The sequence below is a fragment of the Schistocerca piceifrons genome, chromosome 3 (genome assembly GCF_021461385.2).
Source record: "Schistocerca piceifrons isolate TAMUIC-IGC-003096 chromosome 3, iqSchPice1.1, whole genome shotgun sequence".
Lineage (NCBI taxonomy): Eukaryota > Metazoa > Arthropoda > Insecta > Orthoptera > Acrididae > Schistocerca > Schistocerca piceifrons.
In genome coordinates, this window is record NC_060140.1 from 548,349,120 (window position 1) to 548,493,298 (window position 144,179).

A 144,179-nucleotide genomic window follows, 5' to 3' on the forward strand; every position below is an offset into this window, starting at 1 on the left:
CAGAAAATAAATCGTGTGATTTATAATGTAGTTATCTCGATTGACGTTACTAGTTCAACTGAGTACATTTCCTGTCAATCATTACGAAAGTCAGTTCTTCATGATATTGCATATTATAGCTAGTAAAACTGAAATACAATAGAAGATACATAGATAACGTATTAGTGCTGATCTCTCACTGTTGTTGTTGTGACATTCAGTCCGAATATTGGTTTGATGCATCTGCCCATGCCATTCTATCTTGTGCAAGCCTCTTCATCTTCGAGTAAATACTGCAAAATATTGCAACCTATGTCCTTCTGAATCCACCTACTGTACTCATCTCTTTGTCTCTCTCTACGATTTTTACTCCCTCCCCCTACCCCCCCCCCCCCACATGTCCTCTAGTACTAAATTGATGTCACATTGATGTCTCAGAATGTATCCTATCAACCATCCCTTCTTCTTGTCATGTCGCAGCGCAAATTTCTTTTCTCACCATCTCTGTTCAGTATCTCCTCATTAGTTATGTGATCTACCCAATCTTCAATATTCGTCTATGGTACCACATTTCAAAAGTTTCTTTTCTCTTCCTGTCTAAACTATCGTCCACGTTTCAGTCCCATACTGGGTGCAGTTCATACGAACTGATATTGACCTTACGTTAACAGAACTTAATATTATGTACAGTAACATTACGTTCACTGCGGAGCTAGAAAAACTATACACTGTTAATTTCTTGGGTCTGACTCACATGTAGTCATAACGTGACCCACACTAATTCTTTCAACCCAGGAGCCCATAAGGTTGCTTCCTTTTCTTCATTCTATGATTTGTGTATTAGTCAGTCTTCCCTTCGAGCAAGATCTCGCGATCCTCACACATGTAGTAGAGAACCGTGGCTTCACAGAGCAAATGGTAGATAAAATGTTTGCCACAGAATTACGTAGGTACAATACAGATGATGAGATAATATTGCACCTACTAAGGATCTCTATCTAACGGAATAGCTAGACAGTTCCAGAAGACCGAAGTACGAATGGGTTTCCATACTAACAACATGTTAGGTAAGGCCATACGACACAACATACAACATAAAAAACCATAGACACATACTGAGGTTTACAAGAGTAACTGTGGCGAATGCAAAAACTTTATACAGGTCAATCAGGTAAAATATTCGTTATTAGATTTAGAGGGCATAGTAACACTAGTAATAAATGTAAATCTCCTTTTGGGAACTATTTTCGGACTACCAAACACAAGCTGAATGACGTCGAAAACTTCTTAGAGCTTCTACTTAGAAGCGGGAAACGAACAGCGTTTGTTTCTTAGAGGGGATTGAAATTTATATGCCGTTTGTGGACTATCCACAACACCTCTTGAATAAACAGATCGACCCTAAAAGAAGGAGGTAATTTCAGGAACATATTACAAGATGGTGCTTTTAGATAAAGTAGGAATTTGTGCACTGTTGGTCTTGACAACTATTCTGTGCCATCCTACGCTTGTTACAATTAGTACCTGGTTTATCCTTCGTAAGTATGTCCACATTTGTCCATCACTTGCAGGGTATTGAACTCTTATGCGAGTGTATCTGCCTGCTTTATGTGTGCAGACTGCTACATTTTATTTATATTTAGGATTCCTGATCCTGTTACACTCGTGTTTCAAGACGTTTTTGCCTGTGACTAGGTGAGTCATCAACTGGCCGTTGATAGTTGCAGGCACAACATCGCTGTTACAGTCTACGAAAGCCAATACGTAGATGTTGGTCACTGATGGGATTGGTATTCACCCCTCAACGTCAGTTTAAGGCCTGAAGGTGGTTTATTGTGTCACCGAAACTGGTTGTTGTGTAAAAAATAACATCGAAAGGACGGCTGCAATTGTTTCATTTTGTTACGTAAGTAACGGGCGAAGTCCCACAAACCGTGAGTCAGGGGAATGAACATTACATAACTCCTCGACTTTATCTCCTCTACACTGCTGAGATGGTCGAACTATCTGCTCCCGTTCACCCCTTTCAGTACGTAGTGATACCGCTTTCCTCTCCCTCTACCCTTCATTCCAGCAATCCAAACGATCCCTCCAGCTCCATCTCGATTAGTTGTGTTACTTTCTCACGCTTCAGTAAATCGTTTCCTAACGCTCCCTCTGAAATTCTCAACAATCTCTGGTTCTTTCCGCTTATCTAGTTCCCATCCTACAATGTGTTCACTATTCTGTTCACAGTAGCTTACCTCCATTACTATTTTATGAGTCATTACTATACCTACTCCCGCTTTATTTCTATTTCATTTTGTGTGGATAACCCTGTACTGACCTTCACGTGAAGGTCTAATCTTCCCGCGACGGCCCTTCACTAATTATCACTATATCTAACTTCACTCATAATGTCCCCGGTTTGATGATCAGGTTTGAAACATGCTGGAGTCTCATTATTCGAACCAGATGACAACCAGTTAACAAACATCCGCGTTGTTCCCTACTGGGTGATTAACATATCAGTTTACACGACTCTGAAAAACACTGTGACTTCATATTGTAACAGTTCGGCGATAACTGGCTATGAAATGCACGACGTTCAAGCGCGAGTTGACGTAGTAGTTATCGTTTCAATTATCCGGCACCGACTCAGCATCAGATATATGCTGACATTTTGACCAATTAACACAGACTGACTCTATGATATTAATGTAATGACTGCTGAAATGGACCTGCCTTGCAAAGGCGCGTAATATGGAAAATTACAATATGTTGAAATGTGGAGCAATTAGATGGAAAATTACAATTTCTTGAAACACAGAAGAATTACATTTCAAATATTAACATAAAAATGAGGACAATTAAAATGAACAGCGACACAATAATTGTAAATTTCTTCAGCTAATAGCACCATAATTAGAAGATGGCACTTCTATTGGGGGTACTTTATAGGAGTCGAGTTCTTGTGAATGGAAGTCCCCAGAATTCTCTAGAAATTCTTGAAAAAGTGAAATTTGTAATCTGAATAACAAGAAAACTGAAAGTTATTTTAGTGAAAATTTGCATTTTTAGAAATAGAAAAGTCAGAGCTATAAAACTATTGATTTTGGAAATAATTACATTTTTGGACTAGAATATTGAGAACAGGAAAACTTTTAAGACGGTTATGTTTTTAAATATAATAATTTTTAAACATAAGCTTCTATAAAAGGAAAAACGTTTGTTAAAAAGAGGAGTCTGAGTGATTTAAAATGAGCTATACTAATCGAGTAAGTATCACATATGTACTGTTAACAAAACGGGCCCACTCAAGAGAAAATTAATTATGTGCATATCAGGAATGGTATGAGAACTAGTAGGTAGTTCCGTCTTGGTCCGTTACACTTCGCAGTTGACAGTGACATAAATTCCTTTATATTATGCTCCGTTAAGAGGAAATCTACTGCGTCTTCCTCAAAACTGAGCAATCTTTTTATACACGTGGATGACGTGACGCTATCAACAGCCGAGAGAATTATTCGCATATTTCCCGTAATTTTTGTAGTCGAGATCTGAGAGAAAGAGCTTCTCTGGAATTTATAGCTACCTACCTTTGATGAAGTCAAGATTTCTACAGCGTTGTGAACTAGTCTCAGAGTAAACTGTCTGCAGCAGTTTAAGTGGACTAAGAGCCTTAAGTTCTGATTCATTCTCAAAAGCGATCGTAATGCATATTCTGGTTTCCGGTAGCATAGCTTTGGCGTGCTTTTACAACGTATGTTATCCAGAATATCTCATTTTACCGAAGATAAATAAAGTTCATTATCTCTCCTCCTGTCTGTAACAGTGGTTGTGACAAAAATGAGACTTTACACCCAGCTCGTGATAGTTATCTTCAAGCCACGTTTCTTCTCTCCGTCTGACCCTACAGAACCGAAAACGGTGAAGGAATGTGGTATACTAGAGGAATTATGCCTTACTCTTAATGTTTGGAAAGTAACGTTCCAAGGGGCAGCATGAATACGGTTTATTTACAAACTCGATTATTTACCGTGAAAGGTTACTGTTAATGTTTGAGAAGAGTTTAATCACGTGCGTAGAAAGGGGAGGGGCGATTCAACTGCAGGCATGTCCCATAATCCTAGCGTTCCCGCTTTCCTGTAGACAGGCCGCTCTCTATTACTCATTTACACAATGACAATGTTACCAAAAAGAAATGGCATTCGTATATAAGAATGTTGTTGTTGTGGTCTTCAGTCCTGAGACTGGTTTGATGCAGCTCTCCATGCTACTCTATCCTGTGCAAGCTTTTTCATCTCCCAGTACCTAATGCAACCTACATCCTTCTGAATCTGCTTAGTGTATTCGTCTCTTCGTCTCCCTCTACGATTTTTACCCTCCATGCTGCCTTCCAATGATAAATTTGTGATCCCTTGATGCCTCAAAACATGTCCTACCAACCGATCCCTTCTTCTAGTCACGTTGTGCCAAAAACTTCTCTTCTCACCAATCCTATTCAATACCTCCTCATTAGTTACGTGATCTACCCACTTTATCTTCAGCATTCTTCTGTAGCACCACATTTCGAAAGCTTCTATTCTCTTCTTGTGCAAACTATTTATCGTCCATGTTTCACTTCCATACATGGCTACACTCCATACAAATACTTTCAGAAACGACTTCCTGACACTTAAATCTATACTCGATGTTAACAAATTTCTCTTCTTCAGAAACGATTTCCTTGCCATTGCCAGCCTACATTTTATATCCTCTCTACTTCGACCATTATCAGTTATTTTACTCCCTAAATAGCAAAACTCCTTTACTACTTTAAGTGTCTCATTTCCTAATCTAATTCCCTCAGCATCACCCGATTTAATTTGACTACATTCCATTATCCTTGTTTTGCTTTTGTTGATTTTCATCTCATATCCTCCTTTCAAGACACTGTTCATTCCGTTCAACTGCTCTTCCAAGTCCTTTGCTGTCTCTGACAGAATTACAATGTCATCGGCGAACCTCAAAGTTTTTACTTCTTCTCCACGAATTTTAATACCTACTCCGAATTTTTCTTTTGTTTCCTTTACTGCTTGCTCAATATACAGATTGAATAACGTCGGGGAGAGGCTACAACCCTGTCTCACTCTCTTCCCAACCACTGCTTCCCTTTCATGCCCCTCGACCCTTATAACTGCCCTCTGGTTTCTGTACAAATTGTAAATAGCCTTTCGCTCCCTGTATTTTACCCCTGCCACCTTCAGAATTTGAAAGAGAGTATTCCAGTTAACATTGTCAAAAGCTTTCTCTAAGTCTACAAATGCTAGAAATGTAGGTTTGCCTTTTCTTAATCTTTCTTCTAAGATAAGTCGTAGGGTCAGTATTGCCGCACGTGATCCAACATTTCTACGGAATCCAAACTGATCTTCCCCGAGGTGCGTTTCTGCCAGTTTTGCCATTCGTCTGCAAAGAATTCGCGTTAGTATTTTGCAGCTGTGACTTATTAAACTGATAGTTCGGTAATTTTCACATCTGTCAACACCTGCTTTCTTTGGGATTGGAATTATTATGTTCTTCTTGAAGTCTGAGGGTATTTCGCCTGTCTCATACATCTTGCTCACCAGATGGTAGAGTTTTGTCATGACTGGCTCTCCCAAGGTCATCAGTAGTTCTAATGGAATGTTGTCTACTCCCGGGGCCTTGTATCGACTATGGTCTTTCAGTGCTCTGTCAAACTCTTCACGCAGTATCTTATCTCCCATTTCGTCTTCATCTACATCCTCTTCCATTTCCATAATATTGTCCTCAAGTACATCACCCCTGTATAGACCTTCTATATACTCCTTCCACCTTTCTGCTTTCCCTTCTTTGCTTAGAACTGGGTTTCCATCTGAGCTCTTGATGTTCATGCAAGTGGTTCTCCTTTCTCCAAAGGTCTCTTTAATTTTCCTGTAGGCAGTATCTATCTTACCCCTAGTGAGACAAGCCTCTACATCCTTACATTTGTCCTCTAGCCAGCCCTGCTTAGCCATTTTGCACTTCCTGTCGATCTCATTTTTGAGACGTTTGTATTCCTTTTTGCCTGCTTCATTTACTGCATTTTTATATTTTCTCCTTTCATCAATTAAAGTCAATATTTCTTCTGTTACCCAAGGATTTCTATTAGCCCTCGTCTTTTTACCTACTTGATCGTCTGCTGCCTTCACTACTTCATCCCTCAGAGCTACCCATTCTTCTTCTACTGTATTTCTTTCTCCCATTCCTGTCAATTGTTCCCTTATGCTCTCCCTCAAATTCTCTACAACCTCTGGTTCTTTCAGTTTATCCAGGTCCCATCTCCTTAAATTCCCACCTTTTTGCAGTTTCTTCAGTTTCAATCTGCAGTTCATAACCAATAGATTGTGGTCAGAATCCACATCTGCCCCTGGAAATGTCTTACAATTTAAAACCTGGTTCCTAAATCTCTGTCTTACCATTATATAATCTATCTGATGCCTTTTAGTATCTCCAGGATTCTTCCAGGTATACAACCTTCTTTTATGATTCTTGAACCAAGTGTTAGCTATGATTAAGTTATGCTCTGTGCAAAATTCTACAAGGCGGCCTTCTCTTTCATTTCTTCCCCCCAATCCATATTCACCTACTATGTTTCCTTCTCTCCCTTTTCCTACTGACGAATTCCAGTCACCCATGACTATTAAATTTTCGTCTCCCTTCACTACCTGAATAATTTCTTTTATCTCGTCATACATTTCATCAATTTCTTCATCATCTGCAGAGCTAGTTGGCATATAAACTTGTACTACTGTAGTAGGCATGGGCTTTGTGTCTATCTTGGCCACAATAATGCGTTCACTATGCTGTTTGTAGTAGCTTACCCTCACTCCTATTTTTTTATTCATTATTAAACCTAGTCCTGCATTACCCCTATTTAATTTTGTATTTATAACCCTGTAATCACCTGACCAAAAGTCTTGTTCCTCCTGCCACCGAACTTCACTAATTCCCACTATATCTAACTTTAACCTATCCATTTCCCTTTTTAAATTTTCTAATCTACCTGCCCGATTAAGGGATCTGACATTCCACGCTCTGATCCGTAGAACGCCAGTTTTCTTTCTCCTGATAACGACGTCCTCTTGAGTAGTCCCCGCCCGGAGATCCGAATGGGGGACTATTTTACCTCCGGAATATTTTACCCAAGAGGACGCCATCATCATTTAATCATACAGTAAAGCTGCATGTCTTCGGGAAAAATTACGGCTGTAGTTTCCCCTTGCTTTCAGCCGTTCGCAGTACCAGAACAGCAAGGCCGTTTTGGTTAATATTACAAGGCCAGATCAGTCAATCATCCAGACTGTTGCCCCTGCAACTACTGAAAAGGCTGCTGCCCCTCTTCAGGAACCACACTTTGTCTGGCCTCTCAACAGATACCTCTCCGTTGTGGTTGCACCTACGGTACGGCCATCTGTATCTCTGAGGCACGCAAGCGTTCCCACCAACGGCAAGGTCCATGGTTCATGGGGGGTATATAAGAAAAGCAAAAGTAATTCAGTTACCGCAATATTTAATTTATAATAATCTACACACACGGGGAAAAACTGTAAATAGCGAACATCAACGTTCAAATTCCGCCTGCGTAGAAGGGGAGGTAACGTGCTTGCCTCCCATGCAGTGGGCCCGGGATCGATTCCCGGCCGGGTTGGGGATTTTCTCCGCTCGTGGACTGAGTGTTGTGTTGTCCTCATCATCATTTCATCCTCATCACCGGCGTGCAAGTCGCCGAGTATGGCGCGACTGCAATAAACTTGCACTTGGCCGCCGAACTTCCCCAGATGGGGTCTCCCGGCTAACAACGCCATACGCTCGTTGCATTTCATCTACGTTCAAAACTAAAAGAAAAATGCATAATAAGCACTACACTATCTCGGTTGCGCTTTATGCACACATGATTGCCCCGCGAGGTACTGTGGAATATAGTGCAAGTATGTGTGCTTCAGGGACCGCGGCTGAATCATCTTTAACTGATGCAAGAAAACATCTTTATTCCTCATTCCTACATATCTATTTCTCAGACACCCTCGCGACGAACATATCTCTCCAAACGAGAGATCAATTTGTTGATACCGTTACAAAGTTAAGTCCTCGAAGGTGTTCTCAGAGTTTTGGAATCAGATGAAAATCGAATAGGGCCAAGTTGGGAGTGTACGAAGCATGATCGATGACAGCGAACTCAAGGCGTCGGTTTGTTGCAGATTCCGTAGTGCTCGTGTGTGATCCGACATTATCGTGCAGAATGACAGGATGCTCCATGTGTAGACGAATTCCTCGAATTCGAAGCTCGGTTTCATCAGGCTGTTTCTCACGCACCGAAACAGGTACGTCTCCCGTCATGTCACACGATACAATTCCGTACCCTCCAGCGGCAGAGGGTTAAAAATTTGTAGACACGAAGAATAAGGACATAGGATGTTAATAACGTTTGTTTTCTTTGAAAAGTTTTAAGAATTTTCACACGAAAAATTTAGAGGCATTAATTTTGAGCACGCCCTCGTAATTTCTTTACCCATGATATAAAGGAGGGCCGCTACACACAGGTAGGAACCATTACACACACTTGGCACGGAAAAGATCAAAATGTAGGAGTGCAAGATTCACTGTAATGATAATCCACTCGATAATCGCGAAAGAAACGAAATGACTAAAGTAGAAACCACGAATACGGCGTTAAGCGAAATCAAACTACTGGCCGACTGTGTAAAAAGGTGTGCCCAGCACTACTGTCAGTCAATTAAAGCTCGGGGCTGTTTGTTGGCCTATCAGACAAGAATAAAAACTATCATGTCGAATATCTCTTATTTATGATCACGCCTAAAAGTTTTAGGGTCCAATCAAAGCCCTTGGCCCGTTGTCAGCCTATGAGAATAAGAGGAAACGATTTCATCATTCGCCTTTGCTTCTAAAAATTTTGAAATATCTAGTCATGCCAAGCAACAACCAAAATGAGCGCACTTTAAAGCTGTGAAGGTGCAACAGCCGAATCTGCCGTCAAGGAGTCGGGGCGCACTTTCGTGGGCGTTATTCATCGGTCAGAAGGCCGCCCTGACCAGTACATTATAACGCAGATTAACGTGTTAGACCCTCCCGCCCCCACCACTTGGGTATAGTATTAAATGACACGGCGGAATAGGGTGCCGTGGTGCCGCCCGCATTTATCAGGTGGAAGGCGTCTCCCACTGTGTGTGAAGAATAAACAGGGTGGTCGCCCAGGAAGCACTCGATCCATGACGTCTCCAATAAGACCCCGCCCAGCGAAATTCACAAGTGAAGGAAATATTATTACTTTAATAAAATCTGAATTGCTCATTCCTTGCCATGTTAAGAGTAGCTTCAAATTAAACGCAAATGGTTGTATTAAAAAGTTTTAGCTACCGATTAGTAAGCTATTACTTCTGCTCTGACTGATACCCGCTTGTTCTTACATTGAAATGACAGGCGGAAATTAATCTTAAACGGAGGCAGAGATTAATTTCCATTAAACGACTCAGCCAGAAACTGGCAACCACCTTCGATCACTGGACAGAAGCTTACGTTCAGCTTCTTAGTTTTTCTTTTGTTATCTGTTGTCAGACTGAAAATTCATAATAGCTGGTTTAGAAACGATGAAAGGAGTGCGATCCCACATCATTGTTTATTTATAAAGGAAACGTAGAGAATAAAATGACTCACTTCCTCTACATAGTCTCCAGCCCACAAGTCTTCAGCATGTCCCATCATATAAGTATGTAAAGGCAATACAGTGAGGTGATATGAAACGAGACCTTGCCCCTGCTATAAAATCTTTGCTTTCGATATTTCTGGAGAAGGTAGTATGGACCAAAACGAGAAAAAAATTGTCTAGCAAATATGGCCTCTAGAACTCATACCTTAAGCGATATGAGCACTTGTTCGGTAGCAGAGATGAATTTCAGAGGAACAAGGACGAAAAGTGCTCATATCTCTTAAGTTATGCATTTTAGAGCCAATGTTTACTGGTAATTTCCTCTTGAGGGGGGGGGGGGGTTGTTTGGGGGAAGAGACCAAACAGCGAGGTCATCGGTCTCATCGGATTAGGGAAGGACGGGGAAGGAAGTCGGCCGTGCCCTTTCAAAGGAACCATCCCGATATTTGCCTGGAGCGATTTAGGGAAATCACGGAAAACCTAAATCAGGATGGCCTAACCACTGCGCCACCTCGCTCTGTAATTTCCTCTTGTTTTAGTTCACACTACGTCCTCTCAGAACATGAAAAGCGAAAAACTTGCTGTAGAATAGCCATTGTTAGTGATATCAAAACGATTTTCGCTTACAACTATCGACTCGGTCTTTTCCTGGCCAGGATCCCTTACCTCAAATTGCTATATTTACCCTTATCCATCATTCCTGAAAGTTTGTAACATCATCACGTAATCACCCTGTATAAGAAATAGTAGGACACTGTCAGCATAAGCCATAAACGCTAACTCATTATCTGTCAGCACTTTTTTATCTGTGGTGTTGTACTAGGCCTACATCTGATACAATTGCACGTGTTATATTTCGCTCAAGACAGCATCAGCACTTTCTTATCTCCAATGTCATTCCAGGAATTATGACATCCTGCCACATTCCACGGTCAAGGGGGGGAGGGAAGGTCCCAGCACTTCTGCCACGTGCACTCGCGCTCCCGCACGCCTCTCGCCTCCACGCCCGTGACGTCACGATACTCTGGCACGTATGAAGTGCTGCAGGTGTTGGAATTGCTTGGAAGCCCTGTCCAAGCGTGTGGTCTGATCTACCTCTAGCTCTATGTTTTGTTTTATTACACCATTCCCTCTCTCTGCACTTGCATCTTGACCATGACAACGACTGATGAAGACGTCGACTCTAAGCACTATCTTAAAAAAAAAATCTGCCGTTCTTACATTACGTAGCTAAGTACTCAGTTTTCTGTATTAAATTAATTTGTTTTTCATTCATACCAGGACATCATGGGAGCGTTGATGATGAAGATATTGAAGCAACTTGCTGTAATTGCTGTGATATACTACAAACTGTAATCAGAATATTGTCGGCAGTTATGTAAATAGCAATAGGCGCTCCACCTCTTTCTCTGAGATGCTTACCTCCCACGCCACCTAAATGTCCTAACCATACGAGCATAGACATACGTAAGATAATAACAATCGTAGTAGACGTCGCGAAAATACAATTACAGCGATCGATGAATAATTCAGCCACTTGTGGGAGAAATGTCAAAGAGTAAGGATGTCAAGACGTACATCAACAAATCCTGTTGCTAAGCAGTGTAAGAAATAACGCCAATGGTGATTAATAGGGAAAAAAGCTTAACTAATAATGGGCATTTCCCCTGTAGGCGAGGTAAAGTCGTTGCAGCAGCAGGCACCAGACATCAACATAGTGCTGTTCAACAGAACCTACTGTTTGAATAACAGTGGGTGTAACGGTGTCAGTGTCGGTAAGATATCGAATAGGGAGTTCTGCCTGGTGGTAGTATTTGAAGACCTTAGATTTAGTGACGCAGGTAATACGATAGTGCGATGTGTCGATGTAGATTTTGGCCTTGTTCTACTGCTACCGATTCTACTAGACATTATGGAGTTATCGACTGGAGTTAACGCGCAAAACTCGCCGTCCACCGGAAGACTCGATGGCTCAACTCTATAACGTATGTTGTGCATCGATGGAGGTGGTAGCGTGCGATTCAACATTACCAGATGTGGGCACTGGTTTACGATCTTACTTACGTTTGTTTGTTTGTTTATATACCCAGATATACGTAATAGTTTATAAAACCCACATACTACAACGTAAATGAAAAGGTACTACAGTTACAGAATGGACGAAACAGCATCACCACAAGGGTCAAGTAGCAAGTCTGGTCCGGCAGTGATAAAGCTAGAAACCAGAAGAACAAGATATCACACTTGCATTGGTTACTGGACCTTCGGGGCTTTGCCGACCTTTGTGGCAGAGCGGTTCTAGGTCCTTCAGTCCGTAACCACGCGACTGCTACGGTCGCAGGTTCGAATTCTGCCTCGGGCATGGATGTGTGTGATGTCCTTAGGTTAGTTAGGTTTAAGTTGTTCTAAGTTCTAGGGGACTGATGATTTCAGATGTTAAGTCCCATAGCGCTCAGAGAAATTTGAACAATTGGAACCTTCGGGGTTTTAGCGCATCGTGAGGCAGTCCGCTTCGAGTGCGTATATGTTTTATCAGAAACTCTATTTCAGCCAAACTATCAGCTATTGCAGGAGATTTTGCGAAGCACTGTGGGAGTAACATACCAAACGTTCAGTGAAAGCACTGATATTGCACCGCCTGGAAAAGTAAAGCCAAACAGCATATTGATGTTTGACGACGTCGCTGTGGAAAATCACGGTGAGATCCGCGAATATTTCTGTTTTGGTCGCCGCATGCAAGTCAATACACACTGAATCAGCCAAATAAACTGGTATAGGCGTGAATAAAAAGGTATTTAAACAGGCAGAATACGGCGCTGCGATCGGAAAAGCCTATGTAAGACAATAAGTATCTGGTGCAGTTGTTCGATAGGTTGCTGCTGCTACAATGACAGGTTATCAAGATTTAAGTGAGTTTGTGCGTGGTGTTATAGTCGGCACACGAGCGATGGGACGCAATATCTTAGAGGTAGCGATGAAGTGGGGATTTTCCCGCACGACCATTCGACGAGTGTGCCGTGAATATCGGGAATACAGTAAAACATGAAATCTCCGATATCCCGCAAGAACGACGATGAAGAGAATGGAAAGATGTTGCCCAGTCGGACGAGTCTCATTTCAAATTGCATGGATTGATATACGACCCCCGATGCGTCTAGGTACGACTCTGACAGGTGACACGTACGTAAGAATTGTATTTGATCACCAACATCCATTCATATCCGTTGTGCGTTCCGACGGATTTGGGCAATTCTAGCAGGACAATGCGACACCCCACACGTTCAGAATTGCTACAGAGGGGCTTCTTCTGAGTTTAAACACCTCCGTTGGCCGTCAAACTCACCAGACATGAACATTATTGGGCATATCTGGGATGCCTTGTAACGTGCTGTTGAGAAGAGATCTCCACCCCGTCGTACTCTTACGGATTTATGGACAGGCCTGCAGGATTCATGGCGTCAGTTCCCTCCAGCACTACTTCAGGCATTAGTCCATGCCACGTCGTGCTGCGGCACTTCTGCATGCTCGCGGGGGCCCTACACAATATTAAGCAGGTGTACCAGTTTACTTGGCTCTTCAGTGTATTTGATCCGGACATACTCAAGAACCCCGAATTAGTTGTTTCGGAATAGTGCCAACAATCTGAACTTATTTACCAACAAGCACACGTAGGAACTGATATGTCATTCACTGCATGCGGATTTGTATCAGTGCAATATAGATTTGCACGTGTTTCGCACATTCGTTCAGAGGACGCAAAGCACATATGACTGTTTGACGGAAAAATAGAGGCAATCAGTGGTTAAATAATGGAGCCGGAAAGTCCTGTCAAAGTGGGGGCTATAAATATCGAGGTATCGATATCCGGATATCGATGAGACAGGTAGAACATACGGGGTCAGCAGGAGGAAACCATATACGTTAAGTAAGCACCCAACACGTTTGGCCAAGAATGCAATAAGAGTTGGTTGTTGATAAGGAATTTGAAACAACGTACAGTTTATTAGTGCTGATATTCTTAAAAACATCCAGCGTCAAAAACTATACCCCAAAAGACAGAAAAGCGTATGGCCAAATATTACGCATGCCAACGCATACAGACAGTAAGTCTCAAAGAGTGATAGGTACAAGAATATAATTAAACAAGTTTTAACAGCTGTGTATAGCGCAGGTAACGGGATGGAAGTTCGGCATTAAAGACTGAACAGTCTACCTCCAGAGTATATTTATTATGATGACGCGAATGAAACTTACCTGCTCAGCTGCCGCAGGGAATACAGGTCACACGAACGAAATATTGTCAGTCATATTTGAGCTTCGAGAAAGACGCATCATCGAGTAATTATGGAGCAGCGCAGACCTACATGCAGAAAATTTCTGTGCAGACATGTGATAATACGGGAATTGGATGAGTTTTGGAAGGTTGATCACATTAATATGTGAGACTACTCACGATCGAATAACGGTATCAAGTACATTCTAATGGTCGTAGATACACATTCCAAATTTGCTTGGGCCCTACTGGTGAAGTTTAAGACGGTATAGGAAATTTTTGAACAACCGTTGCAGTGGATGAATTTGTTCAGATATCTCTGGAGACTACGGTGTATTGATAATTTTCACTTATGGACCGTCTGACAGCAACTGAATAAAACACAATTTTAGTGCCATACGCGTTTCGCCTTTATTTTCTGCAAGGCATCATCAGTGGCAGGTTGCGTAGACAGTTTCTTACATATTACGCTCCTGTTGCATTTTTGGTGTTGTTCTTCTTCCTAGGAGCGCCAATTTTCTGTTTTTTCCGCATTCCACAGCACTATGCACTGAACGCTTTAAAACAAGCGTTCAGTGCATAGTGCTGTGGAATGCGGAAAAAACAGCAAATTGGCGCTCATAGGAAGAAGAACAACACCAAAAATGCAACAGGAGCGTAATATGTAAGAAACTGTCTACGCAACCTGCCACTGATGATGCCTTGCAGAAAATAAAGGCGAAACGCGTATGGCACTAAAATTGTGTTTTATTCAGTTGCTGTCAGACGGTCCACAAGTGAAAATTATCAATATACCGTAGTATTACGCGCAACTGAGGAGGACAGGACCACAAAAGTTGAAGATCTCTGGAGACGTATAAAAATAAATTTTATGATGTATATATGCACACTGATGCGACGAATGAAACTTGCATCTAGGTCGACACTCGAAACTGGGTTTCTTGTTCACTAGGCAGATGCGCTAACCAGTACGTCACACTGGCTTCACACGTCTGCTCAGAATACCGTAGCACGACTCCCTCCTCAATCCAAATTTCATTCACCCCTCGGCCCGCTCTGTATTCCCCAAAAACTCGAAAAGCGTGGCAGAGGCTCTCAAACTGTACTGGAATTGCACCACAGCATCTTACGAAAAGCAGGATGCTGCCTGAAACCCAGGCACAGGTGTTATAATGAAATGAAATTGTTTGGTTCCAGAAACCTTTTTAAGTTTCAAACATTTATAATGTATATTGAAGATTGAAGAGAGGAATGAAAATTTGTACCAGTGCTAGGATTCAAATCCGTTTCCTGCTCACTGGACAGATGCACTAGCCACTATGCCACCTTGGCACAGTGGCTTTGCACAACTGCACAGACTACCTCCTCAGTCGTGAATGGGAATTTGGAATGAGGATGGAAGCATCTGAACAGTGAGTAGGAGACCTGGGTTAGAATCCTGGCCTTGGTACAAATTTTCATCCTTCCCTTCAGTCTGCATATATACATCACATACGCTTGAGATTGAAAAAGGTCTGTGGAACCAAGTAGTTTCATTTAAATAAATTTTATGTTGTTGCAGCGAAGGAATAACGCTTTGTTATGGCATTTTCCCCCCACCAGCTTGGGTACATCGTGGCGTAGACAAAATACAGGATGGATTGCAGAACCGAATCATGGGACACCTCAGGCAACATCGTTTTTATGATGCTGCGTTCTTGACACAGAACTTCCTCTACATCAAACAACTTGAGCATATTCCTGAATAATTTATGGGGTGTGATTTACATATTAAGTCATCATGACACACAGTCAAAAGCCTAGTGCTTATGTTGCCATAGTCTCCCCCACCTCCATTTATCCTATGTGCAAGGCGACTGCCCACACTGATGTGATAGAGCGTGGCGTGTGATGGTGTCGCCACCATCTTGAAAGGCATTGTGGTGCCGACTGGCGAGAGATCACACTCAACTGTGAAGCAGTCTCTGCCCATCTGTATCCATAGCGCTGATGGATACTAAAATCGCTTACAAAGTTTTCTCAGTTCTCGTTTTCACATAATAAAAAAAGTAGAGGTGTAGAGATTTTTTTACTGTCAGTACTCTGATTTAGTACGGCCCGCCACAGTTTCTTATCCTGTGCCAGTCAATGTCAGAGCAGAATCTGTGCACATTGTTATTATTATTTGTCCTGTAATTCCTTGTAATTGTTGCCCTCCAGTAACAGTGTGCCGTGAATTACGACGTATTTGTTTTCCCGTCAACTGACGGGGAGTATACTGCACGATTTGTCAGCGGGTCGCGCAGCACGGCGTCAGATATTGAGGGCCACCACGCTAGAGATACGTGGGACCTCCACTGACAGGTGTCAGTATGAAGGCAGCCAGCAAGACGGCACGACAGCTATCTATAGGCGCATTTCCACCGAGGTAACATTAGGGCGACGTGTGACATGTAGTTATGACGCAAACTACAAGGAGCAATAATTCGACGAGGGCGAAACAGGGAAATACGACGCACGCGGCGCCGGCGGATGTGGCCGAGCGGTTCTAGGCACTTCAGTCCGGAACCGCGCTGCTGCTACGGTCGCAGGTTCGAAACCTACCTTGGGCATGGATGTGTGTGATGTCCTTAGGCTAGTTAGATTTAAGTAGTTCTACGTCTAGGGGACTGATGACCTCAGATGTTAAGTCCCATAGTGCTCAGAGCCATTTGAACCATTTGAACGCACGCGGCGTTGTAGGGAACAGTTCACACGGAAATGGCGTGGCGCGGACATCTGGTCACGGTTGTGGTGCCGTTTCGCGCCACTTCCACGTTGACCAGTGGAGGAACTCACAGAGAGCTGGTGTGGCGGGGACCCGTCGTTTCGTGGCTCGTGCCACGTCCATTTGTCGCTACGAGTGGTGCATTGAAGGGATGCGTAGTGGAGGCGTCCAAGTGGCGCACTGCGGCTATCATTGATTCCAAGTCATCAGACACACCCAAAAAAATTGTTTTAGGAAGATGAAGCAAAGCTGCGTCCGTCTCTGTAGATGGTTTCTCAGTAAAATTTTTGCTTGGCGTGTAAAAAATATAGTCAACTGATTTTATTTTCATTATTGCCCATAGTTATTATGATACACCCCAAATAAGTAAACCGTCCGGCGTATTTTGAAAAGTTTACAGTGAAGAATGTTGCTACTGACCAGTTTAAGTTAGGTTATTTTTAGGACACAGATTGCTGCATACGAAATATAGCTAACATATAGATATTGATTGTAAAGGTGGAAGGAGAACGAACCTCGTTCTGGTCACACGCGCAATGAAAAAATTATCCGAATGGGACGCAAATTTCAGGTCAGTAACACGTAGGTCCACCTCTGGTCCTTACGCAGCCGAGGTTCCACTTCATTTTACAGCAGAATCTCTTTGGTTGTCATCCGTAGCACTCTTACAGGACAGAGGTACATCGACTGTATTCTAACTCTGCCAGAGTTGTTAAATGTCCTCCTGAGGGACATCGTAGCCAATTCTGTCCAACTGGCGCGGTATATTCTCAAAATCCCGAGCAGGTTGGAGGGCCCTGCCCATAACACACCTAACGTGTTCAATAGGGGAGAGATTCGGCGACGTAGCCGGCCGCCATTGGGTTTGGCAAGCATGAAGACAAGCGGTAGAGACTCTCGCCTTGTGCAGCCGGGTATTATTCTGTTCAACTGTACACCCAGAACAACTTGCCGTGAACGGCAACAAAATGGGGCGTAGAATATCGTCGACGTACCGCTGTTCCGTAAGGGTGCCGTGGATGACAAAGGATCCTACTCTCTTTTTTTTTTTTTTTTTTTTTTAAAAAAAAAAAACACTTCATCACTTTTGGTTGTCGAGCCGTATGGCAAGCGGCAGTGAGGCTGGAGGCTGGTATCCCTCCACTGTCTGGGGCGTCTCCAGCTGTCTTCGGTCTGGAATTTCATTGACTGGAGTTAATTCCGCCACTTCAAATCGAGTCCAGATCACCAATGAAGGCGTGTCTGAAGACAACCCAGACGGGGGAGGGATACCAACCTAATTTCGTTCACAGTGTTCGTATTTAATTTGAAGTTGAGACGTTGCAATTTTTGGTCCTCGACTGGAATTCGAATTCGGATCTCTAGGAATGGAACGTATATGGGTTTCAAACCTGGTCCAGCACAAACATATTCATAATTTCATTTTACGCCCTAGCATTTGCACACTGACCTACCACCGAAAAATAATTTGCATATTTAATGTCTGTTCATGAATAGTCAACAATAACGATAGGTGCCGTTAGTTCTAGTGAAACATGGAAGCATCTCATTACTGGTGAGAAAGCAGTTGATACTTAACGTCTTTTTATGGATGGCGACAGTACGCGCCGGGTTTGATTCACGGGCAAGCAAAACAAATTGTACCCTCATCTCATATTGATACAGCTCGCTGCTGGTAAATAAATTCGATTTCTAACATCTGATTTTACTTAGTTAACAATGCGATAACGTGCTAGGTAGAAAATTCCGTCACGACATTTTAAATCATAGTATTCCAACTTTCAGCACTTCCATACTTGGTTACTTGTGAAGGAGAGTATATTAAACGTATTTGGTGGTTAGTTAACATGGTTCAAATGGCTCTGAGCACTATGGGACTTAACTTCTGAGGTCATCAGTCCCCTAGAACTTAGAACTACTTAAACCTAACTAACCTAAGGACATCACACACATCCATGCCCGAGGCAGGATTCGGACCTGCGACCGTAGCGGACGCGCGGTTTCAGACTGTAGCGCCTATAACCGCTCGGCCACCCCGGCCGGCAGTTAACATGGCGATAATGGTTTTGATGTAATAGAAGTAATTTCGTCATTTCGTTTCAAGTTCAGATGTGTTAACTAATACTGGTGAAAACCTTTATATTTCACGTCTCTTTACGGCTAATCAGCACTGATGATCGTTGCCTTGATCAAGACCCGGGCAGGTGCGAAAGTGTATTTTAGTTAGTAGTGGCAACGTCTACTGGGTTTCTGTCCAGATCCAGAACAAAAGATTTCGTCATGTCATTTATAGTTCAAACATGTGGGCAAATAATTCTTCATGAGTAATTAGTACAGTGATGTTACTGATTGTACTCCATTAATACTGCGGTTTCTATAGAGCGCTTACCGCTGTTTATCGCGTTTTCTTTAACTAGTTCCTTTAACGACAAGTTTATGCAAAAACCAATCGTCACTGGGACATTTAGCAGGTGCAGGAAAACCTTATAAAGAGGAAAAATACTTCGAACTGTTCAAAAAATGGCTCTGAGCACTATGGGACTTAACATCTATGGTCATCAGTCCCCTAGAACTTAGAACTACTTAAACCTAACTAACCTAAGGACATCACACAACACCCAGTCATCACGAAGCAGAGAAAATCCCTGACCCGGCCGGGAATCGAACCCGGGACTTCGAACTGTCATAGCCTTTTATTAAGCCAGACATTGTCTCAGAATATCTTGTTCGCTATATAGTTTATGTGCCATAGTTAGTTGTTTCAGGCTGTGATGAGATGGTAACGCTTTTGAAAATCATTGTAACCTGTACAAGCGTTAGGGACTAATTCGTCTCTAATTACTTGTTTTCCTAGTTTTTGCAGTATCATGGTGTGATGTTACATCGCACTCAGTGCCTTAAAGAACAGTGTTGTCTAGTGGTCTCTCGTGGTATCCATTTTGTATAGCCGAACGACTGTACCGCAAAGCGATTAGAGGACCCACTAGACAGCTACGTTATGTTGGTTGCATGCAAATCAGGCGGATAACAATTCAGTTCGTTCGGATACTTTTGCGCATGATAGTACATTCTCAAAAATTTCTTCCTCAAATTAAGGCCCATGTTTGATCCTAGTAGACTTCTCTTGGCCAGGAGTGCCCTTTCTGCCAGCGCTAGTATACTTTTGACGTCTCCTTGCTACGTCCAACATTAGTTATCTTGCTGCCTAGGTAGTAGAATTCCTTAACTTCATCTAGTTTGTCACCATCAGTCCTGATGCTAAGTTTCTTGCTGTTCTCCTTTCTGCTACTTCTCATTACTTTCGTCGTTCTTCGATTTACTCTCAATCCATATTCTGAACTCATTAGGCTGTTCATTCCATTCCGTAAATCCTGTAGTTCTTCACTTTCTCTGGTATAGCAATGTCATCTACGAATCATATCATTCATATTCTTTCACCTTGAATTTTCATCCCGCTGCTGAACCTTTTTTCCGTTTCCATCATTGCTTCTTCGATGTACGGACTGAACAGTAGTGGCGAAACACTACATCCCTCTCTTGCAACCTTTTTATTCCGAGCACTTCGTCCTTGGTTTTCCACTCTTATTATTCCCTGTTGGCTCTTGTACATATTGTATATTACTCGATCTCAACGCAGCTTATGATACTTGTCTCAGAATTTCAAACATGTTGCATCATTGTACATTGTCGAACGCTTTTTCCATGTTGACAAATCCTATTAACATATCTTGATTTTTCTTTAGTTTTGCTTCCATTATCAATCGCAACGTAAGAATTACGTCTCTGGTGTTTTTACCTTTCGTAAAGCAAAACGAATCGTCATCTAACACATCCTCAATTTTCTTTTTCATTCTTCTGTATATTATTCTTGTCAGAAACTTGTATGCGTGAGCTGTTAAGCTAATTGTGCGACAATTCTCGCACTTATGAGCTCTTGCAGTCTTCGAAATTGTGTGGATGATATTTTTTTGAAAGTCAGCAGGTGTGTCGCCAGACTCATACATTTTATACACCAACGTGAATATTTGTTTTGTTGCTACTGCCCCCAATGATTTTAGATAGTCTGATAGAATGTTATGGAATGTTATCTATCGCTTCCGCCTTATTTGATCTTAAGTCGTAGAAAGCTGTTTTAAATTCTGATTCTAATACTAGATCTCTTATTTCCCCTAAATCGACCCCTGTTTCTTCTTCTATCACCTAGGAAAAATCTTCCCCCTCATAGAGGACTTTAATGTACTCTTTCCATTTAGCCGCTCTCTCGTTTTCACTTAACACCGTAATTTCTGCTGCAGTGCTAATGGTACCACGCTTTCTCTTAATTCCAGAATGTTTCGACTTGCCTATTTGCCTATACGCTGAGTCAGTCCTTCCGACAATCATTTCTTTTTCGACATATGTTACAAGTGTTACTCTGAGATGAAGAGGTTGGCACAGGAGGGGAATTCGTGGCGGGCTGCACCAAACAAGCCAGAAGACTGAGACTCAGAAAAAAAGAGTAGGGGACGCTCTGCCCTCCGCAAGGCATTCCACCAGTCGGGGAGATGTTTTCCTTCAATCACATTCGGCAGAAGCCTCGATTGCAGCAAGGCATACACTATCTTGGCCATTGATAGACGTGGAGGGATAAGCACGATCCAGATGTAGCTGTATTCAACAAAACAATAGCTCAAGTAGAAAAAAGGCGCCGGCACGTCTGTCAGCGTCACTGAATCAATCATTTACCTCATCAGCAGACTGGTGAGGCATGTTGGAGCTCGTCGCCATTGGTGACATGGGTGATTAGAAAGGTTGCTCGATTTTGGACGTGACAGAGATCAATGCCTCCCTTGCCCTTCTGGAGGATGACGTAAAACAATACGCCATGACTCACATAGGAAACCAATGCTGCCACCATTGACGTCGGGATGAGGAAGGTCTGGGCCATGTGCAGGATTCGCGAAACGACTTAAGATTAGCAAAACGGGTTCATTGCAGCATGTCCAGCCTTCAGAGTCGACGGTCACGGAGCCGTGCTAAGATACGGCGTGATAGAAGCTACTGTTAAGGGCCACCGATCGCTGGAAGTCTTGTAAAATCAATATCCAGACATCATACCTCGTCGCAGATCCTCAGAGGAGCGACGCATTCACCGGGCAGCCCACGGCCTATAGGCAACGCACGAGAGTTGCGACACATTAAGGACACTGCCCGAAGCAACGCCGTAGGACTCCACCCACCCCGGCGCTGCCTTAACGTCGTTGCCGTTGCGCGGGAGGAGGACCTGGTCGTCCGCATAGGCCGTGCAACAAAAAGTATGTCCGACAAGAGTGATCCCTGTCAGTCGCTGGAGGAGGCCGTAAAGTAACGGTTCCGTGGCGAGAACGTACAGAATCGCGGAAAGAGGGCATCCTTGCCGCACCGATCGTCGTGCCAGGATGGGCGGCGTAAGACAACCATTGAACAGGATCCTAGATGTCGCGCCCCGGATTAGACGCATTATGACCGCCTCGAAGCTGTTTGGGAATCCCAAATCCCGCATCACCGCTGTCAGGAGTGATCAACCCTATCGAAGGCCTGTCTGAAATGAACGGAGGTCAGGACCCCTGTGATGCGCCGCGTCCGCGCAAGCGCACTCATTTCCCGTTATATCGAAATACTGCAGTCCAGACGCGATCACATCCTAAAGAGGCCGGGCAGTGCGAGACCACGTATATGGCGACCCTTCTGAGACGTGCTGTCAAAAGCCGGGTACAGTTCAGGAGCGATAGGGGGCTATAGTCGCTGACAGAGGTTCCACCGTTTGATTTGTGGACAGGTACGAGCACTCCTTCGAGGAAGACACCAGGAAGCTGTAATTCAGGGTACATCAAGTCGCGGCATATGTCCGTCCAAGCAGGCATCAGCAACTGTCGCCAGGTCCTGTAAAACTAACGGGAGGCCGTGGGGTCCTGGCGACTAGGGAGGCGCGCCGGCCGGTATAGCTATAGTGCCCTCCTCCTCTGTTAATGTCAACTGCGCGTCCCGCGGTAGCGTGCCATACGTGAGGCGAGAGATTTCCTCAATCGGCTCTGGGGGGATGATGGTGGTCCGTGAACAGTTGACTATAGTGAGCTTCTGCGCGGTTCATTGCTTGCTGACAGGCAGGTGAGTGCGGCATTGAAGAACAACAACGCACAATGAAGTAGTAAAAAATCTAGTGAATGCCACCTCCAGGAGGCGATATCCCTTCCGTGACCAACCAACGCCTTCCTAAGAATCGGCTTGGAGCACAGTAATCACCAAAACATTGATGTTGGGTGAGCCTTTCGCCGACGGCAGCATGACATCCAAGTGCCCTCCACGAGCTGTCGGCATTCAGGTGAACGTAGATGTGTCACGTCAGTTTCCACGGGTCTCACCCATGCCATACCATCTGGTGGCCCAAGGTGACTGTGCATATATATAAGAAAAAGCAACGGGCCATATTTCAGAGGCCCGTGTGCCACGAACAATAGTGCGCGAGAGATAGACGTTGTCTATAGAGCTGGAGAAGCGGCTAGTATAGTGCGTGGAACCCGCCCTATCGCCACGTGCATACTCCCACGTATTCACGAGTCGGAAGTTGGTTATGATGGTGGAGAGCGCCGGTCATAGAACGTTATGTGGCAGTTAGCGTTTCGGCATCTGGGTGGAGTTAAAATCCCCACCGAAGATTTGGACATCATGAGGTCCCGTAAAGACGGGCGCGACCGAATCTGCGAAGGAAGCGGACCTTTCACGATCGGAAGGGCGCATCGACAGTAACGATTCTGATGTCATGGAGAGTGAGCGCCATGCCTCTCGCACCAGGGAGGAAAGCGACGTCTTCTACAATTAGGCCACCACGGATAAGGATTGCCACGCCACTGCCAGTGTAGGCGAAAGGGCCGACCAAATCCTCGACGTAGACCTCCTGGAGGAAGACAGTGTCTCTATTCGCCGCATTCAGCGTATCTTGTAACATCGTTAGTTTCTGGAGCGCACGGATGGTACTGATGTTGAGAGTCGCCAGTCGATATTGTTGGGACTCCACATTCCGCAGGAAGGTGGCGTCCGTTCCAGCGGGGGCCGTCAGCATCCATCGCGTTTTCAGTCACTGTGTCGTAGCAGTCTCGTCACCTCCATCGAGACACGCCCTTCCGCAGCACTAGGCATAGCACAGCGTCATCAGCCCAGGAGCTCTTCAGTACAAACGTGGTGTCACCTCGACGGGTCGTCCGCTGTGCACGCAGGTGGAGTTGTCACAGCAGGAGGGACGTCACACAGGTAGGGTTCGGCGCCGCTGAGTAACAACGACATGAAGCTGTCGTGAGGTAAGATGGTGGAACGTTACCGTCCGACATCTACTTGTCAGAGGACCTTGCGTCATGGGACACGTGTCGTCGTTTTGTGGCCTCATTCTTTGAAGATAATCATCCGAGGGCTAACGGTGCCGCTTCCGGTGCTTCCGCGGGTCCTTTTGTTTACGTATACGTTGTTCTGTGTCGGAGTGGGAGCGGTTGTCCATCCTTGCCAGATGGAAGGAGGCAGAGGTCGGTACAACGCCAGGCGTCAGATCCACGATCAGCGGCACTAGGCAGGCGGGTCTCCTGCCGACAGAACCTCTGGTTGCAGTGACGCGAAAAGTGTCGGATTATTCTCCACGATGATAGTGAAGATCGGCTGTTGGTGCGGTAGCCGCTGGAGACAGTTTTGGTGGACACGCCATTCCTGTCCGAAGGCAGCGCAGGTACGGGGCTGTCCGCCACACATAGAGGCCCTACATACTCCCATAACTAAGGCACATGATCCACCGATTCAATTTTCACTTCTCGGACGCCGTTAAGTACACGATAGGTCTCAAAGGTTTCCCAATTTTCGACCAGGTGACTGAGTACGTTGCCATACAGCTTAAAAGCCGACATGACGACGTCCTGGGAGACCTCGAACGGGAGTTCGAAACCCCTGATCGTAAGCAGGCCGAAACTCGCGTAGTCAGTCACATCACCTATGAGACCGTCGGGGTGCTTAAACTTGAGGTTTTGCGAGTGGCGGCTCACAAATTCGGTACACAGCTCTTCGGTGCGCAACTTGGAATATACAACATTCCCAGCAATGGAAAAGTGAATGCTAATGATATACTGCGGATCCAGGAGATCATCGCCTCAAAGGTCTTGGTCACGCATGCCCTGCGTGGAATGCGATCTTGATCGTTGTCCGGTGGTAACAGTGAGCCATGGCTCGCTCGTAAGAGGGACTCCATACACGAAATCGCGGTGAGAAGTAAGCAAAGCGTGCTGGAGCTCCACAACAAGCGGATGTCCGAACCTCACGGCTGCGCGAGCGGAACTGCACCTAGACCAAAGTATACCTCTCAAATACGGTATTAACGTGCAAATTGCAGCCTCTGTCACCAATAGACAAAAGTCAGCGTGGGTGTATAAACCGAGCATCTGCTGAGGAAACTCGTACGAGTCAACGTTGGTTGAACAGTCGCCGAGGAGACACTGTTAATAGACCCTTGGTTCATCTGGGCGGTCAGTTGCTCAACAGTTGCACATTTGTTTAGCGGAACACATCTCCGCAGCTGTCGTTCGGCCATGTCATCTATGGACCGTGGTGCACCGCAGATGCCTCGCCGCCAGTTTTGGATAGTGCCATTTTTCCACTTTAATCACGACCACACGAAAAGAGTTCACAGAGATGGACGTTTCTAAGAAGCTTTCACGCTTGGTGCGAAAGCCAACAATCATGCCCTTTTACACATCGATGGCGTTGTCGAAAGAGAATGACATCTGTCAAATGGAAGAAGACACCATGCATGATTTTGGGACTGAAGAGATCTGGAGCCCAAAGAGCCAAATAAAAAATGGAAGAAACCAAGATGAGGGTTAGCGTCCCGTTGACATCGATATCATTAATGATAGATTACAAGAAATATTTCAAGAAATGGGAAGGAAATAGGCCTTTCACTTTCAAAGAAACCATCCCGGCGTTTTTCTGGAGCGATTTAGCAAAATTACAGAAAACTTCAATCTGGATGGGAGGACGCAGATTTGAACCATAGTCCTCCCGAATGTGAGACCAGTGTGCTAAATGTGCCACACCACTCGGTCCGAACAAGAAGAAATTTCTCCAGAATGAACACTGTTCAGTGGTGCGAGGGCTGTATTGCAACTTCCTCGCAGATTGAAGCTGAGAAACTGCCTGGCACTCTAACATCAACCCTTACTTTTGTGGGCAGTTGCCTTAACTTCTGAGTTACTCTGGAGTAACGCACGATCTGACCTCACAGATATTCTTCCGATATTAAAGCTGTAAGAGTGCTTGGATAGCTCAGTCGGTAAGGCCATTGCACGCGAAAGGTGAGGCTTGGAGTGCTAGGTTGGTACTCGGTTTTACTTTGCCAGGAAATTCCAAAACAGCGCACGCTCCATTCACATTACTTTCCTTATATGCACTTCGAAGAAATGCATTCGCTAATCAGCTGTATAATGAAATAACGACAATGAAAATTTGTGCCGGTAGGGACTTAAAAGTGGATTTCCCGCTTTACGCGAGCGGACGCGTTAACGTCTTTGGCTATCCGTGCACGACCCACCGCCAGACCCAGACTTCCATGCGCCGTCGTTCCTGTGCCACAGCCTGTATTCGTACGCACATTACTTAATTCCCGTACAGGCGAGGACACTTTAACTGAATCACTGCCTGGCGGATAAATACGATGTTACAGTTCCGGTGTCCTTAAGAGAAATGATGCCATTTTCCTTCAGGCATACAGGCATGTCCGAAACTGCGTCATTCTTTTTAACGACAGAGAAAATGCAATATCGTATCATGTGAAGGAAACGGTTGTCTTCAATTTTGCTTAATTTTGACTGTGAATTTTGATAAAAACACTACTCACAATGATGGAAACCCACCCCTCTAAAATAATACGTAAAACACATGCAGTAGCTTCTACCATAAACCAAACCAGAATGATGGCGTTAGCAAATGGTAATAAGTACTGTTAGTGATAGAATCGACAACGCCAACACAAACTGCATGTTCACTGAAAGGAAAGCATTCATTAGGAATGTTCCTGGCAGATTAAAACTGTGTGCCGGACCGAGACTCGAACTCGGGAAACTCCGAGGAAGTTTCATATCAGCGCACACTCCGCTGCTGAGTGAAAATCTCATTCTGGATTCATTAAGAAAAGTTTGTCACTAAAGACAAAGAAATTACTACTGAAACTATACGATATACTTACGGTCTTTACAGAGGGAGAGCGCTTGGCTGTTTATGCTCGCATGACATATTTTTTGCTGAAGAAGGCAGAGTGAGTACTAAGGCAGTTGGTTCCTCACTGATCTGTCAGATTCTTTATTATTTCAAAGAGGAACGTATTCGACTTTTTTGTGCTCCAGCAGGAGAACTTTGCAGCTGATAAAACAAGTTGCCTGTACTATCTCAAGGCTTATCACAATAAAGTACATTAAATTTGTTGCGAGTCGTAATATAATTAATCTTTGAAAGAAATCACGAAGTTACAGGTTCGAAAATGCTCTGACAGAAATAAGCGAACAACGCCTCAATTTGTTGCAGCGTCAGATAAACACACAAATTTAATCCAATATATTACCTATTTGGATCCCAAAATCGAGAAGTTAAAAAAGTGTAAAATGATAACTCGTTCAGGTAATAGAAACAATAAAATGTTATTTAGCTTTAATAAGATCACCACCGAAATTAATGGTTTGTTAGTTACTAATTGATTGCAATACGGCGTACTAGAGTGTCAATATGTAAATGTATCTCTCCTAGCTCCCTCGAACGGGGCTCATTGCTGTAACATTCTTTTAAATCTTACGAGGGGAAAAAGAAGTGCGACAAAGATTTGAAACAGCTTAATTTTAACTGCCATGGGTGCGTCCTCTTGCTTGGTACAGGTTTCTCAAGGCAGTGATTTTATCTTCCTTGGCGTTCCTTTGATCACAGTCCGGTAGGACGTAATGTACTAGTATGTGCACAACAAGAACGTCTTACACAATGGCCTCTACAGAGTCAAAGAAACTGGTACCAATACATAATATCATGTAGGGCCACCGCGAGCATGCAGGAGTGCCGCAACAAGATGTGGTATCGACTCTACTAATGTCGGAAGTAGTACTGGAGGGAAGTGACACCATAAATTTTGCAGGGCTGTCCATAAATCCGTAAGAGTGCGAATGGGTGGAGATCTTTTCTGAACAACACGTTTCAAAGCATCCCGGATACACTCAATGATGTTCATGTCTGGGGAGTTTTGTGGCCAGTGGAAGTGTTTAAACTCAGGAGAGTGTTCCTGGAGACACTCTCTAGCAATTCTGGACGGATCGGGTGTCGCACTGTCCTGCTGGAATTGCCGAAATTCGTCGGATGATCAGAAAGGATGCTTACGTACGTGTCACCCGTCAGAGTCGTATCTAGAAGTATCAGGGGTCCCATATCACTCCAGCTGCACACGCACCACTCCATTACAGGGCCTCCACGAGCTTGAACAGTCCCCTGCCGAAATGCAAGGTCTACAGAGTCATGTGGTTGTCTCCATACCCGTTCATATCCATCCGCTCGATACAATTTGAAATGAGACTTGTCCGACCAGGCAACATGTTTCCAGTCATCAACAGTCCAATTCCGGTGTTGACGGGCCCAGGCGAGGCGTAAAGCTTTGTGTCGTGCAGTTATCAAGAGGACACGAAATGGCCTTCAGCTCCGAATACCCATATCGAGGATGTTTCATTGAAAGGTTCGCACGCTGACACTTGTTCATAGCCCAGCAATGAAATCTGCATCAATTTGCGGAAGGTTTGCACTTCCGCCACGTTGAACGATTCTCTTTAGTTGTCGTTGGTCCCATATTTGTAGGATCTTTTTCCACCCGCAGCGATGTCAGAGATTTGATGTTTTACCCGGTTCTTGATATTCTCGGAACGCTTGTGAAGTGGTCGTGCTATGAAATCCCCACTTCATCGCTATGTCGGAGATGCTGTGTCCCATCGCTCGTGCGCCGACTGTAGCACCATGGTCAATATCACTTAAATCTTGATAACCTCCCATTGTAGCATCGGTAACCGATCTAACATCTGCGTCAGTCAATTGTTGTCTTACAAAGGCGTTGCCTACCGCAGCGTCGTGTTGTGCCTGTTTACATATCTCTGTATTTGAATAAACAATCCTATACCAGTTTCTTTGGTGCTATCAAGGTCCAGTAAACAGTTTCAAAATAGCATAAAATCCACTTGTCAATCGCGAAATCACAGTCCGACCACGATCTTGCTTACCAGACTGTACATTGAAACTTCTGCATGCTCAATTCAAGAGATATTCATGTAGCACTATAAAACAGTAATAATCGTACTACATAACAAAATAATTCTAAGCCATAAAAGATATGTGTATGGAGTAGATGAAGCAGAAGAAAAAAGAAAAGAAAGAGAAACAATTACGTCTCGTACAGCACTTGCCCATGAAAGGCAAAGTCCTGTGTTCGATTCTCGGTCTGCTACGCAGTTTTAATCAGCCAGGAAGTTTCGTACCAGGGCACACTCTGCTGCAGAGCGAAAATTTTATTCTGGAGTAAACATTAATTTTGAATCATTAAAACACCAGTTATCCTATTCTCTGCATATACGAAGCGACGCTATCAAGTCACATTAAAGTAACCACCTATCAAAAAGCGGATTAATCACTTTTTGCAGCGCGAACCATTGCGAGACGTGCAGGTCACTCACGTTCTGGAAGGTACCGACAGGGGTGTGGGCCGCTGCCGACACCAGCGTCGTGGCCAGCTGCGCTAGGTTTCTCGGCTGGAGATCCATGGTGCGTACAGCCAGATTGAGGCGATCCCACAGATTCTCCATTAGATTTAAATGCGGGGTTTGGTGGCCAGCGGAGTATGGTAAAGTCATCCTGTTGCCCTTCCAGCCACTCGTTTACATTGATAGCTATGTGACAAGTTGGATTGTGCTGCTGGTAGATGCCATCATGCCGCACACCAGTCCTTCTCCAACATGGACCTTTCCGACGATTGTTGCAGGGCGTTTACTTCCCGACATACCACACCGTACATACCAACGGCCATCTGGCCGATAGAGCACAATAAGCTCACCTGTCGTCACTCAGTGAATGTCCAGCTGGGATGCAAATTCCAGCCTTCGTCGCCGATGAACAACATTCCGCATGGGTGCACGAACCAGGCGCCTGCTGTGGAGGCTCATACGTAGCAACGTACGCTGAGCGATTGTTGAGGAGAGATTGTTGGTAGCTGCTTGGTTCGTCTGGGTGGCCAGTCGCTCAACAGTTGCACGTCTATTCACCGGTACACACCTCCACAGTCCTCGTCCACCCATGTCGTCTACGGAATGTAGTGCACGACAGTTGGCTCGGCCCAGGTTTTCGATAGCGCCATATTGCCGTGTAACGTATACGCGAACAATTCACAAACTTAGACGTTTCAGAAATGCCTCCATCCTTAGCTCGAGAGCCAATGATTATGCGCTCTTTGATGTCAGATAAATTGCTCTGTTTCGGCATTACGACAATGACAGAACTGGCTTCCGCGCCAGCCCGACACGCTTTGTGTACCCCCGACTGCTCATGCTGCCACTTGCCGTCTGCGAGTGGCCATTGCAAGTTAACGTCAAACATAGGCGGTGGCCACATTAATGTGACTGGACTGCGTATCAGACCTTGAAAAAAATGAATAGGACCTTTTTATGTAGGAAATTTAATACTGTTTAGTTTTGTAGAGGGAAACATTTTCTCTGGAAAACGCGGCTATCGAGCTATTCAAGCAAAACAAGTTGATCTTCAAACCCCCTCCCCAAATAATAACCCTCACACTCCAACCGTCGGGATTTTTAGTGTGTTGCTCACGGCAGTGCTTACTACACTGTACAAGAAAATGCAACTACACGATTTTTTACCCCAGTCCACCTTTTTTGGTCATCTCTGTTGATCCATTGTGGATACGGGACTGCGGCTGGTCATATATTTATCAAAGAAATGAGGCGCAACAACGGTATATTTTCGTGAGTTATTTTATTTAGACAGCTACACTGAAGAGTCAAAGAAACTGGTACAGCTGCCTAATATCGTATAGGGCCCATGCTAGCACGCAGAAGTGCCGCCACACGACGTAGCAGGACTCGTCTAATGCCTGAAGTAGTGCTGGGGGGGGGGGGGGGGGGACTGACACCGTGAACGCTGCAGCACTGTCCATAAATCCGTAGGGCTACTGAAACGCCCGCTAAATCCGCTCGGCAGAACAGGTGATTAGGATTGTGGAAAGGGCCAAACAAGGTTGAGGTCAGTTTCACCTTAAAATTGTCATTTATTGCAATTTAATAACACATTTACAACCCAAGCGGCACACAGTCGAACCTTTACAACTACGAGATTTAAATGCAAATCTTTCACGGCTGAAGGCCTCCAAACAAGATATCTTAAAAATCAACAAGATAAAAATGCAGTTAAAATAGCAAATAAAACAATTTAAAAATATATATATCACAGCTAGGTGGAAAGCCTCAAGGCAAAGGTAGACAGAACAAACATATGCAAGGTGCAATACAAATGGCTGAGGGCCCACAATAAAATTTTTAAGATATTAAAATAAATTACCATAACCTTTCAAAGGCAGGAGGCCGCAATGTTTTTGCTTGGAGGGTAACCTTAAGAATAGGGTTTTAAGTAGCTGAAGGCCCACGAATGATTTTCCAAAATTCAGAAATACCATAAATCTTTAAGGGCACAAGGCTGCAACGTTTAATCTTGAAAGGTAATTTTAAGAAAAATATTCCAAGCGGTTGAAGGCCCACAGTTAATTTTTCAAAATTAAAAGAAACTATAACGACAAGTCTTAAGTTTTAGGTGACTGAGACGCACTAAAAGAAAAGACAACACAACGGCAATAACCTTTCAGCAAATATCCACTTGCCAGAATTCAAACTTACTTACATAAAACACAGTAAAACCAAGAATTTTTTTATCATTGGCTATGATAGATTATAAACAGACAATCATATACCGGTGAGAAAGACAGTAAAGACAACAGCACTCAGAAGCCTCCAGATGGTCGGTCTGCCTTCGTTCTCTTAGGTGAGACAGTTGGTGAGCACAACTACACTTGATCCGTCGGAACCAAACCAAGGGACAGCCACGGACCGACCGACAAACGACTTGCTTGCCATCAATCGGTACGAGAGAATTCAAACACATAATGTTACGGGCGTGATTATCCACAATCAAATATGTATATGTATTAAGCTGTCAAAACTACACACCGTGTTGGACAGCGACAACAGGAGAGGAAAGGACACTGCCTGAAGTTATGTTAGTGGCCAGCGCAGGTAACCGATCACTAACGGCCACAAGGCAGAAAATTCCGCTGTTCCACTTGAATTGTGGTCAACCAATATAAATAATTCCACCGCGTGGCGGCTAAATTTCAGCAATACAAACACTTGGTGTTGCTCACAGGATAACCTCCCCAATAGCGAACCACCAAAACGAACCACGCAACATAAATGGACGTGGCTTGGGTACTTAAAACACCACTCAACTTCGACGTTCTGGGTCGGTGAGCCACGAAGCTTGTAGCGATCGGACAGGCCCACATACGCTCCGATACCGCCAGGGACCGCCAGGGGACCCAGCCGACTGCACCGGTCGGAGATATCTTCCCTGGTCCGCAGCAACCGACCGACCGCCTGCAGCCTGCCGACCACATCTAAAATAGTCGTCAGTGGAAATAATGGCAACTACACACACAACCTGACAAACACTTGCACGAAGACCTGAACGTTACCCAACAGTGACTAAGCACGCACGAAGACAAATCAGGAGTTGATGCACACACACACACACACAGCCGACTCATGAACGATCAGCGAGCCATAACGCGACATCCTGTAGGACGACCGACCGACGATCCACCAAGACCGTGGCCCGCCTCAAGTGATGTGTGGCGGCAATGGTCGGGCAAGCCATGTTGATGCAGACCTCACAGCTCCAACCTGACTGCACTAGTGCCGCATTGCAACTCCCCAACTGGCAGGTCCAGACTGCGCTCCAGACACGTTCCAACTGACTGGCAGCCCAAACTCGCAACCCGAACTTGCTTACGACAGACCACAACTGGGAAGTAATAGCAGCCGAGCAAAGATACTATGAGAGGGGATATATCGATACGTGCTGCTAGGGCCGGTCACGATCAGGGAAAGTAGCAACACAGTGACAGTTGTTCAAATGGTTCAAATGGCTCTGAGCCCTATGGGACTTAACTTCTGAGATCATCAGTCCCCTAGAACTTAGAACTACTTAAACCTAACTAACCTAAGGACATCACACACATCCACGCCCGAGGCAGAATTCGAACCTGCGACCATAGCGGTCGCGCGGTTCCAAACTGTAACGCCTAGAGCCACTCGGCCACCCCGGCCGGCAGTGACAGTAGTAATTAAAATTAACCTAGCGAGGTGGAAATGCGTTAAAAACAAGGTGTAAAATACATGATGGCGGTAACACGAGCCATGCGCGGCTCAGGTACAAGGGGGTGGAGAACAGCACGTTACAAGGCATCCCAAATAAGCCCACTAATGTTCATATCTGGCGAGTTTGAAGTGTTTAAACCCAGAAGAGTGTTCCTGGAGCCACTCTGTAGCAATTCTGCACGTGTGAGGGTCGCATTGTCGTGCTGCAATTGCTGAAGTCAGTCGGAATGCACAATGGACATGAATGGATGCAGGTGATCAGACAACATGTTTACTTGCTTGTCACCTGTCAGAAATGTATCTAGAAGTGACAGGGGTTCCGTATTACTCCAACTGCACACGTCCCGTACCATTGCATAGCCTCCACCAGCTTCAGCAGCCCCTGCTGACGTGCAGGGTGCATGGATTCATGATGTTGTCTCCATACCCATACATGTCTCTCCGCTCGATGCAGTTTGAAACGAGACTCGTCCGACTACGCAACATGTTTCCCGTTATGGACAATCCAATGTCAGTGTTGACGGGGCCGAGGCAAGGCGTAAAGCTTCGTGTCGCGCAGTCATCAAGGGTATATGAGTAGGCCTTCAGCTCTGAAAGCCCATATTGATGATGTTTCTTTGAATGGTTGGCACACTGACACTTACTGATAGCCGAGCATTGAAATCTGCAGCAATTTGCAGATGGGTTGCACTTCTGTAAGTGCGGACGATTCTCTTTCGTTATCATTGATCCCGTTCTTGCAGGATCCTTGATATTCACGGTACGCCCATGGGCTGGTCGTATGGAAAAATCGCTACCTCGGAGATGTTGTCTCCCATCGCTCGTGCGCCGACTATAACAGTACGTTAAAACTCATTTAAATCTTGACAACCTGCGTTTGTAGCAGCAGTAACCGATCTAACAACTGCGCCAGACACTTGTTGTCTTATACAGGCGTTGCCGACAGCAGTGCCACGTTCTGCCTGTTTTCATATCTCTGTGTTCGAATACGCTTGCCTGTAGCAGTTTCTTTCGCGCTTCAGTGTAGTTTCGACATCTCGTTAATGCCATCTTCAGGCCGCTATGCACTCGATCTATACAGAATCATGTAAATCGATACATACATAAGAGGAGACATCAATACCTGGATTCCTCGAATTGTTTTTTGGAACTTGACAGTTGGTCAGTTGTTACCAAGTTACACATAAAGTTCACGGAATCCAGGTTTTGTTGGCTTCAGTTATCCGTGTATCCATATACCTGATTGTCTATATGTGGAATGCATAGGGGCCTGAAGACGGCACTGATGAGCTGCCGAAGCTAGTTGTCTAAATAAAGTAACTTCTGAAAGTATGCGACTAAATGGCGACTTTCCTTTGGTAAAAATTTTTTGCTCTCGGCTGACAGGGTCAGCACCTGGCGTGCGAGGAGTCGCGTGTCCGCTGTGCCGCCGCTCCCGACCTGCCCCAGTGGCGGCAGTGCCGGCTGAGCGATGTGGCGGGCCGGATTCCCCTCCCTCGACGAGGGCGGCCCCTCGCCGCGGCTGTAGGAAGCACGGCCCGGCTGGCAGTCCAGTCTGCGGCCGTCTCGCCGTCGACACCGACTGCCGGCAGCAAGCAGCAAGCAGCAAGCAGCGCTATGCTGACGCCGCTCCTACAGCTGACAGTCGCCGCGGCGCTTCTGCTGACACCCGCCGCCCGCTCCGCGCCCGCATGGCTGCAAGGTAAGCTCCACGTCTCCCTGGCTGTCAGCCGTACAAAGGGCTCGATAGCATCAGCTGTCACACACAGAGCCACACAGGAATTTTTACAACAGCACTGCCGTCAATAACACACTATGAGTGACAGACAGCTCTGGTTGCGAGAAAATCTACTGAACAGCGACAGCCATCATACGGGGAGAAACTGGAATATCTCTATACACATTTCGAATTTCTCCCTCGAACATGTCCTCCGCTTGTTGACCACTGTGCCAACTAGTCAGTTACCTATCATGTGATTTGTATCACTTGCAGGAAGACAGATACACTGCTGCCCATCAAAATTTTAACCCTACGAAGTGTGACAAATAAGAAAATTTTATTATTCCAGTCCACCGTGCCGTGGTGATACAGTAACCTCATCATATTAATTTAATATTAAAAACTGTCCTAGGTTGCACAATGTTATTGACTCATATTATGTACATTGAAGGTGGAAGGAAGAGAGAAGGGAAGCGAATGGGACTATTGATGTCAGCCTCAACGCGACTCAATTAACTCAAGAACGGCGCTTTTTCTCCGGGTAGGTCATCATCAGGTTATCTAGGAATACAAAAGGAGGAAGTTCCTGCCAAGAGATAGGTAGGTACCAAATGGAATAAACTAAAAAGCAGACTATAAAGACAGATCGGAGAAAAACAACTGGAACAGGGAGCCGTCGACAACAGAAGAAGAAAACGAAAGAGGCGAAGTACTTCGTGAGCATCGGTAACAACATTCAGAACGAGTCGAAGCGCACAAGCTGTAAATATGGCCCCACACCAAAACGACGCCGGAAGCCCGTCCGCATACACACAGAGTAAACATGTAAACATATGAATGATTAGTAGTGCTAAGGAACGCTACGCGGTGCTATAAGCCGGGGGCAGGGGGTGGGGGGAGGGGGCTTCAGTGTAATAACAGCAAAAAATCGTATGATAACAACGAACAGAATAACGTGCAAATGGAAACCGTATTAGAATAAAAATACATACCTCGGGACGTATAACATCGAATGCTACATAAACAGAAAAGTTCATTGGCGCAAGCGCAATACAACAACAGTGAAATTCGTAAAAGTAAATGAAAAAATCCACAATAAATATAGAACTACAGTGGAACAATGAAAACACGAATAAAGTACAATAAAATACATATGACAAATAATAGTGGCCTTGGTCATAAAAAACAAGAACCAAATTCCTTACAAATGGTAAAAATGGAATCATAGACAACTTAATTTTCACTGGTCAACTAATCATTAAACAACATGTCCTTCTTATTGTACGAATGTTTACTAATTTCAGTCTGTTCAAGGAGGTTGAGTCTCTTCCCTTTGGGAGCGTGGAGTAAAACCATTAGTGGGTCTCACATGTCCTGCGAAGGCAGAACTCATCTTTCCGGGGACGCTCATTATGAAAATACTGACATTAAATTTTCATAGAGCTTGTAAACACTATTCTTACATTTCGAACCCGAAAAAGTTCAGTTAGCTTGTAAGAAACATTACCTAAACATGGGAGCTTGGCAAATTTTCGATTCTAAGATGCAGACCTAGGGGTAGTTCTTCAGTCAATGATGGAGTGGGAGGGGCTGTACCCATTATTAAAGCGATATATTTAAGGTTTTCCAGTTCCTTTGCAACCGATTCTGCACTAAGAGGAATTTCAGTAATACACTGTATCATAGATCTAAAGGAACTCATCTTATTCTTATGCGGGTGACATGACGTGGCATGCGTAGCTGAGTCGCTTGTAGAAGGCTTACTAAATGTCAAATTTCATGTCATTACTAGCGGGGCAGAGTTGCACAACGGGGGATTTGAGAATACCTTTGTTCTTCCCAACTTCATGTGTGAAGATCGTAAACTCTTCTAGCAAAAGAGTGATGTCAGATTCTTCACCGTCAGAAACAATGATTATATCACCCCACATATCGCTCATAAATGTGAATTTTATTTTTTAGTTATTCATTTTGAGAAGTAATGGGCTATCTGTAATAATACGTTAGTGAAGAAAATCTTGTTTGCTGAGAATGCTCATAATAACCTTTATTCTCGATTGCTGGTTTCGGTAATGAAAGTTACCATATTCATATATCGACCGAGAGGTTACGCGTCCTTAAAATAGCAGTAGAAGTACCGTAGCAGGTGAGCTACAGACTACAAGACTGCTACAGTGGCATGTCAAAATTAAAACAACTGCACACACAGTTATCAAAGAGTACTAGGTTGTAAGCGACGTACGAGATCTACGTGGTGAATAACTGCTTATATAGTTGTTTTAATTTTGACATGCCTATACATCTGTTTTCTAGTCTGTTACGTGCCTGCCAATTTATGGGAAACAGTACTTTTACTGCTACTTACAACATATGCAAAGATTTCAAGATTAACTTTGGTTAACGAAACCGCTTACGAGAATACAGGTTGTTATTCGCGATCTTGGCAAAGGAGTTTCTCTTCACTAATGAATTTTATTTGAGATAGCGGAGGCCCGGGAAAAATAATTGCGTTCTAAGTACTTTACAAATATATCAGCAAGAAGCTATGAAGACAATGAACCATGGCCAAGCCATCCGACCGTTGATAGCCTACACGGACAAAACGTGTCGTTCTTAAGTTAACAAAGAACATCGTGCAGCATACGGTTGTTTTTAATACAAAGAAATGTTACTTATAGGGCGTATACAAACACAGTAGAGAGACACACACTGAGGTGACAAAAGTCATGGGATAGCAATATTTACGTACACAGATGGCGTTAGTGTCACCTGCACAATGTACAAAAGGGTAGTGCATTGGCGGAGCTGTCATTTGTACTTCGGTGATTCGTGTGAAAAGGTCTCCGACGTGATTATGGCCGCACTACGGGAATCAACAGACTTTTAACGCGGAACAGTAGTTGGAGCTAGATGAATGCGGCATTTCATTCCCGAAATCGTTAGGAAATTCAGTATTCCTAGATCCACAATGTCAAGTGTGTGCCGACAATACCACATTTCAGGCATTACCCCCCGACACGGACATTGCAGCGGCCGACTGCCTTCATGTAACGACCGAGCGCAGCGGCGTTTGCATAGAGTGGCCAGTGCTAACAGGCAAGCAACAATACGTGAAATATCCGCAGAAATGAATGTTGGACGTACGACGAACATATCCGGGTGCAGTGCGGCGAAATTTGGCTTTAATGAGCGGTGACAGCAGACGACTGAAGCGTGTGCGTTAGTTAATAACACGACGTCGCCTACAGAGGCTCTCCTGGGATCGTCATCATATCGGTTGGACCCTAGACAACTGGAAAATCGTAACCTGGTCAGATAAGTCCCGATTTAACAAGTTAAATTGGGACTTATCTGACCAGGTCACGATTTTCCAGTTGTCTAGGGTCCAACCGATGGTAAGGTTCGGGTATAGCGCACACCCCACGAAGTCATGGACCCACGTTGTTAAGAAGGCACTGTACAAGTTTGTGGTGGCTCCATAATGGTTTCGGCTGTGTTTAAATGGAATGGACTGGATCCTCTGGTCCAACTAAACCGGTCTTTGACTGGGAATGGTATGTTCGGCTGCTTGGAGACTATTTGCAGCCATTCATGGACTTCATGTTCCCATGACATGAACGACAAAGCAATACATCACCTGTTTGAAGAACATCGTGGACAATTCGTTCGAATTAGGTTGCCACCCAGATCTCCCGACATAAACCCCATACAATATTTGTGGAACATAATCGAGAGGTAATTTCGTGCGCAAAATCATGCACCGGCAACACTTTCGCGATTATGGGTGGTTATAGAGGCAGCATGGCTCAATATTTCTGCAGGGGACTTCCAACAACTTGTTGAGTCCATGACACGTCGAGTTGCTGCACTTCGCTGGGGAAAAGGATATTGAGAGGTATCCCATGAATTTTGTCATATCAGTTTATTGTTAAACGTGTCGGTGATTTGAGAGTGCATAGGGGGTATTTAGAACCCAGAACTGCCTCCTCTGGCAGCGACAATGGCTCTAACATGACTTGGCATCGAGTAGCAGTGACCTTGGATGACAGATGTAAGTACGTCATTTCCATGGTGCTGCAGTCCTACGAAATAGTTCATTAGTCATAGTGTGTAACGGTTGGTGACGTGCTATTTTCTCGGCAAACGATGACCAGATGTTTTCAGTAGGCGAAATGTCTGCAGAACTTGCTGGCCGTGGTAGCATTCGAGCACCGTGTGTATCGGTAGGTGGGTCACGACAGGAAGGGCCACATCCGGTCTTGCCTTTCTTGTTGAAAGGTAACGACACAGAGATTTCGATGATGGGTTTCGGCACCTAGGTGTAGCACGTCAGACACACGACGGCTGCAGTCAAAATTACCAGCTTTGCAAGAGGTTATCGTACTATGTATTCGACGGCACGGCATACCTTCACGCTTGCAACGATAAAGAATCTAATATGACAACATTTGCTCTCCATGTAGCTTCCACACATGGATACTTGCCTAGCGATTTGTACGCTAAACCAGTGCTCGTTTGAAAATATGATGTGTTACCACTCTGCCCAGTCCTGTCGTTGGGAACATGTTGCCTCTTTAAGGTAAGCCGCACTGTCCACGTGGATACTTCTGTTGCTGCTAACAATCCCATTTCCTGACATCTGATGTGCTTGTAAGATTCTGCGTGGTCGTGCGAACAACATACGCCTGTCCTCTGAGACGCTAGTCACTCGGGGCTGTTGAGATCCTACGTGGCAGTGAGTATGGCCCGACCGTCGTGGGTTACGGACCAATGCGTCCAGTATTAACGCGGTCTTGTACGCATAGTCTCGATGGCCACGATCCTGCCGTATTCCTAAACGAGCCACTTGACTTTTTTTTTTCTTTTTACACAAGAGACAGCACGATCTTCTCACTAACAAAGAGCATTCATTGAGGAAACAAACACTCCAAGCGTATGCCGAATATGGACAACTTCACTTCCGGTATGTTTACATGGTGACAGATCTATGTACGCCCGATCCCGTTTTGTTGTTATAAGGCTACATTGTATGCCTCAACAAGAACACCGGGCAATGTTTCCGATTATTTGGCGAGGCCAGTTATTTCCTGGAATGTTTTGCGTGCTCAGAATTCCATGTGTCTATCACCACCTAATATCAGCCAATCTGAAGATTCCTGAATAAGGGGAAACGTGTATTGGTAAATAAATAATAATTACAATCCTGAAAGCAAGATTACTTGTTTCTTCATCGCATATTTCTGGTTGCTGTACCATCGACGCCATGAATCGGAAAAAATTTTAAACTACATTCAAATTTTATTTCGGAATGAGAAATCAGTTGCTTAATCTTAATTTGTGTAGACTATATTACACCTAACTAATTTTAACAGTTGCACCGAAAAACTAATTATTTCCATACTTAATTTAACGTTTGTTGCGTGACATCTCATTGGTGTCGCAGTTTTCATGGCCAATAGTGTAACACTGTCATCAACGATTGATGAACACTATAAATCTTCTCACGCGCGTAATGCCTTCGTATGAAACTCATCTCTGTTTAACGAAGTGTAGGGTATTATTATACCTTTTAACTTCTCTATGCAATATTAAATATTATGTACTGTATTACCATCTACTACTTACAACGGGATATACCGCACTTCCTTTCACCGATATGATTCATGCTGACAGGGTGTGTACGGCACGACTAGGACTTCAACATACGACTCGTAAACAGGAAGACACAAATCTCAGCCCTTTTCTATAAAATCGAGTTAGAAAATTTCAGACTTACTTATATACGTTTTAGCGTGACTGATGTTCAAGGAGTCCGTACCGAGCGAGTAAGAGCTTAGTTTCAGAAGTTCAAGATCTTTGGATCGTAACTCATCGTCGGTTCCCTTTCTTTTTATTACGACGCAATTCTAACAATAGATTTATTATGACTGTACAAATTATCAGTATTTAACGACTCTCCTAATCTTCATTTCGAAAAAAGGAGATTTTTTTCCTTAAGGAGATTGAAAATAAATAAAAGAGTACACGAGGATCTTCAAATCAGTATAGCCATTTCATCTATATTGCTTTATCTTCATTGATGACAAACACAACATATATGACCTATGAAGCATTGCATGATTCAAAATGATATAAATCTTAGAAACATGGACAACAATAATTATTGCGATAAACAGCACATGTAATTGACGATGAATTATTTCACGTGCATGGTTCTATCAGTGTGACAATTTCAAAACGAACTTGGGTTACATTCGTAAAGGTTCTCCGTTGTGACGCAATTTCGCGGCGGACCACGCATATCGAAGCATATCACTAAATATTGGTGCAGATACCTCATAAAAAAATCGCTACCCACAGCGGTAGGCGATTCAGCAGTCTCGCGGTTGTGAGACTAACGGCTTACTCGCTCGGCTGCGGACTCCCTGAATACTAACTACCATACAATGTAGACAAGCTGGCATGAAAATTTCAAATTAGATTTCCTGGTAAACGATGGAGAGTTTCGTCTTCCTGTTTACATATGCTGAAGTCTTAGTACTGCCCTATACAACCTACCACTAAGAATTAAATCGATTGGGGGAATTTCATAGTTGTCCTGGTTACTGTGTTCTGATTTCACCGAATCAGTCCCTCAGAACCCTAATTTTTTTCTCGCTAGAAGCAGTACGTTTCTAAGATGAAGATTCATCTCAAATTTAGAGGAATTCATACGAACAGTTTTATGATAGCAAGTGGTTTATTTCTACGTAAATATACTTCAGAAATGTTGAGACCAATCGAACATGTCTCTAAATAAGACGAAATGATGTATTGCTTTCAAAAATGGGTTTTACAATATTTTCAGTGTCGAATTTTGATTGACGAAGGCACATACTGTGTACGTTATACACGGACGGTTATTTGCTGTTTCATGATTTTCTCGATTCTACACTTTCTACCTTAGGAATTCCGTCGCAAAAAAGAATCGAAGCTCTGCACCTCTGTGTATGTCTTTTTCATGCGTCTACTTCTCTTACCATCAACCACAACACTATTGGCTGAAACGTGCGCCCCAGCTGGAGGGTGGCACAGTCCGTAGTACAGATTTTTCAAACTTCCAGCTCGAATTTGTTTTTATTTTCGTCAATCTTTGACTTTGAAGGTCATTATTGACAATTATTCTTGGACTTCCAGAATCTCAGTGTACGGCCAAAACTGAAAAATTTCACCGAAAGACACATATTGTGCCCTTATGTTTAGCAAACATATTTTTGGATAGGAACTCTTCAGTTTCCGTCGTCACCAAGAGACACGTCTTCGGACGATAAGGGGAGTTAGTACTTGCCTTCTCAAGTTCTGATAATCTTCCATTTACATCGTGTAGATCCTTACTTCTACTATCAATATTTTCTGTTGATCTCTGAGTCGTCAGTCAATCGCGCCCCTACTGCACAGCGTTTTTTCTCAGCCTTATGCTATTTAATTTCAGTTTGTAAGTGTTCGGAGAAGAGTAACTGTATATTGATGATTGACTGGTAGTTACGAAGATAGGAACACTGGGCATATAAATACAGATCTCTGTCTTATAAGCTCCTTTGTCTGCAAGGAAAACTGATGACTACTGTAAGATACAAAAGAAAAAAGGTTTTGAAACGTATGTAACGATGAACAAGAATCGGGGATTAAGTCTCTTTAGATATCACTTTCGTGTTCATATCGGTAAAGTATTAATAGAAATCATTGATTTCTACACAGCGACAAGACGTACCTTCGCACCATTCGTTACGCATGTGTTGTCTGTTGATGAACGCAGTACAGTGATGTGCCCGCGGAAACCAGATTGTCTGGTGCAGTGCTTCTATACGAGAGCGAACAATATGTAGTCAGTGTCCAAAATGTTCTTGTAAGCGTCTGCGTCATTCGCATCTGAAAAAGAACGAGGGCGATGGAAATTAAAAATAGAGACAATGAAGGAGAACAGATTCCTAGAGAGAATAAACCGTACAGATATTGATTTCTGGGAAACAAAATAAACGTGCTTCGTTTCATTACCGGACGCTTATTGCAAACAGCATCGTAGCATAGAATGCAGCGACCCAGTTTTCCGACGCGGTAGTTGAAACAGTGTTTCGTTACCATTCAACAGAAAAAGTAATTTGAGCGAGATAGACCCCGTCAGAAATCGTCGGCTATGTCCGTCTCGCTTTAAAATCAAACATACGTTGTTAACTCACAAAAACCTTGTAATCCATTGATAATTTTTCTCTATCTTCCTTTTCCAGCTGATAGCATCTGGTCTACCTTTCGCTAGCTGTTCAGTCCTTTTGTGTAATCCGCATATTTGACGAACAATTAGACGTCTAGAAAAGAAAATATTATATACTCAACAACCTGCGATTTTTGTGTGACTACGGTCTTCTACCGTAGCGATGCTCATGTCAGTAATGGCGAAAGATGTAATTGCGATGTTGATAGTAATGATGACCTGAGTGGAGTTAATTTGTACAGGTATCACCACCGGTAGCTGATCAAATCCATATCGCTTTGAATGTATGACACCAGATCCAACGACGACAAACGTATGTCGAGGTGCAAAGATTCGAGCTGGATATTACAGAAGTTCATAGCTTCAACGTGGCTGTTCAGAACGTTTTAGTTTATGCGTGGGAAGTGTAAGATGAAAGTATGAACACATAATTCATTCAGAGAGTATGAAAAGAATTTCAGATTCATCTAGAGGATGGTGGGATAGAGAGGGAATGGTACGTAGCGGTTGCCGTCCAAGTGCTAAGGAGTGTGGAGACGTAGCGACAGCGTTGCCCTGCTTTCGAGAGCTGTACGAAGTAAACCTCGAATTTAATAGTAGAGGAATGTATATGAGAGAGGATAATGGTTATTAAATATTGTCCTCATGTTAACCGGAGCTCTAGAACTGTTGTTGTTGTTATGGTGGCCCTCAGTCCACACTGGTTTACCGCAGGTCTTCTAGTTAGTTTCTCCTGACATAACTACTTCATCACCGGAAAACTTGTTTTCTACATCCAGTAGAAACTGCTTGCTGTAGTCAGTCCTTGGTCTTCCTCTACAATTTATCCACCTCTCCAATCCACCCTCCCCTTCAACTCTCCCCCTTCCACCCTCCCACACACACACACACACACACACACACACACACACACACACACACACACACACACCTACACCTACACCTACATGGATTCACACGTAATCCCCAAATAAGTGTCTTGCAAAGCGTTCATCGAACCACCTACCATCGAACCAATTTCTCTGCCCTTCCACTCTCAAACAGCAAATGGTAAAAACGAACATTTACGTCTTTCCATGCGACCTGTGATTTCTATGTCTCTCTCTCTCTGCCTATCTCTCTTTTTTTTGTGTATAATCGTTTCTCCCTATGTAGATGGGCGCCAACAACATATTATCGCATTCGGAGGAGAAAGTTGGTGACTGAAATTTCCTGAGAAGATCCTTACACAGCAAAACACACCTTTGTTTTAATGATTGTCACACCAATTTGCGTGTTGCACCTATGAAACTCTCTCCCCTGTTCCGCGATATTACAAAACGAACTGTCTTTGAACTTTTTCGAAGGAAAGAAGGAAGACTGGGTTTGACCGTCGACATCGAGGTCATTAGAGACGGAACACAAGCTCGAATTATGTCGAGCATGGGGAAGAAAATCGGCAGTGCCTTTTCAAAGGAACCATCCCGCCATTTGCGTAGAGTGATTTGGATAAATCACGGGAAACCTAAACTGGATGGCCGGACGCGGGTTTGAACTATCGTCCTACCGAATGCGAGTCCAGTGTGCTAACCACTGCGCCAATTCGTTCTGTGAAATTTTTCTATGTCCTCCCTCAGTTCTATCTAATGCGGATCCCACACTGTACAGCAATACTCCAGATGAGGAGCGGACAAGCGTAGTCTGTGCATTTCCTAACTTTTCTGCCAGTAAATCGTAGTCTTTTCCGCACAACATTATCTATGTGATCGTTCCAACTTAAGTTACACGTAATTGCAATCCATAAGTATTTAGTTTAATTCGCAGCCCTTATGTTTATATGATTTATCGTTTAACCGAAATTTACCGGAATCCTTTTAGTACTCAAGTGGGTGACTCCACACTTTTCATAATTTACTGTCAATCGTCACTTTTCTCACCATACAGACACACTGGCTAAAGCCAGCCGGAGTGGCCGAGCAGTTCTGGGCGCTACAGTCTGGAACCGCGCGACCGCTACGGTCGCAGGTTCAAATCCTGCCTCGGGCATGGATGTGTGTGATGTCCTTAGGTTAGTTAGGTTTAAGTAGTTCGAAGTTCTAGGGGACTTATGACCACAGCAGTTGAGTCCCATAGTGCTCAGAGCCATTTTTGAACACTGGCTAAATAATTTTGAAATTGATTTTGATAATCTGATGCCTTCACAAGACAATAAATGACAGAATCATCTGCAAATAGTCTAAAAGGAATGCTCAGACTGTTTCATAAATCGTTTACATACACACATCAATAAAAGTTTTGCATCACCACAGTTCCAAGAGTTCCGGAGCCTGTACAGAAAATTGGAATAGAGATCTACATAAACAACATTTACGCCCTTTTCATTGCCCATGAAAAACGTACATTGCGTGTTGTACCACCATACAGCGAGACATTCAGAGGTGCTGGTCCAGATTGCCGTACACACCGGTATCTTTAATACCCAGTAGCACGTCCACTTGCACTGATACATGCCTGTATTCTTAGTGGTATGCTATCCACAAGTTAATATAATGAAAAATCCGCCTCAGTTGCGAAAATTTTCTGGTCTTTACCCAGGTTTCGGCTAGAATAATTTAGCCTTCTTCAGAAGCATAAAATTACTATAATATGCCAGAGTAGGGCACAGTCACCATTAAAAATTAAAATCTGTAGTACCGTGGTACCACGTCGCATTAAAACTACTTAACTGAAGTCCAGCCTCGGCATCACTTCACCACGCGGTCGGTTGGTAACGGCAACTCATCAAGGCACTGTTAGTCCAGATCGCCCCACTCCTCAACAGAGATTCGGCGTAGAACCCTGAGAGTGGTTGGTGGGTCGCGTCATCCGTAAACAGCCCTTTTCAATCTATCCCAGGCATGTTCGGTAGGGTTCATATCTGGAGAACATGCTGACATCTCTAGTCGAGCGATGTCGTTATCCTGAAAGAAGTCATTCACAAGATGAGCACTATGGGGGCGCGAATTTTCGTCCATGAAGACGAATGCCTCGTCAATAAGCTGCCGATATGGTTGCACTATCCGTCGGAGGGTGGCATTTACGTATCGTACAGCCGTTATGGCACCTTCCATGTCCACCAGCGTCGTACGTCGGCCCCATATAATGCCACACCAAAACAGCAGGGAACCTCCATCTTGCTGCACTCGCTGGACAGTGTGTCTAAAGCGTTCAGCCTGACAGGGTTGCCTCCAAACACGTCTCCGCCGATTGTCTCGTTGAAGGCATATGCGATACTCATCGGGTTAGAGAATGTGATGTCAGTCCTGAGCGGTCCATTCGGCATGTTGTTGGGCCGACATGGTGTCGTAATTGCAAAAATGGGCCTCGCCATGGACGTCGGGAGTGAAGTTGCGCAACATCCAGCCTACTGCGCACAGTTTGAGTCGTTACATGATGTCCTGTGGCTCCACGAAAAGCATTATTCAACATGCTGACGTTGTTGTCAGGGCTCCACCGAGCCATAATCCATAGGTAGCGGCCATCCACTGCAGTAGTAGCCCTTGGGCGGCATGAGCGTGGCGTGTCATCGACGGATCCTTTCTCTGTATCTGCTCCATCTCCGAACAACATCGCTTTGGTTCACTTCGAGACGCCTGTACACTTCCCTTGTTGAGAGCCCTTCCTGGCACAAAGTAACAATGCGGACGCAATCGAACCGCAGTATTGACCGTCTAGGCATGGTTGAACTACAGACAACACAAGCCGTGTACCTCCTTCCTGGTGGAACGACTAGAACTGATCGGCTGTGGGACTCCCTCCGTCTCATAGGCGCTGCTTATGCATGGTTGATTACATCTTTGGGCGGCTTTAGTGATGTCTCTGAACAGTCAAAGTGTCTGTGTTTGTGGTACAATACCCACAGTCAACGTCTGTCTTCAGGAGTTCTGGGAACCGGGGTGATGCAAAACTTTTTTAGATGTGGTAGACGCAACATCAGACGGCCTGTAGCACTGCGTTCCCCAAGGAGTGCTAGATATCACTTCTGTTTCATTCTATGATTTCCAGTCAGTTACTACGAACTGTAACTTTTCTGAAATAAAAACATGAATACAGTCATACAACTGAGACAATACTCCGTATGCAAACAATTTGATTATAATGCGCTTGTGAGAAACTGTGTCAAAAGCCTTCTGGAAATCTGAAAATATAGAATCATTCGGACATCACCTGTCGATAGCACTCATGTTGAGACTAAACAGTTAGTTGTATTTCACAAGAATGATATTTTATGAATCCGTGGGGGCTGCTTGTCAATAAATCGTTTTCTCCACGGTAACTGGTAATGATCCAGCACATTATATGTTCCACAATACTACTGCAAATCGATTTTAGTCATATGGGTCTGCAATTCTGAGGATTAATCCTACTTCCTTTCTCGAGAAGTGGTGTGACCTGTACTAAATTCCAGTCTTTAGGTACTGACCATTGGTCGAGCGAGCGGTTATGTATAATTGCTAAGTATGGAATTGTTGCACCCGCTTACTCCGAAAAGAACCTAACTGGTATTGAATCTGGATCGGAAGCCTTGACTTTATTGATTTAAGCTGTTTCGCTAAACGGTGGATATGTATTTCTAAGTTACTCACGTTGGCAGCTGTTCTTGATTCGAATTCTGGAATATTTACTTTGTCTTCTTTGGTGAAGAAATTTCGGAAAACCGTGTTTCGTAACTCTACTTTAGTGGCACTGTCATTAGTAACATCGCTCAGTGAAGTTATTGATTATGTCTTACCGCTGGTGCAATTTACATACGACCAGAATTTATTTGGATTTTCTTCCAGATTTCGAGACAGAGGAAACTATTAAAAATATTAATTTTCACTTTTAAGTCCGCGCAAAGTTTCGAGCGTCTCTCAGTTGTCGTAGATACTGCTTCTTGGAATTCAAACCACATCTGGTCTAAGTTTACATGGTCAGATTGAAAGGAGTGCTGACTACTGCTTAGGAAGGCACCAAGCGAACTTTTATCTGCTATTTAAATAGATATATTTTGCGTTTACGTTTGGTGGATCTGGATGTTACGCTATTCAGTCGTGCTACAATGACCTTGTGCTCATTAAACCCTGTGTGTGTCATGATGCTCCGTATTTGCTGAGGAAAATTTGTTGGTAAGAGGTCTACTATACTTTCCGAACCATTTACTCTTCGAATGGATTCCTGAATTAATTGTTCAAAATAATTTTCGGGGTAAGCATTCAATGCGATTTCGGACTATCTTTTATGTCCACCACCGACTTTAGACGTGTGTTTTCGTCAACATATCGAGGGTAGGTTGAAGTTACAGCCAGCTGTAATTGTATGAGTGTGGTGCCTGTTTGAAATGACGCTCAAGGTTCCTTTGAATTGTTCAGCAATTGTATCACCTGAGTCGGGAGGGAAAAGAGGAGATGGACGGTAAAAGGAAAGTAGATTTATGTATTTTTTATCAGATTTATTTATTCCGATTGTTAAGAGTAATCTCTATCCAATATAGCGCATAGAAACTACCTACTTTAATTTCACTACAGGGTAAGCTACTTACGACAGCAATGAACACTCTACCACGGACCGTATTTAATTTATCCCTTCTGAACTCGCTTAAGACCATTGTAAAAATTTCGGCTGAACTTGCCGCTAGCTTTAGCCAGCTTTCAGGCCCATAACGTTTTCGACCTCAGTCCTTTCTATTAGTGCTTTGAGGTCTGGTTCCTTCCCAACACAGCTAAAAAGCCGGCCGCAGTGGTCTCGCGGTTCTAGGCGCGCAGTCCGGAACCGCGCGACTGCTACGGTCGCAGGTTCGAATCCTGCTTCGGGCATGGATGTGTGTGATGTCCTTAGGTTAGTTAGGTTTAAGTAGTTCTAAGTTCTAGGGGACTGATGACCACAGCTGTTAAGTCCCATAGTGCTCAGAGCCATTTGAACCATTTGAACAGCTAAAAATACTCATTGTTGCTATGTCTACCCTCTTTCTGTGTTCGTCGTGCACCCTTTGAAACTGATGCCCTTTTTGTATTTTTCGGAGACCCTCTAATGTAGCTAAAGCACACGCGCGTACACGCACAAACGCGCTCGCGCCCTTCCCCCCCCCCCCCCCCCCCTCCACACACACGCAATTAACAATAACTTGATGCCTCAGAATGAGTCCAATTGATTCCTTCTTTTAATCATGTTCTACAAATTTCGTTTCTACTGAATTCAGTATCTCATTAGTTATTCGATCTATCTACATCATCAGCATTCTTCTGCAAGACGATATTTCAAATGCTTTGATTCACTTCATGTGACTACCGTTTTATTTTAAATACAGTTTCAGTTGTGTTTGTTTACTACTGTTATATCTTTCGGTCAGTGGACACCATCAAACAACTGTAAAGATAAAAAGATGTTGTAGGACATAACATCGCATTAACTGCACAACACAATGAATTTTGATGTGTCTTACATTTGAGGCAGGGCATCGTGATAACACTGAATAGTACCTGTCAAATGCTGTAAAAAGAAAGTAATAGAAGTGACAATGAGGTATTACTGGCATATCCTCGAGAAGTATGAAAACGCCACCTACACTTTATATGGCGTGCATAACCTAAGCTGAGTCATAGGTATATCTCCCAGGCCTTCGAGGCGAATCTGCACAGGAACACCAAAGAAACTCGTGTATCTATGGGTATTCAAATACGGAGATATGTAAACGGGCAGAATACGGCGCTGCGATCGGCAACGCCTATATAAGACAACAAGTGTGCGGCGCAGTTGTTAGATCGGTTACTGCTGCTATAACGGCAGGTTATCAAGATATAAGTGAGTTTGAACGTGGTATTATAGTCGACACACGAGCGATGGGTACAGCATCTCCGAGGTAGCGATGAAGCGGGGTTTTCCCGTACAACCATTTTACGAGTGTACCGTGAATATCAGGAATCCAGTAATACATCAAATTACCGACATCGCTTCAGCAGGAAAAAGATCCTGCAAGAACGAGACCAACGACGACTGAAGAGTATCGTTCAACGTGACAGAAATGCAACCCTTCCGCAAATTGCTGCAGATTTCAGTGCTGGGCCATCAACAAGTGTCAGCGTGCTAACCATTCAACGAAACATCATCGATACGAGCTTTCGGAGCCGAAGGCCCACTCGTGTACCCTTGATGATTGCACGACACAAAGCCTTACGTCTCGTCTGGTCCTGTCAACACCGACAATGGATTGTTGATGACTGGAAACATGTAACCTGGTCGGACTAGTCCTGCTTCAAACTATACCCAGCGGATGGGTGTGCGTGTACGGGTATGGAGACAACCTCCTGAATCCATGGACCCCACATGTCACTAGGGGACTGTTCGAGCTGGTGGAGGCTCTGTAATGATGTGGGGCGTGCGCAGTTGGACTGATCTGGGACCCCTGATATGTCTAAATACGTCTCTGATAGGTGACATGTAGTTAAGCACCCTGTCTGATTACCTGCATCCATTCATGTCCATTATGCATTCTGGCGAATTTAGGCAATTCCAGCAGGACAATCCGAAACCCAACACATCCAGGATTGCTACAGAGTGGCTCCAGGAACACTCTACAGAGTTTAAACACTTCCACTGGACCGAACTCCCCAGACAAGAACATTATTGAGCAGATCTGGGATACCTTGCAACGTGCTGTTCAGAAGAGGTCTCCACCCCGTCGTATTCTTACGGATTTATGGACAGCCCAGCGAGATTCATGGTGTCACTTCTCTCCAGCACTACTTCAGACATTAGTCGAGTCCATGCCACGTCGTGTTGCGGCACTTCTGCGTGCTCTCGGGAGCTCTACACGATGTTACGCAGGTGTAACAGTTTCTTTGATTTATTACCGAAGTTATCCTTGCTTCTATGAAGGTGCCTCGAAAGTGCCAGAAGCATACAACATGAAATAAGCGAAACGCAGAAAAAACAACACAGAGTAATGCAACAACCCTCAGATGAAACGTGTACATTTTTATCACAGTATGTTCAGTCTGTTCTGTCGGTGTACAGTACAACACGTGACAATTGCAAAATTGTTCCCTCACAGAGATTGTTCAAAATATCAACTACCACGAGTACAGCGACGGACCACGTAAGAGTTCCAGGAGTCTGGCGTGCGACTTCCCCAGCTGAGATAATCCTAGCAACCAAGTCCACGTGAGCATCCATCCAAGTGTCGTAAACTACATTCTTAATATGCTCCCAGTAGAAAACGTCCATTGGTGTCACGTCTGTTCACCATTCTTGCCATGGAAGAGGGCACCGCGACCAATCCATTGTCGTCCAAGCTGTACTTCAATATCGTTCCTAATACCAAATGCAAAGTGTTCCGGCAGCCCGTCCTGATAAAAACACAGAAGATGACAAACTATCAGCGGCACATCTTCTAGAAACGGTGCAGTACATGATGTAGATAAGTTCCAAAATCGGTGAGAATACCAGCCCATACACTGATGAGCCAAAACATTGTGACCACCTGCGTGAAGTGTCTAGACAACATGTAATTCCACCTTTTACGCAACGACACAAACTCAGCACGATGGGCTGTAGAGTGGTAGGGCTGGACCAAAGTAACACATCAGGTGATCACCATCGACAGTTGCACCAAACATTTTATTTGGTACCTTTAAAAAAGAGAACTTGACTAATAAAACCATCACATGTTTAAAACTACCACCCATCTTTAAAATTACCATTCAGGTGAAAATAAATTACTTCAATTTTAAACATTCATAAAAACGCGGTGCTTATGGCCTATTACACATTTACTGAAACGAGTTAAATTTATATACTCTAAATTGTAATCAAGTTGAAGAACAATTTTCTAAAATTTAACTAATGTGCTCTTTCATTACGACAGTGATTGTTATTACCAAAATAATTCAGAGTTCAGGCAACAATCAGATAGCATGGCACGCAACAGGTTACTTAAATGATAGGCACCACATAATTTAGCATATAAAATATAAAATTTCATGTGAGGAAACAAGCTCGTGAGATTCAACAACTACGCTCAGAAAGAGGACGCCCGCCAGCTCAGCTGTTTCCAATACAGGCTCGACATGGGCCCCGAGACGGGACCAGCAACGGTCATGAACGGGCACGAGAAAATCCCAGAACTAGTGGGTATCTACAACAGATTGACATTTGCCTTAAATAACTAGAAACACAATAACTCATTACAACACATCATCAGTAAAATTAATACATGAAATTAATTACAATATCGATCTACTGTCATTGAAGGAACTCTAGTACCACCATCAATAGAATCCGTTTCAGGCATCTAAACACACAATAATGACTGGCCTATCAATAACGTAAGAATTTAGGAAACTACTGATTTCAAAATTATACACGTGTCTCTCAGACACACTATTAGTTCAAACAGAAACGTAACAGTAATTTTTTACAATTCAGAGATAAATATATCCAGAGAAACATTATATATAGCAACAGGCCATCTTAAGTCTGTGGTGTGATATAAATACAATAACCAGGCGGTACTTAAACAACGACCATCAAAGTTTTCAATGGCGGTTAAACCTTGACAGTAGGGATCTACAACAGAATGTTCAAAATGGTTCAAATGGCTCTGTGCACTTGGGACTTAACATCTGAGGTCATCAGTCGCCTAGAACTTAGAACTACTTAAACCTAACTAACCTAAGGACGACACACACATCCATGCCCGAGGCAGGATTCGAACCTGCGACCGTAGCGGTCGCGCGGTTCCAGACTGAAGCGCCTAGAACTGCTCAGCCACTCTGGCCGGCACAACAGAATGTCTCAGCACTCCAGGCCCTCGTAAATGTTAATGATCACACTACATACACCTTAAAACATTATGTGTTAAACCAATTAAAATCAACTCATTGAAGGCGAGACTCAGTAGGAGTAGCGGCGGCCGCCCAATAAAATACATCAACCACACAGACCCCAGTAGTGGATGCCGACCACAATTTACAGGACAAGCAAGGCCCTTACCCTCTTGCTTTTTCGATGAAGCCTACCGCCGCAGATCCCGATGCCAGGAGACATGAAGCAAGTGGAAAAAACCCCACGGCTTCCCAGTAACGTCTCTTTCCATGCCGGTGATATTTGCCACGGCGCCATTACCCGGGTAAACAGCCCCTTTCAGACGTGCCCTGCTTGCTGGCTGACACCGGACCTTAGCTGTCCGCCATTGTTCTCAGAACGCCATTACTGCTCGGCGTCTCAAAGCAATATCATTTCCTCTTCCTCAGCTTTTCCTCTCGCTCCCGATCGGCTCGGCGCACACCGCCGCCCCGGATGACCCATACCGGCGGCGGGAATATCGCTAGTCGAGCCACACGGCTCACTGCGTAACAGCTTGTTTGTCCGTCTAAGGAACGAAATACATAACTGATTCTGCGTATCAGAGATCCAACACTTTGTTGGTAGGTTTGTGCAAGTATGTTGCGGAACTATGTTGAGTTAAATCTCTACGTACAGATGGCGTAATAGCGAGTAAATAACGGGCAGCAGACATGCGTCTGCGATGACGGCGGCCGATAGGGACCAAAATGGGTCACATAGGATTTATACTGAAGAAAGTGATATAGGCATGCCCATTCAAATACAGAATAAACAGGCAGAATACGACTCTGAGGTCGGCAACGCCTGACAATAACTGTCTGGTGCAATTATTAGATCGGTTGTTGCTGCTACAATGGCAGTTTATGAATATTGAAGTGAGTTTGAACTTGGTGTTATAGTTGGCGCAAGAGAGGCAGGACACAGCATCTCCGAGGTAGCGATGATGCAGGGATTTTCCCGTACAACCATTTCACGAGTGTACCGTGAATATCGCTAATCCGGCAACACGTCAAATCTCTGTCATCGGTGCGGCTGGAAAAAGATCCTATAAAAATGGGACAAATACCGAAGAAGAGATTCGTTCAACGTGGAAAAAGTGCAAACCTTCCACAGATTGCTGCAATCAACCGCACAGAACCCAGTAGATTTTAATGCCGGGCCATCAACGAGTGTCAGCCGAAGGCCCACTCGTGCACCCTTGATGATTGCACTACACAAAGCCTTACGCCTCGCCTGGGCCCGTCGACACAGACGTTGGACTGTTAATGACTGGAAACATGTAGCCAGGTCGGATGACTCTCGCTTCAAATTCTATCGAGTGGATGGACGTGTAAGGGTATGAAGACAACCTAATGAATCCATGGACCCTGCATGTCAGCAGGGGAATGTTCAAGGTCGTGGAGGCTCTGTAATGGTGTGGGGCGTGTGCAGATGGAGTGATATGGGACGCCTGGTGCGTCTAGAAACGTACGGAAGCATCCTGTCTGATCACCTTCATCTACTCCTGTCCCCAATGCATTCTGACGGGCTTGGGCAATTCCAGAAGGACAATTAGACACGCCACACATCCATAATTGCTACAGAGTGGCTCCAGGAACACTCTTCTGAGTTTAAACACTTCCACTGGACCGAACTCCCCAGACATGTACATTATTGAGCATATCTGGGATGCCTTGCAACGTGCTGTTCAGAAAAGGTCTCCACCCCCTCATACTTATACGGATTTATGGACAGCCCAGAGGGATTCATGGTTTCAATTCTCTCCAGCACTAATTCAGACATCAGTCGAGTCTATGCCACGTCGTGTTGCGGCACTTCTGCGCGCTCGCGAGAGGCCTACACGATATTAGGCAGGAGTACCAGTTTCTTTGGCCCTTCATTGTATATTAGGCACATTTGATCGCCGAGACATCGTCATAAGTTAGCTATCAAACCACAGTAGCACGTTTCTGGCTCCGAGACACTGACTATTATACTTCTGAAAGACGACGTCGTCGTCTGGAAAGACATCAAGAATGAAGGGCTGCAGTTGGCTCGCAGCTGTCAGCCTGTTTTAGATTACTACCACAGGTCCTATGCAAGACCAGAAGAATCTCTTCCATAACACAATACTGCTCCCAACAGCCTGCCTCCGTGGCGCGCTGCACGTTTCGAGCCGCCTTTCATCTCGATGACGGTATTTGTGGAAACAACCGTCGATCTAGTGTAGCAAAAATGTGATTCATCCGAAAAGCCGACACATCTCCGTTGATCGATGATCGAATCCCGAAGGTCCACTGCCCACTGCCATCAGAACTATGTATTGGGTTGCTGCGAAGCTCCATGTTCAACAATGTACGACTAACGGTGTGCTTCGAAACACGTGTGCGTGCACCAGCATTGTGGTCTTTGGGTGTCAGAGATCACCATCTATCCTACTTTAACGAGCAAACATCCGAACCTCAAGTTCTGTGAAAAGTGGTGGACGTCCAACCATTTAGTGCCTAGTGCTACTCTCACTGCCCTTCACCTTTTTCGTAGATGCTCACAACAGTAGCACGTGAACATTCGACCAGCTTCGCCATTTCCGACATACTCGTTCACAATCTCTGCGTAACAATAATCTGCCCTTTGTCAAAGTCACTTATCTCGATGGATTTCCCGATTTGCAGCATATATCTTTACTACGGTGATCCCCCATTCGTGCTTGCTCCCCTTACATCCTTTTGTTACCGCGTCATGTACCCGTAATGCCACCAGGTGGCATCCGACGTCGCGGTGGGCAGTAGTCGTAATGTTTTGGCTGATTAGTGTCCATGCACATTCAACGTCTGTTGATAGGATCGACACACCAGTGTGAGTGACTGGCTATTCCTACTGCTGCACATGCTTTCTAAACATGGCCTCGGCTGTAAACGACGTGAAAGCTGGAAAATTGGGATTTTCGGTACAATGCCGTAGGGACCAATTTGCAAATGTCAATCGAAATGGGAAGTCCACTAGCTGCTATGACCGTTTTTCGTGTAAGACTCTCAAAATACAGGTGATGGGCCTGTGTTCAGAGATCGTGAAACTCCCACAATACTAGAGACAGGATTGTCACCAAGCGCGTGTAACACATTCACTTCCATACCTGATGTTATAGCATATCACATACACCGCTCTTGTATCTCATTCAGTGAATCCATACGTTAATTGCATGTCGTCCAATTCTTCATCACTAAACCTATCCATAGTAGTGCTGTGTGTCACTGTTAACGCACAACTAACACAGTTAGAAAACGAAGCCCTACACAGAACCGAGCAGTACTTAATGCTAACCTGTGAGCAACAATGTAAGGAATGTACAACTGTTAACGTGAGTATATGGAAACACGACGCACAGCGCAAGCCGTCGACATGTGCATAGTTGTGCACTGTTTTCAGTGCAATGTTGATACAAAGCTAACTGGGACATGAAACCACGCGAAATGCAGTAAGTCTGTAAGGAGCTGCCGGGAACCGTGGATCCCTTATAGCAAAATATTCACGAGGTATCCCTAAAAAACCTCTTAATGATTTTCGGTGGAGTTCTGGTTTATCTATATAAGACAGGTGAAATTCCCTCAGATTAAAGGACCATTTGCAAAGAAAACTGACAGGTGTGAATGCCACCGAAACATTCAATAAGTTAGTTCTGGAAAATGTTGGCATAATATAAGCCGAACTTTTGAAGATCAGTTTAAGTTCAATAGAAATTTAGGGACATGCCAGGCAATACTGACTCTACGGCGTATCTTAGAAGACAGACTAAAGAACAACAAACTTACATTTATAGTATTTGTGTGTCTAGAGAAAGTGTTCGAAGATATTGACTTAACTATAGTCTTTGAACTTCCGAAGGCAAAAAGAAGCAGCATGGGGCGCGATAATTTTTCTACAATCTGTGCTGAAACCAGATTGCAGTTATATGAGTGGAACACGAAAGGGAAACAGAGGTTGAGAATGAGAGAGGGTATCTGCCTATCTCTCATGTTACTGAATCTGTACATTGACCAAGCGATAAAGCAAAAAAGGCAATATTTGAGAAAGGAAGTTCGTGAAAAACAAAAAATGTTTGACGTTTGACGATTACTTTGAAATGCTATCAGAATATAGGAACTGTAATATCAATTGAACTTAATCAACAGTGCCTTGAAATAAGATTAGACGAAGAATAGACGAATATCAGCAAAAGTAAAACAAGGATAAGAAATGTAGTCTAATTAAATCAGTAAATTCTTAGGATTTTATATTAGAAAATTAGTCTACAGAAATAATGGATGCATTATGCTATTTAGACAACAAACTAAATGACGATGGCTAAATAGAGAGAATATAGACTGCATGCTGGCTGCAACAAGAAAAGCGTTTGTGAAAAAGAGAAATATTTTAACATCTTATATAAATTCGAGAGTCAGGAAGTCTTTTATGAAGGTATTTGTCGGGTATGTACTCTTGCACCGAAGTGAAACGTGTACAATAAACAGTTAAAACAATAAGAGTATAGAAGTTTTTTCAAAATGTAGTGTGTAGATAAATGCTGAAGTTGAGTTGGCTACTCCAATAGCAGCTTCTAATTTTTTTCCATTAACATAGCCGTAACTGAAAACACTCCAAATAAATAATTTGGTAAATATTTGTTTATTTGTTTCTCTACTGTGGAACTTGTACATTAATGTTTGTAGTTTACATCTATTCCCGTAAGGTTGTTTTGTCATTGCGATTCTTCTTTTAAATATGTTACGCCCCTGTTGTCATGATTCACTGCACTACCCATCTGGTAGTTGCATGTGTCCTATTCTAAAGTTCTTATTTGTTCTGCCAATGTAGTTTATTTCTATTTTGTCACATGTCAACAGTTTTGTAAAGCCATAGCGATTATATGAGACATAATATTTACAGCTTATAGCAGCAAGCAGCCATAGTTTTAATTTCGTTCATTTTATTTAAAAAACACAGTTAGCAGTTTCAAATTTACAAATTCATCTTCACATGGCTTCCATGGTCATGTGTTCGAAACACATGGTAGATTGTTTTACAGACTATCATGGCAACACAGGAGAATGTTCCGTATGCCATCTATGTAGAAACAAATAAACCATTTGAAAATAAACCTGTAAAACTGAAAAGAGTACACTGCTTTTTTAAAAAAATAAAGTGAATCAGACTAAATTTAAACTTAAAAGAATTGTTGTGGATTTCATGGTCACCTTTTGATCTATCGCCAGTTGGCTATCATCTCAGAATCTTTCTCCGACATTTGTTTAACGATTTTTCTGATGTTTCGCCTGCACGAGTTGCTGGAATTATCAAAAATTTACCCTCCATTTGCTGGTTGAAGATACTAAGGAACCGAACTTAGACTAAACTATATCTAGTCTCCGTCGGTCAATTATGGCCTGGGGGACATCGACAGGTACGTATTTCTTGATTCGAAACACCTTACCAACTGCTGTATGTTTTGTTTTATGTTAGTTTATATCTCAAATGTTACCAGTGTTGGAAACTCAATATTGCCAACTTCAGGCCCCTGTATGATAAAGGAGTATACATGTAGTGCTATAAGAATGTACAGTTCAAGTTTGCAAATGACAGGTATTCCTAATGGCGCTTGAACCAAAATAATGGAAATATCATCGTTAAATCAAATCTATGTGTACTTCCAGCACAAATATGCTAAAACATAATGTGTATATTAGTTAATGACAGTAAGCAAGACCTCTCTGTACATTACGCACAATAGATGGCAACTTCTGTACACATTTCTTATTCATAAAACTATTTTACGTGACAAATTTACTAGGGAGCATTAAAAATCATTGAAAAGTTCAGCACTAGACAGCATGCAGTCAAGAGCTCCGTACGAACAAAGCATGGAATTTTTTCTTTTTAGACAACGAAAACCTATAAAATTCTTTTTGATGAGGGATCGCCTAGTGTATATGAGTCCTTACCGTTCATTTATAGTAAAATGTCACATAATAAGGTATGAATTACAATAGTTTGTATATTTACATCCTAGGTAATATCACGGTTGGTAAGTCAAGTAGCTGTCACAGTATCAAAAACAACCTGACACAAAACCCAGTGGCAATCGACTTATTAAGAGAAAATGGCATGCATAGCGAACACTACGAATATTGACAAACTGGTGGCATGAGTTATACAGCATCTCGGAATAAAAGATATGACTGGTTTAATTTCTATCGCTGAACAGGTTAGCGTTTCCAAAGTGAACTAAAAAACTAGAAAGTCAAATCCTACTTAACCATGGCGAGTCCATAAAGCTCAGAGCCGACTACTTCATACAATGTCATAGTGAGTATAAAACATTCCTAACACGACCTATCTACAGAAGCCAAACCACCTAAATACTAAGACTAACAAGGTTTGTAGTCATAAGGTAAGTATATATGGAAAAGAATAGAAGGTAAATGAATATGCGAAGGTCACTATATTGTCGAAGTTGAAACCCAAAAAACAGAGTACTATCTTCAATCTCTACGAATACCAAAATCCATCAATAGTAAAATCATTGCAACCTCTCTAAACTATATGGAGAAGTAAGAAGCACGCTAAGAGGCTGATAAACTAACCAGGTCCTAATCATACCTGTCAGGTGAGCTCGAGACATACCGAATTCCCACAAGTGAATTAGGGACTGTGTCAGTTTGGGTGTAAAAGTCCAAGAAACACTAAATACTTCGCTGTCCTAAGTGTAATACTAGCGTAAAACATACCAATAACCTAAAACATGATCACTATTAAATGCTGTCTACCATAGGAGTAGACTGTTATAAAGCAGATACAAGGAGTTGCAGAAAGCAAGATCTACAAGTTCATATGAAAGTTAGATAGTAGGCTTCAGGTAAACAATCAGTGCATTATAGTAAGGTTGAAAAATTACATTCATGCGAAGAGTCTTGGGTACAATACATATAAGAAAAGGACGGTATAATATCAGAAACAATGGTGCAACATGTAAGGGCTCAAATAATGGAGAGGTATACAAATATTGCTAAGTGGAAGTTTCTCCTATCATCCAAAGAAAAGTCCCTAAAATAACAATATGAATTTACTACAATAAGCCCCAATAATTACCTACGACTACACCCTGACGTGCCAATATCAGTAAGGATTATTCTAGCCGAAACGGTACTAAAGTTATGACAGAGATCGTACCACTTGACTACAGTGAGTTGCTACCAAACTACATGTCTGACTCAGCGATCCGACTATATCACGGTGAACATCCTTGAAAACCCCGTATCGGTGGACATGTTTCGTCAAAGAATTGATGGCAGCAATAACAGTGACCACTATCTAGGTATTCACAACCAAACTGACGACTTCACTGTGCCCTATTGTCAGTCTCTCATATGACAAGCACTTCTGTAATACAGTCCCACTGGACTACTGATAGGAGCACTATTAATAGAGACAATCTGTATTAAAAGGAACGTCATATTCTAACCAATGAATGTAAAATGCTTAACAAAGACCTATTAAACCTCAAGCTAAGATTACTTCAATATAGGAATACAGTAGTTCTAATTAAACCCAAATGTACTGGTCCATGGTATATAATAAAACATAAACATTTCTTGATGATGCATATCGAAATATAAGAGCTGGAATTGGCACCTTGTAAACCTTAAGTGTGGCACATGTACATCGATGATACCTTTGTCAAGTATAAAGATGGTAAGGAACATCTTGGTGACTTCCTAATATACCTGAACAGTCTCTATGCCAAAATTAATCTATGAATGTAGAAAATGATACTGCTTGTAAAGAATAGTGATAACTTGGGTCCTGACATGTATCAGAAACTCAGCCACAAAAAAACTCCATTAATCCGTTATGTATTGAAAACAGAGTTTATGTATGTGTGTATGTCTGGGATCTCCTCCCACCTCATGAGTATCAGCACCATCAGGTTATAGCCTCCTAGCTCCAATAGGAGCAGAGATACAGGAAACACATCTTTTATTGGCCCTGTTATATAGGCTGCCCAGCATGACAGAGATACACAGTGGAAATGGTACCAGCCTGCCTAATAGACATGCTTTCCAAGGCAACCTACACATAAGGGGAAGGAAACGGTTCTCCAATCCCCCCCTGTGTGTAGGCTGTCTGGTGTGGTAGTTGTGATGTGTTGGAGTAATATCAGCGTGCTTCACTGACCTGTTTCGCAGTGCAGCATGCATTTGTGGATGGGCACAACTGGGTAAGTTTGAGGTAGACGTTGTAGGGGATAGAGGGAGGTGAGGTGGACATATAGAGGAAGTGCAGAGAAGGGAGGGACAGAGGCAACTGGAAGGAAGGGTACAGAGAGAAGAGTAGGGGAAATGGGTATGGAGAGGCGAGAGCAGGAAATGCACAGGGAGAGGGAGAAGGAAAGAGGAGACGCATAGCGGGAGCTGGGCAAGAGGAAGTGAACAAGGTGATGTGTCGGGGAAGGGAGAGAGAGACGTGGGGAGAGGGAGACAGACAGAGACAGAGAGAGAGTGGAGCAGGAGACCGTCAGATGGGGATGGGACGATGAGGGGAGAGAGAAACTAGGGAGGAAGAGATGAGCACGAGGAGGGGGAAGGACGAGATATGTGCAATATATATGGGAAAAGGACTTGAGAGCAAAGCTACGTGGATAAGGTAAGTATGCTAATAAAGCATGCAGACAAATATGTGAAACATAGTTTATCGTAAACAAGATGAAGCATCTGAAATGCTTGTGTAAGCATTTGTGTAAGATATGTCATGAAACCCAACACTCGGCAGAATGATTCGTCGGAAAAATAATTTTAGGGTACTGTCTTTCTGGCATATATCCCCAGCCTGTACATAGCGCAAACACGACGTAAAGACTATTTACAAACCGACCAAGAAGATCACAGAGTATATCATATCGGAAAGGACAAAATGGACCCACTCGCTATGTCGGGAGTGTACTGCATACCGTGTAAATGTGGAGAAGCCTATTTTGGAATGACAGGATGATCCACTTTCACCAGGATCACCGAACATAAACATTACACAGCTTGGGGTAGGTGGATAAACTGAACTTTGTGGAGCACGCACAAAGTGACACTGACCATGTAATAAAATTCGCTGACATGTAGAGTCTCATTGTGCAAAAGAGCTACCACCCGCGCTTGTTCAGGGAATTGGTTGTAATTCATATGCATCACAATTGTTTTAACAAGAAAGAAGGAAGCTTCAGGGTATAAGGATTCTGGATTCTCGTGCTTCAGCAAGTAACATGGGGAGAAAAAAGAGCTGTAGTGGCAGGGAAAGGCCCTCAGCCGTTGGTGCGACAAACACATACATGGTGAGTTAGGAGGAATGATACATGCTTTCAGGGGTGGTAGTATTGGTGATTCTGAACAAAAAAAACTTATAAGGAACATACCCCGTTTTCGTAACCGTATGCGAAATACAGCAGTTTGAGAATCACGTCGACGTCCTCTTTCATCTGCACTCACGTGCGAATACAGACATAGCTGTCCATTTCAAGGCGCACTTCACTTGCGCAAGGTGGGGCGACGACTCCTGCAAGTGTACACATTGTTTACTTACGTCTCAGAATTACAGCGGTATTTAATGGAGTAGAGTGTCTTGATTTCCTTCAAAATGTGTTAGCATAGTACGGTGAAACGCCTGGTTAAATCCACAGGACAGAACAGGTAGTTGGAATTGTGGAAAGGGGCCAAAAATGTGCGGTTGTCAGTTATACTCGAACACATATAACGTTATTTAGTTGCCAAACATTACAGCGCAAATTTCCGAACTTAACTATCGACTGAATATGTCACACAACCATGTGGCTTAAGAGCACAACCTCTTTAATTTTTTAAATCGGCTGGAGGCCCATGATTTAAAACACAACCACAATAAATTTTCAGAGGCAGAAAGCGCAAGGTTTTATCCTTAAATAATATTTCCAATGAGGCTGAAGGCCCAAACAGTCTAAGATTTAACACGTAAGGATTTTAAATTTTAAAACGACTGAAGGCCCTTGGTTGAAAAACACAGCTACAATGAATTTTCAAAGGGCAGAAGGCGCGAAGCTTTATCCAAAAAATATTTTAAATGAGGCTGAAGGCCCAAACAATGCAAGACTTGACAAGTAAGGAACTTTCAATTTTAAAACGGCTGAGAGCCCATTATTTAACCCAACTAAAAGCATACAAATTCAAACCATCGTCTATGAGGCATTAAAATACACAATCAAACACCAATAAGAAAAGGCAGTACAGCCAGCGGCAATCAGAAGTTTCTGGGGGTTGGTCTGCACTTGAAATATTAACGTTCGCATAGGGGAGACAGGTAGTCGCCCCAACTATATCCAATCTACCGGCAACCCAACCAAGAGACAATCAACGAACCCACCGAGAAAATGACTTGCTGTCCACCTGACCAGTACACAAGGAACTCCAAAGCCAAAGTGTCAAAGGCATAGTAGCCCACAACCAAGTACGCATAAGCTGTCAAAACTACACACACTTGTTGGACAGCGACAACACGATGAGGAAAGGACACTGCCTGAATTTTACGTCAGCGGCCAGGGCAGGTAACCAGAATGCTAACGGCCATATGGCAGAAAATTCCGCTGGTGCACTTGGACTTCATATAACCAAAATACAGTTAAACTCCACCGGATGGTGGCCAAACTTTCGCCAACACTCGCTGTTGCTCACAGGAATACCCCCAACAGCCAACCATGAACACCAATCGCACAATGTGAAGAGACTGGGTTCGGTGATTAAATCACCACTCAACGTTGACGTCCTGCTCGGGAGGGTACTGATGGCAGAGGGCATGGGTCACATCTCAGTAGTGCCAGTTGGGTCTATCAATAGATCGGGTTTCACTAGGCAAGGCCTGCACCTCAATAGGTATGGTAAGGGGAGGCTAGCTAAGCTTATAGGTGACAGTGTACTGGGTGGTGGTGGTGTCACTCATGGAAAAATTCCTGTAGTAATTGGTATTAGAGCTGCACCATTTTTATATTGAAGGCAGTTGATAGGTATACCTGCTTAAAGGAAGTCCCTCTAACTAAGGGCTCACCTTCTGAGGATGTAATGTTTCCTAGTAGAGAAGGAATCAGCATATTTCATCAAAATATAAGAGGTATTAGAGATATAGTTAGTGAACGGCTTAGAGATGTTAACTCTGAAATTATTGGTATATCAGAGCTCCACTTAAATATTTTGTCAATTCAGAGGCTTCCTTCACCAGGCTACCATTAGCTGGCTGTTTCTCAAGAAGTTCCTTGTGGGGTGGGGAAGTGGCTATGTATGTAAAAAAACAGTATTCCATTTGAGTCCATAGACGTATCACGACACTGCACTGAATAGTTTTTTTAATGTGGTGCAGCGCTAGTTGAATTTAGTGAAACTAAACTTCTTATTCTTGTTTTTATAAGTCCCCTAACTCCGATGCCAGAGCATTTTTGCTCAACATAGACAGGGTTCTTGATTCACTTTGTAGGAAGTACCAGAAACTAGTTATATGTGGTGACTTCAATATAAATTTTTCCAACTAGGGTGCAGGGGAACAGTCGCACAGCCATAGACAATATTTTCATTCATTCTGTTAGGAAAAGAGTGAATGGCCTTTCAGACCACGATGCACAAATTATAACACTGAAAGACTTTTGTACGCAAAACAATGTAATATTTTATTACAAACTATGTAGGAAAGTTAATCCCACAGCAATAGAGAGTTTTTTAAACGTTGTTAAGGAACAAGAGTGGCAGGATGTTTATAGCGCCAATAACATAGATGATAAATACAATGCTTTCCTTAACACATTTCTCATGCTCTTTGAGAGTTGCTTTCCATTAGAACATTCTAAACGTGGTACTAGCAGTAATGGACAGCCCAGGTGGCTGATTAGTGGGATCAGGATATCATGTAGAACAAAGCGCGAATTATATCAAAAAGTTAGAAGTAGTCACAATCAAGCAACAATAGCCCATTAAAAACAGTATTGTAAGGTGCTGAAAAATGTTATTAGGAAGGCAAAGAGTATGCGGTATGCAAATAGAATAGCTAATTCACAGGATAAAATTAAAACCATATGGTCAGTTGTGAACGAAGTGTCTGGTCAGCAGCACAAGGTCGACGATATAAAGTCAGTTCGTAGTAAAAATATTTCTGTTACTGATAAATCAGATATATGTACAGTATTTGCCAATCATTTTCTGAGCATTGCTGGTGAATTAAATAAAAATTTAGCTTCTACAGGAAATCAGACAGCTTCCTTGGCAAATGCCTTTCCAAGATTGATGTCTGAGACACTGCTCTGTGATACAGACAAGAGGGAGATTGAGTCAATAATTAAAACACTGAAGACTAAGGGCTCTCATGGTTATCATGGAGAGCCTAGCAGAATATTAAAGTACTGGGCTGCACGTGTTAGCCCTGTATTTAGCCATATTTGGAATTTTTTCTTTAGGAATGGTCAGTTTCCTGAGCCATTAAAATACGCAGTAGTAAAGCCGCTTTATAGAAAGCGAGAAAGGAATAATGTAGATAATTTTCGACCTATTTCTATACCATCATTGTTTGCAAAAGTTATTGAAAAGGTTGTGTACAAAGGATAATTGATCATTTTATATCACACGATTTGCTATCAAATGTACACTTCGACTTTAGAAGTCGTTTAACAACTGAAAATGCTATATTCTCTTTTCTCTGTGAGGTTTCGAACGCTTGGCATATTTTTTTTATTTAACTAAGACATTTTATTGTGTTGATCACAGAATATTGCTCCAGACATTGGACCATTACAGAATACAGGGAGTAGCTCACAATTGGTACACCTCTTACTTTAGCAACAGGGAGCAAAAAGTCATTATTCACAATGTTGATAACGGCTGTATGTGGGGTCTGAGTGGGGTACTGTCTAGTGGAGGGTGCCCCAGGGATCAGTGTTGGGGCCACTCCTGTTCCTTATTTAAATAAATGATATGCCCTCTAGTATTACGGGTAACACTATAATATTTCTGTTTGCTGATGACACTAGCGTGGTAGTAAAGGATGCTGGGTGCAACATCGGCTCGGTTTCAAATAGTGCAGTACATGACCTAAGTTCATGGCTTGTAGAAAATAAGCTAACGCTAAATCACAGTAAGACTCAGTTTTTACAGTTTCTAACAGACTATTCAACAAAACGTGACGTTTTAATTTCACAGAATGGGCATATGATTAGTGAAACTGAACAGCTCGAATTTCTAGGTGTTCAGATAGATAGTAAGCTGTCGTGGAAAGCCCAGGTTCATGATCTTGTTCAAAGACTTAATACTGCCATTTTTACAATTCGAAGGGTATCAGAAGTGAGTGATCATTCGACACGAAATTTAGTCTACTTTGCTTATTGTCATTCACTTATGTCGTATGGTATTATATTTTGGGGTAACTCTTCCCATTCTAAAAGTATATTTTTGGCTCATAAACGGGCGGTTCGGGCAATAAGTGGTGTGAGTTGACGAACCTCTTGTCGACCTCTGTTCACGAGTCTGGGTATTTTGACATTGGCCTCTCAATATCTACATTCCTTATTGTCGTTTCTTGTTACCGATATTACTTTATTCCCAAGAATAAGCATCTTTTACTCGGTTAATACTCGGCAGAAATCAAACCTGCATTTGGATCGGACTTCCTTACCTCTTGTGCAAAAAGGTGTGCAGTATACTGCTGCATTTTCAATAAGCTGCCACTCTAATTCAAAAATCTTAGCAGTAATCCACGTGCTTTCAAATCGAAACTGAAGAGTTTCCTCGTGGGTCGGTGTGTTACTGCAAGACGATAAAGATTTTCTGGATCGTGTCGTCTTCAGTGATGAATCGACATTTCACCAAAGTTGAAATGTGTACATAAATAATGTGAATTGAATGTTTTGTTTGCCATTTCCCGGCGAAAAGTTTTTGGGCCTTCCCTTTTCGGTGAAGCGATTGTAACTGGTGTTTCTTACCTCCTCAACTGGAAGAAGCTGAACAATAGAACTTTATTTGGTTTGGCAGCAAGATGGTGCACTATGTCACTGGCACAACTCAGTTCGCGACTGGTTAAACGGCGCTGTACCCTACAAAGCCTTAAAACCCGTATATTGATCTTGAAACACCCTGTACTTGTAGGATATTCCTTTGGCAACAAAACGTCGTATGTAATACCGGCACGACGGAGCTCCTGCACATTCCGTACGGCAAGTGACACACTACCACACCCAAACGTCTGCTGGGTGTTGGGCCGGTCGCCTGGAATCATTTTTTGGCCGTCGAGGTCACCAGATCTAACTCCATTACATTACTGTTTATGGAGTTGGCTTAAGAACGAAGTCTACATGCGTAGAGTAGACACAAAGGAGGAACTCCTCGCTCGTATTCTACACGCTTGTGTTCAAGTAAGCGGCCGTACAAATGAGCTCAGACCAGCAACACAGCAGCTATCTACAAAATCTGCAAAACACATTACAGTTGACGGTGGACATTTTGATCATCTTTTGTGAGGAAATGTACACAGCTAAGCAAAGCGTTAAGTCACAATGTTTCATTTACTATCACCTGCATTTGTCATGTTCCCCACTGTTAAGTCAGCTTCCTCGGAAACTTTTAAGAAGAAGCCGTATGACTTGTTTTGTTCAGAATCATTGATATTATCACCCCTTAAGGTATGTACCTTTCCCCCTGACCAACCCTATGCAATATGCGACTGCGGGCTCCAGTACACCACTAGATACGGAGGATGAACCTTTGACAAATGCCACCCACTGCGCTGACGATACTTCGGGAAAATCGCCAAAAAAACGTCAGTTGAAGATTCCGAAACGAAATCCAATAGGCAATATGTCAATTTGTAGCTGCTTGCTGCTGTAAGTTATAAATATTCTGTACAACATAGGCTTTGTTTCATTTGTATCTATCTTTAGCTTAAGCTTGACTAGGGCATCTATCAAAGTCTGAGACACGTAATTCTTGTCCTTTTCAGGGTCAACAAGAAGTACGGTATCATCAGAGAATGGAAAGAAATACATCGGTTATGTTGTATAAAACATTCTCTAACTTCTTGCCACGTCAGTTCAGGGTAAAACCTCGAGCTTTCGACAATTACTTCCATCGGCTTTGTCGCGACCAATTGACTGCCAAAATTGCTGCTGTAGTGGCCTTGTATAGCCCAAAGACGGCTTCTGATTGGTCAGTAATTTCGTCATGGTGTCGCAGATGGTGGCAACGTCTGCGCTGGTGGCGCCACCGCTCCCGCCGTAGTGTAAACATTGCGACGAATATCTCTGACTCTTCACTCCATCGAGAGGTCGCTTCCCTGCACCGCTAAGATTATATCCGCTATCACGGTTGAAGATTGTCTCTCATCTTCTTGTTTCTACAGCCTCTTTACTCACAAAATCCCAGTATATACGAGCCAGGGTAAAAACTGTTATTTCGTCAAATAGTATTTTATGTTTGTTTGTGAGGCTATGCTCAGCAACTGCAGAGTTCTCCAGTTATCGGTCTTTAATATGTCGTTGATGTTCTGCACAGCGGTCGGAAACGGTGCAGATGGACTGGCGATGTAACTGCTGCAGCACTCACAAGAGCTGTTGTAAAACTCAGGGTTCCTGACGTCGAGACTCCCCTTAACAGGATGCAACGTCTCCTCTATCTTCTTAGGAGGTCGGAAAATAGATCTGATACCTCGTCTTCCCAGGACTCTGTTTATTTTGCTCGGTGTAGCAATGCAATGCAATGCTATAGCAAAGGAATGCAATCGGAGGATCATCGTGTCAGCATTTAACATTTCCACGTTTCCTTTTGTTGCGGAACGCTGACTTTATCATGTGACCCACAGTATTTCTTTAATAACACGTACTTCCGATCGTTAATTTCGGAATCCAAATAGTTCTAGACAGAAACAGTTTCTGCTCCGTATGCCAATGTATTTAAATCTAAATTCTTCTGGACTGGATGGTGATAACTCCGGGTGTTAAGATATAAATCAATGTGCGTCAGCTTGCGGTACACTGAGTGGCCGAGACGTCCATCTAACTTTCATTGCACCAAAACATATAAAAATGGCAGTGTTTCTTCTTTATCGGTATCGGCGGTGAAATGGATGTTTGGATGCATACTGTTCATATGTTCATGGAACAGATCAAAATAAAAGGGATGCTACGTCCTGTTAAGGACAGTCTCAGCCTCAGGATCCCTGGGATTTACAGTATTCCTTGTGAGTACGGCAGCAGTTGCCTCGGTCAGTCCATCCACACTGTTTCCGCCCGCTGTGGGGAACATCGACATATTAAAAATCATGAACTAGAGAAATCTGCAGTTGCTGAAGCCCACAGACAAAAATAAAATACTATTTGGCGAAACGAAAGTTTTCGCCCAGCCTCCACAATACTTGGATTCTGCAAGCAAAGAGGCTGTAGAAGTAAGAATACGTGAGAAAATCTTCAACCGTGACACCAGATAATCTTAGCCGCGCGTGGAAGCGAGCTCTCGATGCAGACCCAAGAGCCAGACATATTCGTCGCAATTTTTACGTTCCGTCATGAACTGTGGCGCTACCAGCGCAGACGTTGCCATCATCTTCGACATCACGACGTAAATTCCGACCAATAAGATGCCTTATTTGGGTAACATAAGGCCACAACAGTAGCTGTTTTGGCAGTCATTTGCTCCTGATCAAGACGATGGAGGTAATCGTCGAAAGATCGAGGTTTTACCCAGAATGTTTTATAAACCAGTGCGAAACACTTAGTTCTCACATCTGTTTTGTGTTACGTAATTTTGTGCCTTCCACTACCTTAACTAAACGCAGTTTTCTTCTTCCACAACTCCCCATGAGTTAAATTCTGACTGTTAAAAACTGATCCACCAGTACTGAGCGGACTCAGCAAGAACGTGTTTGGTGAGAGATAACCGCCACGTACGCCTTCCCTCGTCTGCACAGCTCGGCCCTGCGAGAACTGGAGGTCCGGTCTGGATGGCGTGCGTGGCAGCGGCAAGACGCCGACGCCAGACAGACGCCCGTCCAGCAGAGGACCCGCCGTGACCTCTGCAACAGACGTTACGCAATCGGCTGTCTTGGACGCGTCTGCTGTCTATTGAGCCCCTTTACCGTTGCTGGAGGATTCACTTTGTAAGCGGAACGTCGCTTGTGCCTGGAAGCTTAAGATGTCTCATTAGGAAAATAACTTGCCAACAGTATTTTTGTAATTTTTTATATTTACGGTTCAGAATTCAGATGTCATTCACGCAAAGCAGCTAGATTTTCGAGGACCTTGAATTCAACAAAAATAGAGTAGGTTTTACGATAGACCTCTTGGCCCTCTCCGTAACATTAAGAATGGTAATACAGTAATGGGTGGCGGTTCGGATCTGGCTATGGTCTTACTTTTGTTTTCTTTTTCATCATCATCATCATCATCATCATCATCATTTAAGACTGATTATGCCTTTCAGCGTTCAGTCTGGAGCATAGCCCCCCTTATAAAATTCCTCCATGATCCCCTATTCAGTGCTAACATTGGTCCCTCTTCTGATGTTAAACCTATTACTTCAAAATCATTCTTAACCGAATCCAGGTACCTTCTCCTTGGTCTGCCCCGACTCCTCCTACCCTCTACTGCTGAACCCATGAGTCTCTTGGGTAACCTTGCTTCTCCCATGCGTGTAACACGACCCCACCATCTAAGCCTGTTCGCCCTGACTGCTACATCTATAGAGTTCATTCCCAGTTTTTCTTTGATTTCCTCATTGTGGACACCCCCCTGCCATTGTTCCCATCTACTAGTACCTGCAATCATCCTAGCTACTTTCATATCCGTAACCTCAACCTTATTGATAAGGTAACCTGAATCCACCCAGCTTTCGCTCCCATACAACAAAGTTGGTCGAAAGATTGAACGGTGCACAGATAACTTAGTCTTGGTACTGACTTCCTTCTTGCAGAAGAGAGTAGATCGTAGCTGAGCGCTCACTGCATTAGCCTTGCTACACCTCGCTTCCAGTTCTTTCATCCTGTGAGAATATGCATCCTAAGTAGTTGAAACCGTCCACCTGTTCTAACTTTGTTCCTCCTATTTGGCACTCAATCCGTTTATATTTCTTTCCCACTGACATTACTTTCGTTTTGGAGATGCTAATCTTCATACCATAGTCCTTACATTTCTGATCTAGCTCTGAAATATTACTCTGCAAACTTTCAATCGAATCTGCTATCACAACTAAGTCATCCGCATATGCAAGACTGCTTATTTTGTGTTCACATATCTTAATCTCACCCAGCCAGTCTATTGTTTTCAACATATGATCCATAAATAATATGAACAACAGTGGAGACAGCTTGCAGCCTTGTCTTACCCCTGAAACTTCTCTGAACCATGAATTCAGTTTACCGTCAACTCTAACTGCTGCCTGACTATCCATGTAAAGACCTTTAATTGGTTGCAAAAGTTTGCCTCCTATTCCATAATCTCGTAGAACAGACAATAACTTCCTCCTAGGAAGCCGGTCATATGCCTTTTCTAGATCTATAAAGCATAGATACAATTCCCTGTTCCACTCATAACACTTCTCCATTATTTGCCGTAAGCTAAAGATCTGGTCCTGACAACCTCTAAGAGGCCTAAACCCACACTGATTTTCATCCAATTGCTCCTCAACTAATACTCGCACTTTCCTTTCAACAATACCTGAGAAGATTTTACCCATAACACTGATTAAAGAGATACCTCTGTAGTTGTTACAATCTTTTCTGTTTCCATGTTTAAAGATTGGTGTGATTACTGCTTTTGTCCAGTCTGATGGAACCTGTCCCGACTCCCAGGCCATTTCAATTATCCTGTGTAGCCATGTAAGACCTGCCAGTCCACTGTACTCGATGAGTTCCGACTTAATTTCATCCACCCCAGCTGCTTTATTGCGCTGCAATCTATTGACCATTTTCTCCACTTCCTCAAACGTGATCCTATTTCCATCATCATTCCTATCCCATTCTACCTCGAAATCTGAAACATTACTGATCGTATTTTCACCTACATTGAGCAACTCTTCAAAATATTCCCTCCATCTGCCCAAGGCATCCACAGGATGCACCAGCAGTTTTCCTGACCTGTCCAAAATACTTGTCATTTCCTTCTTACCTCCCTTTCGAAGACTGCTAATTACACTCCAGAATGGTTTTCCAGCAGCTTGACCCAATGTCTCCAACCTGTTTCCAAAGTCTTCCCAAGTTTTCTTCTTGGATGCTGCAATTATCTGTTTGGCTTTGTTTCTTTCTTCAACATAACTTTCTCTGTCTACCTGAGTTCTAGTATGTAGCCATTTTTTATACGCCTTCTTTTTTCCTTTTACAGGCTGCCTTGACTGTGTCATTCCACCAAGGTGTTTGCTTCCTCCTACTTTTACACACTACTGTTCCAAGACATTCTTTAGCCACCTCTAGTACTGTGTCCCTGTACCTTGTCCATTCCTTTTCCAATGACTGTAATTGACTACATTCAACTAACTGGTACCTTTCTGAGATCGCTGTTATGTACTTGTGCCGGATTTCCTTATCCTGAAGTTTCTCCACTCTTATCCTCCTACATATGGACCTGACCTCCTGCACTTTCGGCCTCGCAATCCCAATTTCACTGCAGATTAAATAATGATCAGTGTCATCAAAGAATCCCCTGAATACACGTGTGTCCCTCACAGCCTTCCTGAATTCCTGATCTGTTATTATATAGTCAATGACAGATCTGGTTCCCCTGCTTTCCCAAGTATACCGGTGAATGTTCTTATGTTTAAAAAAGGAGTTTGTGATTACTAAGCCCATACTGGCACAGAAATCCAAGAGTTGCTGCGCGTTCCTGTTGGCCTCCATATCCTCTCCAAATTTACCCATAACCTTTTCATACCCTTCTGTTCGATTTCCAATCCTGGCGTTAAAATCACCCATGAGCAGAACACTGTCCTTGTCCTTTACTCTAACAACTACATCACTGAGTGCCTCATAAAAACTATCCATCTTATCTTGATCAGTCCCTTCACAACGCGAATATACTGACACAATCCTAATTTTCTTGCTAGACACTGTCAAATCTATCCACATCAGTCGTTCGTTTACATACCTTATTGCAACTACGCTGGGTTCCATTTCTTTCCTGATGTAAAGCCCTACACCCCATTGTGCTATTCCTGCTTTGACTCCTGACAAGTAGACCTTGTATTCTCCCACTTCTTCTTCTTTCTCACCCCTTACCCGAATGTCACTAACAGCTAAAACGTCCAGCCCCATCTTACTTGCAGCCTCTGCCAGCTCTACCTTCTTCCAAGAGTAGCCCCCATTGATATTAATAGCTCCCCATCTCATTACCATTTGTTTGCCAAGTCGTATCTTAGGAGTCCCTGGTTTGTCAGTTAGAGGTGGGACTCCGTCACCTCCAAAGGTCCGAGGCATTTTGCTCTGATTGTTGCCAGCATCATATTTAAAGTACCAGGGAAGCAGGTTGCTAGCCTTACTTGCCCCAAGTCCCATTGGGTTTTACCCCTAACGGCTGAGGGACTAACCGGTGGATTTGGTAGTCTTTGCCGTATGAGCACAAAGGTGACCACGACTCAGAATATGTCCGAGATGCCCAGCCTTATTCCAAAGTAACTGGTATCCCGACTGTCGGGACCACTTACTTGGCCACTCATACGTTGCCCGTGGTTCATGAACTAGGACATGACTACAGGAACCCACACCATGAACCACTGTTTTCTTTTTTCTTTCAGTAATTTAAATGTAAAATTCATCACACAAATGCAAATTAACACATGTATAATCAATATTTTTTTATGTAAAAAGGAGGTCCTCTTGTTTCTAGGTACATGCTTCATGCAAAATTACGCTTTTCGTTCCACATAAATATTCATAATTATCGATATTTTATAAAAGTGTTAATAAATTTATAACAGCTGTTAATTTAAACTACCTTTACTACCAATTTCTTATAAAATATCGACAGTTAGCAATTTTTATTTGATTTGTGTGGAATATGCGATTAGAAGCAAGATGATCTGTATTTTAAAAAAATAATTATGATTATATACATGTAATTAGCATGAACGAAAAACATAAAACTGAAAAAAGAACATAGCGAGACATTAACAATCAATCTATCGATTACCCAATCACCTTTCTCCAACGCTATCGAACGAACAACGAGACCAGTCGCAGAAATCGCTTTAACCTGAGCGAATTAAGGTTCCTAGTAAATTCCGTTATTTGACATTGTCAAATAGGAGGACAGGCTTTCCGTTATTTTTATAAAAATCCTAAGTCAAGATTTTAAAAAAATCCTTTACTGAATACTAGTTTCAGCTAAGTAACGAGCCATTTTCAGATTTAATGTACAGAAAATTGCATTTAAGAGGTGAACAGTAGCAAAATACATTTATATTTAAATATTCATGACATGATACATACCAATATAAATTACTACTCAGTTCAGCGCGTGTCAGCCACCAGACATTACACATCATCATAATCTGTTGAGATGAATCGCTCTTGTTGTCATGTACATACCAAAAATATAACAGATCGTGAGACTGAAACTAACGCATAAATGTCTCACAATGCTTGCTACAGGAACATGGAAGTACCTGTATTACGGCTGTCAGAGAACGAACCACTTGATTAGCGTCGTTGCGACACGAAAAAATTAATTGCCAGATGGCGCTACTATCCAACGGTTCTTTACAAAGCCGTAGCGCTATAGTAAAATATAGAATTGTAGCGTAACGAACTTTCTACTAAATTTCCATTTTCCATTATAAGGTCAAGGAACAACGTGCAACTTCTACAAACCTGTAGTAACCGTATATTAAACATAACCTGTTTGTTAAACGTTACAAAACCTGTGCATACTAAAAGACAAGGAAGTTAATAGGCTCACAACTGAAAGCAGTGCAAGATTTTAAGAAACAAAAAAGTATGTACAGAGCCAATGCTCAAAAATTATAAATTCTTTATACCGAAAAACAAAACGAAGTAACACTGTAAACCGAGGTCTATATCCCATTTACAATAAGCTAGATGGACGGCTTTAATCACAAACCAGTAAATAGATGTGTAACACCGAAGTGGTACAATTGAGCCACTGGATGTTATACGTTAAGGACAGTTACAAAGACAGAACTTAAAGATTATTTTCATAGTAACATAGTCCTGCGTATTTGCTTTAGAACATATCATCAAACAATAACCTATACAATACATGTCAAAATACAAGTTAATCATAGTAACATAGACCTATGCATTTGATTTAGAATATATCGTCAAACAATAACCTGTACAATACATGTCAAAATACAAGTTAACGATAAGCATTATTCTTGTTTACTTTGTAATACATGTTCGTGAATTCGGACATATTCGAAAACGAACATGCAGAAGACGTAGACATCTATATAACCTAAATGAAGCTTAAAATCTAAGTTTTACATACACAATGACGCATCAAATAAAGTGACATAATTTTAGTGCTTCTATAAGAGAAGCGAACAGTTGAAGTAGCATAATGTAACCTGAGATCTAGGTGCCAAATATAACCGGCATCATACACTGATGGAAAAAAAATCGCAACACCAAGAAGGAGATGTGCGACATAAACGAAAGTTGATAGGCCTCTTTTTTCATCTACAATATGATGTCTGTTGAGATTTCGAACCACTATGAGGAAGCAAATCACGTTTGCATTATAATGATTGTGTGCGTTAGTTAATCTGAGATAGAACGTGGTGAGTTGATGTTGGTGAGGAATGTCTTTAAGGCGGCGAATATGCCATTAATACCTCACTGAGCTTGAACGAGGTCGGTAACAGGGCTACAAGAGACTGATTGCTCCTTCTGCAGTACTGCATAATGATCAGGCAGGAATGTAGTCACTGTACATGGCTACTGGCGGCTAGGGTCACGAGGATGTACAATAGCAAGATGACCGGGCTCCAGACAGTCTCGTATTATTACCGAGAGGGAGGACAATCTTGTTCGGCGTATGGCTCTGGCGCATCGTAAAGCAACTACAGCAGCAAACTGATGTGTAGTCGGCATCACGCACTGTTACAAGTTAGTTACTTCAAAGACAGCTCGGAGCCAGATACGCTGCAGCGTGGATTCCACTGATCCCGAACCACCGTCACTTGCGACTTCAGTAGCGTCACGCGAGAGCTCATCAGAGGGCAGGGTGGAGGTCTGTTGTGTTTTCTGATGAAAGCCGATTCTGCCTCGGTGGCAGCGATGGCCGCGTGTTGGTTACAAGAAGGCCAGTTGAGGTCCTGCAACGAACCCGTTGGCGTTGTAGACACACTGGACCTACGCCCAGAGTTATGGTCTGGGGTGCAATTCCACATGACAGCAGCAGTGCTGCCGAGGATATCCCACTCACCCTGAATGCAAACTTGTACATCAGTCTGGTGTTCGACCCACTCTGCTCCCATTCGTGAACATCATTGCATTGGGTGTTTTCCACCAGATAACGCACCTCTGGTGTCGGGGTAGCATCTTTAATTAGTAATCAAAAGTTTTCTGTCCTGGGTCCGAAGACTTCTGGCCTGAGAAGTCACATTCACTCAGTCAGCGGCCTTTGCAAAGAGGGCAGAGTAGCGGACAGACGTCCATGGGACTCTCCTGCACCTGGAGTGGGAAACAGCCCCCTGCCACGCAGGATAACCGCGAGGCTCTTGAGTCGCCTCGTCACGGTTCGCGCGGCTCCCCCCGTCAGCGGTTCGAGTCCTTCCTCGGGCATGGGTGTGTGTGTAAACTAAGCGTAAATTATTTTAAGTTAAATTAAGTAGTGTGTAAGCCTAGACCGACGACCTCAGCAGTTTGGTCCCATAGAAGCTTACCACCAATTTCCAAATAGCCCCTAAAGGCGGAAGAATCAGCAAAGATCAACGGCATTAGGATGTAGAAAGCAATGGAAACCATTCCACTAAAGACACACAATTGTATCCACAGAATATGTGGCCTGTAATTGAAAAAGTGTCTTTATTATCTCTCCATTGGCAAACCTGAATTATCCCCTCATTCGGACCTCTGGGAGGGGGTTGCAAAGCGAGAGGTGACCACGAGAAAAAAATTTGATAACCAACGAAAGCATAAAGTGGCGTGGAATGTCGGAAGCCTGAAGATAGTGGGGAAGCTACAAAATCTGAAAAGGAAACTTCTAAGGCAAGATCGGGATGTAGTAGACGTCAGTGGGTGAAATGAAAGGAAGAGACGGATTTTTGGTCAGATGAGTATAGGGCAATACCAACAACAGCAGAAAATAGTGTAACAGGAAGGCACGACAGAGACTCAGTTATTGTGAGCAGTTCAATATTGGACTCATTCTCACCATAATCGACAGCAAACGGGCGACGATAGCTTAGGTATACATGACGACGTCGCAAGCAGAGGTAGAGAACGTATATGAGGATACTGAGTGGGTAATTCACTAAGCAAAGGGAGATGAAAATCTAATAGACGTCGGGGATTGGAATTCACTAGTAAGGGAAGGAGTAAAAGAAAGGGTTACTGGATATTATGGGCTTGGTCTAGGATGAAGAGAGTAGAAAGGCTAATTGAGTTCTGTAATAAATTTCAGCTAGTAATAGCGATTACTCTGTTCGAGAATCACAAGAAGAGGAGGTATACTTGGAAAAGGCCGGGAGATACGGGAAACTCCCAGTTAGATTATGTCATGGCCAGGCAGTGATTCAAGAAATCAGATACTGGATTTTAAGGCGCAACAAGGAGCATATATATACTCAGAGCACACTTCATTAGCGATGAAGAGTTTAAGAAACTACTCAGGAAGAATCAATGTGCAAAAATGTAGGTTACAGAAGTAGTAGAGAATGAAGAGATGCTGTTCAAGTTAAACAGTTCTACAGATATTGCGATAAGGAATAGCTCAGCAGCTGTAAAGGAATGGATATCTCTAAAAAGTGAAATCGTAGGTGCTGCAAAGAAAAACATAGTACAAATGAGATAACTGCGGAGAGCCATGGGTAACAGAAGAAATTATTGAATTGATCGATGAAATAAGGAAGTACAATAATGTTCAGGGAAATTCAGGAATACAGAAAGACAAGGCACTTAGAATGCAGTGCATAGGAAGTGCAGGGAAGTTTAGGTCAAATGGGTGCATGAGAAATGTGAATAAATCGAGAAATATGCAATATGAATTCCACTGTTAAGTACAGAGGAGAGAGAGGATGGGTGGAAAGAGTACACAGAAGGGCTCTACGAGGGGTAAGACTTTTCTGATGATGCCATAGAAGAAGAAACAGGAGTCGATATAGAGGAGATCTTCGGAAGATTTAACATCAAATAAGGTAGCAGGGATATATAACTTCCCATCAGAATTGCTAAAATCATTGGGAAAAATGGCAGCTTAACGGCTAATTACGGTGGTGCGTGGAATATATGATTCTAGCGCTATACCATCTGACTTTCGGAAAAATAGCATCCACACAATTCGGAAGATTTCAAGAGCAGACAAGTACGAGAATTATCGCACAGTCGGTTTAACAGCTCATACATCTAAGGTGCTAAGAAGAATAATCAACACATGAACACAAGACTGGAAAAGAAAAGCTTATGATCGGTTACATGACGATCAGTCTCGCTTTAGGAAAGGTAAAGGCACCAGAAAGGCAGTTCTAATGTTGCGGTTGGTAATGGAAGCAAGCCTAAGAAAAATCATGACACGTTCATAGGATTTGTCGACCTGTAAAAAGCGTTCGACAATATCAAATGGTGCAAGATGAACGAAAATCTGTGAAAAATAGGAGTAAGCTACAGGGAAAGACGCGTAATATACAATATGTACAAGAACCAAGAGAGAACAATAAGACTGGAAGACCATGATCGGAGTCTGGTTCAAATGCTTCTGAGCACTTAACATCTGAGGTCATCAGTCCCCTCGACTTAGAACTACTTAAACCTAACTAACCTTAGGACATCTCACACATCTATGCACGAGGCAGGATTCGAGCCTGCGAACGCAGCAGCAGCGCGGTTCCGGACTGAAGCGCCTAGAACCGCTCGGCAACAAGGGCCGGCTCGCAGTCTGCATGTTAAAAGAGTGTAAGACAAGGATGTACTCTTTAGTCGCTTCTGTACGATTTATACATCGAAGAAGCTATGATTGAAACAAGAGAAAGTTTCAAGAGTGGAATTAAAACCTATGGTGAAAGGATATCAGTGATAAGATTCGCTGATGACATTGTTATCCTCAGTGAAAGTGAAGAAGAATTACAGGATCTGAGGAACCGAATGAACATTCTAATGAGTACAGAATAAGGGTTGGGAGTAAATCGAAGAAAGACGAAAGTAACGAGAAGTATCAGAAATGAGAACAGCGAAAAACTTAACTTCAGGTCTGGTGATCACGAGGTAGATGAAGTTAAGGAATTCAGCTACCTAGGCAGCAAAATAACCGATGACGGACGGATCAAAGTGGGCATAAAAAGCAGACTAGCACTGGGGGAAGGGCATTCCTGGTCAAGAGAAGTCTGCTAATATCAAATATCGGCCTTAGTTTGAGGAAGAAATTTCTGAGAATGTACGTCTGGAGTAAAGCATTGTATGGCGGTGAAACATGGACTGTGGGAAAACTGGAACAGAAGAAAATCGAAGCATTTGAGATGTGGTGCTACAGACGAATGTTGAAAATTAGGTGGGCTGATGAGGTAAGGAATGAGGCGGTTCTGCACAGACTCGGGGGAGGAAAAGAATACAGGGTGTTACAAAAAGGTACGGCCAAACTTCCAGGAAACATTCCTCACACACAAATGAAGAAAAGATGTTATGTGGACATGTTTCCGGAAACGCTTAATTTCCATGTTAGAGCTCATTTCAGTTTCGTCAGTATGTACTGTACTTCCTCGATTCACCGCCAGTTGGCCCAATTGAAGGAAGGCAATGTTGACTTCGGTGCTTGTGTTGGCATTCGACTCATTGCTCTAGCTCTACAGTACTAGCATCAAGCACATCAGTACGTAGCGTCAACAGGTTAGTTTCATCACGAACGTGGCTTTGCAGTCAGTGCAATGTTTACAAATGCGGAGTTGGCAGATGCCCATTTGATGTATGGATTAGCACGGGGCAATAACCGTGGCGCGGTACGTTTGTATCGAGACAGATTTCCAGAGCGAAGGTGTCCCGACAGGAAGACGTTCGAAGCAATTGATCGGCGTCTTAGGGAGTACGGAACGTTCCAGCCTGTGACTCGCGACTGGGGAAGACCTAGAACGACGAGGACACCTGAAATGGACGAGGCAATTCTTCGTGCATTTGACGATAACCCTAATGTCAGCGTCAGAGAAGTTGCTGCTGTACAAGGTAACGTTGACCACGTCTCTGTATGGAGAGTGCAACGGGAGAACCAGTTGTTTCCGTACCATGTACAACGTGTGCAGGCACTATCAGCAGCTGATTGGCCTCCACGGGTACTCTTCTGCGAATGGTTCATCCAACAATGTGTCAATCCTCATTTCAGTGCAAATGCTCTCTTTACTGATGAGGCTTCATTCCAACGTGATCAAATTGTAAATTTTCACAATCAGCATGTGTGGACTGATCAGAATCCACACGCAATTGTGCAATCACGTCATCAACACAGATTTCTGTGAACGTTTGGACAGGCATTGTTGCCCAATGGAGCACGTTATCATGATTTCATACGTGATACTCTACCTGTGCTGCTAGAACCTGTGCCTTTACAAGTACGACACAACATGTGGTTCATGCACGATGGAGCTCCTGCACATTTCAGTCGAAGTGTTCGTACGCCTCTCAACAACAGATTTGGTAACCGATGGATTGGTAGATGCGGACCAATTCCATGGCCTCCACGCTCTCCTGACCTCAACCCACTTGACTTTCATTTATGGGGACATTTAAAAGCTCTTGTCTACGTAACCCCGGTACCAAATTTAGAGACTCTTCGTGCTCGTATTGTGGACGGCTGTGATACAATACGCCATACTTCAGGGCTGCATCAGCGCATCAGGGATTCCATGCGACGGAGGGTGGATGCATGTATCCTCGCTAACGGAGGACATTTTGAACATTTCCTGTAACAAAGTGTTTGAAGTCACGCTGGTACGTTCTGTTGCTGTGTGTTTCCATTCCATGATTAACGTGATTTGAAGAGAAGTAATAAAATGAGCTCTAACACGGAAATTAAGCGTTTCCGGACACATGTCCACATAACACCTTTTCTTTATTTGTGTGTGAAGAATGTTTCCTGAAAGTTTGGCCTTACCTTTTTGTAACACCCTGAATGTGGAAAGGATGGACAAGAAGAAGGGACAGGATGGCAGGACATCTGTAAGACTTCGGGAAATATCTTCCATAGTACTAAATGGAGCTGCAGAATGTAAAAACTGTAGAGGAAGACAGAGATTAGTATGTATCCAGCATATAACTGAGGACGTAGGTTGCAAGTATTGCAAGTACTATTATGAGATGAAGAGGTTGGCAGAAGAGAGGAATTCGTGGAGGGCTGCATCAAACCAGTCAGAAGACAAGTGATTTAGGAAAAAAAAGAACGGAATAACGCTTATCCACATACAGCTGTTTTAACCCAACAAGCTCTAGAAAGTGTCTACATGTTGCCTTTGTCTGCTCCATCACCAGATCTGTTTCCAATGCAGCATATATGGGACATCCTCGGACGGCAACTCCAGGGTCACCCACAACCAGCATTAACCGCCCCTCTATTGACAGATCAATTGCAACAGGTATGGAAATCCGTCGCACAAACTGACATCCGACACCTGTACAAAACAATGCAGGCGCGTTTGCGTGATTGAATTCAACATTCTGGTGGTTACGCCGATTGTTATAGTACAAGTATTTCACACTTCCAATGAATTACCTCGAGTTTACATTAACCTGTGATCTTGTAATGTTAATCACTTAGATATGTTAACTAGACAAATTTATTCCCAAAACCTCATTACTCTACAATTATTTTTTGATGTCGCGATTTTTTTTTTTCGTTAGTGTATGTCACCAGTATTACGAAACACAACAGGTAATAGAATAACCACAGAAGTATCAGAATAAATCCATCAGATATTAATTACAATCATAAGTATTGTTATCCTTATTGAAACGTCCCCTTTGAAAAATTATACAAGACTGTGCTTAAAACTGACACACAATATTTTTAGCGCAACGCAATCTGACTTTGAAAAATCCCTACAAAAGAATTGCCCTGACTAACATTAACCTATACCTTTCACAAATCACTTACCTCACAAAAATCTTCGTTACTCGAACTACTGCAATACAGCGAGCGCCACTACTGCCAGCTAAATAAAAGATTCAAACTACGGAAGACACTAACTACTGATAGGCATAGTTAGCAAATGAAAGATTTTAATAGAGAACAAACAATGTATTTACCTTAATAGTGTTGAAAAATCATAATATACATAGCAGTTCATGACATACAGTCTTACAAATTTCAAAACTCCGCCATTTCTCTGCCCACATCCACCACTGCTGGCGGCTCACCTGCAACTGCGCAACGCTACGCGCTGTTCACATCCAGCTGCCGCTGCCCAACACTACAATGGCAGACAACAATGCAAACTAGCCACAGACTGCACACAGCACAGCCAGTGATTTTCATACAGAGCGCTACGGAACGTTGCCAATAAGAAAACATAAACAGCCTACTTACATAATACAGAGCGCTACGTAACGTTGCCAATAAGAAAACCTAAACAGCCTACTTACATAGCCTCTATGCTTCCCACACAACATTTTATAATTTTTTTTTGGCACTGGCCAATACATATTTGATAAAATTTTTTTCACAATTACAATAACAAAGAAATCAAATGCACACACTTATTGATACAATGTTGGTCAAAAGCTAAAATTTTCTCACTGTCCATAAGGACATGCCTGATCATCCATCACAGTAAAATAGCAGTGTTATTCTCAAAGTCTGAGCAGTAGAAGAAAATGCACACGGAAATAGTGGATTTTCATGCAGTCTTGAAGAAGTAGTGTTGTCCTTCCAACAGAAAGACAATGCTGACTCTTGACATGCTGACAGGTAATGGGTCACAACAGAGCAAACCCACAGCAGAGCCAGTCGAAGTTTTGAAGAATATTGGTAGGTAGGTCATCACAGAGCAGACCTACTGTAGTCCTGGTAGAGATTACGGTATTGGTGGGCCACCAGAGGTGCCGACCCACTGTAGTCCTGGTAGAGATTGTGGTATTGGTGGGCCACCAGAGGTGCAGACCCGCTGCAGTCCTTGTAGAAATAATGGTACTGGTGAGTCAGCAAAGGTGTAGACCCACTGTAGTCCATGTAGAAATAATGGTATTGGTGAGTCAGCAAAGGTGTAGACCCACTGTAGTCCTTGTAGAGATGGCCAGCAGCCATCTGCTGCGACTGTGCAGGTGCACAATCACCATCGAAGAGTCTTGCTGACAATATAGCAAGTCCATAACCACCACTTGTGCACTCACAAAGTTTTTGGAATTGTCCTTAGAACCAGCAATGCTGTTATCCAGTCCCTTGCTGAATTATTAACACACGTGCAAACACTAACAGTCCCTACTTCTCACATATTGTCCATATACTATGACCAACAGAAACGTGTGCAGTGAAATGGAACTTACAAGTTACTTAATTTGATGAACTGGTGTCAATTACAATTTTGTAACATAAGAATACAATTACAAAGGTACAAAATACATCATTAAAGAACATAACAATACAGATAACATTTGTAGTACAAAAGAATCGAAATAACATATACATCAGTGTTACAGGAATTATGACATAAGTTCATACATAAAAGATCAGAATAACTTTTGAAACATCAACTTCACACATGAGCATTAAAACAAAACAGAATAAATAATGTCTAAACATCTTTACAAAGAAAACAACGTAGTATTTGAAAAATTCTACAACATAAATCTTATTAGCTAAACACATAAAGACAGGAAGAAAACAAACACACTAGGATACATAAACACATAGCGGAATAATACAAAAGGAAAGACAGGGTTCAGCGTAATACAAAGTCAAATTGAGTAGCACTATGCCTGGCAAACAGCAGCAGCAAATGCAATAACTTATATCTAAACATGACATAGCTCAAGCAGAAAAAATATTACAGTAAAAATGGCCATGTTTAATATCTATGTCACATCTTAACACTAGGGTGATGCATCATGAGAACTTACGCTAGCAGATAAGTTACCAAATCGTAAAAAAATTATTTACGCAATTCCTGTGAAGGGAAATGTCTATTTATGTGCCCTCGTTTTCTTGGAAGTAGATCATAAATTTATAATTGACTGGATCTGTAGGCATAAAATATTTATAGTAGTACATTTATTAAATTTTATTTTAACAAATGCTGCTGCAGCTAGAAACTTGATATTAAACAAAATGAGCAAACTCTCAACTATAAAGACAATAGATGTAAAATGTTTCTCATCATTTCATTAGGCATTTTAGTAAATATCATAAATTAAAAGCTCCACAGTATAATCATATGTTTTCAAGTTTGAGCGTGTCGTATTTGCGATGCTTTCTACAAAGAAATGTCAATAGCGAGGATAATGGCCTCTTTTTTTTCCACCTGTGCCTCTGAAAGGCACACACTAGTGGCTTTTTCCCAGGCGACTGTTGCGCAGCTGCCCACGACGCATTACATGCAGGTGGTCACTTAACTGTCTTACGGAAATATTTACGACAGTAGTTTCCGCTACAGTGACAGTCTCATATAAAAATATTTCACAGGTCAAGAATTTGCATTACAAATCTGTAGAAACAAAATCCTATTGATATAACAGAGTCCAAAAAATTTTCGTCGGCACTGTAATACATTCACGCATTTACATACATTTCATAACTCTTAAAGTACGATTCATGGTTTCCAACAACCTTTTTCACAAACCAGAGTCCCTAACCACTACTCATTATTCCTTACCTTATTCGGCGACACTTCTTCAATATTTCATCATAACAGATACATAGCATACTCAAATAACTCATATAGCATCAGCTTATTGATTATAAACATACCGCAACAGCATAATACACGTAGTCATCGTAATAATAACATCATAACACCTCAGTCAACTCTCAAAATCGTCGTAGCTTCCTCCAATAAATTCAAAACCTAAAAAAAAATTCTCTGCTCATGTCAAAAGTGTCATCTGCCTCAAACGTACTTTAAAAATCGTGATCCCATACCAAATATATCATTCAAAGCTCTCATAATATCACAATGGGTCCGAAAAAATATGAACAGTTCACAAAGTACAGACAAAATACAATTTCATAAGTGTGAAGTTACCCAACTGTGTAATTGCGTAAACATGTGTCACTGATGTAGTAAAAAAATGTTTGTTTCTCTGTTAAATAATCAGGTAGCTGTGTAATTCTGTGTTGGAGAAATATGGTACCGATATGTAAAGTTGTATAAGCAAATACCATATTAGCTATGGCTCCTTGTGCTTGTCACACACATGGTACACAAAGTAAGCGTGTACCCCCCTGAGGATTAATGTAATTATACCCTCAGGTGTTACAGATGACAGCAATGGAATGAAATGTATCACGCAAAACTTTCTTTGTAATTCAAAAATCTTTAAAAATAAATGTTTTAAGTATAAAATTAATCACTCAAATACGTGTAAACTGTGCGTCTTGTTGCAACATAATCTCTGTGGAAGTGTCATAGTTATCGTCCTCCGAAAGCTAAGTTCTGCAGAAGTCAATGTACTTACCTCATGATAAACAAAAGTGAAATGCTTTGCGTATAGATATCGTAGTTATTATGCTTATTGGCGTGATGAAGAAAGTACTGTACAGTAATGTATTGTTGTGCCACGAAAAAGGCTGTCTCATTGTTGCTATACCACAAAAGTTACTACTAAAACATGTTTTACTTTCCAGAATATTGCAGAAAAACTGTGCAGATATAAAACAGAAACACCGCAAAAGCAACATTGCAAATTGTCACTCATTAGTAGCGTCGTGATAAAACCGTGTAGTTGTCACTTAACTAACCACTGTGTCGTCTGGTATCTCACAGAAAGTACTTTAAATCCAGAATGTATTTTCAAGTAAACCAAAATGTTGCATTAAAATCTCATTAGCAGTACCAGTATATGTTCTAATTATGTAAGCCTTATAGTCGTTACGTAATCGTGCAACTAACAAGCAAGAATGTACACACACAATAACACTGTGACGTCTGTTCACTATAACAATGCATTCATAATTTCTGTTTCAATAAGTTCTCTTGGTTCTTGACTGGATATTTAACTTCAAACATTGTTGCATGTTAACAGATTCTAAGTCTGACAAGCATACTAGTAATGTAACGTGAAAAGTTATATGGCAAAGACAAAGTTGAAAAGCAGATTATCTTTCAATAAACGGTTTTACATGTGAAATGTGGTGCAATCCTTTACTCTTCCCAGTACGCAGAATTTCAACTTCAACGCAATTATCATGTGGTATACGTCGGATTCTGTAAGGTCCATTGTAAACTAGAAAGAATTTGTGACTCAAGTGTTTCTTCTTATGTGATAATGAATGAGCTTTAATGAGAACTTTCTGACCAATATATAATTTCTTTGCATTTGCTTTACCGTGTAGTTTTCTCCTTTTGTCTTATGCAGATTTTATATTTTTAAGAGCCAAATCAATTATGTCTTTGTGTCGAAGTTTACGTGTATTTGGGAAAGGTATAAGCTCTCTGATTCTGTTCGGTGGTTCTTCATTCTTCAGTACAAGAGCAGGTGGTAAAGCAGTGGAGTCATGAGGCATTTCATTCAGCACATTCTGAAATAAGTGTAAATATTTGTCCCAATGCTGATGCTTTTGCGACAATGAAGTCTGCAAAGTTTATTGATTTCTTTCATAAACCGTTCAGACGGGTTACAATGTGGTGAGTACAATGAAATAAAAACAGGTTTGATTTTATGATTCCGAAGCATGCGTGACCAAACAGCAGATCTGAATTGCGGTCCGTTCTCTGAAATGACTTTACTAACGTGTCCAAAACTTCACGTAAGAAATTTTTAACAAAGGCGTTGGATACAGACCGTCCAGTGGCTTTACATAATGGAGTGAAAGAAACAAATTTTGAAGTAAGTTCAACAGCGACTAGAACGTACGAAAATCCATTAGATGTTCTGACAAGCGGTCCCAAGAGATCAACAGCAGCAAATTCTTTAAATTTAGAAGGAATAATAGGAAACAACAGAGTACGATGTGAGATAGTAGATGGTTTCGCCTTTTGACAAAGTTTACGAATAGACAAGACTCTTCGAATTCTCTTTTCCATATTGTTAAAATAACAAGTCGTTCGAAGAATATGATAACATTTTCGTGGACCAAAATCTGCGTAGCTGAAATGAATGTACCAAATGAGCTTATTAACAAAATCGTCCGGAATGCAAAGTACCCATAGCTTGTCATCAACAGTGCAGCGTTTGAAGAATATGTTGTTTCTAACCAGGTAATAATGCCGAATCTGAGTATGTGTCTTTTCGTGCCATTTACTTTTGATGTCTTTCCAAATCGGATCTTTATCTTGTTCATGAGCAATGTCCCTTAAAGATGTGGTGATGAAGTTTTCAAAGGCGACTTTCTGAATGTAAAGAATACTGAAATTTTTCTCGAGGTTGCCTTCTGTGTTACTTTTCTCAAGCCCAGCCGGGGCGCGTGACAGTGCGTCCGCAACAATGTTCTCCTTGCCGGGAATGTAGACTATTGTGAAGTGGAATTCTTGCAGAAACAATGCCCAACGTTTTAACCTGTCATGATTTAATTTTGAAGACATGAGAAATTGTAATGCACGATGATCACTGTATACTTTTACGTGCTTACCAGAAAGAAAGAAACGGAATTTGTTAAATGCCCAAACGATAGCTAAAGCTTCTAATTCAGTAACGGAATAATTTTTTTCAGATTTTGTTACCACTTGGCTAGCAAAAGCAATGGTTTTCTGAACAGTAGTGTCATTTTCTATAGCTTCTTGAAATAAATGGGCACCAAGATCGACTTTAGAAGAATCCGTGCTAAGGCAGAAATCTTGTGACAGATCTGGATGAGCTAGTATTGGCGCGTTAAGTAGCGATTCTTTCAAAGAATTGAATTCCAACTGTGCTTGTTCGTCCCAGTTCCAAATAGTATTTTTTCCAGTGAGAGAACAAAGTTTTGGTGTAGCTAGAATTTGCATATTCAGAAAACGACGGTAAAAATCTACGAGACCTAGAAAACTGCGGACGTCTTTTTGTGGATGGAGCTGGAATGGCTCTGATTGCTTCTAACTTTTAAGGATCCGGCTGAATGCCTTCAGAAGAGATAATATGTCCCAAAAACTTCACTTTTGACCTACCGATTTCAGACTTTTCCAAGTTAACTGTAATTCCAGATTCTGCAAAAATACGTAACAAACTGTTGAGGATGCGATTATGTTGTTCCCATGAAGCTTCTGCTATTAGAATATCGTCCACATATAAGGTGATGTGACATTTTAAGAACTCAGGTAATATGGAATTTAGCCCGCGAATGAATGCTGCCGAAGAAATGTTCAAACCAAAAGGAAGTTTCCGAAACTGATAACAAACGCCGAAACAAAGGAAAGCTGTGTATTTTCTACATTCTGGATGAAGTTCGATCTGGTAAAAGCTGGATCTGAGATCAATGGAAGACAACACTTTTACACCATTAAAATTTTGAAGAAGTTCTTCCAACGTTTGCGGCCTGTCTGCTTCAGGAATAATGATAGTATTGATTTGTCTCGAATCTAAGACAAGCCTGATCGATCCATTTTTCTTCTCAACAACATGTAATGGATTGTTGTATGAGCTTACTGCAGGCTCAATAATGCCCTCGTCAACCATAGATTGTATTTCTGTTCTAACACGGTCCCTATAATGTGCTGGAATTACGTATGGTCTAACACAAAATTTAGTATGCTCACGAACACGAAATTGGTATTGAAATCCCTTGATTGTTCCTGTTTTGTGAGTAAAAACTGTGGAATGTGCTTGTAAAATGTCAAAAAGGTCCTGCCTATCACTGTCATTACAATTGTCAATTGTTTGAATTTTATTCTGAATTAACTCATTAGTTTCTAATATGCCGTACATATCATCCCTGTCAGTACTTGCAGAGTGATTATTAGTGTCTAGTTCCGTAGAAAATTCCGAACTGTTGTCTAACAGAAGGTAAAGCCGATTAATTTCCTCGTCATGGTTTGAGAGCCAATCTTCAAATTTCAAAACTATTGACTTACCTTCTTTCTCTAAACTTATTTCAGCATCGTGAAAGTTTAAGATTGCTTTGTATTCATTCAAAAAGTCTACTCCCAGTATAATTTCCGTCGACAATAATGGAACAATAAGAAAGTTCATAGAGAAGCTGTGGCTTTGACAAAAGAATTCTAAGTTGGTTTGTTGGCGTACATCTACACTTTTTCCAAAGATTGCACCTTGTAATTTAATCTTACGTAATGGAAGTGTGGGGCAATCGTTCGATTTGTTACATTTGTAAAAGGCTGTTTCACTAATTACTGAAATGGGACTGCCAGAGTCAAGTACTGCCGTAAATTTTACGTCATTTACTGTAATGTGAATCACAGGATATGCAATGTTGTTCTGTTTTACGTCGTGTTCCTGGAGTAAGATATCTCTAATGTCTTCCATTTTTACGTAATTACTAGCTACGGCAGCTGCGTCGTCAGTTTCATACGTGCGTTTCGTGGCTGCCAGCAGTATGAGTCATTGCCTATTGTCTCTTTGTTGGCGCGCGTCGTCATTGGGATTTGGAGACCTAACTTCTACAAATGCACCTTGTCGAGAGGGCCCTGCTCTGTTTGAATCCCGCCAGTTCTGATTCAATTCAGGTCTGTCGTTACGATCATATCGTCTGTCGTCATGTCGGTAGATTCCATTGTTTCTTTCTTGTCGGTCACGTGGTGGAGAATTTCTCCCTGAATCGTAACTGCGGCGCTGGACCGTTGCATCTAAATTTATTCTGTCTCCCTTGATAATAATTATTTTGGTTCCCAAATTGTCTGTTTCTCTGATTGTCTCTGTGATAGTCACTACTGCGGAGAGGTGATCTTTCCCTGTAATTATTACTACTCTGCCAACGGTTGTCATACGGATGGTGTCTGTTTTGGTCACGATATGTGTTGTGAAAATAGCCTTGTCATGTCCAGTTATTATTTCTTTCATCGCGGAATTGCGACGGATGTGACCTGCTTTCACGTTCCGCGATTGTCAGTGTCAATTTCTAATTCTTGTAAGAGTCCCTGAAAAGATTCAGTGTCGTCTTTGCAACGTCCTGCCAAAATAATATGTCGTAAATGTTCAAGCAATTTGATTAAGCAAATGCGGATGAGTTCTGAGGGGCTGTATGGGTTTGACAGGTACTGATTCTTGTGCAACATGTCTTCGAAATATTTCATAAGACTGGAAAATTCAGATTGTTCGAAATGTTTCATCATTATGATGCTATGTTTTACTCGATCTTGTGTAGCTTGAGACCAATATGCTGAGAGGAAGGCATGATAAAATTCTCCTTCACTGTGACAATCGTGAATGACCGATCGCATTCTTAAAGCTGGTTCATTCTCTAAATTGCCACACATAAATTCTAATCTATGCTCTAATGACCAGTTGGGAGGAAAACAATGAGTGAACTGATGAAGCCACGCTTGTGGATGAATGTCGTTGCCGGAATTCTTAAATGTTTTGAATTTACGTGTAGTAATGAACAGCTTATAGTCAAAATCATCATGTCGGCAAGTCGCATTTCGGTCATTGTTACTTCGTTTTGGCGGTTCCATCTCAAAATTCGGTGTACCTTGCCAATTTCTTTCATAATTCCCGAAGTGTCCTGAGTTATTATTTTGTGGTTGTTCCGTATTTCTATGTCCCTCTTTCCATACTGGAGCGCGAGTGACCTCTGAAATATGTAATTTTTGTATTACTTATGCCAACTGATCTTGTATTTCCCGGATTTCTCTTTTGTGTTGCGTATTAATTTGATTCTGATTTTTTTTTTAATTTCTTAATTTGTTCATACTCTTCTGTGTCAGTGATGGATACAGGTCTTGTGTCATTCAGATCATCATTTACCTTTGTAGATAAGTTAGTGAACTGATCTGAAAGTTCGGCTACTATATCCGATAGTGAAATTACTTCTTCTGTGTGTTTTTCTGAACCAAGTTTCAGAGTGTCCATTTGTGTTGAAATCGTATCTACTGTGTCCTTTAAGTTTTCCTGAGTTTTTGCAAGTTGCGTAACCAAATCGGTAGATGCACCTGAGTCAATTTTGGCTTGCAAGGTCTCATGAGTTTCATGAACAATAACTTGCAGTTCTTTTATGGCTGCTTCGTGATTCTGTAATGCATTTTCATGACGCGAAAAAATAGGTTGGAAATGCTCACAAATTTGTGTTTTTACGTCATTACAGACTTTTAGGCATTTCGATTCAATGTTATGTAACTCAGTAGTTAAATCTTCATGTGTTTGTTCAAGTGTGGTGTCTAACTTCCGAAGATTTTGTTCCATTGTGTCTGACTTTTGAAGATATTGTTCCATTGTGTCTAACTTTTGCTGTGTTTGTCTCTGGTGTTGTTCCATTGTGCATAACTTTTGAAGCTTTGGCTGTCTTTGTCTCTGATTTTGTTCCATTTGTTGCATTAATTGCAATAATAACGTATTAGTGTCTGGAATGTGTTTCTCTATGCTTTTTGGCAGTGCATTTTCACCGGCAACATTCACGTTTTGACAAGCAGAAAATGTGTCTTGACTCATTTGAGAAAACGGTGAGGACCCAAAACCTGAGTCTACAGTATTTGCAATGTTGTGTTCTGTCATTTTGGATTCATGAGGCGAGCTGTTGCCGACCAATTGATCAATAATGCTTCCCTGTTCACTAATTGTTTCACTGCCTACACCATTGTTTGCAGCCCGCTCCATTTCCCTATGCACAATTACCAAATTACTACTTTCAACATTAGTTAATTCATTACTCTGCGGCGCTAACACACTGCTTTCGTCTTCACTGTCATTTCTCAGTTTACTTTGAAGCCTAGTATTACGTTTTTCACACGCCATTATTGTCACAATATTTCACACGACAACACAGAAAAGCACAATTTGAAAAGCAAAATAACAAAACACATTAACATAGCGTTGAAAATAATATCTAGTTAATTGCAAGCGCAGCTGCGAAATACTTGGTGCAAATCTACATGCATGCCACAACTGTGTACGACAATGAAAAACTACAACTACAAAGGAAATTCTCTCTATAATTACGTGCTAGCAATAAACAAAAGTTACACTAACTACACAAACTACAAGAAAAAATCAGAAGATTCCAGTGAGGTATCCTGGCAGGGTCGCCATATGAAACGTCCCCTTTGAAAAATTATACAAGACTGTGCTTAAAACTGACACACAATATTTTTAGCGCAACGCAATCTGACTTTGAAAAATCCCTACAAAAGAATTGCCCTGACTAACATTAACCTATACCTTTCACAAATCACTTACCTCACAAAAATCTTCGTTACTCGAACTACTGCAATACAGCGAGCGCCACTACTGCCAGCTAAATAAAAGATTCAAACTACGGAAGGCACTAACTACTGATAGGCATAGTTAGCAAATGAAAGATTTTAATAGAGAACAAACAATGTATTTACCTTAATAGTGTTGAAAAATCATAATATACATAGCAGTTCATCACATCTAGTCTTACAAATTTCAAAACTCCGCCATTTCTCTGCCCACATCCACCACTGCTGGCGGCTCACCTCCAACTGCGCAACGCTACGCGCTGTTCACATCCAGCTGCCGCTGCCCAACACTACAATGGCAGACAACAATGCAAACTAGCCACAGACTGCACACAGCACAGCCAGTGATTTTCATACAGAGCGTTACAGAACGTTGCCAATAAGAAAACATAAACAGCCTACTTACATAATACAGAGCGCTACGTAACGTTGCCAATAAGAAAACATAAACAGCCTACTTACATTATGTATGATATAGAATAAGGAATCAACTGATCGTAAGTGTAAAGACACAAATTGATTGAGATGCAGAGAAAAGATGCAATCCAAATGTAACTCAAGGTCTAGGTGCTAGATACACTATGACGCAGTGAGTAATACAGCTCATGGCCAAGTGCTTCATGTGGAAGAAGCGGTTATTAAGATTAAAGATAAATTACAATATTTGCTTGAAAACGTAAAGAATAATCAACCATAAAAAACAGGGCTAACAGGAATATCAAATGGTTTCACCACATCCATGTTCACAAAATAAATTGTAAGTATCCTTAAGTCCGAGCGCAAAGTCTCATGAGGCATTGAACATGGCTACATGTGAAATCATGTAGAAATACAATCCAAATGCAGCTTAATGTCTAGGCATTAATGTCTAGTCCTCAGAATTACATTCAGTACGTTTCGGGAAATTTCAATAATGGTGCTCATACTGTCTTGTGTCCGTGCTTCTCCCGTTGCGACACAGTGTTAGTTCTTACGTTTCTATCGCTAGACACTCCGACGTCAATCTACTCTATTTAAAAGAAACCGTGACCCCAAAAGAAAACTGTCGCACCAATCAGCGACAGTCCATTGTTGACAATGGCGAACAAAGTCGAGTCTTTCCTCCCCCCGTAGCTGCGTGTGACGTTGGGATGCTTAAATCGTGTCCCTGTAGTGCATCAAGTGCTAGTTAACGCAAATAATGTCTTTTTACACAGATCGCAACAAGTTTTCGGGTAACACACATCGCTTTCGTGTTATCTTCAGTAATATTGTGATTCCCCGTCCGAAAAGCGAAGATATTAGCATGAGGAACATTTTCATCCGAATTTTCGTCCGTTAGTCATTCATCACCGAAAAGCTGTCCTCTTTATAGGTCGTAAACATCACTGCTGAAACGGGCTCCCACTGTCGGCTGTAGGCTGGCAACCGTCGCTCCTGTATCACTTTCAGTTTCTAAAGGCCGTAAATTCAACTAAATACCTAGGAATTACAATTAAGAACAACTTAAATTGGAAGGAACACATAGAAAATGTTGTGGGGAAGGCTAAAAAAAGACTACGTTTTATTGGCAGGATACTTAGAAAAGGTAACAGATCTACTAAGGAGACTGCCTACACTACGCTTGACCGTCCTCTTTCACAATACTGCTGCGCGGTGTGGAATCCTTACCAGATAGGACTGACGGAGTACATCGGAAAAGTTGAAAGACGGCACGTTCTGAATTATAGCGAAACAGTGGAGGGAACGACACTGAAATGATACAGGATTTGGGGTGTACATCATTAAAACAAAGACGTTTTTCGTTGCGGCGAAATCTTCTCACGAAATTCCAATCACCAACTTTCTCCTCAGAATGCGAAAATACTTCTTTGACACCAACCTACATAGGGGGAAACAATCACCAAGATAAATTAAGGGAAATTAGAGCGCCTACGGAAAGATATAGATGTTCGTTCTTTCCGCGCACCGTACGACATCAAAATAAGAGAGATTTGTGAAGGTGGTTCTATAAACCCTCTGCCAGACACTTAAATGTGATTTGCAGAGTATACATGTAGATGCAGCGAACGCACTTGGAGTAATGATGCGCAGCACTGACACGTTGCAAAGTACGAGTAAAATATTATTGCTTTTGCTACACCACATTAATCAACCCTGCTTTGCCCAACAGCGCTGAATGTCTGTTCTTAATTTCATGGAAAAAGTCGAGCCCAACAGAAACATAAACAAGTTAAAAGATAAAAATTTTTACTGAAATGTTAGTGTCGAAAAAATTATTGTTACGGATGTTCGGACAAAACGTTACAACAGTGACAGAGTTAATCAAACAAAAAGTAATTGAGGAAGTTAAGTCTGTTGTTTCAAATAACGTTTTTCACATTTTTCTGCAGTTGGAAAATCGGTTGACGTGTCCGCATACATCTACATCTACATTTATACTCCGCAAGCCACCCAACGGTGTGTGGCGGAGGGCACTTTACGTGCCACTGTCATTACCTCCCTTTCCTGTTCCAGTCGCTTATGATTCGCGGGAAGAACGACTGTCTGAAAGCCTCCGTGCGCGCTCTAATCTCTCTAACTTTACATTCGTGATCTCCTCGGGAGGTATAAGTAGGGGGAAGCAATATATTCGATACCTCATCCAGAAACGCACCCTCTCGAAACCTGGCGAGCAAGCTACACCGCGATGCAGAGCGCCTCTCTTGCAGAGTCTGCCACTTGAGTTTGTTAACATCTCCGTAGCGCTATCACGGTTACCAAATAACCCTGTGACGCAACGCGCCGCTCTTCTTTGGATCTTAGCATAGCGCTACGTTCAGCGAGATGATGCCATGCAGCTCCCTGCCTGCTCTGATATCGTCCCCCCACCCCCCACTCCCCTTAGATTCTCCAGCAGAAAGTGACTTAGGGATGTACACTACTGGCCATTAAAATTCCTACACCACGAAGATGACGTGCTACAGATGCGAAATTTAACTGACAGGAAGAAGATGCTGTGATATGCAAATGATTAGCTTTTCAGAGCATTCACACAAGTTGGCACCGGTGGCGACACATACAACGTGCTGACATGAGGAAAGTTTCCAACCGATTTCTTATACACAAACAGCAGTTGATCGGCGTTGCCTGGTGTAACGTTGTTGTGATGCTTTGTGTAAGGAGGAGAAATGTGTACCATCACGTTTCCGACATCGATAAAGGTCGGATTCTAGACTATCGCGATTGCGGTTTAGCGTATCGCGATATTGCTGCTCGCGCTGGTCGAGATCCAATGACTGTTAGCAGAATATGGAATCGGTGGGTTCAGGAGGGTAATACGGAACGCCGTGCTCGATCCCAACGGCCTCGTATCGCTGGCAGTCGAGATGACAGGCATCTTATCCGCATCGCTGTAACGGATCGTGCAGCCACGTCTCGATCCCTGAGTCAACAGATGGGGACGTTTGCAAGGCAACAACCATCTGCACGAACAGTTCGACGACATTTGCAGAAGCATGGACTAGCAGCTCGGAGACCCTGGCTGCGGCTACCCTTGACGCTACATCACAGACAGGAGCACCTGCGGTGGTGTACTCAACGCCGAACCTGGGTGCACAAGTGGTAAAACGTCATTTTTTCGGATGAATCCAGGTTCTGTTTACAGCATCATGATGGTCGCATCTGTGTTTGGCAACATCGCGGTGAACGCACATTGGAAGCGTGTATTCGTCATCACCATACTGGCGTATCACCCAGCGTGATGGTATGGGGTGCCATTGGTTACACGTCTCGGCCACCTCTTGTTCGCATTGAAGTGGACGTTACATTGTAGATGTGTTACGACCGGTGGCTCTACCCTTCATTCGATCTCTACGAAACCCTACGTTTCAGCAAGATAATGCACGACCGCATGTTGCAGGCCCTGTAAATGTTCGACTGCTGCCCTGGCCAGCACATTCTCCAAATGTCTCACCAATTAGAAACGTCTGGTCAATGGTGCCCCAGCAACTGGCTCGTCACAATACGCCAGCCACTACTCTTGATGAACTGTGGTATCCTGTTGAAGCTGCATGGGCAGCTGTACCTGTACCCGCCATCCAAGCTCTGTTTGACTCAATGCCCAGGCGTATCAAGGCCGTTATTACGGCCAGAGGTGGTTGTTCTGGGTACTGATTTCTCAGGATCTATGCACCCAAATTGCATGATTATGTAATCAAATGTCAGTTCTAGTATAATATATTTGTCCAATGAATACGCGTTTATGATCTGCATTTCTTTTTGGTGCAGCAATTTTAATGGCCAGTAGTGTAATAACTCATAGGTCCAAGTGTCTATCACGAATGATGTTTTCTTAGCAAACATGGTACCTTGCGTAAATGAAATTCTAACACATCGCTACAGCTTTAGGATTAATTGGTAAAAACGTTCTTCCAACAAGTCTTTCATATTTCGAAGGTCTTACAAGATCTCCCTTCGTCTATGTGATACAGCAAACGGTAGCCCTCTGCACTGTCAATGTAATCCTTACAGCATAGGTACTGCGGGCTGAATTAGCCCTTAATTCTGGGTGGAGTCTCCACGACGGCAGCTCGATACATTGTTTGCGGTGGCGTCTCGCCCCTCCTTCAGCTGATGTCTTCAGTTATCTAGTTGATACAGCCGTGCCACCCCTTGTCCTCAAACGATGGTGGCCTTCCATATGTGGCAGCTATCTACTTGCTTCTGCCATAAGGATCAACTCTCGTGTCACTTTCGCGCACTACTTCCCCCACCTAGAGATGTTGTAACTGGTCGTCCTTCACTCTGTTTTGCTACATGAATATTCTAAATCCTTGCACGGTTCAGGATCGTGTAAAACAAATCATTACAACCTCGTTTTGTGATGAAGTAGTACGAGAGCTCACTGAAAAAAGAAAGAGTTCTGTTTGAATTTGCCTCCCTGGTATCTCTACCAACGACATACGTTATCTCTGATCTTAGTGACACCCATACCAATATTTCCCTGCGTGCTGCTTGAAATATTTAGAGAAACCTGTTTCTGGACCCTTCAGCAGTATTGCACACTATTTAGTAACTTCCGAAAAACAAATTGTCTCAAAATGAAGAAGAACCGTTACAAACGTCGTCGGCTTATGTACAGAGGCAATGCATCGGCTTTGGAGACCCACTCGCTTGACTGCTTAATAGACACGTGAATGTATTGTTTGGCTGAAGGTGTACCGCTGTTAAATACCGGTTGACGTTCTCAGATGTAGTCAAGTTTTAGCTCGAGCACCAAAGACCTTTGAACACTACGACTCCCTGGCCGATATTCATAATGGAGACCTTAAGTACAATAATGAAACATTAGGAAAAAATCACAGTGATCTATGAGTAGCATCTTCGACAACAAATCTGAAGGTTCTGGGGCCCATGTTCGATACCAGTTACTACTTATCACCAATGGAGTCCGATGAGTTCTGGTAAAAGAAGTCACTGTGATTCCATGAACAGCATTATCAAATTGGGCGGAGGGGCAGACAGAGATTCAGAGCAGCGTCGTGTCCGTGGGATGAGAAACTACCTCCAAAGGTGAAAAAATCGGCAATGATCAATGATATGACGATGTAGAAGCCAAACTTTTGCAGTACAGACATATTTGAAAAAGCGTCATAAGTAATCGTCCATCGAGAAAACATTAGTCCCCCATTCATATATTCGAGGCGAGACTTGCCAAGGGAAACTGACCGTGATAAAAATACTATAAAACCAACAAAAGTTTGACATTTGGAACATCGCGTTATGAAAGTGATAGAGAATCTATAAAATCTGTAAATGGAAATGAAAAGCCACACTGTTTGTATATAGTAGAAATCAGAAAAGTGATAAGGAAACAACGTAAGGATTTCTGGTCAGACGAATAAGGCATAATGTAATAGGTAACATAAAATGTTTAATGACCATATATAGGATTTGTTACGAATACGGATGTAGGGCAAATAATGTGTTAATGCCAATAATTCACTGATAGTGTCATCGACAGCAATTCAACAATCAGGCATACGTTTTATTGCTGCTAACACTGAACTTTTTTTGAATTCTATGTTTTGATTTGATGAGAACAGTGTCCAAACCTCGTAATACATTAAATTGTATTACTTGTTCGTAGAAATCCACAATGATCGCAGACACTGTTAGGGAGTTTGTTTCCGCTTTTAGAATGAATCCACAGTGGAGGAAGCCCTGGGGGACCTCATAAAATCACACAAAACACTGATGACCCTGTGGGGCAGTGGGTTACTAATTATAATTATATTAATATATATATCAAGATTTTAAACATGGCTGCAGCAGCAACTGTTAGAATTCTTCACAGACAGAGTTTGAATTAACACAACCTTTAATAATTTTTGATGCGCTTATGTATGTATTTATGGATTGCAATATGCGCGAGTCTCGCACATGCAAGTGCCCTCTCTCGGCGAAACAGTCTGCCTTAGTGCCTTCACACTCGTGTCTCAATAGTTCATAGGCGAAGTAACGGTGTTAAACTGTTCGCTTTGATACTGTGCCCATTACACATGTTGTACAAATGGAGATGATATTTTAATTACTGACGACGCCTTTGGCATAATTGTTTTATTATTCTCCAGTGCATGATGTAATTTTAGAAGTTTTACTTCTGATGAAGGTACACTCCTGGAAATGGAAAAAAGAACACATTGACACCGGTGTGTCAGACCCACCATACTTGCTCCGGACACTGCGAGAGGGCTGTACAAGCAATGATCACACGCACGGCACAGCGGACACACCAGGAACCGCGGTGTTGGCCGTCGAATGGCGCTATCTGCGCAGCATCTGTGCACCGCCGCCGTCAGTGTCACCCAGTTTGCCGTGGCATACGGAGCTCCATCGCAGTCTTTAACACTGGTAGCATGCCGCGACAGCGTGGACGTGAACCGTATGTGCAGTTGACGGACTTTGAGCGAGGGCGTATAGTGGGCATGCAGGAGGCCGGGTTGACGTACCGCCGAACTGCTCAACACGTGGGGCGTAAGGTCTCCACAGTACATCGATGTTGTCGCCAGTGGTCGGCGGAAGGTGCACGTGCCCGTCGACCTGGGACCGGACCGCAGCGACGCACGGATGCACGCCAAGACCGTAGGATCCTACGCAGTGCCGTAGGGGACCGCACCGCCACTTCCCAGCAAATTAGGGACACTGTTGCTCCTGGGGTATCGGCGAGGACCATTCGCAACCGTCTCCATGAAGCTGGGCTACGGTCCCGCACACCGTTAGGCCGTCTTCCGCTCACGCCCCAACATCGTGCAGCCCGCCTCCAGTGGTGTCGCGACAGGCGTGAATGGAGGGACGAATGGAGACGTGTCGTCTTCAGCGATGATAGTCGCTTCTGCCTTGGTGCCAATGATGGTCGTATGCGTGTTTGGCGCCGTGCAGGTGAGCGCCACAATCAGGACTGCATACGACCGAGGCACACAGGACCAACACCCGGCATCATGGTGTGGGGAGCGATTTCCTACACTGGCCGTACACCACTGGTGATCGTCGAGGGGACACTGAATAGTGCACGGTACATCCAAACCGTCATCGAACCCATCGTTCTACCATTCCTAGACCGGCAAGGGAACTTGCTGTTCCAACAGGACAATGCACGTCCGCATGTATCCCGTGCCACCCAACGTGCTCTAGAAGGTGTAAGTCAACTACCCTGGCCAGCAAGATCTCCGGATCTGTCCCCCATTGAGCATGTTTGGGACTGGATGAAGCGTCGTCTCACGCGGTCTGCACGTCCAGCACGAACGCTGGTCCAACTGAGGCGCCAGGTGGAAATGGCATGGCAAGCCGTTCCACAGGACTACATCCAGCATCTCTACGATCGTCTCCATGGGAGAATAGCAGCCTGCATTGCTGCGAAAGGTGGATATACACTGTACTAGTGCCGACATTGTGCATGCTCTGTTGCCTGTGTCTATGTGCCTGTGGTTCTGTCAGTGTGATCATGTGATGTATCTGACCCCAGGAATGTGTCAATAAAGTTTCCCCTTCCTGGGACAATGAATTCACGGTGTTCTTATTTCAATTTCCAGGAGTGTATATTTATATGTACCGAAACCTTGGTCAAGAATTTTAATAAAAAAATTCTATCCTGCAACTGTTTTTGGCTGTCATCCTTTATTGTGATTAATATATATAATCATTCGTAAGTAACAGGAGAAAATATTTGAAATCTTAGAATATTGTTGAAGTGCTGCAAATATTGGAATATTGTTCGCCGTCTTTTACGAGAGCCTATAAACTATTTCTGTGGTCAGCCAGAAAGTGATAGAGAACATACTGACCATAGCTCTCAGTCTGTAAGACCACATTGTCGTCCAGCCCACTGAAAGAAGTGTTTCTGTTCTCTGTTCGCTCCGTAGGATCAGGACTATGATCATAGATGAAGATTTTGAGTTGTAGCTGATAGTTATAATTGGTAAAGTTACACACGCTCAACATTATAATATTCATTACGTTAAAACTGACAATAAATGTCACTAACCTAAACAGCACTATAAGCAATTTAAAGGCGACCTCTACGGTAAGTTCCTGTCTTTCGCCCTGACTTCTGATAAACAAAATAATGGCGCCACAGAAGTTGAAAATAATTGTCACCACCTAACACGCGGATTTTGTTAACGTTACGGATGGCACACTAACAGTTACTTCTGCGAAATCTAAGCGATCCAGGACGGTGTACAGTCCTCGCGAGTTCACTTTCCATTACTGAAAATATGCGTTTAGTAACAACCTGTCTCTGAGGTCATCCTAGGCAGCGTTAACTCTGGCGTTTGACTGACGCGGATCCTACAGTGGCTGGCATTTTTTTTTTTTTTTTTTTTTTGCTGTGGTGGTGGTGGCACCGTTTATTTAAACTTTTTGGAACAGAATCGTGAATTATAGAACTTAAAAGTTCGCCAATCCGCCGCCATTGGTGGGATTCTGTGCCTCATTGGATTCAGGCTTTGGTTTTTCTTCCTTCATGCGTTTTCTAGCGTTGTTGTCAATATTCCAATCTTTGACTTGGTTTGACTTATATCTAAGATTAACTACTTAGATGTCCTAGACTTTTAGCTTGTGTTTGTGGATATCCTATTTTACTTGATTGTACATCATGAATTTATCCTTTATCTTACTGATCTAATATGGTTTTTGGTTAGCCTATTCTAATAGGTTTTTACCATGCCATGAATTTATCCTACATCTTACTGATCTAATATGGTTTTTAGTAAGCCTATTCTAACTGGTTTATCACCATGAGTTTTAGCCTATCCTAGGTGGTGATTTTCTAAGCGAGCGAGGTTTCTTTTGCTGTTGATTGGCACGAATATAGATTGCTGGCTCTATGGTGGTTCGTGGAACTCTTTGTTTGTGCCATATTCTTGGTTGGATTGTTCCGATGTTTTGCAGGTGTCTGCTGTTGTCTCTGCATATATCCAGCTTTTTACAGACCGTTGCGGCAAACTTTTTTATTGTTGTTTCGACAGTGTCCATCACCAGGGCTTCATGGAGGGTTGTAGTTTTGGTCCATAGGAGAGCGTCTAGGATCCATCGAAGGACTTTGTTCTGTACTGTCTGCAGTTCATACCTTTTGTTTTGCTAGCTGTTCCCCATGATATGCACCTGTAGGTCATGATGGGGAGGACAGTTGTTTTGCAGGGGGTCCTTTTGGTTTCGTGTCATATTTTTGCTTTTAAAGATTGGAAATAGGGCTTTAGCAAGGTTGAGCGCTTTAGACTTTTTTTCGTTGATGTGCTGGTGGTAATTCAGTTCCTTGTCTATTGTGACACCTAGATGCTTGACTTCATTCCTCCAGGGCAATTCTTGTGCATTCAGGTGTAGCCGTTCTAGGAGAGTAGTTCTTTTTCTAGTGAAATAGACGGATGTCGTCTTTCCTGCGTTGAGTGATAGCTTGTTTTGGCGGCACCACTTTTCCACTGTGCTGAGTTGCCGTTGGATTTTTCTGATATTCTCCAGGTGTCATTTCCGCCTCTCGAGCTGTATTTACATATGTGGCGCAGCGGACGGCCAAGAGATGACCTGCTGTCATCGGCCCTACGCCCACGGTAACAGCCTCGAAACGGCCGCTTTCTCGGTCACATAATATTTTATAACACTGTTGTGTATTAATTTAGAATCTTCGTAATTTTTGTATGCATGTAGTTGGTAAAAATCACAGAAAAAGGTTTAGCTCGGCTGCATTTAAACTTTGCCTACTAGAATTTTCAGAACGGAACTGACAGTAGAACATGACCTCTGAACTACAACTTTAAGAGATCTTGTGTTTGTTATTATTTACATCCAGGCGTCGATACTTGTTATAGATCTATTATTGCATAGGATTCATCACGCCCTGTAACCAAAACTTTCTAGCATTAACATAACAGATACTTAATCCGCTACAAATAAGGACTTTTTAAGTAATAAATTTAGTTTTCTGCAAATTACTCGAAAACCAGTATAGGTATCTCAGTGGGGTTACATAATCAATGGCAGGAGGAACAAGACTTCTGGTCAGGTGAATACAGGGTTATAAATACAAAGTCAAATAGGGGTAATGCAGGAGTAGGTTTAATAATGAATAAAAAAATAGAATGCGGGTAAGCTACTACAAACAGCATAGTGAACGCATTATTGTGGCCAAGATAGATACGAAGCCCACACCTACTACAGTAGTACAAGTTTATATGCCAACTAGCTCTGCAGATGACGAAGAAATTGAAGAAATGTATGATGAAATAAAATATTCAGATAGTGAAGGGAGACGAAAATTTAATAGTAATGGGTGACTGGAATTCGAATGTAGGAAAAGGGAGAGAAGGAAACGTAGTAGGTGAATATGGATTGGGGCTAAGAAATGAAAGAGGAAGCCGCCTGGTAGAATTTTGCACAGAGCACAACTTAATCATAGCTAACACTTGGTTTAAGAATCATGATAGAAGGTTGTACACATGGAAGAACCCTGGAGATACTAAAAGGTATCAGATAAATTATATAGTGGTAAGACAGAGATTTAGGAACCAGGTTTTAAATTGTATTACATTTCCAGGGGCAGATGCAGACTCTGACCACAATCTATTGGTTATGAACTGTAGATTAAAACTGAAGAAACTGCAAAAAGGTGGGAATTTAAGGAGATGGGACGTGGATAAACTGACTAAACCACAGGTTGTACAGAGTTTCAGGGACAGCTTAAGGGAACAGTTGACAGGAATGGGGGAAAGAAATACAGCAGAAGAAGAATGGGTAGCTTTGAGGGATGAAGTAGTGAAGGCAGCAGAGGAACAAGTAGGTAAAAAGACGAGGGCTGGTAGAAATCCCTGGGTAACAGAAGATATATTGAATTTAATTGATGAAAGGAGAAAATATAAAAATGCAGTAAATGAAGCAGGCAAAAAGGAATACAAGCGTCTCAAAAATGAGATTGACAGGCAGTGCAAATTGGCTAAGCAGGGATGGCTAGAGGACAAATGTAAGGATGTAGAGGCTTGTCTCACTAGGGGTAAGATAGATACTGCCTACAGGAAAATTAAAGAGACCTTTGGAGAAAAGAGAACCACTTGTATGAATATCAAGAGCTCAGATGGAAACCCAGTTCTAAGCAAAGAAGGGAAAGCAGAAAGGTGGAAGGAGTATATAGAGGGTCTGTACAAGGTCGAGGTACTTGAGGACAATATTATGGAAATGGAAGACAATGTAGATGAAGATGAAATGGGAGATACGATACTGCGTGAAGAGTTTCACAGAGCACTGAAAGACCTGAGTCGAAACAAGGCCCCCGGAGTAGACAACATTCCATTAGAACTACTGACAGCCTTGGGAGAGCCAGTCCTGACAAAACTCTACCATCTGGTGAGCAAGATGTATGAGACAGGCGAAATACCATCAAACTTCAAGAAGAATATAATAATTCCAATCCCAAAGAAAGCAGAAGTTGACAGATGTGAAAATTACAGAACTATCAGTTTAACAAGTCACAGCTGCAAAATACTAACGCGAATTATTTACAGACGAATGAAAAAACTGATAGAAGCCGACCTCGGGGAAGATCAGTTTGGATTCCGTAGAAATGTTGGGACACGTGAGGCAATACTGAGTCTACGACTTATCTTAGAAGGAAGATTAAGGAAAGGCAAACCTACGTTTCTAGCATTTGTAGACTTAGAGAAAGCTTTTGACAATGTTGATTGGAATACTCTCTTTCAAATTCTGAAGGTGGCAGGGGTAAAATACAGGGAGCGAAAGGCTATTTACAATTTGTACAGAAACCAGATGGCAGTTATAAGAGTCGAGGGGTATGAAAGGAAAGCAGTGGTTGGGAAGGGAGTGAGACAGGGTTGTAGTCTATCCCCGATGTTATTCAATCTGTATATTGAGCAAGCAATAAAGGAAACAAAAGAAAAATTCGGAGTAGGTATTAAAATCCATGGAGAAGAAATAAAAACTTTGAGGTTCGCTGATGACATTGTAATTCTGTCAGAGACAGCAAAGGACTTGGAAGAGCAGTTGAACGGAATGGACAGTGTCTTAAAAGGAGCGTATAAGATGAACATCAACAAAAGCAAAACTAGGGTAATGGAATGTAGTCTAATTAAGTCGGGTGATGCTGAGGGAATTAGATTAGGGAATGAGACACTTAAAGTAGTAAAGGAGTTTTGCTATTTGGGGAACAAAATAACTGATGATGGTCGAAGTAGAGAGGATATAAAACATAGACTGGCAATGGCAAGGAAAGCGTTTCTGAAGAAGAGAAATCTGTTAACATCGAGTATAGATTTAAGTGTCAGGAAGTCGTTTCTGAAAATATTTGTATGGAGTGTAGCCATGTATGGAAGTGAAACGTGGACGATAAATAGTTTAGACAAGAAGAGAATAGAAGCTTTCGAAATGTGGTGGTACAGAAGAATGCTGAAGATTAGATGGGTAGATCACATAACTAATGAGGAGGTATTGAATAGAATTGGGGAGAAGAGGAGCTTGTGGCACAACTTGACTAGAAGAAGGGCCCGGTTGGTAGGACATGTTCTGAGACATCGAGGGATCACCAATTTAGTACTGGAGGGCAGCGCGGAGGGTAAAAATCGTAGAGGGAGACCAAGAAATGAATACACTAAGCAGATTCAGAAGGATGTAGGTTGCAGTAGTTACTGGGAGATGAAGAAGCTTGCACAGGATAGAGTAGCATGGAGAGCTGCATCAAACCAGTCTCAGGACTGAAGACCACAACAACAAAAAACAACATGTTGAACGGAAGCTTCATACAAATTTTCATATTTCTAAGTCTAATATTCAGCGCCTTCAATTTTTCTTAAAAACTCGGATTCTCACCAAAATATTTCTTTAATCACTCTGAGACTTGTGCCAGTTAATACTGACATACATCTGCTCGTTATGATCAGTTGTTAGTGCAACTTTGTTTTCTTAAAACGGTGTGTTTAGGGAAAAATATTGATCTGAACATTCTGAGTTTTGAAAGTTTACAAATTAATATGTTAAAGCACATGGTATCAAAGCTTGGAAAAGCAACTTTAACTTTTAATTCAATTCTTAAATTATGGTGCAAAACTTGTGTGCTACGCACAGACGCTTTGTGGTGACTTGGCGCTATTATCAGTAAACTGGGGTAAGATTTGGCACACTCGCTCGACTCTGTACCTCTCTAAAGACACAGCTCTTGTTTCACCACAACCCATAAAAAAAAAAAAAAAATCCACTCATGATACAAGCTTGCGACAATGGCCTCGAAGACGAACTTGGCTGCTCTACAGTTAATCCCTGGCCCAGTATTGTTGATTAACAAGTTTTTACGGCTCTGTTGAACGTGTTACTTACGCATTAGAGTTTTGAGTGAAATTCATAAAGGCAGAAATTCATAGGTCGTTTACAGTCTTGCGAAATTTCTGTAACAGACATTGAGAGCTTGTAATGGAAACCAAGGAAATATGCGTCTGAATAAGACTTCATATTCGGAAATTCACTGTGAACTAATGTACTCCTAGCTCTTCAATCTCCTGAGTTAAATTTACTGTGACACTGGAATAACCCAATTTCTAACTAATTAACTACTGCGGTAACAGTGGCCAACGCCAACGCCTGTAGTACTGGTGGAATGTGCAGTCCATCAATGGCAGAAGAGACAATAAGCATGTAACATGTCTGTGTGGTTCAGTAACATAATATATTATGTGGTTGTCTTAATCGCAGAGTTTACGAGCAGAACTACCGGTTTCGGTAGACAATAGCCTTCTACAAAATCTCTCATCTGCTATACAGAAACAGCTTGTTGCAGTGAATCAGAATGACAGATTCTGAGGTTGGCGATCGTATACCTAAACCGCTAATTCTGTTCAAAAACTTTGCGACCACGACAATTAAATAAAAAATGTCCGTCATATGATGGCTCCCCAAATTGCCATAGTTCGTCAAAGTCTACTCGTTGTACATTAATTGGGTCACAGACATAGTATTTACCGGAGTCACAGTGGAAAAGACACGTTTCTGAACATGAATAAGTACCTGTTAGCAATAACATGCACTGGTTCTCCAAAATAAGTTTCCAAGGTGTGTAATGGGAATTTAGAAACCATGGTTGTTTGCCTGAAGACCTCCAGTCTCTCGTCGTCGTCATCCTACAACTACACGTACACAGATACTCTACAAGCCACCGTATGTTGCGTGGGGACGTTACCCTGTACCACTACTAGTCACTTTATTTCCTGTTCCACTCGCAAATAGAGCGAGGGAAAAACGATTGCCTATATGCCACCGTATGAGCCCTAATTTCTATATTATCCTCTGGTACTTTCCCGCAATGTATGCTGGCAGCTTATAATCGTCCGGCAGTCAGCTTCAAATACCGCTTCCCTAAATTTTCTCAACAGCGTTTCTCGAAAAGAGCAGTACTCAGGAATAGGTTATACCAGTGTCCTGTATGGGATCTCCTTTATAGGTGAACCACTCTTTCGTGAAAGTCTCCCAATAAACCGAAGTCGACCATTCGCCTTCACTATCACAGTTCTGACATGCTTGCTCCATTTCATATCGCTTTGCAACGTTACGCCCAGATATTTAAAAGACTTGACTCTGTCAAGCAGTTCGCTAGTAATACTATAACCGAACTTCTTACTCATCCGCATTATCTTACATTTTTCCAAATTTAGAGCCAGCTGCCTTTCATAACACCCACTAGAAATTTTGTCTGAGTTGTCTTGTATCTTCTTACAGTCACTCAACTTTGACACCTTACCGTACACCACAGCATCATCAGCAAACAACCGCAGATTGCTGCCCATCCTGTCCGCCAAATCATTTATGAATACATAGAACAACAGCGGTCCTGCCACATTTCCATGGCGCACTCCTGAACATACCGTTGTCTCAGATGAACATTCGCTGTCGAGGACAACATACTGGGTTGTATTACTTACGAAGTCTTCCAGCCACTCACATATCTCAAATTATTCCATATGCTCGTACCTTTGTTAACAGCCTGCAATGGGGCACCGCGTCACTTTCCGGAAATCTAGAAATCTGCCTATCGCCCTTCATCCATATTTCGCAATATATCATGTGAGAAAAGGGCAAGCTGAGATTCCCACAAGCGATGATTCGTAGACATAAGCTTCCCAGCCTCAAGAAAGTTTATTATGTTCGAACTGTAAATAAATTCAAGAATTCTGCAACAAACCGAAGTTAGGGGTAATGATCTGTAATTTTACGGGTCCGTTCTTTTATTTTTCTTGTACACTGGAGTCACCTGCACTTTTTCTAGTCACTTAGGACTCTGTGGTGAGCGAGAGATTCACGTTAAATGCAAGCTAGGTAAGTAGCCAATGCTGTAGTGTACTCTTTGTAAAACTAAATTGGGATTCCATCCGGACTTGGTCAATCATTTGCTTTCAAATCTTTCAATTGTCCCTGTACACCAGGGATGCTTATTACCTGCCGTCCATACAGGAGTCCGTCCGATGGTCAAATTACGGTATATTTGTACAATTATCCTGTATGAATGATTCCTTGAAATTTAAATTTAACTGACTGGAGGCCGTTTCCAAATATCTCCACGCATTACGGACTTACCAATACGCTCGTCCGTTAGGTCGCAGTCTTTATCGTTTCTTATTTCTTGGTATCTAGCAAAGAACTTCCTTCATTTGCCATCCTTTCATCTAGCTACATCTTCCTCTCAGATTCATGTCCTCTTTATTGCAGAAACGTGTGTATTCCACTGTAGTATGGTTCCTGATCTATGTATTTTGTTTCTTGTCTCTCCTAATAATTCTCATATGTACTCCTATCTCTCCATTACTCACTTTGAAAGTTTTTCGCCTTTGAAGTACTAGACACACTCTATGTATTACACACTTACCGTGAACTTTCCGTTTCGGACTCACTGGTAGCTTGATTTTGAAAGCGCTATTTATGGTATTTTCTCCCATAATATAGCTTTCCTTTCTCGTCTCTTCTAAAGTTTTAATGTATTGCAACGAGAATGATTTTCATCCTTATTCACTCACTTCATTAAATCTTAAGTTTCGTTACATATTTATTATCATCATTAGAGTGGAAGAGAAGACAGAGAGAAGATCCAGGGTGAATTAAAACTTGTTTGGCGTGACAAATGGGGTCGCTTCGTCTTTATTCCCCGCCGGAATGATACTGATAACTTCTACATTGCAGTAGCAGCTAGCAGTAGCAACAACTTTTCCGCAGCTCGCAGCGAGCCATTAAACACCAGCGTGTAATATTACCAAGATCATATGCCACCCAGTTAGCGTTTGGCCTTGACACACATATCCGCTCGTCCAGGCCTCAAGCAGACATGTAAGCTCGTTTTCAGTTTCTCTGATGTCTTGTAAAAGTATAAGCTCTTTGTGGAGAAATATTCAACCAGTGTGAGGATAAGAAATACATAGAAAGTGTTATTGGTTTGCGTATTGCTAATACTGTAACTTTTGAGTGTTACACAATTTGATCTTTAGTTTCAATAATTTGTTAGAAGACATTGTTATTGGTTTGCTTATTGCAAATATATTGTAACTTTTGAGTGCCACACAATTTAATCTTTAGTCTTAATAGCGTGGGAGAAGATATTCTGAAAATATTGCCTTACGAGTGTTAATCGTGGCACCACTTTCGTACCAATGTGCAGTTTCCTTTCATTTATTAAGAACATTATCTCTTAAAAAAGTAAATTTCCTTCACACGTAGGAAACTTAAGTATTATGAATCCAAAACGACACTTCAGTCTTTAGTTTGGAAAATTCCGTGTTACGTCTAGTCAGGTACGTAGCCACCAGAATAGCGCGTAACAAGACTGGCTACCAACTTCATTAACAACTAAATTGTTTCTTTGTCACTGCTATCGAATAATTACAATAGAGTTTCTCAAGCTTTGGGATATTACAGACCACACTGCGTACTTTTCAGCTTGGAATTCTTGGTCGAATAAGAGAATTGTAATCTCTGTGTCGTTATTTTTTTCTAACTTTGTTTGTTTACTTCCAACAGTTGTAGGCACTTCATGGTGGATGGTGACGTGCACGAAACTTGCTAAAATCGACATGTGTTCAAAAGAACCTTGCAAACGTGCAAACTGAATCTAGTCACTTCTTCATAGAATAGTGCTTAGATACACGCTTCCCAGAAGATCAACATAGTATCGAAATTAATTGCAAACGGAGTGGAATGAAACCATGTGGGCTGACAGGTATTAAATGGATTTAAGCACAAGCACGCTGTCGCCAGCGTTTGATGTGTAACTTCTCGAGATGGTAGTCATGTGATCCGCACACTAGCACCACATGAAGTTCGAGCGACGCCTCACTGAATTTTTAACACTGGTCACTTGATCAGTTGATGAGACAACCTGAATCTAAAGCGAATATATTCTTTCTCTATCTCTCTCTCGATTTTCCGATGTATATAATCCATGTTACAGGACCAAGTCTTCCAAGGGCCATTGAAAGGTGGACACAGCCCGTCGGAGAAGTTTATCAGGAGAATTTTGATACAAAGGAAATTGTCAGCAATAGATTGGCGCAACCTCACTTTTGAACGTTCGGCAAAATATCTTGCCTGAACATCTGTTGGATTTTGTACGTTCACAGCAACAAAGAACGCTCATAACAGATTACTTCCCATCTATGCTTTGGAACTGAAGTCAGATAATGTAATAAGCCTTCCAAAGTGTACATCGCGTATTGTAGCTCTTCCAGCATGACTGCCACTTCAGTGGTTCCTAAAGGGACAAAGTATGACTCTGCGCCTTGTGTCACGAATGGTAATGTGTTTCTTCGACAAATAGCAATGCAATGCTCAATGCCTAGACTGTCAACGCACGGTAACCATTACAGGCTATTAATTTAGGGAACTCGAGTTAGAGCCCAGCAAGTGTTTCATGTCGAAATACTGTCGGCAGCAGTCGCAATAGCCTATTCGAGTATTGGCCTTTTGAAAAGAGGTCGGGGGAGTGAAAAGAGGTTCATAGGACTCTCTGTCTTTGCGGTAAGAACCTGTTCATAAAGGTGCAAAAGTCTCCCATCATTTATACAAAAAGTGTAAGAGGCAAGGTAAAATATTACGTTGAAGTCGCGACATATATCAGCAAGAGAGTGTGCTCAAACGTCGTCTCACGGTGTTGCACATAAACTTGAAGGTCTTCAGAGGGACATCGACAGCCTGGAATTGAACATGCTAAGGATATACGAAGTAAACTCGAAAGAGATGAAATTTTTTCATCCACGTATCCAGAGAGATCTCCTGTTCAAAATGGCTCAAATGGCTCTGAGCACTATGGGACTTAACTTCTCAGGTCATCAGTCCCCTAGAACTTAGAACTACTTAAACCCAACTAACCTAAGGACATCACACACATCCATACCGAGGCAGGATTCGAACCTGCGACCGTAGCGGTCTCGCGGTTCCAGACTGTAGCGCCTAGAACCGCTCGGCCACACCGGCTGGCGCTGGGACTAACAGCTGTGACAAACATTCATTATGGGCCTCTGAGACTAGACAAAATCCTAATGGTTTGTCATTTCCGAGACTGATTTTCAGAGACAGAGTGGTTTCGCCCGTCTCGAGCGTAGATAAGATCCTAATAGTTTCTCATTGCCGACATTGATTTTGAGGGAGAGTGTGGTTTCGCCTGTCTCTCTCTCTCTCTCTCTCTCTCTCTCTCTCTCTCTCTCTCTCTCTGTAGATCTGTCCATCTTTTCCAGCTTTTCTGTACGTGGGACTTTCAGCGTAACATGGTTGGGCTCTGAAATGTAATAAAAAACAACTTTAGTTAGATCTGCAACATTCCACATCAAATACGTCTGTTATATCAACAGCCGAGCCCCTTGTTCCAATACCTAGACACCTGAAAAGCCTAATACCGCATACGTCTTTCCATCCTCCAGCTAAAATACCACTAACGCGCGTTTATTCTCAGAGCGTCCATCACACGTAATTAGCAACACTCACTCCAGCACTTTACATCAGACTATAGAGATCCGTCTCATCATCGCTTTTTTTTATCTCTCGAGCATAGACAATGGCCTAGATCCAGTCCGTTCCACGTCCGTAAACCAATATGCCGATTGTATTATCCATCTTGTCGTTCAGACCACTCTCCAGCTACCACTCGCCCAAACAATATCTTCAACTACTCCAAAAAACTTCACCTGCTAATTTAGCTCTGTACGTCTCCATCAACCTCACAAACTGACCTATACGTAACAGATGAGAACCATCTAATCCACCTGATTGGCAAGGGAGCAGCCTCTACACGTCATCACCGACTTCGTCCAGATTTATGGTGTATGCAGGGCTCGGCCAGAACTGAAAGTGACAGAAATGAGAGCTCCAGATGGCCAAGCGTTTAGAAGAGAAAGCAATTTCGGTGCCGATTAGGTGAGGCACAAGCCATTTCAGTTAGGGTTGAGTTCAGGCAGCGGCTGGAGCAGCGGAAAGAGTGCGTCACGGGAATCAGAGGGTTGTGGATCGAGTTCCTGTACGAATTATTTTAAGTTTTTACGTAGCCAAAGAAAAATTTGGGATCGCAAATAAATTTCAGAAAGGAATTTACAGGTGCTTAAAGTTTCTATAGAAAGACAAACAAATAAAAGGTTCTCTCTTATCGCACAGTTTGGTAGCAAACTAAGCGTAACACATCATTTCGCCAAATATTCGTGAGGGTAGGTGGTGATGTAGAATGGAATGTATTTTTATGCTGTCTTCTCGTGATGTGATTTCTTTTGCTCTCTCGATGAGATAAAAGTATTTTTGCTGCTTTTTGTTCTAATTCTTTATTGACGATAAAAGTAGACCTTGTAGTGTGCCACTAGCGGAGTGCATTAACTGCATGTTGACAGTCCTCCCACATGTCGAAGATCATTATTTAGGTTTATTTGCATTGTAGGTAACGTAAAAATAGAAAAAAAATTCACATAGGGATTCCCCCCCCCCCCAGAATCCTCAGATTACTTCTTCTGGACACTTTCCGCTGCGCCAACCGCTGTGTGGAATCTACACTAAAATAAATGGCATATGAATCATCCGCTTCATGCCAAAACTGCTATTTCTTCTAAACGCTTGGCCATCTGGAACTGCCAGTTTTCCCATTTTAATTTCTAGTCAAGCCTTGGATGTATCATAAATTTGTGTGAAGTTGGTGATGACATGTAAGGTGCCGTCCCATTGTGTAACAATAATATAATTAGAACTAACACGCAATGAAAACCTTACTTTCAATCTCCGTTTACTAAACATCCCAAAGGGACTGTACAGTAGGCTTACTGACCAACCATGGGGACTAAACCTTACGACCATCTTCCAAAATAAAAGGTATTTATGGGACCCACCCACACTGTAGTACTTCGCAACCCAACGTTCAAGACAAAAGAGCTAGACTTAGGCCACACCTGAACAAATTGATACTTCCTGAAAGAAACAATACATGTAAATACGGTCTAACTGAAGTGTTTGCTTCACTCTGAAATCAGTATGCGGCAGCCGAAGGATACCACCGTGCTCCGAGTGCCTGAGGCATTTGAGCGAAGGCTTAAAGGCTTTCCCATTACAAAAGAAGATGGATCGGCTGTAGACTTCTCGGTAACTCAGGAAAACAGAGAGGCACTTAAAATAATTTTCAGCTCTCTTCACAAGAACATCAAGTAAGTGGGGAACCAGGCAACCAGCAACTAATGTTGGCAAGCACCACAACAGGGTCCAGCTTGAGGATGAGGTGGGAGTTCCCGTGTTATACGCCAGCCGCGATCAGGCACTTCGTGACTTGAAAGATCAGAGACATTGGCACTCTGTCCAAAGACTGGGAGCAGCAGTTACCCAGCGTTGAAGAAAATGAATAAAACTGTCCAGCAGGGACAGTCTTCAGGACTGAGTTCCCTCTTTTTCGTCAGATGGATCAGTCAGTGAGTGAGAAGAGCTAGATGAATAAACCAGTCGGAGATTTCAGAAATCTTTCGGAGATCATTTGGAGTTCACACCGTGGCACTCTGATTAACAGATGATTAGAAATAAATTTCGAGGTCACTAGACATGGCCGGCCGAAGTGGCCGTGCGGTTCTAGGCGCTGCAGTCTGGAACCGCGAGACCGCTACGGTCGCAGGTTCGAACCCTGCCTCGGGCATGGATGTGTGTGATGTCCTTAGGTTAGTTAGGTTTAACTAGTTCTAAGTTCTAGGGGACTAATGACCTCAGCAGTTGAGTCCCATAGAGCTCAGAGCCATTTGAACCACTAGACATGCATGAGGTCCTTTCAGGAGATTTGCATGCATCACGCTAAGTCATTTGCATGCTGTTTCGCATAAACATTTCTGATTTTGCCTTCTGGAGGCATGTCAGTAGTAGCTGACTGAGTGTTCAGACTTTGAGGTGTATCCCTTAATCCATTTTGATGTCCGCTGTCACTTTGTGGCATTCTCGTTTTCCACTCCACGCCGGACGATCTTCCTTACTCTCTGATGCGTGAATTATTAACAATCCGATTACTTTTCCTGCTTCTCATCTCAGCTTCCAAGTGTATCATTGACACCACCTCTGCAAGCTAATCAGTACACAATATATATGCCGTGCCTAACGACAAAACCACCACACCACTCTAGATGGAGAAGAATTAGGCAGGGAGCTTGAGATAACAAACAAGTTAAGCTACTCGGAAAGCTGCATTAAATGCCGGGGCACGTTACGATGAGAAGTGCCGGCAGTCAGCCAACATTCATTCGACAACACGAGAGAGCCAACAGGAGGTCGATTCATCCCGCCAACAGCTGACATTAGCTGCCCACGCATACATGTAACACAGTGTTAAGTGTTTTAATTGCCCCCTACGTTCCCAATTACCAATGTCTAACCCAGTCAAATCAGTCCTTATTTTATTCTTGTACTAGTAACTTGTGAAAGGTTGTAATACACTGCTTGACAGTTGCTAAGGAACAACTGACACTTGCTAAGGAACAGTTGCCAATTGCTAAGGAACAACTGACAATTGCTACGGACCACCCGATCAGTCCTAGTAAAAGGGAGTGTAGAGAGCAGGACTTTTTAACTGCAGCAAAGCCTGTGCATGAACGCTCTGTACGCATTCGACAGTTCATGCAGTGCAGTGTTTGATATAGTTTGGCGAACTGCGACATCACGTGTGGTACGGCAACATGTCTGCAAGACATCACTTGAGTGCTTACGATCGTGGACGAGCAGCTGGGCGAATCTGAAAGGGTCAAAGTATTACTACTGTGTCCACAGTAATGGGTGTGTCCAAAAGCGTCATCTCGCGATAAAAAAAGCCACTGAAGGCCGAAAAACTATGCAAAGGCATGCCGGAGGTCGCAGGTGGACCACCACACAACAAGGCGATCGGTACTTACACATAGTGGCGAAAACGAACATACATCTGACTCCTAAGCAGATCGCTGCAGGCCTTGCAACCGTTACTAGTACACGCTCTCTGCCAGAACCATTTCACGGCGATTAAATAAGGCTGGTTTGTATGCTCGGAAGCCTGTTAATTGCACACCACTTCAAACACGCCATCGTCGATAAAGAATTAGTGGGTGTAGGGAGCACGTTGTTTGCGGTCAGCAACAGTGGTCCAGAGTGATGTTCTTCGACGAATCCCGCTTCACTGTGGCAAATGATTCTGACCACCAATTAGTGGAGAGAGAGATTGGAGCACGTTACACACCACAGACTGTCCATGAACGTCATCGGTATGCTCTAAGAGTTATAGTGTGGGCAAGCACTATGCACAGTGGCCGAACACAGCTGCATATTGCGCGAGGTCACTCCGCATCAGGTGGGACTGACGGATGACACCGAAGAAGTTCAAAGAGGACAGCTCATTTCGTATTATCGCGAAATAGGGGAGATAGTGCCACAGACATGATACGTGAACTGGAGTGGCAATCATTAAAGCAAAGGCGTTTCTCGCTGCGACGGGATCTTCTCACTCACCAGTTTTCTCCACGGATTGCGAAAACATTCTGTTGGCACCCACCTACATTGGGAGAAATGATCATCACGATAAAACAAGATAAATCAAGGCTCGCACAGAAAAATGCAAGTGCTCGTTTTTCCCGCGCGCCTTTCGAGAATGGAACGGTAGAGAGGCAGCTTGTAGGTGGTTCATTCAACCCTCTACCAGGCAGTTTATTGTGAAAAGCAGATTAATCACGTAGACGTCACAGGACAGCGGTACTGCAGGGAGATTATTCTGGATCCTTTCCGTCTGTTAGGGATGCGGTAGGTTCGTACTTTCTCTTTATGGACGATATTTCCAGGCCACACATGGAAGTTGTGGTGTTGGACACACTGCAAAGTGAAGATTCTGAATGTGTGGAACGGACTGCGTATTTCTCGCATCTAAATCCTGTACTGCATTCCTGGGATGCTCTTGGCAGACGTTTCTCAATAAACGCCTCCTTCCCAAACCGTTCAAGAACTGAAAATCGCTTTGAGAGAGACGTGGGACAATATCTCCCTAGAACTCAACAATTTGGTAGCCAGCATGAATAACAGGTGCAAAATGTGAATTAACGCCCGAGGATGGCATATCCGTAATGAGTCAGATGTCCATCTTTATTTTGGGAGTCTGATCTGTGTCAAACATGAACGTTATTCATGTGGTGAAATCTCTACCATTCTTCGTTATAAGTATGCCACTCCACTCTGTTACGTACGTACTTTGTTTCATGTCGTCCATCATTGCCAGTGATTATTCCTGTCCGACGATGTCTCTGTTCCTTAGTGACTCTCAAGAAGCGTAGTAACGTTTCGGCTACTGGCGTGGAGCCATTTGCATTTCTGTTCGTCAGTTTACTACAACACTTAAGAAAATGCTGCTTTGACCTCTGTTACTCCTTCCAAATACTTGATGACATTCTTTCCTTTTAATTTTTGCACGCTGTTATAGTTTCCGTGCCTACCCTGTGTTATAGAGTTTTCATTGTTCCTGAAACATCTAGAACATCTTCACCTGCCCTCCTGTCAATGTGAATCCCACCATCTCATCATCTCTCTGCCCCTGGAAACCGTGTCTGTTGGTAGCTTCCACATCAATACTCACCTCCTCCTACCTCCAAACGATTCATACTCTTTCCCAGAGCAATTTTAATTGGCTCTACTCCCAGACTACGTAGTCATTCTTGAAATGGATACCCCACAAACTATGACACACACTACATTTTGCATCCCATTCTCATATCACCTATCTGCAATTATAACCACCTTCTGACACCTACATCACGTCACTCAGTACCTTTCCAATCTCACAGTAACTTGTTTAGCAGGAGCCCACGCCACCATCATGTCGAATAGACACACTACACATATCATCAGTACCTTGTCAACGATTAAATCAGGGTTATATTATTTAATATACTTTCATGTCTTCGAAATATTTTTAAATAGAGCGATTACTTAGCTGTTGTCAGACAGTTCTCAAACTGGGTCATAGGGAAGGGGAGGGGGAGTTATATGACAAATTACGAATAAATGTAATTAGTAACTACTGTGAGCGTCTTCACGGACAAAAATGAGGGATGTTTCCGAAGTGGAATGAAATTGTTCTTTGAAAGCGTGCAGGCGGGAACTATCCATTTTTTTTCTGTTGCTCTGTATATTACTATTCTCTTCAGATTACAGGAGTCAGATATCTGATTAACGATCTGATGCATCTCACATTTGGGAACTGGTGTCTTTTCCGGTCTTGTGATATTCATGCTCTTCTAGAACTTTTATAGTACATCTGTTTTCTGACACAAAATCGGGTAACACTGTGGTTCTCTCTTTTTTATTTTCTGAAACTAAATAGCTGTCTCAACGAATCTTCTTGAGTTTGCACAGTGGATCTCATATTAGTAGTGCATGTTCCATTGATTTGTAAAGCTATAGTCCGCAGCTCGTGGTCGTGCGGTAGCGTTCTCGCTTCCAACGCCCGGGTTCCCGGATTCGATTCCCGGCGGGGTCAGGGATTTTCTCTGCCTCGTAATGACTGGGTGTTGCGTGCTGTCCTTAGGTTAGTTAGGTTTAAGTAGTTCTAAGTTCTAGGGGACTGATGACCATAGATGTTAAGTCCCATGGTGCTCAGAGCCATTTGAACCATTTTGTAAAGCTATAAACACGTCTGAGGATGAAGTCATATAACTGTGGGCTTTAACGTAATGGAGATATGAGTATTGTAAAAAAAGAAATCTGAATGGAATATTTCAGTCATACATTATTAGTATAAACAATTGAACACCGAAGAGGTCTAGCCGGATAGGTTAATACAAAATTAAATACGTTTTTTAAATAAGACAGATTTGTCATACACTGGGGCCAAAGGGAAAGCTAGCAGACAGAGCGATACAAATGTATCGAGTATAATTTGTTGCTCTCCGAAAAGTATCTTACGTTGTGCAACTGTACGGGCACCACTGCATCTACCGTATTTCTGTAGCATAAATGGCTGCGCCAGCACTTCAATGTCACAGGAGCAAGTAAATGATGAACTTCTACAAACTGAAATTAATAAGCCAGGCGCTCTTCTTCGTTTCCATCTTCCTAGTTATTTATGATGTTGAAGGAAAAAGTTTTACGCGGTTCGAGATTTAATTTCACGCCAGAGCGATTAATTTAACTTTTAAAAAATCAAACTGCCGATATTCTAAAGTCTCGAGAGCAAATAAACTCACACATGAGTGGACAAGACTTACTAAACTATCACCATGCTAATGATTATTAGCTGTTACAATATTATAACAAAAACAAAACTGTCATACTCCTTTCATGTGGTCCCCCCTGGTAAATGACCTAAAAGACTGATCTTCGGTGTCTTGGGTACAGCTAAATCTCTTCCTGAACTTCTACTGCTCTTTAGTGTTTCCTGTTTCGGATAGTGGGCCATTGTCAGACGCTTTCATTCGTAAGCAGTGGAAGTTATTAAAACAGTATCTGCAATATATAGCAGATTTTTGTGAAACGAAGACAGGAGGTAGTAAACGGTACAGGTCATCATACTTGCCTGAAACTGATTAAAAACAATGAATTACTGTTATTACGTGTAAATTATACTTAGTGAATGTTTTGCGCATAAATTATATCAACGTGCAATTAAACTCAAACGTTAGTCATTAAAAGATTTTTCACAATTAAATGAGACGTCTCAGGATGTTAAGTGATCCTACAGTCGATCTAAAATGACTTAGTCGCTTAGTCTTTTTCTTTATAGAGTTACAATAACCGATGATATTAACAAAGCTCCCCCAAATGAATTACGTACCTGGAAGGACAACAGTGCATTCTACAACTTTTCGAAAGTCAAGATTCACCGAGATTGTTGGTTCCTTATTGTTCCGGATTCCTTTTCTGAGAGGGGAGAACAATACTGGCTATTGAAACTTCTGTTAGGTTTGGAAGGTAGGAGACGAGGTACTGGCAGAAGTAAAGCTGTGAGGACGGGGCGTGAGTTGTGCTTGGGTAGCTCAGTTGGTAGAGCACTTTCCCGCGGAAGGCAAAGGTCCCGAGTACGAGTCTCGGTCCGGCACACAGTTTTAATCTGCCAGGAAGTTTCATATCAGCGCACACTCCGCACCAGAGTGAAAATCTCATTCTGGAAACATCCCCTAGGCTGTGGCTAAGCCATGTCTCCGCAATATCCTTTCTTTCAGGAGTGCCAGTTCTGCAAGGTTCGCAGGAGAGCTTCTGTTAAGTTTGGAAGGTAGGAGACGAGGTACTGGCAGAAGTAAAGCTGTGAGGACGGGGCGTGAGTTGTGCTTGGGTAGCTCAGTTGGTAGAGCACTTGTCCGCGAAAGGCAAAGGTCCCGAGTTCGAGTCTCTGCCCTGCACACAGTTTTAATCTGCCAGGAAGTTTCAATTTCGTTAGAGATGGGTGACACTGACGTTATACCACTTCATCAGTAATGCTGTAAATGTTACTTTAACTAAATTCTGTTTGGTCATTTAATATCAAATCAGACAACCTTTTATCACTGCTGTAAATCTGTATCTCTTCTGATAACTCTATTTTCTCCCTTTCGAGGCATTATGGAGTACCTTCATATTATGTTGGACATTCGTGATATTATGTTCGCTATTTTTAAATGTATCCCAAACGCAGTTCTATTTTGGGTACTTCTTTGTTCGCGATATCATGTCGAAAAAGGCCACCTGCTCAATCGGATGTAAACTTCTCACAATTATCGCACATTTATTGATATACGCTGGGACCAATGAAATTATCTTTTCTGTTTTCGCCTATATGCTGGCCTAAATTCGCTGTCAGTGTATTAGTACTTCTGAAGGCCAATTTCATACTTAATATGTGAAACCCATACTCAGTCTTACCTAAAACAGTGCTTTGTATGGCGTTATGACAAACTTCGTTTTACTTACCATTAAGGTCTTTGTATTTCTTGTAAACAGGCCCGATAATGCAGGCCACTTGCGTATGTTTACTCTTACGTCTCACAACCAAGTCCGTCTCCTGTGCTCTTTGCTCTGACGTCACACTCGCGTCCAGAGACAGCCCTCCTACACAAGTCTTTGATCTCTGCGAATAATATTGCTTTACCTAACATTTTCTAACGGCATTAACCCGTAATAAATACATCATAACACAAAATAATTTATACGGGGTAGAACACACATCATATTTCCAAATGTCACATGCTATTTAAAGATTTCTAAAACAAAAGAATATTATATTTACAATAAAAACATTGACAATAGTTTAGATAGCACATCTGAATTATAACGTCATAAGTGAGCCATTCGATGCAATCACTGCTTCCGTACAATTTCAATTTGGAACGTTCCTCGTTATAGCTACAGTGCATGTAGTGCGGAATTAGTACCAGAATCACTACTACAACTGCATCCAGTTTCTGGTTCCAGTATGCATTCTGTATCAGCATAAAGCACCAAAGGCATCCTCAGTTTGTTACTAAACTGTGTAAATTTTATAAATTCGTTTTGCCAGTGGGTACATTACGGGTGACTAGTTTAAACTGTACGCAGTCAAATAGATGGGCTTCGACTTTTCCTGGGAATGACAATAATACATGCAGCGTTCACATACGAAAATGGGCTCACGGTGAGCAGTCATATTACTGCGTGCTAACATCGAGAAGCTTTTTATGTAATCGAAATAACTTTTATTTTCAGCTTACATCAACAAATTTATATATTTCTGTTTGTGGTATTCTGTTATATGCAGTACTCGGAATTCTTTATCTTCTCTCTTATCTTCCACAGTCATCTATCAATAATTTTAATATTGGATGCCATAGACATTTACAGAGATGTCTTCATTTTATTTTTCGAAAACATGAAAGTGTCTGAGCCCTGCATGTAACGTTATGTTGTCAAAGTTTAATTTGTTTGCTTACAGACAATATTTAGATCACGTAGTGCATCATTAGCATTCTTATTTACACATAATCCTGCTAGAACTGACTCCTTGAGACGTGCATGTCAAAGACTGGACGTTATCACTGCATGTTTAGTTGCTATGACTTTCCGCAGCTTTGTGCTTACTCCTCTATAAAACCCCTTATATTCGTTAACATTAACCCACAGTTGAATTATTTCCTTGAGTGCAATTATTTCCTTCAGTGCCAACCCAGAATCGTAAAGTTGGAAAGTTACCTGATTTTTCTTTTTTTCTTCTTCAAAAGTGCTGGTTGAGTGCTACTGCGTAAAGTCAGAAGACTGCAACTGAGGTGCGTTCTTTGTATTGAGATTTATCTCTTTTCCCGACGTGACTTGAGCAGGAGAAAGTTGCATACTATCAGACCACTGGTCTTAAGAGGTTGGCTAAGTTGACAACCTTTGCTCCCGAAAATGTGAGCCGGCCGCGGTGGCCGTGCGGTTCTGGCGCTGCAGTCCTGAACCGCGAGGCTGCTACGGTCGCAGGTTCGAGTCCTGCCTCGGGCATGGGTGTGTGTGATGTCCTTAGGTTAGTTAGGTTTAAGTAGTTCTAAGTTATAGGGGACTTATGACCTAAGATGTTGAGTCCCATAGTGCTCAGAGCTATTTGAACCATTTTTGAAAATGTGAAAATAGTCATACAAGAAACGTCTAGGCTTCATAAATACAAGCCTTTTATCTGAACACAAGGTTTGTCTTATACGTAAAGACTATTCAAAATCATTTATTGTAATTTAATGAATTTTTCTATCGGTTCACCTATTGTAATAATATTAATATTGAGTTAGTCGATGAAATTTATCCTACCGCGGTGGACTTTTTCCTCTGCAGATTCTCTATTGCTTCTTTTTCTTCTTTTTCTTGCAGGTTTTTCTAGATCCTTGAGCAGACTGCAGATTCTGTAATATTCAGTAGAACATATGTCTGGGTTGTATTTATAGATACGAACCATGTATAAGAATGGTAGGCTGCATAAGAACAAGATTACTCACATTTCTCCTACTCTGCTCTCTCACTCCCAACTGCACATAAATTCTTCACTTCTAGCACATTTTTCCAGCTGCTTGATTAGCTCCTGTATCATTAAATAAGAAAAAGCATGTCTGAGTTACATACATAGATATAATACTTGTACAGCAAACGACAGTTTGCATAAGCAAGAATGTTTCAGGAAGAAAAAGGCGACTTACACTTTCAAGTATTACTGTTGTAACGACAAGAAACGAAAATAGCCTCATACTTAGTGGACATCTTTGAGCACAGTGAATAACTTTTTTCCTTCTCTGCGTAAATAAATGTGTAACATGATGTGAACCTATATGTAAGCAAAAGATTTAATTATATGTTAACGATTCATCTTTGAATGGACATGATATGTAATTAATTTTTGATCTCTATGGAACAAAAGAGCGCGCTTCCTTTTCTTGTCTTGAGTCAAAAGTGAATGTTACTCACTTTCTCTCCCTTCTTAGCTGTCGTAGCAACTGTGTTGCGCAAGTGTCGGTCCTCTTATTCCTTTTTAATTGAATAATTACGGTGGTTTTATGTTAAGTATCCGAGTCATCATTTCCATGCCACTTCCTAGCCCATCCATGTCATAACGGACACTTATTATGTGTTTTTTAAAGTAATGTTTCTGGCCTCATGGGAGAGAAGTTGCGGGAACATTGTTGGGTGGACACGAACAAACACTGATAGTGTGTCGGAGCTATGTTTACACAAGAGAGGCATACGGCTTCATATCTGTCATTAACTCTTAACGATGTTGTCATGCAACAGTCTCGTTGGTCAGATGCAGCAAATACAGGTGGAGTGCAAAAATTATCACAATTTTGTAAGGGAGTAAAGAAATTACAAAAATGTATCTGTATTATGTTTTAATTTGCAGAAGTAGAGCCCCCAGCAAAGCACTATATTAACTTGTGTTTCACGTACATACAGTTCAAATTCATAGTAATATTTTCAAAAGATGTAAATTATATTAAATCTGTAAATGGAAACACTGCAACTTTTTGTTCGAATATCCATGAAACGAATCTGTTCTCGCTCTAGAGCTAAAAAGATGTTTACAGCTCTGCGGAAGCAACAGAAAAATATCCCCACGAGTTGAATCCCTCCTTCTCATATCCTTCGTCCCCCTGCAGAATTGTGACAGAGGGGCTTTCCCGGAAATTTTTTGCTGAATCAGACCTGTAACGCTGAATGAGAAATTAAATGTAACGTAACAAATGATAGTCTGCTTCAGCAGAAACGTTTCAGAAAAAGAAGACGACTTACCTTTTTTTGCTGAATTTCCAATTCTGCTTTCACTCCAGCTCAGGTGCGGAAAAGATGTTTACAGCTGCTGAGACCTAACATTTAATGCCTTCTGCAAGTTGAAAGCTCTCTGCTTTTACACCCTCGCCTTCCTCCTCGAGTCTGCAGAGGTTTCTTATCTTATATGCCGCATCACGGCTTGTACAAACACATTCCTTCAAACACCAGTTGTATCTTCTGACAGGAAGCAAGCTGAGACTTGTTCCAACAACACACACAGAGAAGCAAGTTGAGATTTGCTCTAGAAGCGGAGGAGACGGCTGCACGTCAGATTATTGGTGAGGTGAGGGATCGTATTCGCCGCTGCAGTAGTTTAGGAACTTCGGCCGAAATATAGATCCAGTTTTACGTCTAGAGTGTGTAGCGAGGAAAGCAAGGGTGAGCCAAAGTGAGTTTTTGAGATAACGTCGAGGTCACAGCGAGTGCTATGTGAAATTATGGCGTGCGTTAAAAGAGTGATATTTACTGAATTTTTTTTAAACGTAAAGCTGCGGCGCAAAGAAGCGAGGCCCAGCTTATCTGTTAGTCCACACATATACGTGCCATAAAATTTAATCGTGAGGTATACGTGGAAAGAGAGTGAGAGAAAATATCAAAGCTATATGAGGAGGCAGTCATCAGGCTCATTGTCTCTGGTATTTCGGCAGATATTTGCAATTCCTTTTTTCTCAGGGTGTGGGTTCAGTCAGCCCAAACAAATCCTGTTCATCATGTCTTTCATGCAACGCCCACGCCCAGCGTCGTTGGAAATCGTCGGTTTGTTTTCTGTCACAAACAATATTATTTTTAATCAAAATTTCCACGGGTGCACTGCCGGTCCCAGGGGGAACTGGGTTCGGTCGCGGCGGCGGCCATAGCGTACGGATCTCCGTACCGGCACGTTCACAGGAGCTCAGTCCGTCAGTTCACCTGATGATGGCGACACGTATGATCGCCGAAATATTGTGCCCGTTGGACACTGTAGACCGGAAGTACACCCGTGGATATTTTGATTATCAAATACGCTTGGAGAAACTCAAGAATCACAATATTATCTTTAAAGTGGAAGTTTACGTGCCCATTCGATAGAACGGTCCCAGACTTCTGCAGTGCCATATTCCTTTTATCGCTGTGTATTAACAGTGACATTACAACACGAAGAATGACCGGTACTCCAGCAGCCACAGCACCGCCCTCGCCCAGGCTGACGGCTCTCGCCATGCAGCAGCGTTCCTAAATCGCTGCTGGAGTACTGGTGATTCTTCATGTTCTACTGCTCCTGTTAATGTATATCGATAAAACGAATAAGGCAATAGACTAATTTAGGACTGCTCTACCGAGTTGGCACGTAAAATTCCACTTTCAAAGTCATTTTGTTTGTAATAGGACACAAACCGAAGCTTTTCGTCTATGCAGGGCGTCTTATGAGACACGTAATGAGAAGGATTTGCTTGGGTTGTACAAGCTATACGTTGCAAAAACGGAAATTGCAAAAAAGGGAAACTGCGCTTGATGACCCATAGGAGAGACACCCAGCGTATCTCCCTTCCACTGTCCCACTGTCTCCTTTTTCTGTCATTGACTTACGGTATATCACACTGCTAGTGTATCCCCTCTTACACTCTGTCCGTGTCTCTTCATTTCACACTCCCTCTGTCTCCACCACACCTCGGCAGCTCAACAGTTTTGGGCATCCAACTTATTTCGTTCCTTATACTAAAGTGTTTAAAATTTCGTCCCGAAATGGCTACGTGTTAAAGTTCGCTTTTCTTCGAGGGTCCAGACGCTCAGGCCTAAGTATGGTCTCCGCTCTATATTTTTCTTTTCCACTGTCTCCTCACTCATTTACTCCCACTGCATCTATCTCCATCCATCCCTCTGTCTCTTTTACTGCCACAGTTCCTCAATCACCATCAGTAACACCTCCTTCGTTCGCTCCCACTGCTACTGTCTTCATCCATCTCTCTTTCTCCTTCACTGCCACTTTCACTATTCCACCTTCACTGTCTCCTCTGTCTCTGCCTTCCACTAGTATTATCTCCTCTCTCTCTTCCACCATCAGTGCTACTCAGTTTCAGCACAAAAAGCACTAATAAAATCGCATGGTAATGTAATGTCGTGTGACTAGGGCCTCCCGTCGGGTAGACCGTTCGCCTGCTGCAAGTTTTTCGATCTGACGCCACTTCGGTGACTTGCGCGTCAATGAGGATGAAATGTTGATGATTAGGACAACACAACACCCAGTCCCAGGGTGAAGAAAATCTCCGACCCAGCCCGGAATCGAATCTGGGCCCTTAGGATTGACATTCTATTGCGCTGACCACTCAGCTACCGGGGGAGGACAAAATTTTTGGTGATGAAGACAGAATGAGGATTGAAGCAGCTGGTTCCTCACTTTTCTGTCAGTCTTTTAGAAATGAATATATTCACCTGTTTTGTGCTCTGACAGAAGGAATTTTCCGCTGGTTCCCTCCTTGTTCCTGCTACAACTGTGTGTGTTGCCTATGTAAGACAATTTCAATAGGTCAGTGAAGTTTTGACGCTTTGTTTATATACTTCAACACATTTATGTATTTTGACATTTAGTATAAACTACAACTGAGTACGTATAATATAAGGTTAATACAAAATCGTTTCCTTCACATTTTTTCTGCATTCTTTGTTCATACATCGCAATTCATCAAAAACGCCCGGCTATTGATTTGTATCTTAAAATAGTAAAAATTTTATTAGAAATATTTCACTGAATTTGTAGTCTTTCCAGTTTTACATAATTTTTGACAGTCAGTTTAAGCTCTTTTCAGTCACGTTAGCGCCCTTTTTAGCCCTTTTTCTGTCACCGCAAAGCTACTCTGGTCATATTTGTATAGGCGTGAAGTGCCTTCATGCAGAGGCCCTGTGTTATAAAGTTTTACTGGTGAAAATATGCTGAAATTGCCTCAGTTAAAACTACAATTATGCCTCAGAACAGATGTTACGTGTGTATGTTACGTGCATAACAACGGTAACTTTGAACCTCTCTATCTCGGTAACGGATAATCATATCTGAAATATTTCAAGGTCCCCCGATAACACCGTCTTAAGATCATATGATATAAATTTCGACGATTTTCCGTGAATATAAATTACAGAAGTAGCCATTCACACAACTTGTGCTCTTGGTACCCATAAATCATAATTTTTCGGCGTTTTCTCAGGAACTGCTCATGAATAAATGATGCTTCTATAAGGTGCCTAACGTCCAATCTAGACAACACTGATTCGTTCGATTTGCTTGGGCTGGAGAGGTTTGATCCAGTACTGTAGGACAGCTACAGTATGCTCGTCCTTCCGATAGCTGTATAAATGGTGGCTACGCAAAACACTTGACCTTTATCCCCGTGATCAATAGACATGCCCCTTTACACCCATTTTTTTTTAAGCGGATTGGGTACCGTGCTCTCTCGTACTCGGGCTGATCAGCAGAAGCTGATAGCATGGTACGTCTAGGAGGGGCCAGCTACTGGATCTTAAATAGTGTTGTACCACCAGAAGCTAAGAGTGTGTATGTGCACCGGGTGGAAGCTACTGGATTTTAAGCCTATAAGATCACTCACATTTATTGCCAGTTGAAGAATTTGTAAGGTTATGAGATGTTGTACTATCGGGGAGATGAGAGAGAGTATTTAAGCGATAACTGAAGAAATAATGAAATCAGACGTATGTTGTAACATCCAATAGAAATCTCTATCTACTGAGAGTAATGTACTGCAGTGGCCGCCAACATTGAACTAGGATTATTATGTGACCTTTGTATAACTTTGTTTCGAGTACAGTATTTGACGTATGAAATACAGAGACAGATACGATTACTTCGTATGAGAGATCACATATGAAGACTACACGGAACGGAGAGTATGACACCTATGTACGTACGTTGTGCCAAATGTGACCTTAACATACAATAAGTGTTACCCTCTCGGAGGAATTTTGAAATGTTTGACCGTGAGTTAACCTAATGGACAGAGGGCAGAAATGTTTGACCGTGAGTTAACCTAATGGACAGAGGGCATTGAACATGAATTTCGCGACTATGACTATTAATAGAAAGCTGAAAGACTTTGCCTCAGGAAATAATAATAGTAGTGAAAGTTTTTCGTGAATGAAATAATAAACGGTCGCCAGCCTAATTAGGCATAATAATTTGGAACATTGATCTCAAAGACTTTAAATATAATTCAGGAAAAGGGGGTTTCATTCTTGCTCTCTTGGTAGAGTGCAATGAACGCACAAATACCAGACGAACTGACCAGTGGTAAAAAGTAGTTATCATTGGCATAAACTGGCAATCACAGAAAGATAACTAGCGCTCTTTTCCTATTGATAATAATTACCACCTCAACCAATAACCACTTCATCACGAAAAGGTTATCAAAGACCTCACGAGACTAAATCAAGTATGACAAGAGTCCTGCTTTAACTAACACACACACCACAAATACAGATATATAACACTGCACAAACTTTTTTTACCCTCTCTCATTTATGGAAATACTTCAGATTTCTCTAGCAAAACAATCTTAAGTTTAACTTTCTCATAATAGAAAAGAATATAGTCAGGTCCATAAAGAGTGACTTCCTTTATAAGCAAACTATGCTCATATTTCATAAACAGTGTGAATCACACAAATACTGATTTCTAACCCCACTTAAAATGATTTAACTTTCAGTGCTTTATAGCAATTTACACTAACAATATTCTTAATTAACTTCAGAAATAAGTTCAGGGTAATGTTAAGTTTCAAGCAGGTTCAAAATTGTGTGCCTCTTTTATTACTTGTGAAGCAAGTGATTTTAACTAACCACATTTATGCCCTTTAGCACTAAAACTTTGGCATATTCAACGTAGAAACAATTCAAAGCAAAATAAAGTTTTTTATAAGTTCCAAATTATGTGCCACTCCCTTTACCTGTGAAATAAGTAATTTAACTAGCAACATTTATATGCTTTAACACTGAAACTTAGGTACATTCAGAAAGAAACAAGTTAGTGGTTCTTCATAAACAGGATACTCGGTCTTTAGCACGTTTAAGATAGGACCCTGCTTGGTTTCATGAACAGGACAGTTTCAAAGTTCAAACACGAATTTTTTATCATTGAAATTATTATTGAAAAACACACACAAGCATACTGGTTCATACCGGTAAACATATCTTATTTCTAAAGTTGGTGAAACAGTGGCGCAATATTGGTGGCAAGCACGTGGCAGCTATCTGGTCTCACCTCTGGTGGCTTAATGCTCTATTCAAATCTTCTTGGCGACGTATTAATCATTTTAGGGCCATTCCAAAATTCGAGAGCACCATTTTACAGCCGAAACCACATCCGAGGCTATTCCTTCATAAACCGGTTTCTGAATGCCTTAATTGGCACCCGCGGTGTTGCCTGTACAACTGCTGGCCACTGACTGCGTAATGTGCTCTCTCTATTGCCGCCCAGAGTGACCGCCAGTTCCACCTTTTCCCGGGCGCCACACCACTTTCGTAGCGGAGGAGGTTTCCTCAACCTTTTCCTTTCTTACAATACAACTTCCCTAGGTATGAACCAGTTTTCTACGTACAATTTCTCTTTTATAAACAGGCATATTTTATAAAGTTTCATTATTTAAACATAATATTAATTTTTTTCAAAATATCCATCACAAACTTCCACTTCCCTCTGGCAGTTCAAAGAAATTAACCAGTAAAGACTAAACATTTCATAGTTACATACATAAAATTACACAGTATGAATTACTTATAATCGATCTTGGTGTTACAAGAGGTTAAGACCAAAGTTGACGAAAAATGAGTTATTAGCGTCTTTGAGTAGTTCATCAGCCATGCTTTCAACTGGGTCAAATTAGCTGAATGTAACAAGCTTAATCTCAGAGTTACAGTCGAATAAAAATATGGTATACACCGACAGGAGAAGTGAAGTCCTCCAATTGTGGGTTTCTCAGCTGTATTGAGTTTTTTTGTCTACATTCGTGAAACTTTAATTGCTGACAATGTAAAATCCAATGTCATTGTTGATGTCTCATTTGTACTGTCGAAGTTCGTGATTTCTGCTGATACAGAGCATACTTGATGTTAGGTTCTGTACTTTGTGGTGTGGTGGTATGAATTTCGTGTAATAGGTTGCTGTGGTCTGTATTTTAATTGATATTGGAATATCCATAACCAAGCAGCAGTGGTAAGCCTAGAAAAAAATAGGATTCTGGTAGACAATTTGAAGTACCTAAAAGAGTAAGAATTACGTTACACGAAATAGAAGAGCATTCCAGCTGTAAGAAGAATTCTATTGACATGCTAAGTGTGTAGAATAGTCTAACCTCATATCTAATTTCAGTCTACCTCAGGACTGGAATGAGCAGAAGTGTCACCTGACGGGACTGAACTCTACCGATAATATTACATTCCGAAACAGACAATAGCTGCTTTGCTTGACTGTAAATTTCATTTCAAGGTAAGAGTAATAAAACAGAACTGACTGCTTGTGAAAACCCCTTTGTATCACTGCATGGCATTTTAAATAAAAGATTAGAAGGAACTAAGAATTCCTTTAAAAATGAAGGCATATTACCAGTTGACAAACCAGGGAAACACAGTAACCAAGGTAATAAACTTTCAGCAGAAACAGAACGGAACATCTGCACTCACATCATGTCATTTAAAGGAGGTCCAGCCATTACAGCATAAATAACTATTAAGAAGGTGTTTAAGTTGTTTCAAAAGACACATCCTACCTATCCAGCGTTATATGAAATCTATCGTAAAATATTTAATACAAAATTTAACATCACATTCGGTTACCCACGAAGTGATGCATGCAGTTCTTGCGATAAATTTTATGTAACTTTCAAAGCTCTAGAGGCACAACTCACTAATTTAACAGATGTAAAGGAAAGATCAGACGTCGAAAATAATATTTAGAGAGAGAATACTGAATATGAACTACACCGGCGAAAAGCAGATGCGGTCTATCAGCATTAAAGCCAATCTCGGCAGAGAAGGAGAAAATTTACAAGCTCTGAACCTAGACATATTGTTTTCCACCGGAACCTCCCGTGTCCAAACAGTAGCACCATTTTTGTCTGTTATAAGCGCCATCTCTCTCTATACCTGTTTAAAATAAATCGACAAGCAGACAGTAATGCAGCGCATTATGTTTATCCTGAAACAATAGGGGAAAAAGGTTCAGAGGAAGTAGTTTCTTTCCTACACCGTTTGTTCCTACGATTCTGGATCCAGAGGTTTGAAATCTGGAAATCTTCTGTGACTCATATGGGTTTCAAAACAAAAACTACGCTCTTTTCAGGCCGGCCGAAGTGGCCGTGCGGTTAAAGGCGCTGCAGTCTGGAACCGCAAGACCGCTACGGTCGCAGGTTCGAATCCTGCCTCGGGCATGGATGTTTGTGATGTCCTTAGGTTAGTTAGGTTTAACTAGTTCTAAGTTCTAGGGGACTAATGACCTCAGCAGTTGAGTCCCATAGTGCTCACAGCCATTTGAACCATTTGAAACGCTCTTTTCAGGTTTATCCAGTATCTTGTCCATCATGCAAAGTGTTGTGAATCTATTCGTGTGACTCCCAGTTACGGGTAAATTCATATCTGGAAAGCGACGAATTCATGGAACTCATCAGACGTAAAATAAAAGCTGAGCTTCCGAAGGACTGGATGGACATAATTAAATGAGCGTGCGACCCCCACTCGTTTCTACATTATTGAAGTTGATGGCTCAGTGATAAGTAAGTGGACCGATTTCTTGCAACCAAGATACTGACAAAAACGCCCAGTTCCATTTCGAATTATTAAGAAGCTGAAGGAAGAACGCCGTCATCCAAAGCTTATCACACGTTGTGACACAATGGACCCTACATCACATCAGCTACGCTGGACGAATGGTTTACGATTCAGATGGAGAGTTTTTGTTCCCATGAACCATGGTCCTTGCCGTTGGTGGGGAGGCTTGCGTGCCTCAGCGATACAGATAGCCGTACCGTAGGTGCAACCACAACGGAGGGGTATCTGTTGAGAGGCCAGACAAACGTGTGGTTCCTGAACAGGGGCAGCAGCCTTTTCAGTAGTTGCAGGGGCAACAGGCTGGATTATTGACTGATCTGGCCTTGTAACAATAACCAAAACGGCCTTGCTGTGCTGGTACTGCGAACGGCTGAAAGCAAGGGGAAACTACAGCCGTAATTTTTCCCGCGGGCATGCAGCTTTACTGTATGATTACATGATGATGGCGTCCTCTTGGGTAAATTATTCCGGAGGTAAAATAGTCCCCCAGTCGGATCTCCGGGCGGGGACTACTCAAGAGGATGTCGTTATCAGGAGAAAGGAAACTGGCGTTCTACGGATCGGAGCGTGGAATGTCAGATCCCTTAATCGGGCAGGTAGGTTAGAAAATTTAAAAAGGAAATGGATAGGTTAAAGTTAGATATAGTGGGAATTAGTGAAGTGCGGTGGCAGGAGGAACAAGACTTCTGGTCAGGTGACTACAGGGTTATAAACACAAAATCAAATAGGGGTAATGCAGGAATAGGTTTAATAATGAATAGGAAAATAGGAATGCGGGTAAGCTACTACAAACAGCATAGTGAACGCATTATTGTGGCCAAGATACATACGAAGCCCACACCTACTACAGTAGTACAAGTTTATATGCCAACAAGCTCTGCAGATGACGAAGAAATTGAAGAAATGTATGATGAAATAAAATATTCAGATAGTGAAGGGAAACGACAATTTAATAGTCATGGGTGACTGGAATTCGAGTGTAGGAAAAGGGAGAGAAGGAAACGTAGTAGGTGAATATGGATTGGGGCTAAGAAATGAAAGAGGAAGCCGCCTGGTAGAATTTTGCACAGAGCACAACATAATCATTGCTAACACTTCGTATAAGAATCATGATAGAAGGTTGTATACATGGAAGAACCCTGGAGATACTAAAAGGTATCAGATAGATTATATAATGGTAAGACAGAGATTTAGGAACCAGGTTTTAAATTGTAAGACATTTCCAGGGGCAGATGTGGACTCTGACCACAATCTATTGGTTATGATCTGTAGATTAAAACTGAAGAAACTGCAAAAAGGTGGGAATTTAAGGAGATGGGACCTGGATAAATTGAAAGAACCAGAGGTTGTACAGAGTTTCAGGGAGAGCATAAGGGAACAATTGACAGGAATGGGGTATAGAAATACAGTAGAAGAAGAATGGGTAGCTTTGAGGGATGAAGTAGTGAAGGCAGCAGAGGATCAAGTAGGTAAAAAGACGAGGACTAGTAGAAATCCTTGGGTAACAGAAGAAATATTGACTTTAATTGATGAAAGGAGAAAATATAAAAATGCAGTAAATGACACAGGCAAAAAGGAATACAAACGTCTCAAAAATGAGATTGACAGGAAGTGCAAAATGGCTGAGCAGGGATGGTTAGCGGACAAATGTAAGGATGTAGAGGCTTATCTCACTAGGGGTAAGATAGATACTGCCTACAGGAAAATTAAAGAGACCTTTGGAGATAAGAGAACGACTTGTATGAATATCAAGAGCTCAGATGGAAATCCAGTTCTAAGCAAAGAAGGGAAAGCAGAAAGGTGGAAGGAGTATATAGAGGGTCTATACAAGGGCGATGTACTTGAGGACAATATTATGGAAATGGAAGAGGATGTAGATGAAGATGAAATGGGAGATACGATACTGCGTGAAGAGTTTGACAGAGCTCTGAAAGACATGAGTCGAAACAAGGCCCCGGGAGTAGACAACATTCCATTGGAACTACTAACGGCCTTGGGAGAGCCAGTCCTGACAAAACTCTACCATCTGGTGAGCAAGATGTATGAAACAGGCGAAATACCCTCAGACTTCAAGAAGAATATAATAATTCCAATCCCAAAGAAAGCAAGTGTTGACAGATGTGAAAATTACCGAACAATCAGTTTAAAAAGCCACAGCTGCAAAATACTAACACGAATTCTTTACAGACGAATGGAAAAACTAGTAGAAGCCGACCTCGGGGATGATCAGTTTGGATTCCGTAGAAACACTGGAACACGTGATGCAATACTGACCTTACGACTTATCTTAGAAGAAAGATTAAGGAAAGGCAAACCTACGTTTCTAGCATTCGTAGACTTAGAGAAAGCTTTTGACAATGTTGACTGGAATACTCTCTTTCAAACTCTAAAGGTGGCAGGGGTAAAATACAGGGAGCGAAAGGATATTTACAATTTGTACAGAAACCAAATGGCAGTTATAAGAGCCGAGGGACATGAAAGGGAAGCAGTGGTTGGGAAGGGAGTAAGACAGGGTTGTAGCCTCTCCCCGATGTTACTCAATCTGTATATTGAGCAAGCAGTAGAGGAAACAAAAGAAAAATTCGGAGTAGGTATTAAAATCCATGGAGAAGAAATAAAAACTTTGAGGTTCGCCGATGACATTGTGATTCTGTCAGAGACAGCAAAGGACTTGGAAGAGCAGTTGAATGGAATGGACAGTGTCTTGAAAGGAGGATATAAGATGAACATCAACAAAAGCAAAACGAGGATAATGGAATGTAGTCTAATTAATTCGGGTGATGCTGAGGGAATTAGATTAGGAAATGAGACACTTAAAATAGTTAAGGAGTTTTGCTATCTGGGGAACAAAATAACTGATGATGGTCGAAGTAGAGAGGATATAAAATGTAGATTGGCAATGGCAAGGAAAGCGTTTCTGAAGAAGAGAAATTTGTTAACATCGAGTATAGATTTAAGTGTCAGGAAGTCATTTCTGAAAGTATTTGTATGGAGTGTAGCCATGTATGGAAGTGAAACATGGACGATAAATAGTTTGGACAAGAAGAGAATAGAAGCTTTCGAAATGTGGTGCTACAGAAGAATGCCGAAGATTAGATGGGTAGACCACATAACTAATGAGGAAGTATTGAATATGATTGGGGAGAAGAGAAGTTTGTGGCACAACTTGACCAGAAGAAGGGATCGGTTGGTAGGACATGTTCTGAGGCATCAAGGGATCAGCAATTTAGTATTGGAGGGCAGCGTGGAGGGTAAAAATCGTAGAGGGAGACCAAGAGATGAATACACTAAACAGATTCAGAAGGATGTAGGTTGCAGTAGGTACTGGGAGATGAAGAGACTTGCACAGGATAGAGTAGCATGAAGAGCTGCATCAAACCAGTCTCAGGACTGAAGACCACAACAACAACAACATTCTGTTACGAAGGTAAGCTATTAAAGAATTTAGTCATAGATAATCTAATTAAAGTAGATCATATCATTGTCTGAAATAGCAGTTCCTGTTTTATAGTAATAAACCTACTGAGGTTCCACGCTAATAAGAGATAAAGTGTCCAATATTTTAACACTGCTATCCATTGCCGAAGAACAGTATCGCGATCTGCGAGATCTGCAGGTTTTCTGTGATACAGAGGCCCAAGAGTACTTTACAAACATCCCTTTCCGGAAATGAATTTATTGTTGTATTACGTGTTTTGTATGAGCAAAAAATAAACCATGCAAACTGTGGTGTGTAAAAACCGTGATTTACTAGTAATAACTGAATTTATGTTCCTTTAACTATATTTTTATTGTATGTGTTGTAACCATAGACTGAATGATTATTGGAAGATATATACATTATGATTTAATGGCGACGCAAAAACTGAGACACTAAAATATCGCATTGACTTGAAAATCGTTGTAATTCATTCAAGTTCATACAAAATAAGATCAGAAAACTGATAAACTATATTATTCCTAAAACCCAATTAGTCATAAACACTCTGTATGACAGATGACTAGAGTCACTCTTGAATACAGTTTTCTTGTGGAAGTTGCATGGCGGTTATAAAGTGAAATACCATCTCGATATCACATTAGATTCTGAAGTTCATAATCTGATTTGATGGTTTTACTAAGAAACCGAAAAACAAACCTTAAGACAAATAAGCATGTAGGGCCCAATTTTTTAAAATATTTTAAATACTCTTAAGGAATATTAAGGAATAGTCATTCAGTGCAATGTATAAATTACTCATAAAAACGTAAATTTTAATTAACACTGGAACTGTGACGTTTCAAACTTCAAAATTGCTCTCCTGAAAAATTTATAAATGGACTTAACCCCTCGTTTCCATACAGTGTTCATGTTTGATGAGTACAGTACCTGACGTATGAAATACGGAGAAAAGTGTCTTTGCGCACATTTTACGCAAGTCAGAGACCCATTCCACGTATATAATGCTTATCTTTGATCATGACATCACTTTAACTTTACACCATAGGTATATATGTGCACGTAAATAAAGTAATTTGACACCATTCTTATGCCGGAGGTACGTAAATATTATTGATTTCCTCAGAATTAATAAATATCACTGATTTTTTAACTGAACTTACGTAATTTTAGTGCATTTTTGGCGTCATTTCTTAGACATCATTTTAATGCTACGCTCTAATCGGCTGCAAAGATGGGAGGGAGGGAAGCAGGGGTTTTTAATAGTTTGATGTAACTGCCTGAAACGGAGGGCAGAGGGGGCGAACAGGGCCATAAAGCATAACTGCTTCAGATACGGAGGTAAGTATGTGTACATTACTATCGTTGACTTCCACAGAATGAAGATAACTTGACACTATTTTTACACTTCATTTTAATACTTAGCTGTGACTGGATGGCGAGGTAAGAGAGAGGGTGCAGGATGTAAAGAAAAACTGAATCAGTTCCATCATTTTGGACTGATAAATTTTCCAGCAATTCTTAAATTTTAAATTTCTTGGCCCTTTTTTTAAATTTCGAACTCCGCCATCTTAGATTTTATGATTGCTTACTAATTTTTAAATTTTCCGCCATTTTATATGCAAGATAATCTGCTTCTTTTAAATTTCCAACCAATTTTTTAATGTTCCACCACCTGCCTACTTGGAGTTTTGAATTTTCTGGCAGCACAAATGACTATAGCACCACGACTGTATGCCTCAACTAGAGGCAGAAACTGGAATTATACGTCAGGTTCCTCACGCCTATAATACACACTCAAAATATCTAGTCGACTAAATGAAGAACTGTTTGACAAAATATGGATCCCTTTATTTATTACAAAAAATAAGCATGAACTTGTGAAGATCCTTCTGTTTATTACGTTTTCTTTATACATGTGTGGGGTAGGGAAGGAGATGGAAAATATTCTGGTACTGAAAACACAGATCTATTTAAAGAGCGTTAGGTATGTTATGGTAAATTCATTTGCACGATAAATTACTTACGTTCATATACAGAGCAACACCCAAAATTCGTAGCTGTTCTCATCAAGTACGTATTGTAGTTGGAATCAGGTGTATAAATAAATCGGCTTTGGCTTTAATTGAAATAAGTGTCCTGCCACTCGCATAAAGTACATTCGCCTGAAAGGAGAGCAGCTCTTGTGATGTGGCCTTTCCCGAAAGAACACAACAGGTGGCCTACAGGGTGACTCAGCATCAGTTTCCTGTCGGCGTTCAGTGAGTTACATAGAATCAATTCGCGTTCGTTTCCTCCCTTCGTTAAGTTACTAACCACTTTCGTTGTTTTGTACAGGGTTATCATATTTAGCGAGAAACAAACACTTCTCGGGCGTGCCTGCGCACTGCGACGACATTGATTCAAAAGTGACGCTGCGGGAGGATCTGTGTAACATTGCGAGACAGCCTGTAGTTGCTGCTTGTGACGTAGCTGGGTAGAGAGAAGAGGGACACGCCCACCCGCTCTTCAGTTTACAGACAGGATATGACAGAAAGAAGGACGAAAAAATGAATGCTGCTTTCCTCATATATGACCGCAGTGATATTATCATTGTGGCACTTTGCCACATAATTGCACACTGGATGTGTCATATACACGGGTCGTAGGAAGAATACTAGACCATTCTTACGAGAACATTGTCGCGAACAATTTCAGTTTGCCAGACATTCAGTCTCGAAGTAATCCTCTGGGTTGTGGTTCAAATGGCTCTGAGCACTATGGGACTTAACTTCTGAGGTCATCAGTCCCCTAGAACTTAGAACTACTTAAACCTAACTAACCTAAGGACATCACACACATCCATGCCCGAGGCAGGATTCGAACCTGCGACCGTAGCGGTCGCGCGGTTCCAGACTGTAGCGCCTAGAACCGCTCGGCCACCCCGCGGGCCCTCTGGGTTGTGGTTAAGCAATATTCCGTCAATATATTTTCTATCGAGAATGATAAACATTAAGTAGACAAACAAAGAAAGAAATGAAGATATACTACAGAAAATACGTGAAGATAGAAGTACCTTAAATAGGGACTAGTAAGTGCGCCATGTGCTGCAGCATGCAGAGAACAGAGACAAGATACTGGGACATTTGCTAAGTCTGCCAGAAATAGTTAGAAGAGAACTAAAGGGAAAGCACTTACCAGAAATGGAGTCAACTTAGTGGGACATGTGCTGCGTCATCCAGGAATAGTTAAAATAGAAATAAGTGAACGGGACTGCCCAGAAATAGGCACAAGTTAAGGAATACGGGCTACGGCATCCAGAAATACTTATGGTAGAAGTACATGAAAAAAACTACCAGAAACATGGAAAAGTTAGTTAAACATATGCTACAGCCAGCCGGTGTGGCCGAGCGGTTCTAGGCGCTACAGTCTGAAACCGCACGACCGCTACGGTCGCAGGTTCGAATCTTGCCTCGGGTATGGATGCGTGTGATGTCCTTAGGTTAGTTTAAGTAGTTTTAAGTCCTAGGGGACTGATGACCTCAGCATTTAAGTCCCATAGTGCTCAGAGCCATATGCTACATCTTTCAAGAATAGCTAAGGTAGATGATGATGATTTTTGGTTTGAGGGGCGCTAAACTGCGCGGTCGTCAGCACCCGAGCTAAGGTAGAGCTACATGGAAAATATTTATCAGAAATAGGGACAAATTAGTAGGGCATGCGCTACATCATCGAGGAACAGTTACGGTAGAAATACATGGAAAGTACTTCCCAGATATAGGGACAAGTTATCCAGGAGCGCTTCTCTGAAATTTGAAATGTGCAGGAGAGGAACTGAATATAGTAGCGCTGCTAATAGGGTTCGCGTGTTGAACCTATGTAATTCACTCGGTGATAGCAAACATTAACACTGCAGTTGGCTGTTTCTAGTTCGCTCCGTCACATACCTTCAATCTACCACGAAGATGGTTGTAGGGTTGTGGTTTTTTGTGTTTTTTTTTTTTTCTTGAATTGAGAACAACTTTGTAAAGTGAAATGACAAGTTTATTGTCGTAATATTTCTCACCAAATTGCAGCTTTTCACAACGTTTTCAACACGACAACATCAAAACAGCGCAATGGATAAAGCATCTTGCCAACATCAGGGAAACCATTTGTTCTTGGATCTACACTGCTGGCCATTAAAATTGCTACACGACGTAGATGACGTGAAATTTAACCGACAGGAAGAAGATTCTGTGATATGCAAATGATTAGCTTTTCAGAGCGACACCTACAACGTGCTGACATGAGGAACGTATCTAACCGATTTCTCATACACAAACAGCAGCTGACCGACGTTGCCTGGTGAAAAGTTGTTGTGATGCCTCGTATAAGGAGGAGAAATACGTACCAGTGCAGCCACGTCTCCATCTCTGAGTCAACAGATGGGGACGTTTGAAAGACAACAACCATCTGCACGAACAGTTCGACGACGTTTGCAGCAGCATGGACTATCAGCTCGGAGACCACGGCTGCGGTTACCCTTGACGCTGCGTCACAGACAGGAGCGCCTGTGATGGTGTACTCAACAACGAACCTGGGTGCACGAACGGCAAAACGTCTTTTTTTCGGATGAATCCAGGTTCTGTTTACAGCATCATGATGGCGACATTGCGGTGAACGCACATTGGAAGGGTGTATTCGTTATCGCCATACTGGCGTATCACTCGGCGTGATGGTATGGGGTGCCACTGGTTACACGTCTCGGTCACCTCTTGTTCGCATTGACGGCACTCTGAACAGTGGACGTTACATTTCAGATGAGTTACGACCCGTGGCTCTACCCTTCATTCGATCCCTGCAAAACCCTACATTTCAGCAGGATAATGCACGACCGCATGTTGCACGTCCTGTACGGGCCTTTCTGGATACAGAAAATGTTCGACTGCTGCCCTGGCCAGCACATTCTCCAGATCTCTCACCAATTGAAAACGTCTGGTCAATGGTGGCCGAGCAACTGGCTCGTCACAATATGCCAGTCACTAGTCTTGATGAACTGTGGTATCGTGTTGAAGCCGCATGGGCAGCTGTATCTGTACACGCCATCCCAAGCTCTGTTTGACTCAATGACCAGGCGTATCAAGGCCGTTATTATGGCCAGAGGTGGTTGTTCTGGGTACTGATTTCTCAGAATCTATGCACCCAAATTGCGTGAAAATGTGATCACATGTCAGTTCTAGTATAATATATTTGTCCAATGAATACCCGTTTGTCATCTGCATTTCTTCTTGACGTAGCAATTTTAATGGCCAGTAGTGTAAGTTTACACACAACCATGTTAAATATTAACTCTCTCAAAGAACATTAATCTTAACCACAATATTATGAAAGTTTAATTGGAAGTTTTTTACTATAATCCTAAGCACAATAATATGAAAGTTTAATTGGATGTTTCTTTACAAAATCGCTCCTACACGTATGTTATTATGTTGGTCAGCACTACGAAAATCGTCCGATTCCGGTTCAAAGTTCGGTACTATTTAGGATGACAATCAAGTCTACAGTGGATGGTTAGTCAAGTGACAAATTTGAGCGCAAAATTACCCAAGACGCTCGGGTTTACAGTGGATGCAAACTGGGGAACCAACAACATTTACGTCTCTGCACGCGGTATTTACCTTAAGCTGCGATGTGCTGCTGTCTGCCAGGTCGCTCTCTCCCACTGAAATTCCTACAAATCTAATCTGGCCTTTGCTGAACTTTCCAGCAGAAACTTTCCCTATGTTTCTCGTTATGCGAGAAAACATGTAATCAGCCCTAGTCTTATTATGTGGCGATATACACGCACATGGTTGGAGCAGTGTGCATATTATAGTGCCCTCTCAGTTCTCGGAAGAACAATTAACTAATCTGGCTGTTTCGATTCTCCACAGATGGAGCTAAACGTTGCTACAGCTAATTTTAGCTGGAGTGCAGCCACGGTGAATGCAGTGTCCACTCCAATTTCTTCTCTGCGTCGTACGGAGCGTTAAGCGCTCCGTACTGCACTTGACGTCAGTTCAGAGAAGAGTCCGCCCACAAAATTTCTCTCTTGTCCTCTCATGGCAGAACTGCCTCCCTCCACTTGGGTTCGCCGGCCGCGGTGGCCGTGTGGTTCTAGGCGCTCCAGTCCGGAGCCGCGCTGCTGCTACGGTCGCAGGTTCGAATCCTGCCTCGGGCATGGATGTGTGTGATGTCCTTAGGTTAGTTATGTTTAAGTAGTTCTAAGTTCTAGGGGACTGATGACCACAGCAGTTGAGTCCCATAGTGCTCAGAGCCATCTGAACCATTTTCCACTTGGGTTCCTTTTCACGTCACGGCTTTTTCCGACCAATAGGAGCGTTCCTCTTGTTTTGTAGAAACACCCTCTACCAATCGCAACGTCCCTTCTATCAAACTGCATCGAAACTTCAGTAGTTTTCTCCTTCCTAGAGAATTTCCGCCTGTCGGACGTTTTGTGCCTGTTCAAGACGCCTAAAGTACTTTGACCTTTCCATGTGTCGCACTCGTTGGACGAAAATGTGTCACTTGCTTTTGTTCGTCTCCCGTTGGAATTTCTCCTGCAGCGCGGTTTCGCTACGCCGTTTGTGACTATTACAGCGCCATCTATCACAAAGCGAAAAAAGTGGTCCAACTAAAACATTCATATTTCTTTACGTACTACACGAATATGTAATAAAAAATGGGGGTTCCTATTTTTAAAAAGCGGAGTTAATATCCGTTTGACCTATGGCAGCGCCATCTAGCGGGCCAGCCATAGCGTCATCCGGTTTCCCTCTTCAAGCTAGACGAGTTTTGTTCTTTGTAGTTTTTTCGTTTGATGCTTATTTCATGAGATATTTGGCCCGGTCACTATCAGTGGACCACCCTGTATATTCACGTTGAAGTCGCGCTATGATGCATATACCCTGGAGCAACGCCCTCAGATGGAAATATGGTTTATACGCACGGAAAAAACTAACATCCAGAGGCAGCATTTTTCCAGTGGTTCCAAGTGGTATGAATTGCAGTGTCACACACTTTCCAGGAGAGAAAGTTAGTTCTAAGGGAATATGATTCTTATACACGGACCAAGAATCAAGCAAAAGGAAGTTATTTTGACGTGTTATTGACGAAAATCAGTACTCATACAAGAGTTGTATTTCTATTTTGCGCATTTTTCCACGTTGCTTGTTGTGGCATAAATATTCCCTACTGCCCTTGCAAGATCTCGGACACGAGAAAGAAATCTTAGGGGTCAGAGCAACTCCAACTTCTCACAGCACAATGAACAACTTTCCATCCAATTTATCAGTCAGATTAACAGTCGGCACACGAATACTTTAAGACATACATGTTAGTTGATGTTGATACAACTATCTCGTTACCTCTAATTTCCAGGGTTCGTTCCATATGCTTTTCCTCTTCAAATCCAGATTTGTCGGTGTTGAAAACAAGTTCCATAACTTTCAAAAGCCAATTAGCCATCCAGATTAAGAATCGGCATAATTCTAGACGAATGCGTCAAGACATTGATGTTAGTTTATCCTGAAACAACTCTTGCGGTTCCTTTAATTTTCAGGATTCCTTTCATATGCATTTCCTCTTCAAATACCGATTGGTCGGAGCTGAAAATAAGTTCCTTACTGAACGATGGGATAAGTTTGTATAGCTCATCTACAAATTTTCGGGCCGGTTCCGCAGTTTGTTGTGCGTCGTCAAGTTGACGCTTTGTTTGAAATTTCGTTAGCTTACGTCTTCCGGATTTGTAGCATTATTGAAGCTATGCAACCATCCACTGCTTTCCTGGAAATCACTGTAATTTATGTGGTGCGCAGTTTGATGTGCATAAAATAGCAGGCCTTTGACAACCACATACTGTAAATTATATTGAACATCCTTGAAATGCGCAAACACCAGTTTTTGTAACAAGTGCGGCTTGTCCTGCCTTCAACTCCCATGGCTTTTCTTCTTCACTACACGCTCATACGGCTGCAGACTTATTCAAAATCTGTTCTTAATGGTTTTTCACTATGCTGCAGATCATCTTCCATGTACGCAGTTATGTTTAGTATCCACTTCTTGGACAACTATTGTCCGTTACTGTGTTTCACTGGAGACAGGATTTGTGGTGCACTGTCCGACGATGATGATGAACTACATGGTTCGACGACTGTTTCAATTCTAATTTCACTCGTAATCATTGTATTCCTCTTGTACAGTTGAATGTGTAAGACAACTAATTTCACTGGCTCATCTTACAGAATCCTAACATTTCTTTTGCCACTTCTTTCTCACTCAAGAAATTTCTTGGCTTCCTTTCTGACTAATGTTCGACTTCGACAGCTGTTGTTTAAGATATAGTGCAATGTCTGATTTGTTTATCGTCGTCATTGCTGTGCTTTTTATCAACACCACTTAGCACCGTCGTTGAGTTACTCGTCGACTAAGCACCTCAGCTACGCTCCGTAGCCTCTGTGTTCATCATTGGATACCTCCACTCCCTGTTGCTGTTAACAGCCATTATTGTAGTTGCGTGGTAGACAATATGTTGGGCGTCCAATGCTGTAATCAGAATAAATATTCTAGACGTTCTCCGGTTGCTTCTACTCGTATACGTACCCATCTGATGCTAGCCTGTTACATTATTTCAAACAGCCAGAGTGTTGTAGATTGGTTTCGCGTGCTTCACTGATGAAATGCCTTTTCACTGGTTATGACTTGTGCATAAGGCAGATGTTTTAAGTAGATCCACATATAAAAATCTAAGGAATTATGTTCAAGGGAACATGAAGACCATGTAACAGATCCTCCATCCTATCGTAGTTTATATTACCAGTGCGTCACAAAAGTTACGAAAAATCCTGTATTTACATAATCCATAAAATTCATATTCTGTTTTATTTAGAGAGGCACAACCTCTAGCAAGTCTGGAAGAGTTCTGAGTACTCATAAATTTCTGGTGGAGAGGCAACAGTATCCGCAAAATATTTTATGTGGTTTGTACAGAGTATACCAGATGTAAGACGACAGATATGTATACGTAGAAATTTGTACACCTTTGTACACCTTCCATCTAACTGTGTTGAATGACAACATGGTATTCGTT